Raw genomic sequence first — 144,179 nt, 5'->3', positions numbered from 1 at the left:
ACTACTGCTGGAGCACAGCACTTGTGACTTGTGATCTTGTGACAAGTATTTAATAGGGGATTGTGTTGCATGCAACCCTTTTTTTGGCTTACATGTGACACAATTTTGGGGCCGTGCCGTCGGACAAACAAACTGATTTGGACTGAGCGCAGGATTTAATTTTCAAATTGTGTCGCAAGATCAAGTACTTACATGCATCAGGAAGATGAAGGTGAACTCTGGCAGACCTGAGCGGGAATATCGGACCCACGATCTTAGTGAATCGCGGTAGAGAGCATTATCGTCGGACAAAGCACTTTATGTGACCTCCTCCGGACAGATAAGTAAATGTGCCCCATTTGGCCAGATCAATTGCACTAGTTTTCTGTCTGTGCACTAGAAAGAACTTCTTTGGAGCTTGCAAAAGTGTCTGCACCAGTTTTGTGTCACGGCTGCACTGTGACAAGACATAAAAAATGTGAACCTAAAGGGGTGTTCTTGTGCTTAGTCGGAGTTCTTAACAGAATTGTGTCGCACACTGTGGGGCACATATACTTACACGTCCCGTCGCGATCCCCGAGGTGCGTTGTCCGACAAGGATTCGGAGCTGCCGAGATTTACTTGCGTTCAATTTCCTCCATGTGTCGCTTCCACGCTGAGGTCCGCCGGAGTTCACCTTCTTCTTCCCGGTGCATGTAAGTGCATGGCTTGTGACACAATTTTGAATGTTAAATCCGATCGCACGTGACACAATGCCCTGTTAAATATTTGCCACAGCCGCGCAAAATACGAAAACGTCGGGAAGTCTGACGAAAGTGGATCCACGGACCCTTAGTAAATAAGCCCCCATCTGTCAGTATTCAATAATTTGGTGGACCCTGCACATTCGAAAGGCAGTTTGCACTGCTTTTAATAAATATGGCCCATTGAACAGGAGGATAGCACTTATATAGTTCATATGGCAGGCAGGGAATCCTTGTATCATATTTCTGCATATTTCTGTATGATGCAAAGACTCCCATTCTGTGCAATGTGTTTAGTCCATGGGATGGGATTCATTAAGGTAGTCCCTCCGCCGTCCACTAGGTAGCGCTGCTGCGCTGAAAAGCATCGGAATGCGCTGGAGTTCACCGAGCCGGGCTGAGTGAAGGTAAGTGCAAGCTCCGCAACATATTTTTTTTTAAATGCGGCGGTTTTTCCGAATCCATCGGGTTTTCGTTCGGCCACGCCCCCCGATTTCTGTCGCGTGCATGCCAGCGCCTATGCGCCAAATCCGATTGCGTGCACCAAAATCACGGGGCAATTCAGGGGAAATCGGCGCAAATCGGAAATATTCGGGTAACACGTCGGGAAAACGCGAATCGGGCCCTTAGTAAATGACCCCCATAGGTGCTTAAATATGAAACAACCCTTTATCTTATACCTATACCATTGCCTTCTGGGCTTCCAAAATATTTTATTTTTCTTTGCGTAATAACACATTTTGAGAAGCAGTGGGGCAGCACAGTGGCTAAGTGGTTAGCAATACTGCCTTGCAGCAGCAGGGTCCTTGGTTCAGGTTCCACCCAGATCAACTGTGCAAAGAGTTTGTATGTTCTTTCCGTGATTGCGTGGGTTTCTTCCATGTCCCCCAGTTTCCTCCCACACTCCAAAACATAGTGGTAGGTTGATTAGATTGTGAGCCCCATGGGGACAGGGATCGATTTGGCAAGCTTTGTGCAGCACTGCGTAATCTGTGTGCACTATATAAATAAAGGAATTATTATTATTATAAGCAGGAGCTATAAAGTACAGATTTAAAATATCAAACTTATTACTAGCTGTAGCAGCGTGTCTATGAGTATCTCTCACTCAGCTCTTTCTTCCAAATGCATAGAATTATATGGGCTGTTATAATGTTATAATTCAGATTTGTCAGGGATCAGGATTTTTTTTACAAAATTTCTTTAAGTGAGCAGATTTTACTTCTGGTGCCGAAATAATCATAGTGAACAGTTGGAAGAACAGCTCTATTGTGTGTAGTGGCTGATCTTTGTCATTCCTGCTCAGCCACTACATAGAATGCAATGGGGCACATTTACTTCCCCGGTCCGCAGAGTTCCCCAAAAGTGCATTGTCCGACTGGAATGCACTGTGCCGCGATTCACTAAGATCGTGCGCCCGATATCCTGCATGTGTTGCTTCCCCGCTCAGGTCCGTCAGAGTTCACCTTCTTGTTCCTGGTGCATGTAAGTGGGCAGCGACACAATTTGAATATTAAATCCTGCGCTCAGTCCGAATCAGTCAGTTCGTCCGACAACCCTTGCTCCATTTTCTGTTGCATGAAAGCCAGCACAGCCGCTCCTCAATCCGATCATGTGCGACACAATCGCCAGTTAAATATCTGTCCCAGTGGCGCAAATCCCAAAAACGGTGGAAAAAACTATGAAAGTGCGGCCGCGGACCCTTAGTAAATAAGCCCCAATATGATTTTCGGCCTCTGTTCTTGGTGATGTTTCCAATGCTGGAGTGCAATGAGTACACACATAGACACATAACTGTAATTTTAAACTTTCTCATACAAGATAAAAAAAAACGGTAAAATCGTAAAATCTTAACATCCTATGAAAAGTAAATCACCGAAATCTAAGAGAAGGCACATGTGTCTTTTGTTTAAAAATGGTTACAATAAGCTGCCTGTAGAGTTTAAAGGGTTAAATATGGCATTGGGGTAACATAAGAGCTCATTACATTTTGTCTGTGGTTTCCTTATTCTGACTAATCACGAATATCCCACTGTTTACAGAAAATGTTCATGTCTGTATTCATCATGACTCTCTGCCGTATCATCGGAAAGACAAATATTCCTGCATCCGAGAAAGCACCTGGAATACAATGCATAACCATTTTACAGCCTACGTGATTGATAGGGAAGGATTGCACTCCACATGGCTGAACGGTAATCCCAGCATTATAAAAATGAGACATTATGGTAATAATATTTTGGCTTTGTGTGTCTCATAAGATTAACTTTTAATAAGGAATGATAGTGGTGGAGATACAGGTGCTGCCTTACAGATGACACAAGGATAGGGAAGGCTCTGGAGCGTTGGGCCATATAACTGTGAGTTTAGTGGCTACAATCCAGAAGTAATTGTTTTAATGGAGCTTGTTCATGAATGATAAAGTCTCATCTACTTTGTTCCTGTTTGTCAGTTCGGTTTTACTCATTAAAGCAGGATTATCTTTTATCAGCAATGTAGTTATAAACCTAAGACAGCGGTTCTGAGTTAAATGGTTTTTTAGAAAGAGTATACGGAGCTTTATCCTGCCTGAACAAATACTCCTACACTTAGCATCAGACAAGGGACTTTCACATGTGGCGCCAGGTATTCTGCTGCTTTACGTGTTTTATGTATCACCATCAAAATAAAAATAACCAGGAGATCAATGATAAAGTAGGAAGAGCCTAAAGAATGATCAGCTGCAGAATTAAGAAACTCTCCTGTCATGTACCTGTTCTTTGTTTTTTGCAGAGTCTGAGTATTGTGTAGAGGGTCCCAGATTTATGATTTGTGGCACCCATTATTCATGAAATTGGCGCCCCCTGCACTGCTCCGAGAGAGTGCAAAACTTTGTTTTTGGTGCACCTTTAACATGGGGTGCGCAACACACTTCTGTCGGACTTTGCATGATAGATAGGGAGCACAGTCCGACTGTTCACCAGAATGCCCATTTTAGATGAAATTGCCGCATTGTCGCATTGTCTTCTTTAGCCATTACCTTTTAACATTCCACTTTAGCATTTACAGTAAAGTTATAGGTAAATCAAAGGAGTCCTCGGAGGGGAGGGTTTAGATGAAATTTGTGTCGCGTGAACAATAGTGTAGTCACAACACAAATGGGTCGCTTGTGACATATATGTGGCGTGGACCCTTTTTAAGTGCATGTGCAAGAACTTGCAAAGTCCAAAAGAAAACTGGCACAATGTCCTTAGTAAATGTTCCCCACATTGTCTACTGCTTGTAACAATTGGCAAGGAGTAACCTATTACAAGCAGGAGGCAGGAGGAAGGGGCTGAAGCTTCATCACATACGTCAATGTAGTATGAATTTGAATAAGTAGTAGCTATTTAATAAAAAAAAATCTGTATAACCTTGGACCAAAATTGTATAAGGGTAATTGAAGTCAAGTGATATATTATTCCTCCCTATACCACACTGTACAGGTAACCTTCGACTGACAAATCCCAAGAATTATAGCATAATAATAATCCTTTATGACATCATAATTCCCTATTGTAACATCACAGGCACCCACTTCAGTATCAAAATACCCTGTTGTAAAATCACAATAAAGAATTATTATATCAAAATGACCTTTTATGACTTCAGTGGTCCATTGTGACCTCACAATTGCCTCATTTGGCATCACAAACATTGGTTCGGACCTCAAGTTGCCCTTTGTAACATCACATATGAGAATAACCCACTGTGACATCACTATGCCCTATTGTGACTCAGCAATGCCCCATTGTGACATCATAATGACCCATTATGACATCGCAAAAGAGAAATGGACAACACAAAATTCTACATTACAGTGCCCATTGTGACCTCACATTGCCCAAATTTGACATCACAATGAAGAATTGTTACAAGACATTAACCTGTTGAATCATCAAATAATATTTATGGCATCTCAATAACTTATTTTGATATGTCAGTGGCCCGTTGTGACATCAGAATGCAATGTTGTAACATGGCAGTGGCTCATTGTGACATGATATATCACATGCTCCATTGTAACAACACAGTGACGAATTGTGACATCATAATAACCCTTCACTACATCTAAATGGCCAATTCTGACTTTAAAATGCCTTATTGTGACCATTACAATAATCCTTTATAACAGTGGTGGCGAACCTATTGCACGAGTGCCAGAGGTGGCACTCAGAGCCCTTTCTGTGGGCACTCAGGCCATCACTGCAGGACAGAGTTCACCAAACAGGACCAAATACACCTAATCTTTCTGCAGTCGTTGGCAACTTAAGAATGCTCCTCTCAGCGCTAATTTAAAGCGGTACTTTATTGGCGGTTTGGAACTGCGGGAAAAGTGAGAAGGTGTTGTCAGAAGTGCATTATCTTTAGAGGTCATCCTGCTAGACCCACCATTCTTCCTGTACAGAGAGATCCTGGAGAGAAGCTACAATGAGAGTCTGTATTTGTCCTCTTTCTTTCAACTGTATTAAGTGGCATTAGGCAGCCGATACAATTGAAAGATGTGGAAGAACACATTGCAATAAGATACTGCTTAAAATGTCATGTTGGCACTTCATGGTAAATAAGTGGATTTTGGTTGGTTTGCCATCACTGCTTTATAACATCACAGTGCCCTATTATGACACAACAACTGGGACATCACAAAAAGACCTTGAAACAACATTTCCCCATTTTAACCTCACAGTGCTCATAGTGATATCACAATACTCCAGTGTGACAATGAAAAATGATGACATCACAATAACCATCTGGGACATCCCTGAATACATTAAGGGTACACAAGGCCAATTAGTTATTATTATAGACACTCCCTGAATACACATGTTCCCGGGAGGCACAGCAAGTGAGATAGAGTTGTCCACACAAACTCTGGTATGGCACAACACACGTCCACAGCCCTTAGCGGCCTTAGTGATGGACGGTCAACCCAATCAGCTTCAATGATAACATTGAAAACGTCATCAAAAGTTGCAAAAAGTTACACCACACACAGTTTCATACACCAAAATATGAAAAATTTATTAGCGCCAGAAGATGGCAAAATGAAGAATTTTGAGGTTTTCATTTTTGTAAATGTATGAAAACATTAAACCTCTATAAGTATGGTATCCCGCGATCATACTGACCCAAAGAATAAAGTAGACATGTCATGGTGCAATGTGAAAACCATAAAATCCAAGCCCACAACAAAATGGTGCAAATGCTTTTTTTCATAATTTTCACTGCATTCAGAATTCTTTTCCTGCTTCCCAGTACATAGCATGGAATATTAAATGTAGTCACTATGAATTGCAATTTGTTTTGCAGAAAACAAGCCCTCACACATCTCTTTACACGGAAAAAGTTGTAGATTTTTGAAGGTGAGGAGAAATATAAAAACGACAAAGGGACTGGTCGTTAAGGGGTTAATGAACAGCAGCAGGACAGAAACTGCTGCAGCCTTCACTGGGCAACTAGAGCTGGAATGGAGGTGGTAATAATAATAGGTTGAAAAAGTTCAAAGTTAAAAAAATATTCTCCCAGAAAAACTGCATGAAAACAGGCTGTAATGTGGATCCATGCTTAGTGTCAAAGTTATTAGTCTGAAAATCATACCCTATGACACCGTCAGCGCATGTTTCCACAATATTACTCATTAGCTGCTGAAGAATGGTGGGTCATTTTATAATTGGATTTTTGAGAAGCCTTGCATCATATTTTTTTGTCCCAATTATTTTGTTTTGATGCAGAGCTGGCACAGATAACTCACTCCCACCATTCAGTCTGGATATGCTTTTGTCCACTTGTTTTTACAAGAAATGTCTATTGTTTTCAGTATTATCATTACGGGGTAAATAAAGGGATAACTATGTCAGTAATTACATTTTATGTGGTTTATCTTAAAAAATAACATAAAGTCTTTTGTTTGTTTGTATTTATCCTATCTATCTATATACAATTGACATATTATAAATATGTGGATGTTCTTGCTCCATTGTACCATTTAGCATTTTCCATAAAGAAGTTAAGTCACTTAGAAGATAGGGTTCTGTGCAAAAGTTTTAGGCAGGTTTGGATAAAATTGCTGTAAAGTAAGCAGGCTTTAAAAACACAAGCGTTTGTTTATTTTTATAAACTAAATGCAAAGTAAATTAAATCAACATTGGGTGTCAGCAACTTTTGCCTTTAAAACATAATCAATTCTGAAGTCCAAGTAACGAGTGTACCAATAAAACCTCCCTTCTATTGTAACTTCTGATTAAAAAGCGCATTTTATACTTAACCACAGGTCTTTGGTAGACTTAGAAATGCTTATATCCCTATGATAGTGATGAGTACACCCATTCAGTTTATTGGTAAAGCTGGTTGATGGACTTCTAAGCAGCCTGTTACAAAGCTTTTAGACCCTAGCAATCACCCTACCATACCATCTTCTAGCAGTAACTGCATGCATATACCTATACCAACTCCTGGCACAGTGACAGTTACTGCATGTGTATAACTATACCATCTCCTGGCACAGTGATAGTAACTGTATGTGTATAACTATACCATCTCCTGGCACAGCACCAGTAACTGCGTGTATATACCTATACCATCTCCTGGCACAGCACCAGTAACGGCGTGTTTATACCTATACCATCTCCTGGCACAGCACCAATAACGGCGTGTTTATACCTATACCATCTCCTGGCACAGTGACAGTAACTGCGTGTGTATACCTATACCATCTCCTGCCACAGTGATAGTAACTGTGTGTGTATACCTATACCATTTCCTGGCACAGTGACAGTAACTGCATGTATATACCTATACCATCTCCTGGCACAGCACCAGTAACTCCGTGTTTATACCTATACCATCTCCTGGCACAGTGACAGTAACTGCGTGTGTATACCTATACCATCTCCTGGCACAGTGACAGTAACTGCATGTATATACCTATACCATCTCCTGGCACAGCACCAGTAACTCCGTGTTTATACCTATACCATCTCCTGGCACAGCACCAGTAACTCCGTGTTTATACCTATACCATCTCCTGGCACAGTGACAGTAACTGCGTGTTTATACCTATACCATCTCCTGGCACAGTGACAGTAACTGCGTGTGTATACCTATACCATTTCCTGGCACAGTGACAGTAACTGCATGTATATACCTATACCATCTCCTGGCACAGCACCAGTAACTCCGTGTTTATACCTATACCATCTCCTGGCACAGTGACTGTAACTGCGTGTGTATAACTATACCATCTCCTGGCACAGCACCAGTAACTGCGTGTTTATACCTATACCATCTCCTGGCACAGTGACAGTAACTGCGTGTGTATACCTATACCATTTCCTGGCACAGTGACAGTAACTGCATGTATATACCTATACCATCTCCTGGCACAGTGACAGTAACTGCGTGTGTATAACTATACCATCTCCTGGCACAGCACCAGTAACTGCGTGTTTATACCTATACCATCTCCTGGCACAGTGACAGTAACTGCGTGTGTATAACTATACCATCTCCTGGCACAGCACCAGTAACTGCGTGTGTATACCTATACCATCTCCTGGCACAGTGACAGTAACTGCGTGTGTATAACTATACCATCTCCTGGCACAGCACCCGTAACGGCGTGTTTATACCTATACCATCTCCTGGCACAGTGACAGTAACTGCGTGTTTATACCTATACCATCTCCTGCCACAGTGATAGTAACTGTGTGTGTATACCTATACCATTTCCTGGCACAGTGACAGTAACTGCATGTATATACCTATACCATCTCCTGGCACAGCACCAGTAACTCCGTGTTTATACCTATACCATCTCCTGGCACAGTGACTGTAACTGCGTGTGTATACCTATACCATCTCCTGGCACAGCACCAGTAACTGCGTGTTTATACCTATACCATCTCCTGGCACAGTGACAGTAACTGCGTGTGTATACCTATACCATTTCCTGGCACAGTGACAGTAACTGCATGTATATACCTATACCATCTCCTGGCACAGTGACAGTAACTGCGTGTGTATAACTATACCATCTCCTGGCACAGCACCAGTAACTGCGTGTGTATACCTATACCATCTCCTGGCACAGTGACAGTAACTGCGTGTGTATACCTATACCATTTCCTGGCACAGTGACAGTAACTGCGTGTGTATAACTATACCATCTCCTGGCACAGCACCAGTAACTGCGTGTGTATACCTATACCATCTCCTGGCACAGTGACAGTAACTGCGTGTGTATAACTATACCATCTCCTGGCACAGCACCCGTAACGGCGTGTTTATACCTATACCATCTCCTGGCACAGTGATAGTAACTGTGTGTGTATAACTATACCATCTCCTGGCACAGTGACAGTAACTGCGTGTTTATACCTATACCATCTCCTGGCACAGCACCAGTAACTGCGTGTGTATAACTATACCATCTCCTGGCACAGTGATAGTAACTGTGTGTGTATAACTATACCATCTCCTGGCACAGTGATAGTAACTGTGTGTGTATAACTATACCATCTCCTGGCACAGTGACAGTAACTGCGTGTGTATACCTATACCATCTCCTGGCACAGCACCAGTAACTGCGTGTTTATACCTATACCATCTCCTGGCACAGCACCAGTAACTGAGTGTGTATACCTATACCATCTCCTGGCACAGCACCAGTAACTGCGTGTTTATACCTATACCATCTCCTGGCACAGCACCAGTAACTGCGTGTGTATACCTATACCATCTCCTGGCACAGTGACAGTAACTGCGTGTGTATAACTATACCATCTCCTGGCACAGCACCAGTAACTGCGTGTGTATAACTATACCATCTCCTGGCACAGCACCCGTAACGGCGTGTTTATACCTATACCATCTCCTGGCACAGTGATAGTAACTGCGTGTTTATACTTATACCTTCTCCTGGCACAGCGACAGTAACTGCGTGTTTATACCTATACCGTCTCCTGCCACAGTGATAGTAACTGTGTGTGTATAACTATACCATTTCCTGGCACAGTGACAGTAACTGCATGTATATACCTATACCATCTCCTGGCACATCACCAGTAACTGCGTGTTTATACCTATACCATCTCCTGGCACAGCGACAGTAACTGTGTGTGTATAACTATACCATCTCCTGGCACAGCACCAGTAACTGCGTGTATATACCTATACCATCTCCTGGCACAGTGATAGTAACTGCGTGTTTATACCTATACCATCTCCTGGCACAGTGACAGTAACTGTGTGTGTATAACTATACCATCTCCTGGCACAGCACCAGTAACGGCGTGTTTATACCTATACCATCTCCTGGCACAGCACCAGTAACTGCGTGTTTATACCTATACCATCTCCTGGCACAGTGACAGTAACTGCGTGTGTATAACTATACCATCTCCTGGCACAGTGATAGTAACTGCGTGTTTATACCTATACCATCTCCTGGCACAGTGATAGTAACTGTGTGTGTATAACTATACCATCTCCTGGCACAGTGATAGTAACTGCGTGTTTATACCTATACCATCTCCTGGCACAGCACCAGTAACTGCGTGTGTATAACTATACCATCTCCTGGCACAGTGACAGTAACTGCGTGTGTATACCTATACCATCTCCTGGCACAGCACCAGTAACTGCGTGTGTATACCTATACCATCTCCTGGCACAGCACCCGTAACGGCGTGTTTATACCTATACCATCTCCTGGCACAGTGATAGTTTTCTACACAACTGTGAGTGTTAACCCTTTCTGCTCTCTCCTTGGCTGTAGTATGCTTTGAGCATAATTTTCAGTGCTCATCCTCACTACCAGAGTTGTTTAACCAAACAGGGATATTAGATGTGACCTCATGCAGCCTCCATAGACACACACTGTACAGGCTAAAATGCGCATTTATATGGGAGGGAGTAGCTTGTTTTTTTTACAGAAAAAATAAAATTTGTTAATAAAGTGTATTACAAAATTGTTCACTACATCCTCCCATACACTATATAATAAATTATTTCAAATGACTGTTACCTAAAAGAAACCTACCATTTGATTTGATGCATCATGAAGAAAACATACCTTGAGAATGCTGTAGTTACACTGTGGGAGGAAACCGGAGGACCCGGAGAAAACCCACGTAAACATGGAGAGAACATACAAATTCTTTGCAGATGTTGACCCTGCGATTTGAACCCAGGACGCCAGTGCTGCAACAAATGAATTTATGTAGATAAATCTTTGCTGATTTTAGCTCCAATACTATTGCAGCAGTGGGAATAATAAAATTAAAGAGACTTATATTTTAATGTTAGAACATTTTGTTACTCCATTACACTGTTTTCAGACATAATTCATTTTGTCTTAGACTTCATTTTTAAGTTCATCTTGACTTTTCTTTTATGTTTTTTTATACTTATTGTACTTATCAAAGAACATACCTTCTGATTGATATAACTTATTCATAAGTGAATTATATTCCGTTAATAATTGCAGTAACATGACAAGAATCAGATTAGAACATATTATAGATGCATTAATAGGGAAAGGTGAAATTAATACAAGGATTAAGACATCAAGGCTACTGTTGGCAGGTCATGTGTCCTTATAACTAGGGATGCACTTAAAGAAAATCTACCATCAAAAAGTAGCACAATAAACGAGGGACAGGCACTGTGACTGTGGAATATTCTTGTATTTGTTATCTATGGCTTTCTTCCTTCTAAAATCAACTTTTAAAATAATGCTAATGACTTAGAAAGGTTCTGGGTGGTGTTACCAGAGACTCTCCATTGGCTTCACAGACTGTTATACTGTGCAGGAGCGCTTCAGCATTCCCACTAGTAATGGGTTTTTCATGAACGTGTCAGCTCTAAGAGACAGATCTTTCATCTGACAACAGATGGTTCACTTAACCCGATTCCCTCTGTGAGAGATTACATCAGCCAGTGGGAGAGGGAAGTGATGAGGGAGGAGGAGGGAGGGATGAGACAGTGTAACAGCCTGTGAAGTGTCCCTGGTTTCTCATGCTTAAAGTTTGATGGTAGATTTTCTTTCTGCTACCCTACCCCCCCCCCCCCCCCAAAAAAAAAAGAAAATAAAAATTTGATATATTCTAAATATCAAAGAAAGAGGCTACAACATTAATAAATGAACATGTGGATACCTATAGGTTCAGCCACATTATTTATAACTACAGGCAGTCCCCGGGTTACATACAGGATAGGTTCTGATGGGTTCGTTCTTAAGTTGAATTTGTATGTAAGTTGGAACTGTATACTTTATCATTATAACCCCAGTCAAATTTTTTTTGGTCTCTGTAACAATTGGCTTTTAAAAATGTTGGATTGTAACAAGAATCAGGATTAACAATAAAGCTTCATTACAGACACCTGTGATAATTATTGTAGCCTAGGGCTAAAGTACAGTAAATTACCAGAGGTCTGTTTGTAACTAGGGGTCGTCTGTAAGTCGGGTGTTCTTAAGTAGGGGACCACCTGTACATGTATGTTAAAAAACTGGTGAAATGTATCCACATAACACTTGTGGACTATAAATACCTTCCCCCACAGCTAATAATTCTGATACATACATAAATCACACGCTAATGATTACCACGTAGCTATTAAAGGGCAAGAGCTTAAAATAAAAAGGATTGGAAATCACTGACGCTCTCTCTGTGCTCCTACCATTGGTAAATGTGTTGTCTAATCGGCCTGGGTTGTCAAGGTAACCAATATATTGTTTGTCTCTAGAGATTGAGCTCCAACATAAGATAAAAACATCCTACAATAAAATAAGTGGTTATTTCTATAGTCACACATACACAAACATATATACACGGTGAGCTTTATAGACACATCAGTAAATTATTCACTTACAGATGATGTTATAGTGATCCTGTAACTCACTAATATAATATTGTAAGGGAACCAGCCTTGATGTCTTCATGTGACATCCCCTATTTACTAAATGCAGGGCTGATTCTAGACTTTTTGCTGCCTGAGGCGAAAATTGAAGATACTGACCCCCCCCCCCCCCCCACTGCCTCACACACTAGTGGTCCATCAATGAGACAAACATTTGTTACGTCTAGTATCTAGCACCTTATAGGTGATGATCTGCTCTATCAGGAAAAGGACTGCTATTTATGCCAGCCATGGTTTATCTCACATGTCTTCGGCTTCATGCAGCACAACTCCACACTGTGCCCCTAAAAAAGCCACAGTCACTTAACAATATAACAATGCATGTTCCTAATATATATTTCATTCACAACATGACTGAATACACGATCTACCACATAAATCATCCCTTATATAGCCCCTCGAATAAATTATAGTATGTAACACTGCTGGGACCGTTGTAGCACTAGGAGCTGCTTACTTCAGCTCCTAGTGCTGTTTTGAAGAGGGACAGGTCCTCTTTAAATAGTTGTGCAAAGATTTTCGCTTTTAAAATAGGGCACAGTACAAAAAAAGTGTGTTGCAAAGTGGCACAAGGCCTTAGTAAACGTGCCCCTGTGTGCGTGCACTAGTATATACTAAGTTTATTCCAAATATGGTATAAAGTATTGCTGTATAATAGATGTAAGAAAGAAACTGAGAAATACGTTCAGAACCATCATTCTTGTTAATTGTAGGCCTTTGTTCTTGCGTTTCCGGGTACGCCATTTCCACAGGATAGGCAGCAGTGTTTGCAGAACTCTACCATACAGAATGTGTGTTAAATAGTCATGTCATTAGATCCTACCAAATATTTGTTTTAACTAATCTTCCAGAAAATGTAAGATCGTCCATAAATGGAAAATACATATGTACATCATGTTGTAGACGTCAGTTCATAAAGAAGCCAAAGCTCACAGACCCGTGTCTTCAACCAGAGACATAAATGATCAGAAAGAATTTAGTTTAGTAATTTTCTAAACACTGTATTGTTTTAAGCTATATTTAAGTAGTTTTCTGTAGGATAACCCCATTAACTAGACTCCTCCACAAAATTAAAAGGAACCTGTCACCAGATTTAAACCCGTTAAACTACTAGCCTCTCAGATGGGATATAAAATGTGATTTCTGGAATTCTCTCTTTTGTGTGAAATATTGATCATTTATCTATGCAAATTTTCTTGGAAATTTGATTTATATCTGCAGATCACATTTCTAACTATGTCTTTAACTTTCTGTATCTTACCACAAGCCTGATGCAAGCTGGCATATATTCTTATATTAAATATGACACCAAAAGAATGTTTCTAGGCCTATAGAACTGAACATAGGAGACTTAAGTCACACTCCCCTGCAGCCTCTAAACTTAACTCATCTCAGGTTAAATATGACTCTTCTAAATATGACTCTTTTCTTCTAATTATACTCTTGAATTTTAGAAAGGACATTTCATACTCTAGGGCAGTGATGGCGAACCTATGGCAGAGGCCAGAGGTGGCACTCAGATTCCTTTCTGTGGGCACCCAGGCTGTCTCTCAAGGGCAAAGTTCACCAGAAAGGACTCCAATCTTCCTGCAGTCCCAGAGAAATTGAGATGCTGCTCCCAATTCTCTTTTAAGGTGACACAACCTTTGACTGATTGGAACTGCAGGAAGAGTGAGAAGGTCGGAACAGGGTCGGATCATCTTTGGAGGTCCCCTTGCTGGCCCCATGATTCTTCCTGTATAGAGAGACCCTGGAGAGAAGCTACAATGATGTCTGAATTTGCCCTCCTGCTTTCATCTGTATTAGTTTCCTGAGGCGGCCAAACAATGGAATGTTGTGGAAGAACAGGGAGCAATAAGTTACTGTATAAATTGTTATGTTGGCACTTGATGGTAAATAAGTGGGTGTTGGTTGAAGTTTGGGCACCCGGTCTCTAAAAGGTTCGCCATCACTGCTCTAGGGGCTAGTTTAATGGATAAAATCTGGTAACTGATTACTTTTAAGTCCAGTGAATTTTGCACCACTCTTAACCTATTCCAGAAGCATGTTCAAGACTTTCTCCATATATTTGCCTTGTTTCTGTCCTGGTGGCCAAGTCAGTTACCTACTGACATGCTTTTACTTTCAACTATGGCCCTCTTTGCTCTGTGAGCGAGGAATATGTGCCTACAGAGCATAAGGTAGGAGTCAGCAGCAAAACATTGCAAGGTGATTAGGACAGTGTCATAAGATGGAGCCTACGGAATAATCTTGGATGACTAGAAAATGCATCTAGATATCATCCAATGCATCTACAGAATTGAATTGGAAGGTTGCTAAACAATATTGTATAAACATATATATATATATATATATATATACTGACTATGTGAACCCTGCTGTGTACCACTAGCACAGGGTCTGTGGCCCACCTAGATCAGGGGCCTAAAGAAAGAGTCACCAGTTTACATACAAGCCAGTTCCTTTTTGACTGTACGAAAACAGTACTTTTTTTCATTTTCCACCACTTGTGTGTTCTGTCTCCTCCCGAGGCATCTTCCATAATGAATCTCATGGTAGGGACACATAAGGAGCAGACAAATAGAGAATACTCACAGTGAACAAAAAATCTAGGTTAGGGAAATGAAGGCAATGTAAATTTACTAGTAAGGTTTATAAGGCCGGGTACACACTGTACATAAAACATGCTCTCCTTAGCGACGCTCTGTGGAAGGGGATGTCTATTTAGTTGTATCCGACTCTCCATAACTAGGCAAAAAAAAATCAAAAGACATACAACATAACCCCCTTCTAATTACTTTAAACATAGCCAAAACTACCATTTTGATTATTTCTGCATAGTTTCTGTGTCAAAGTAATTCGTTTTTTTCTCTGGGTTTTATTGATGTAAAGTCCTTGTTTGTGCAGGTTCACTAAGTCATATCTAGGTGAATCTAGATGCCATCTATGCATCTATGGTTACTTCCTATCAATTACTCATCTTCAGGACACTTAGGTTTGACACTTTGTTATCTGTTAATTAGTAATAACTATGTCTTCAGCTTCATGTAACATGACCTTGTGGCCCAATATTACTGAAGACATATCTAATAATTGATCAATGGGGTGAGTCACCTGTCACCCCCATTGATCATCTATGTTATACTACAATGTAAGATCTCTGTTTGTATCGTTCCAGCCCCACTTTAGGGACATCATTAAAGCGTAACTGTAATGTTTATAACGTTTTTCATATAGCTGTCATAGCTGAAAATGATCATTTTCTAATATACATTCATTACCTTATTTCAGGGCAGTCTGAAGGACAGTCTGAAACTTAAGAATTAAGAAACCTTAAGAATTAGGAAAGGGCGAGGGGTGGGGCTATGCAGTATGTGCCTCCATCACTGCTCAGTATCCATAAAACTGTGCTGCAAACCAGCTTCATCTCCCTACAAGTTGGGTCAGTGAAGAGAAGGAAGTAGGATCAGCACATCAGTTTGATACATATGATCAAGGTTATTTACTTTTGTGTGTGCTTTGTCTCCTCCGTTCTCTGTACTCCCTATCTCACACTGTCCTGGGAGAACATCTGCTGAACAGCCAGACTGACACATGTAACAGAGCAAAGAAGAAGCCAGTAGTATGGTATAGGTATTGTTGGGATTTATATCAAAGGCTCTCGCCTGCTTTGCTAAAACTTTTTTTGATCAGGTAATTTAAGAGTTACTGTTTAAGTCACTGCTGTACAAAGCTGTCTGCTTCTAGCTCCAGCCACAGTGCAGCAGGTGATGAGGTGATGTGCCTGGTTTTGTACCCATAACAACCAATGTTTGCAAACCATGTATAGGGATACAAATTTATTTTATAAAGATATGACTGAAATTGTCTAGAATTTGTGGGAATGGCATGAGCTTATATTTTGTTGTATAATTGGAATATCTTATTTGGTGGTGAACTGCAGACCTTTCCCCTAATGAATGTTTGGCTGACATGGCTTGCACACAGTCTATGATTACTGTCCCAGTGATTATACCCTTCCATACTTTCACTTACACTTAGGAAATTAGATAATTGTGCTCTGGTAATTCCGTGCCTGCAGTCAGGGATAAGGACTGATCTCCAGCTATTATTATGAGCAAGAAATACAATATATAACACCACAAAAAGGAATTACGATATTTAAAATCTGATACATGTGAAAGCCTGTATTAAATATGGCTGGGGTGCTGTAAATATAATAAAGCATATATTCACCTCTCCCCCCGCTCCTCATCACAACATAGCCCATCACTGCTAATATCACCATCCATGATACGTCAACCAGCCTGTAGCCTGTTACAGCACCAGTTCAGGCAGTAGAAGGCGCGTGGCTGTGGTTGTGACATCACTGCCGACCCTTGTATACAAACATGTCTTGGCTGGAGTGGTGTATAAGCTCTTTATTATATTTACAGCCACACCGCACGTTTGCAGTAATCAGTATGTGTATGAGGAGTAACAGTGTTTCTGTGACTTTCTTGATGCACAGGTACCCACGCAGATGACGCTGGATAAACTAAGAGGCTCATTTTACACAAGCTCCTGCTTGGGGTAGCAGGACTATAGAAAATACTCCAAGGTGTCCCACCCCCAGCACGTCCCTGGCTCCCCTTGTCATGCCCCATATATCTTTGGTTTGCAGTCCTTTCAGAGCTGATGGGGAAATATCTAATTCCCCTTTGCTCCTTCTTTGCATAGAGCTTGTATATTGATCTCCGTGAGCTACTGTCCTTCTTGTTAGCAAGAGGGAATTCATAAATTGTGTGTTAACCTGATTAGGACTGAGTGTAAAACTAAATTACGTGGAAAAATAGGCACTTGTTTCCTTCTTTGTTAAAAACAGAGTATCACAAAATGTGTTCTTACAATTTTGCACTTTACAGGTATGTCTCTGGATGTGTCACATGAGTGCCGTGCTAAATCTTATGTGTGATCTGGAAGCCTATTCATTCCTATGACCAGTAGTGGATAATAATACAGGCGGAGTGAGTGCTGGCCCAGTGCCAAAGCCTTCCAGGGGGCCCGCAGCCACCTAAACCACCCACCAAATTTTATAATGAGAAGGACCTCCACCCATGAAATCCTCATACTTCTGTCCCTGCTCTAAATATACATGTACACAAGAGCCATATCAGCACTTTTGAAGGTCCTCCAACATCCCCCACCGGGCCTAGCCTTTTCTTGGGGCCTGGAGACAGCCGGGGCCCGGAATACCAGAGTGGCTGACACTTGCGGCCTAGGCACACTAGTGTCACGTTGCTTGGTATGGGGACCGGAGGGCTGTCTTACAGCCTGGCAGGTCTGGAGTATGAGTCCCTGTGTAGTGGATAGGGTGCTCGTGATGGTGACAGATGTAGTAGCAGGGACCAGACGGAGGCAGACGTTGTACAAAAGTAACTTACAGTTCTTTATTGGAACCGACAGGAACAATAGATAACGTGCCATAACGAATCTTGACAATGGTAGCAGGCTGGGGATACACTTGGAGAGGGAACCACAGGGTTTGATCACCAGCCTGGGAGATAGCTGTGTCCTAGTAGGATGCTTCAGCTTGTCCTGGGTTACTTCAGATATCACCCTTGAAAGTAGGATAATACCCCTTTACTCTCACTAACTCCTCAGAGCTCTACTGTCTCTCTGCTCTGTCTCACTGCTTGGTTTAACCACTCTGCCTCACCTCACTAGACTAACGTGACTCTAGAACTTTCCTGACCAGGGGTTTTATTACTCCCACAGGTGGTGGTTACTCCTCCAATTGCATCCCAGCTTTCAATACAATATTAAAACCGATGTGATTGGCTGATGGAAGGACACCACATTAAACAATTAACTCCTGCCTTCCCAGGCAGAATCCACCTCTGCAGTGTTCCCTGTGTTGTGTAGTGACCTGCTGTGGGGTTGATCAGACTCCACACAGGTTGCAAGCTACATATTGGGACGTATTCGCAACAACCGTTCTGCCTTGCATTGGCAGGGGTGTTGCATACCCCCGGAATAGTTGAAAGAGCCGCTCTCGGCTCGACTATGGACTGGCTAGGACACAGAGGACCAACCGCTTGCAAGCAGCGGGGCCTCCGGGGTGTCCGTGTAAGTAATAGCCAGTAGAGGTAAATACAAAGAGACACTTCCATGAAGTGCAGGCTAAGTTATCTACAAGGGCAAGCCACCCATGGTCCTGGAGACAGGCACCTGGGTTGGTGTCGGACTAAGACAAGAACAAGTGTATTCTAAGTACGACCGTTGGTCGCCAACGCCGTTAAACCAAACCGTACAGTATGAAAGGTGTGGTGTCGTGTACTGTAATCCACTCCTTGCACCAAGGCCTGTATATTTGTTTATAAACACTTCTTCCGACAAATATATAGTATATGTGCATTATATTGGCATATGTGAGACAATAAGACATTGTACAATTTACCTGCCAACTGACATTCTTACCCTTGTATGATTGGCATCCAGGTGCTAAAGATTTAGCACCCCCTGGTTCCCTAAGGACCCGCAGTTTACGGACTACCCCCACTTACAAAGCTTCGGTTTGATGCATAAGTTTGCGGTCAGGGTTTACATGAAAACGGTCCGACACAGTCACACTACAGTCTGAAAAGCCTATGAAAAGGTTACTGCAAACTACTGACAAACATTGGCAGTTGTGTAAACATTAGATAACTCACATTGGCTTTAGCAGCCCAATGGGTAAGTGCTTGAACATTACAAACGTTACATGAGAAGAGCTACTCAGGGTAGCAATAGCAAAGTGCGACAGAATGTCCATTTTCCTGTGGAAAATTACTTACCCGGTCCATTCGCGATCCAGCGGCGCGTTCTCTGTGGTGGATTCGGGTCCGGCCGGGATTCACTAATGTAGTTCACTGGCCTTTTCCTGGTGAAGGTAAGCGCGAGTCCCGCGACACTTTTTTTTTTAAATGCGGCGGTTTTTCCGGATCCGTTAGGTTTTTGTTCGGCCACGCCCCCCCGATTTCCGTCGCGTCCATGCCAGCGCCGATGCGCCACAATCCGATTGCGTGCACCAAAATCCCTGGGCAATAGAGGGAAAATCGGCGCAAATCGGAAATATTCGGGTAACACGTCAGGAAAACGCGAATCGGGCCCTTAGTAAATGACCTCCATTGTCTCAATCCTGCAAATAAAGAACATTCAGTTCAACACAAAAGTCACTGGCAACTTTTCCTTGGCTAAAAGGCTTTTGAAGAAAAAGTCCATCTTCTGGGCACAGCCCTTGACATGGGGAAAAGTGCAGTAAACAAAGGGTCTCCTCTGGATGTAAAGGGACAGCGTCCTTCACCGAGGTTTCAGCAGAGGTGGATGCTAATGTAGCATATAATATTGTTGTGCAGTTCAAGGAAAGTCTCTTGACTGAATAACAAATAAATAAAGGGAAGAGTCCCAGGAAAGTCTCTGGCTCTACAAGGTATATGGGTGTTCAGCCCAACTGGGAGTAGCAGACAAAATAGTAAAGTCATATTTACAATGTACACAGTACCTGGAGAGGGCTACAGCCCATCAGGGGTTATTCCGTATCTGAATTGCAGTCTGTAGGAGTGAGAACCTCAGGATTGGCAAAGCAGACAACCTTCGGCTTCCGATCTTTGTGTTAGGACAGCTGGTACTCCTGCAGATACGCAGGAGGCTTCCCCTTTGTCTCTCGCTGAGATCTCCTGAGTTCCTGTTGAGGGAAAATTACCATTTCTTCATCGTCGTCTCCGGAATCAGACACTGGAGTAGGGATCGCAGGCTCCTCAGAGACGATAGGGGCAACAGGTTCTAGGACAGGGTCATCCGCCACAGGCAGCAGCACTGGAGACTGCGGCGGGGATGAAGACCTCTCTGGAGTAACTCTCGCTGGAGTAGAGACAATCACACAAAGTTGAGGCACAGTCACAAGTTCAAGGAAACTGGGGGTAGATGAACACAATGGGGCTCTTGGACTGGAAGTTGGGGTCCTAGGGCTTGACACAGGGGTGAAGGATTGTAGACATCTCTTCAGCCGGTACCTGTGTACCCAGATTGATGGACGGTCTCCTCTTGAAATCTCGTAGACCTTAGGGGAGAGACTGTCCCTAACGAGGTATGGCTCACATTCCCATCGCCCATCTAACTTTCTGGTGGGATGGTTATTTTTTAGCCACACTCGTTCTCCGGGGGCAAGGGGCTCAGCACAGGCATTGCGGTCAAAGTCTCTCTTTTGCTTGTCTTGGGCCTCCTGAACCCAATCAGTCTGAGGGAATAGAGATTGGGAATCAGGGTTTTCCATGTCCAAGGCCATATCGGCAGGGAGGATGGTAGGCTGTGGTCCTCAGCTTTTTGCAGCCATAGAGGGTACACAGCTCCTGGAACACTTGTGACTCAAATGCAGTTCCCAGGTCCGTAAGGATTTTATCCGGACAGCCATAAGGGAGGATGAAGCTATTCCATAGGGCCGCTGCGGTGGTCCTGGTGGACAAGTCTCTGACTGGTACTGCGACCACAAACTTGGTGTAATGGTTGATTATTGTTAAGGCATAAGTGTGACCGGATCTCCTGGGCTCCAAATTCACGTGATCCAGAGCCAGAATCTCCAAAGGCCGTTGGCTCACAATTGGATGTAGAGGAGCCCTTTGATTGTGTCGCTCTCCTCGAGCGATGGTGCAGGCTGGGCATTCCCGGCACCAGGTCTCGATGACGGGCTTCATATTCACCCAGTAGAAGCGCTGATACAGTCGGTCGTAGGTGATAGGATCCAGAGTTCTCCTTTTCAGCAGGCCCTGATGCATACCCAGAGTCTTCCTCTGGCACCACAATTGGGACAATTCCCCATTGGCCCTCCTCCGACGAATCCGTTCAGGCACTCACCCACTAGAGAGATAGTCCATAAGTTCTCCTATGGCTCAGCTATCAGCCTGCAGACTCATCCAGAGGTCTTTTTCTGCCAGCAGCACAGACTCTTCTGGTGGGGTAGCTGGTACTGCTTCTGAGGGTAAGGAGTAGACTCTCTGGGCCTCTTGGCACACAAACCGGGCATAGAACGCTGGCATTTCCACATCTTCCCACTGAGCATCCGTGAAGGGTCCCTTCCACTGGTCAGCGAGTCGGGACAGAGCATCATCATTGTTGTTGGTCTTGCCAGCCCGGTACTTGATAGTAGAGTTGAAGTTCGCTAACCTGGAAGCCCATTGCTGCTCCAGGGCTCCCAGCCGGGCAGTGTTCAGATGCGCCAAGGGGTTGTTGTCTGTGAAGACAGTGAAGAAGGAAGCAGCTAGGTAGTCTTTGAACTTTTCAGTCACAGCCCAGACTAACGCCAGGACCTCCAACTTGAATGAGCTATAATTCTGGTCATTCTGTTCCGATTCTCGGAGGGAACGGCTGGTGTAGGCTATGACCCGTTCAGTTCCATTCTGAAGCTGGGATAGTACAGCTCCTAATCCCTGCTTGCTTAGTGTAGAGTATGAAAGGCAGATTGTAATCTGGGTATCCAAACACCGGTGGCTCAGTTAGTCTTTGCTTCAGCATTTGGAAGGCTGCTTCCCGTTCTGCTGTCCATTCAATGGCTTCTCGGGATCGTTGGCCCTCTTTTGGCAGTCCCTTAAGTGTTCTTGCAGAGGGGCTGCTAACTGGGCAAACTTCGCAATAAAACGCCTGTAGTAACTGGCAAATCCCAAGAAACTCTTGATGTCCCGGATATTAGACGGGGTAGGCCAGTTATGGACAACTGCAATTTTATCTGGGTCTGGCTTGATTACATCAGCACTCACCACATGTCCTAGGTACTTTATGCTAGGCTGTAATAGGTGGCACTTTGACAGCTTTACCTTCAACCCATGGATTTTAAAGACTTCAGCCAGATGTTGGAGGTGCTCCTCGTAGGTTTTGCAGTAGATGATGATGTCATCCAAGTACAGGAGGACGGTCTCGAAGTTCCAATGACGCAAGCATCTCTCCATTAACCGCTGAAATGTGCCTGGGGCGTTGCATAGGCCGAAAGGCATGTTGTTGAACTCGAACAGGCCCATTGGGGTGGTTAAAGCTGTCTTCTCCCTATCTTCAGGCGCCATGGCCACTTGCCAGTAGCCACTGGTCAGATCCAAGGTCGAGAAGTAAGCAGCTGACCCTAGGGCTGCGAGGGAGTCATCGATTAGAGGCAGCAGATAGACATCCTTGTTGGTGATATTGTTGATCTTTCTATAGTCAACAGATGAACTGAAGGGTTCCATCCTTCTTTTTCACAAGGACCAACGGGGCAGCCCATGGGCTGTGACTCTCCCGGATAACATTGGTTGTCTTCATCTCTTGCACTAGCTTCTTCACCTCTTGGTAGCGGGCTGGGGGTATTGGCCGGTATCTCTCTTTGATAGGAGGATGAGAGCCAGTAGGGATGGTATGTTGGATCAGGGTAGTCTGCCCAAAATCCAGTGGGTGTTTGCTGAAGGCCTGGTGGTGTTTCATGACAACATCCAGGACACCTTGTACTTGGTCTGCAGGAGAAATATTGTCGCCTCCAATATTGAGCTCAAGCCACCAGGACTGCTCGGCAGGCTCACCCTCAGCACTTTGTTTCACCTCCAGCTGTTGGGAGGCAGACAGGTTTCCACTAAGTCTTCAGGGTGGACGCTGAAGAGGGTGGCTACGGCTTGGTATCTTCTCAGATCCACAGGGGAATCTCCCACATTTCCATGAACAAAGGGACGGCACAGCAATATGTAATTAAAGATTTATGCCACAATGCATCAAAAAAGTAATGGATAAACAACAAAGGAAAAGCGATGCAATTATAGGGCAACAATTGAATTTTATTCAAAACAAAAATGGAAATGGCACACACAAAGAGATACAAAATCAGATAAAAACTCTTAAAATGGTGCTACCAAGAGCACAACTGTCCCCCAAGAAGGGGGTCAGGGAGCAAAGTCCCAGACCCAGGGGTGAACCATAGCGGCCAAACACCCTCCCTAAGTGTATCTCCAATCCTGCATAGATGAAACAACAATAACCTAGACAAAGCTAGTGTGAGCAATATATAACCTCAATGAAAAAAGTGCAAATGCAGTAAAGAGACCTGAGTGGGTATGAGGCAGAGCAGACGGCCTTCCGGCGCGGCCTGCGCCAGGTAAGGTTTTGGCGGGCTGTAAGTTATTTGCTGCGCCACAACTCCTGAGGTAAACAGGGCCGGATGTAGCAGAGCTGGTAAAGTTCTGTGGCAGGAATTAACCTCCGGATCGCTGGAGCGATGCTCAACAGCATTTGGCAGCAGTTTAATACAGTCAATGTGAAAAATAGCACAAAGTCAATTGGTCCTAAACCCGGATGGCAGCAGGGTTAGGCAACACAGTAGATTTGTAATAAAGGACAGTCTATGGTGCCAGAATAAGGCACAGAAGTAAAAATCCTGTTCGTGACACCACTTGCAACATCCCCCACAGGAGCCTTGCCTTTTCTTGGGGCCTGGAGACAGCCGGGGCCCGGAATACCAGAGTGGCTGGCGGTTGCGGCCTAGGCACACTAGTGTTACGTTGCTTGGTATGGGGACCGGAGGGCTGTCTTACAGCCTGGCAGGTCTCCAGCAGGTGGTGTTGGCAAGAAATGATGAGGGAGAGGCTGCTGTGATAGTTCACCCTGGGGCAACCCTTTGGGGTCTGGAGTATGAGTCCCTGTGTAGTGGATAGGGTGCCTGTGATGGTGACAGCCGTAGTAGCAGGGACCAGACGGAGGCAGACGTTGTACAAAAGTAACTTACAGTTCTTTATTGGAACCAACAGGAAAAATAGATAACGTGCCAAATGAATCTTAATGGTAGCAGGCTGGGGATACACTTGGAAAGGGAGCCACAGGGATTAATCACCAGCCTGGATGCAAAGGCAGGCTGGGAGATAGCTGTGTCCTAATAGGATGCTTCAGCTTGTCCTGGGTTACTTCAGATATCACCCATGAAGGTAGGATGATACCCCTCTCTGCCTCACCTCACTAGTCTAACTAAACAAAAGAACTTTCCTGAACAGGGGTTTTATTACTCCCACTGGTCAGGTGGTGATTACTCCTCCAATTGCATCCCAGCTTACAATACAATATTAGAACCGATGTAATTGGCAGATGGGAGGACATCACATTAAAAAATTAGTTCCTGCCTTCCCAGGCAGCATCTGCAGTGTTCCCCTTGTTGTGTAGTGACCTGCTGTGGGGTTGATCAGACTCCACACAGGTTGCAAGCTACGTATTGGGACGTATTCACAACATCCGCTACGCCTTGCATCGGCAGGGGTGTTGCACATGAAACTACAAATTGAAAGCAGGCAGAAAGGGCACATCCTCCATTCCCCAAGAAGCTGATTCTAGTACCATATGTAGCAAGTGAATTCCAGGGCTATAATATTGATAAAGCCCAGGACTCCTGGCAATCTTTATCTGCCCCTTTGTATGACATATCCATTTGATGATATTTGATTTAGAGATCAGACACATATACACCAACATAAAATATCCGAAAGAGGGGCAATACTTTTCACTTCACGGCTTATTGTGATGATCCATCAAATCAGATATGTTGCTTGTCGTTTCAAGAATTTTCAGATGTTGTATCTATATTACTCACAGGTTCACGTTACACATCAAAGGTTATTTCATTGATGATTGGACGCATTCATGTCGTAGTAACGCTTCTATTTATTCCAGCTGGATAAAGCGATCTTGAAAAGGTCACATCCTTCAGAACAATCATTTCCAAAGAACAGACTGTGTTCTATGAAGCAAATGTGCACTGTCCAAGTCATGGGGTTATTTTTCTGTGAATACCTTAGAAGACCGGGTTATTTTTACCTGAGACAGAAAATGATGTGGCAAATACTGTATATGGAATAGCTACATTCAGAACAATACATGTCTATTTAGAATTTCACTTAATGACAGCGTTACAATAACTATCCCATACATATCATTGCGAAAATTAAATGCCCAAAGTCCCAATTCAAAGTGTCATCATTTTCACAATGAAGGTACCAAAAAACTATAGCTCTGCAAAAATTGGCCCCTTACACATCTCTGGTTTGTAGTTGGCACAAGAAGGCAAACTGATGAAAATATTTTTATTAAAGGGGTATTCCAGGAATCAGCATAATTCATATACAAGTGGGCACTCAAAATATAAGCTAATGTGTAATCAGTTGTTATTTAAAATTTTGCTCCCCTTAGCAGAAAATGCTGGTGACATAGACTGTAATGAAGAATTAAAATGCTACTGGCCCTTTAATCAGTCCGTTAATTTCCTCCGCGAGGTCCGTCGCAGAAAAGAAGATGGCCGCTGGTCACATGTCCACATCACATGTCCTGTACCTGCCTGGGCAGGGTCATGTGATCACCACTACGTTTGGCTGTATTCGGTTGGTTGCAGAGCATCCAGTATGATCAGTGTTGTGGTGATGGCAGTTACACATCATTACTATGGTAACAGAGCAAGAAAACCTGTTACATCATCACTGTTAGCAGGGCATAAATTGTAGGAGGAGTTACTGAGAACTAAAGGATCATGGAACTTGTAGTTTCCAGTGGCGGCCATCTTAGTGATAACTCCACCTACTTTAGAGAGGCCATAAATTTTGTAAATCATAAAATCATATTATTTTAGCTCCGTTTTGTGACTAATGACATTGAGTATTGTTGTATTCATTTATTTATATCATCAAGGGTTTTTGTGTCAGACGTTCATATTCCCGGAATACCCCTTTAAGAATTTTTTAAGCCTACACATTACTAAAGCAAAGTAAAAACCCTCCTTATGCCCTTGAATCTTTAATTTCTCTCTTCCCCGCCACAAGCCAGCTATAACCCATGTCTATAAGCCATGTCAGTGAGGGGTTAATGTATTTGTCTTGTTGTAGCTTGTATATTTGTTGTATACTTTAGGTTCACAATTAAAATCTGTCTGGTTGATTAGGGTAAAGTTAAACAGAAGAGCTTTCTTCTCTGTGTATTAGGTCAGGTCCTTGAGTGGGACTGTGTAAATGCTGTTTCTATTAACTACCGTTCAAACATGAGCCTGACAGCGGCCATTATCTTATTGTTCCCTCACTGAGTAATAGAGCAAAGGAAACTGAAATCATCACATTGTAAAGTCATTTATGTTTTTTTTTCTTTTCTTTTTTCATTATTGTTTACATAATATAGATCCTGCTTTTTCACCCTGGAATCAGAGTTAACATAGTACAGTAGGACACACTATATGGCTGGGGTCACATAGGACACAAACACTGTTTGATATCTGTCATGGAAATTGAGCAATATGTTTTTCTTAAAGAAAAATATATGTAGCCTGGGATGGTTTATATTGCAGTATAACTGCTGAAATAGAGTCCTAAATGCTTTTAGCCTTTGTATTAGAGAAGATGCACAAAACAGTGAAAAATCATAACTGTCCATTGGTTTTTAGAATAGATGGCACACGTCTGCACTTACTGCAATACGAATTACTGACTTAGTCCCCATAGACGTTATTTTAGAAGACATCCAATTTGTTAAATAGTAGAACCTTTTCTAGACAGATCTGTTTTTCATGGTTCACTTTTATCATCAGCTAGTGCTAAGTGATGTTCCCCCGACCACCGTCACACACTGGATTCATCAGGAGGCTCCGGCTATAGTCGGTGTATAGGGCCCACTCCTTAGCCGGGCACACCCCCTTCACACATCTCCACGACCATTTGTTGTGGTGGTGGTGTAAAGGGGGAAATACTGTAAGTGCCCTGATAAATGTGCCCCATAGACTATAGATCATGAGGATCTGTGACCCACAGTGAGACTTGTTAAGGCTATCAATGTTATTTTTGTCTGTGTTCTATCCATTTTTTTAACTGATGGCAACCTAACACTAAGGGAGATACAAAACTTATCTTGCACATGCTCACTGCGGCTAGGTGCCTGAAAGCCCAATACTGGAAGAGTTCGATATTTAACCCGAGTAACCCTTATGGCAAGAGTGTGGGTAGTGAGCACTATGGAGTACCTCTAACAGCGCCTATGAATAATAGAGTGGACCTCTTCTCTAAGGTTTTGGGCCCTGGTTACTTATTTGGGTGTGATAAAATGCCGCTGTACGGTGAAATTTACTTCTTGGTTGCTTATGATTATGAAGGTAGAAGAAGAAAACTTAGCTCCTTAAGGTTTGATGGTAGATTTTGATGTTGGTTTTAATAAAATCACTAGATCACAAATCTGTCCTTGTCCATTGGTGGGTTAAATTCTCTAAAGACAAGCCGTTGTGAGGAGAAGTAGAGGGAGAACTTCTTTTTTCTGCTTAAATACATCATGTCTAAGGTGAAGCAATCACTTCTCCCAAATAAACTCTAATATATTAAAGGGGTAGTACCAAGTTTGCAAGTTATCTCCTATCCACAGCATGGGGAATTACAAGGTCATTGAGTCTGAATGCTGGGACCAGCACCAATGATGAGAATGGAACGCCAGCAAGATTTTCACTAATGGGTGGAGTGGCAGGACAAGCCTGTGTCCTTCCATCTATTCAATAGTATAGGACTTAGACCGTGAACAAGAGTGTCTGAGATAGCTGAGCGCTGCAATTTCCAACAATCCCTTACCATTGCATGGAGTGCCATGCTCTACCCTAGTTCTATGGATTGCTGAGTCTACTATTCGAGTGATTCATGGGGGTTACAACAGGAGGACTCTTACCAATAAGGTTATTATCCTCTATCCTGTGGAAAGTTTGGTGCAACCTTTTAATGCCGATGTTGGGACAAATTATTTCCTTTTTGAAAGCTTGTTTTTAATTGTTGTGCCATGTAACCCCGGGGAAAAAAATTATAGCTCGTTGGCAGAACCAGCGATGTTACATAGTTATATGGTTAAGTATTATGGTTGAAAAAAGACAATGGGGGTCATTTACTAAGGGCCCGATTCGCATTTTCCAGACGTGTTACCCGAATATTTCCGATTTGCGTCGATTTCCCCTGAATTGCCCCGGGCTTTTGGCGCACACGATCGGATTGTGGCGCATGCACGCGACGGAAATCGGGGGGCATGGCCGAACGAAAACCCGACGGATTCGGAAAAACCACCGCATTTTAAAAAAAAAAAGTGTTGCGGAGCTTGCACTTACCTTCACTCAGCCCGGCTCGGTGAACTCCAGCGTGTTCCGATGCTTTTCAGCACCACCTGGTAGACGGCGGAGGAACTACCTTAATGAATCCCGACCGGACCCGAATCCAGCGCAGAGAACGCGCCGCTGGATCGCAAATGGACCGGGTAAGTAAATCTGCCCCAATGTGCAAGAATTCTAAATTTGTGGCAAAACATTTCCTACCTACCTTGCATCACATCTCTTCATAAGGCAGAGCTTAGGGGGAGTGGGCAGGAAATGCATTAAAATGGGTGGTCTAATAGGTGATCTAACTGTATGGTATAAACTCACTTTGTATAAAAATTAGTGAGGATAAGTTAACCTGCCCCATTGTGTGTCCAAATGATTGCACTAACCTTTGATCACATACAGTCTCACTGACTGCTCCAATTGCTTACTAGTCAGCTTGTGCTTTTTCTGACAGATTGTGTAAATGGAAATGATTGTATGCACTTGCATTCTTGAAGAAGAACAGGTTATCTCCAATGTTAACAAAATGACATGCCCCAGTGGCATTGCATCCAACTCTGTTAGTTTCTATTAGTTTTTATATACATATCTGATGGTATACAACATCTCTTGTCTTGTCTGTCCCAATTAACTCATTTTCCTTTGTGATATGCCGTGTTTGCCCTTTTTTCACCGTATAATGTCCCATAGTAAGCACTTTCCATTGCTTTCGGTTAAATGGCCCATAGAAGGCTAAGCAAACAAAGGCAGATTGGTTGCTATGAATGAAGAGGCTAAGGTTTCTTTCTAACTGCTTCCTGTTTGCATGATCTGTAGGCAGGAGGCAATATACCCTGTTGTTAAAATCATATTCATTTCCAGGTTTTGCAAAAAGGGCACATTTATGTCTCACTAATAAGCCTTTCCATGAATCTTGTAATACCCTATACAATCATGTTACATTTAATTGTACCGACAAACGTCAGCACTCCAGGAACTCATCATTTCATTTGCGGGGGATATAGCAAATTGACACCAGGTCAAACTGCTCTGTAGTGATACTACTGTCACCAAGGCCACTGTAATATGCCTGCATGCACTCAGTACCTTGAAAGGACTCTGATGTTCATTAGTCATGTAGAACGAAAATTGTATGCAGAACCCTCTGGACTTATTGTCATGAGAAAAATAAATTATGGATTTAGGTACTATGAAACAATTTTAAAAAATGATATGGAAGGTTTTAATATTAGGTAAATACAACTCATTAATTACTTTAAAAAAATGAAGCTAAAATTCAGGTGAGTGATTCATATAAAATATCCTCTTCCTGCTTCCATGGCAGCAAGAGCAGTGAGTGTATGTATAACTAATCATCATGATAGAATATAGTTCCAAATCACTAGGGGTGCTGCTTATAAATAAACTTGATTAATTGATTATCAGAAAGTGTGACCACTTCTATAAAAGTAGGTGTTTGGGTAGGTTTTTTGGTCTGGAGCATTCAGGCATGAGTTAAAGCTATAACAAGAATGAAGATATCAGAAATGGTCTGTAACAACTACAATTGTTGCTGTCCATGCTTGAAAAAGGAAGAAAAAACATATTCCAATTAGTTGACTATCTTCTCAGAAGTGGACAGTCAGACAATTCACTCTTCACAAAAATTGCAAAAAATGAATAAAACAAAAGCTACATCTCAGACTCTATTGGGGCAAGTGAGCATGTTAAATGTTCATGACAGTAAAGTAGAAGAAGACCGATCATGGATTGGCTTGTTTGAAGAGTTGCCAGGAGAAAGAAAAATGAGGGGTTGTCCGACTATAAAAAAAAACTTTGCAGACCATCTGTGGGTGGGTGGTCCATCTGAAGATGAACATCTGATGAATATCTGTGGGTCCTTAACAGGATAAGTTCTGCAGCTAGGGCTGCCATTATTAGAAATTGGAAAACTGCCTTACGTCCCATAATCCTTGATGTTATTTGTGGAGTAAATGAATTTTGGAGGTCAGGCTGTTCCTGGGTTATGTACAGGATAGGTTTGTTCTTAAGTTGAATTTGTGTGCAAGTCAGAATCGTATATTTTATAGTTGTAACCCCAGCCAATTTTTTTTTTGCTCCCTGTGACAATTGGGTTTTAAAAATGTTAGTTAACTAGGATTACAATTAAGCTTAATTGCAGACACCTTTGTTAACTTTTACAGCTGATGACTGTAGCCTGAGAGCTTGGGTATATTGACTTATCAACATCCAGAGGTCCGTTTGTAACTAAGGGTCTTTTGTAAGTCGGATGTTCTTAAGTTGGGGACCACCTCTATGTGGAAATATGGAGTTATAAATGTTGAATATCTTGATGAAAAATGGAAATCTTGGCCTGTATATCTAAATTTTAAGGATGGTAGATGTATATGATAAATGGTCATTATATAAGGTTGCACCTACATATGTTTTCTTTTCCTTTTGATTTCTTTCTTTACTTTCATTTATCCTTTTTCTCTTCTTAAATTTCTCTTTTTTATTGTTATGAGTAAAAAAAAAACTAAGAAAATAAAAACTTTCCAGGTGGGCTGGGGAGGGATTTTAAAAAAAAAACATAACTTGCCTCCTCAGTGCTCCCAGTTTTCTGCCCCATGGTCCGTCAGAACTGTGCCAACTGAGGGGCACAGCATCTCTGTTCCACCGACTTCCGGAAGCCTGGTAGTACGCCACCCATCTCTTGTCCCATCTCCTTTTTAACAGCCCTCCTCAGCAAACCTGGAAAGTTTTAAAAATAGATGAACAACCACTTTAATTAACAGGGTGTGCTTTGTTTGAAACACAACATTAAACCTCCCTGATTCAAAACTTTGTAGGACCACCATTAGCTGTAATGACAGATGCAATTCTGTTGGGCTATATCTCTCGCAGCTTAGCCAACCTAAAGACTGGAATGTTTGCCGATTCAGTTTTGCCACAGATTCTTCATTGGGTTTAGGTCTAGACTTGGGCCATTGTAGCTCATGAATTTGTTTTGAACTTTTGCCTTGCAGGCTCCATATCTCACCATCATTAAATTTCCTAATTTAAATTTTAATTATCTTGTTAGTATTTTGTAAATGCACAGGGCCTTGCAGAAGTTTTCTGTCGGACTTTGCACATTCTTTCTGTGGCAAACTGCTTGCACAGGTATTTAAGAAGTGTCTGCACCACATTTGTGTCACATGTGACCCTTATGTGGCGCAGCTTCACTAGTCTTTGTGCAACACAAATTTCTACACTGAAGGGGGCATTCCGGTTCTCCTTTGGACCGTGCACCAGATTTAATATGTCTGACAGAATTGTTTTGCACGCCCTATGTTAAATTAAAGGTGTACCAAAAAAAAGTGGTGCACTCTGTGCGGGCAGTGAATCTAGCGCCCCCTGAACTTTACACAGGCAAACTGCACACAGTGCAGTTTACACTGTTTATAGTAAATTTGCTCCATTGCACAAGGCCTTGACAAAACAGCAAAATATGCAAACTGTTTCCACATGTTTGTAAGAAGTGTCCAAGACACATGGTGGCGCACACTACACTCTGTCGGAGAAATGCAGAGGACGCCAGATTCATAAAGAATGGGCACCACAAATCATAAATCTGGCGCCCTCTGCACACTACACTGAGTGCAGTTTACACGGTTTTGATAAATATTCCTAATAGGATTTTATTTAGATGTATCAGAGTACAGGAGCGGAATACACATGCACATCACACTTCAGTTCAGTTTTTAAATTTGCAAAAATGTGGACAAACATTTTCATTTCATTTTCTTAACACTTTAAAAATACTTTATACTTTGTTTCTCTCATTTAAAATATTGAAATGCATTTACATTTGTGGTTGTTTAAAAAGAACTTTCACAAGGTGTAAACTAGTTTTAAGTACTGACAAATGGATTTTATGTCCTAAAATGTAAAGCTATAGCATGTAAGCAGTGTGTGCTTTCTTTTTCACATGACATTGTGCTTATGATAATTGTAATCCAATATTTATTTTGTTTAATCAACAACAGTCTGTACAATATGATGGTTTATTTTGTCTGACACCTGCAGTGCAGCTCCAGGCAGATATCAATAATCTAATGTGGGTTCAGGTCAGTAAGGTTATCCATATGGACACCACATTTGTACAAAGTGGTGCTATGATAAAGATATAAATCAATGACTCAGTAGGTTATGGGAGTTTTCACACTACCTACTTTTCAAAGTGAATGGTACAGTACATATGGATGGAAACTAGATCACTAATAGTGAGTCAGAAATACTGCATGCTCAGAGTAAAACGCAAAGTTTCAAACAATGATACTATATAATTTTTAGTTCCCCATCTTTTAATTGCCTTATTTTGCCTTAGGAATTTGCAGTACTAATTGCACATTGTAAGCAGGGTCGGCTCCAGGTTTCAGTAGACCTCTGGGCTACAGAACCTCAGTGGGACCCTTTTCAGTGAACTCAGGGGGCAGCATAAAAATTCAAAAACTAAAACAGTCTCCTGTTACCTAAAATATTCCCTAGTTTATCATACCAAACAGTCCCCTCATGGTTATTTTATGTACAGCCCTCTCATGGTTATTTTATATGAAGCCTCCTAGCCCCTTATGGATTATTTAGATATAGCCCCCCTCAACTCCATGGATTTCTTATGTACAGCCTTATCTGTGCCCCCCAGCAGCTCTGGGCCCTGGCACTTGCCAGGGTATGCCCACTATTGGCGCTGGCCCTGACTGTAAGTTCCACCCTCTTCCCAAACATCCAGAGAGCTTCACCGGAGGTCACAGTGGGCAAAGTAAGTTGGGTGTCCTTAAGCCACGGGTACTGTATATATGAGGAATAATATTGATTTACTTCAAATTGAATACCCCTTTATACTGAATACCACTAATGGGACATTATGGGTCACAATTTTGTAGTTCCAAAAAACATTTTTTAAAAAACGTATTCATATAGTGTATTGAGTGTATGAGTTCAATCAGACGCTCTCTCATTAATACTATATAATCACTGAAAAGATTTAAACGCCAAATCCCATGGAGTCAATGCTAGATCCATGCAAGATCCATGCAGGAATTCAATAAATTATGGATGTGTCAGAAATAAATTCTAGCCATTAAGCACCAGGTCTTCCAGATCATGAATTTCTTATTGCACAAACCTCAGTTTATGACGCAGGTCATCAATGTACCTGCTTCAGATGTCAGTGAACAAATAAATGAGATGGAAACTGTGACGTCACTATGACTCAGGCAGTATATAGGAACAGACATGTGTCCTGGATCCCTGCTCACTGCCCTGTCCCTTCCTATTAGCCAGGAATCCAAATAAATCCATATGCTGCTGTGTGATCTGTGATGCCCTAATTGGGGCTAGACTAAGGGTTGGGCTCCGCTACATATGTTATTTTCTTCCCTACATTTGAGCTCTGTTCACGCAATGCCCATCTCATTGAGGAGTATTTGCCTGGAACAATACAAACGCTGTAGATCCAAGGTTTAATAACAAATCATGAGAGCGAGCAGCTGCAGCCGCCCACGAGTGCCTAGTGTCGGGAGCTTGCCATGCTGTCCAGTGCTCCAGTGCTGAAATTACTCACCCTCCATGGTCCGGCTCACTTGGCATATGCTATATTAAATAGAGTAAAAATTTAAAGGGGCACTATACCTAGCGTCTTTCTCATCTTCATTCCTTTTATTCTTCAATACAATCTAATGTTCCATGTTATCAGCCATTTCTTCCTACACATTTGCATTTATACATATGTGTGAGAGGTGGACACTAGTGTTCTTTAATTGATTAAACACATACTTAGAAATCATGACACTTCCCCAGTTATACGTAGGTGTGAATGATGACATAGATGACAGAGAATACATACAGATGTAGATAGACCGTTCACTAGACAGATGTTGCCTATTTGTATCTAAAATAAAATTGATTAAAACTGATCTGATACGTAAAATATGTGTCCTGAGAAATAACATTACATCCAGATCTCGCCCCGGTTGTACGGCATTGTTAATGAATCACAATCAGTTGTCAGATGTAAAGTGTAATTGTTAAAGGGGTATTCCCATTTCACCAGATTAATGAATAATGAAAAATTATACAATTTTCCAATATACTTTCTATATCAATTCCTCATAGTTTTCTGACTCTCTACCTAAAAATGGCACACCTACATAAGTAAACCTGTAATTAGCCAATGTTTGCTGTGCAACAGACCAAGGATGGTATGCATGCAATCCTTTTTCAAGATTTTAATGTGTATGTGTGCCATCCATTTTCTGGATCTCTGCTTGCTGTCATTCTATAGAAAGCGTCTATGTTTACTTCCAGTGGACAGAAAACTGACCATAGTCACACAGGTGCACGGCTCAGTATATCACACAGCTCTGATTACTCTCTGTAGCTGTAATGAGCTGTGCACCTGTGTGACCATGGTCAGATTTCTGTCCACTGGAAATAAACATAGAAGCTTCCTGTAGAATGACAGCAAGCAGAGATCTAGAAAACTTTGAGGAATTGACAGAGAAAGTATATTGGAAAATTGTATAAATTTTCATCATGCAAACAATAACATTAATTTGTCAAAATGGGAATACCCCTTAGTGATGTCTAAGCTGTATTACCAATAAGCAGAAGCTGTCACCGCTGCGCCTGTATAGTGCAGTTCTGTGTAACACAAGATATGACACATCCCGGTATCAGCATAGGTTGGACTTGATGGACCTGTGCCTTTTTCCAACCTTATCAACTATGAGCAAGAGCGAAGACCTGACGCTGAAAATACAGGATTGGAAAAAACGTGGCATGGAAGCTTGAATGCAGCAATCTGTGTTTATCTATCCATCATATGTATCATATCCTTTAATATATAGAGACAATATACCATATGGAAATAATGCATATGCAACATGCATGTGTGAGCATAGCCTTAGCGTCTTCTTTCTCCTGTGTCCTTGGTCTGCTCATCAGGGGACGTGTATTACTGTGTTCTGGGTCTCATGTAGGAAAGCATACAGTAAGCTGTGCCAGTGGAGCGTTTTATTGACACTCAGCAGTGGAAGCAGCTGATCTGTCGCCTGTTTGAGCATGATATTGCTGTTTCTTTCAGTCGGTGTGGGCGTCTCCTTGTCTAATTACACGAACTGATCTCTCCGTGGGCAGTGGAGCTACGTGAATCCCTGCTTCCTATTTTAGCATCTCTCCTCCCTTGGGAATACCGTATAGATTTAAGACGCTGCAAGTGTGCTTGACGTAGTTTTGACGTGTAAATACTCATTTCCATTGAATGGGGAGAAAGGTTCTTGTTGTTTTTTTCCAGCTATAGACTCCACCAGAGAAACCTGCTCCTGACATCTGCTCACTAGGCAACAAGGCAAAAGCAAAAGGTTTTCTATTTAATGCAGGATTTTTTGGAGCAGTAATTTCCTTTTGTGAATATTGCACGGCTCTGTGTTGAGATGGAAGGAGGATGCTGGCCTTACAAGTGCATTGCTGTAGTGTCTTTCTTGTCGTCATGCTGCTTACTATTTGTGTCTGGCATAGAGAGGCGATATGTGAATGAATGGGCTGCAGAGATCCCGGGTGGTCCAGAAGAAGCAGAGTTACTAGCAAATGATCTGGGCTATGAATATCTTGGTCCGGTAAGGCATGAATTACTTTTATTCTGATGTTGCATCTGTGTATATCATAAAAATTCACATATATGCATAGTGATGGTGTGGTCTTAATACTGTCACTTAATTATTCATTTGTTAGCTTCTTTGTAATGCCACTTGCCACTTCTGAAACCTGTTGCTTCATACCCATTCTGTGTTCCTTTGATCAATGCGTATCCTTGCAACGTTCTACCTTCTACAGTCAAAACTGTTCTGTTATCCTCTGGAAAATGGGATAATTCATTCATAAATATTGTCTGTTATTAGCACCATGTGTTCGCCATCCTTATGCCAACATATTGCACAGCAGATTTACAGCTTTTCTATGTATACTTGATTATATAATAATCCTTTGCATGTGTTACCCTTATGACATGTCAGGATCAGTTTCTGACATGTGATTTATGTGAACACACATATGACTTGAACAATAAACAAGGATCTATATGCAGGTTATTGTTTTCCCATATATGCATTTCCAATATTATATGTATTTTATGTAGTGCATGCATTGAAGGAGTTAAAAGAAACAAACATAGTGCCATTTTAAGGGCAAAGTCGAATTGGATTGTGACATTTCCTCATGGATTCATCATAGGGATTAGGCATCTTCATGTAATACTGACGTATGCAGATGAAAGAAAGGATTTGGTGATGTGAGTCATACAAATCCTCGGATGCCACAGTAAGTCAGAATGCTATATAGTGGTAGGGGGCTCATTCAGGTGGCATCACGCCACCCCATACTCTCCAGTTGTGCTATGAAGACAATAACAATCTGAGAACCTACAGCTTACAAGGCAAATGTCAGCTTCATTAACATTAATCTCAGGAGAAGTGTCTTGTATTATTGTTTTTCCATATTCAGTGCTTGCAACTAGCATCTGCTTACTGAAGCCATTGATCTGTGTCACACATTTAAGCCTCATGAGATCTAGGAGCCAAGCATTTTGGATAATGTTAAAATGTATAATCGTTGTAAGACTGTGAACATATAGCTCCTCTCTCTGAAAGATACATAAAAGCAATAGGCTAAGGGATAAAAAGCAGAAAGTGAGCATCAAAAGCAACTATAAACAATTGGAAAGGGTAGAAAGTGTTCGCTCGAAGTTAGACTGCCACTTGACTTACGGTGTATACTAAATATTTGTTGATGTAGATCATAAGGTAACTGCCTTAAGCGTTCACAAGAAGCATTAGTCTTCTTTAGTCTATGACAGCTACATTTCTTAGATGTAAAATTTATTGAAGGATGAAAACTTTACCTAAAAGTCTGCAATAACTATACTTAGCTTCACCGTAATTTCTACAAACATGAGTTAAAAAATGTACAATTAGGCTACATTCACACGATGTATGCCCGCCGTACCGTAGTACGGCGGGCATACATCGGCGCTGCAGAGAGGAGAAGGGGATGAGCGCTGCTCACCCCCGCCCCTCTCCATAGGAAGATACAGCGCACGGCGCTGTATCACAGGAAAAGATAGGACATGTCCTATCTTTTCCCGGGCTACGGAGCGGTACAGGGCTGTGAGCCCATAGAAGTGTATGGGGGACGTATATCGGCCGTATATACGTCGGCCGTATATATGTCCCCCATACATGTGTGTGAATGTAGCCTTAGAGAGAGGTTTAGTTGGGCCCTTAGACAGAGATGTCCTCAATGCACCTGGGCCTTGCTTTTGGCAAGCAGTAGATCCGGTGGTCCATAATAATTTTGTTAAAATAGTCCTTGACCAAGTTGAACTAGCCTTTAGTTTGTTGGAAAAAAATAAATCTCCAGGAGCATAGACAATGTGAATTATTGAAGGACCTCCAGTTCTCAGAAAATTAGGGAAGGAATGGTAAGACCTGGTGTTGGGCCAAGAAGGTTGCAGGATGCTTATATAATTGGTTATTTGGTTGTAGAATGTGTTCCTCTATCTGCAGTAAAATTTCCTATTTGTCATGGACATATATAGCATATCCACGGCATTCCTATTATCAGTGGCGTAACTAGAGTCCACTGGGTCCAAGGGCAAAATTCCTATGGGGACCCCTACCAACCAAATTTTAGTTAACCCCTGGCTCATAAATTTAATAAGGTACTCACAAGTTCATCCACTGATATCTTGGAACTATAGGTCCCTGGTACATTTTAAACTCAGCACCCAATCATTTCCTCCCTCTTTGGATCAGTACCCTCCTTAGCGTAATTATTTAACACTCCACTTCATTGCCCTGACTAAGGTTTAGGCTCCATTTTAGGTTAATTCCCCATTTAAGTTACGTACCCCCTTAAGGTACACACCATCAGCTTCCCATCACCTCAATTCTCCACCCACCACCCTCTCCCCCATACCCTCAGTCCCTCCACAAAGTATTAGATCCTTATTCCCTCCATTGCCCCTACTCCTACATACCATCACCTCAACAGTTTATAATTAATGCCCCATCAGTTCTTATCCTCTCTGTTAAATATCCCCCAGCTCCTCATCCCCTCAGTATACCTGCAGTTCCCTCCAGCTCTCCAGCCTGCAGCCCCACAGCTACTCATGCCAGGCAGCATCCTGTGTAAGCTTCCGGGTCATGTGACCCAATGTTGTCACTTAAGGTCCTTAAGTTTCAATGTTGGAACGGCAGAGAGGGGAAGTCTCAGAGATTGGTGCACATCCATGTCTTATGAGATATAAGACATGTGACATGTATTACTTAAATATAGTACTCCCTGCTTTACCGCTGTTTTCAGCTGGTACATGAGTTACTGTTAGAATTCAATGTAAAAGCATCTGCCCCTAGTACTGTCCATTTGTATTGGGGTAGTGCACTCACATTCTACCATATTGAATTGTAGCATCTGCAGATCCCTGAAGGCCCGGATGCTGTCGCTACCCCTGCGACCGCAGTTTTTACACCCCTACCTATTACAGAAGGGCCTCTGATATCTAGAATGTCCATCTGCAGCACTGAGGTCCTGTGAAGTCAGGTGAGGGTTGAAATTGGCTACCAATTTTCAGGAAACTGTTAATGGTGGAAAGGGAAACAGTGGATCCTATCTTGCATAGTATTTTAAAATTTCCTGAATAAAGATATGGACACATTTTAATGGTGAGTGGCGCTAATTCCTTTCTTTATGGACAAATTAAAATGGATTGAAGTTCACTTGTGACTGTGCACCACCACTTTCACATTGTTGACTGCCTCTCTTCCAACTAAGAATGTGTTTTAAAAAGAGATAGTACCCCTATTTATATTTTCTCATTTTTGGAGATAATCTTAACTCTAACATTATCTTAAACCATTTGCTTTTATCCATTGTGAACCAAACATACCCTGAGAATGCTGTAGCTACACTGATGCAGAAACATGTTTAGTCCCTGAACTGAGTGGTTTTGCTAAAAAAATTTTATAAAATTCAGGACATTGGAAATGCTGGGTGCTGCTGGCTGCCACACATAAACACATTACTTCCACATACACAGGAGCTGCCTGAACTGTCCATAAAGGACTAATCAACCTGAGCTGGATGACTCATACATAGCAGCTGGGGGATGGTGCAGCGATTGATTACCTCTGCCTGTCAGGGACAACACAGTGATGTTAACTCTAACAAAATATTAAACCATTTGTTTTTATGCATTGTGAACCAAACATACCCTGAGAATGCTATGGCTACACTGATGCAGAAACTTGTTTAGTCCCTGAACTGAGTGGTTTTGCTAAAAAAAAATTTTATAAAATTCAGGACCTTGGAAACGCTGAGTGCTGCTGGCTGCCACACATAAACACATTACTTCCACATACACAGGAGCTGCCTGAAATGTCCAGACAGGACTAATCAACCTGAGCTGGATGACTCATACATAGCAGCTGGGGGATGGTGCAGCGATTGATTACCTCTGCCTGTCAGGAACAACACAGTGATGACGTATCCTGCTTATACTTATAATTTGGGTAAGGAGAGAGCCAGGGCAGCCACAGAGTGACAGAGCCTTATTATCATCATTTTAAAATTGTTGTGGGTCCAACAACAGGTCAGTTGTTTTAAGCAGGTTATGAACAGAGAAATAAACAGGAAGCACATAGCTCCATTCTCATTGTAGTGGATGAACTGAGTCACTGCAGTTTAGCTTCTAGTTGAATATGTCATGTAATGAATATGTTGATTTACAGTAACCTGGTCTGACCACTATAGCAAGTATGGAGCTGTCTTCTTACTGTTTTATTATGTACAGTATGTGCTGCTCTAAATATCTTATATGTGTTGGACACCCACAAATATGACTTGGGTATACTCTTAAGATATGTTATCAATTATTTTATCCTGTAGACCCCCATTTAGGTGCTAAGACACATTAGATGATTGTGAGACAAACCTGCTGAATATAAAGGGACTCAATGACCATCTAATATGTATGGGGCTCCCTCAATATCCGCTTCAAATGTGTTTTGGCAATTGGATTTAACTACCTGATCCTTAGGTTCATATGGAGAAAGGACACAAACAGAGCTATTTCTATTATTAGGGCACAGGGGTACTTATCTGGGCCTATCATTCATGTACAGTATATGGAGAAAACATGTCCAAACAAGTGTCCCATTAAAGTGGAGAATTACAAATTGTTTATGGATCTGAAAAACAAGGCAATGACATAAAGGTTAGATTCACATCTCATTTTTGCCTATAAATTGTAAGGATATGTGAGAGGAATCGAAACGTATCCTTACAACATATGGTACAGACATGCATTCGGAAGAGTGAACATCGGAAGCAGCCAACACTTGTAGGTCGTTTCTCCAGTGATGTCATTGTCTTTTTATGGTAGCAGGATGGAAAGACGTAGCTTACTACATGTTTCTAGCCTGCAGTTTGCACACAATGCCAAGTATACATGCCTCTTTCTGCTAGTATAAGTCTATGTATAGGTTGAGGATATACATTGGGAGCCTATCTGGAGTCTCCCTTCAGTGTATACATAAAACGAGATGCGAGCCAAGCCTTACTTGCCAGTCATATTGCCACTTTGTTAAACTTGAGCGCACATTAAAGGCTGAGTGAAGATAAACAACAGAGAGAGTAACAATAAATTTACTTTATGACATTGACAAAAGAAGTGTAACCTATTGTAGGGTCTTACAATGCAGCCTGATTAGCACATCATTGTGACAGCACACACAGAATGGATACTATACATACCTAATGGCAGACTCTTATCCTTCCTTACGCAATGTAGTCCCAGTAAAAGGATCCAATTACCTCAGTTACATACTTTAATGATATAATTTTGCTTTTAAAAAGACCTCAGATGACCTGTAGCAGAATGAAGGCTCCTGTTTGTAACCAATGAGGTTATGAATGTGTTGTATAATATAATATTCTAACAAAACCCTCACAGCCTGTTTCGTAAAATTTTAATAAAAAATTGATTACAAAACGCTCCTACTAGAATGTACCTAAGCCAAACATTTCATTATTGGTAATTGCATAGCTCCCTCACTTATGATTCATATTTGTTTAGATGGTATGATATATTTCCCAGTACAGTACCGCTTTCTCACTGTAATCTAAACAAGTGAATGTGTTTCCCATTTTTTCCCTTTATATGTGCCTTTTATATGTACCTTTATCACAGCTTAAAGGAAACCTACCACTTGAAGTGGCAGGTTTCCGATGGCAATACCGGGCACCAGCTCAGGGTGAGCTGGTGCCGGAGCTTATTTTAGTTAGTGTTTTAAACCGCGGTATCGCGGTTTAAAACACTTTTTAAACTGTATAGCCGGCGCAGGGAGGTACGCGCTCGGCGCTTACCGTGCGCGCGGCTACATAGGAAGTGAATGAGAGCCGCGCGCATGGTAAGCGCCGAGCGCGTACCTGCCTGTGCCGGCTATACAGTTTAAAAAGTGTTTTAAACCGCGATACAGCGGTTTAAAACACTAACTAAAATAAGCTCCGGCACCAGCTCACCCTGAGCTGGTGCCCGGTATTGCCATCGGAAACCTGCCACTTCAAGTGGTAGGTTTCCTTTAAAGGCATTTATATATATTTTTTCTGCATTACAGCATAAGTAAACCTTTGAAGCTATTTTTCTATGTGCAGTGGCGTAACTACCGCTATGGCTGCTACGGGGCCCGTGAGCTGCAGGGGCCCGGGCAGCGACACAATTACAGTGTCTGCCGACTGCTGCGCTGCAGTTTTCAACCCAGTCCTGCTATACGGTGAAATATGGTCAAAACAATCATCCTGCCTCCCCTCTCTGTTTCGCCTCCACTCGCCCCTCTGTTCCTGCCTATCCCTATCGCCCCTCTGTTTCTGCTTACCCCACATCGGCAGTTCAGTCTGCCCACTGTCCTATAGCTCCTCCAGCTCCTCCAGGCTGCATGGGACTGACACAACCTGACTTGAGGACACATCAGCTGAGATAAGCATCACTGTAGGTACTTACCGCAGGTAAGTACCTACAGTAAGTACCTACAGTGATGCTTATCCCAGCTTTAGAATACACTAGAAGGCAGTTCCTATGTTATTAAACTGATAAACTACTAATTTTTGTGAACACCAATAGGATGCTCACAATGAATAGGGGCGGGCCTCCCGGGAGGTTTAAAAGGCCATATGGTTATATGTGTTTGAACAGGCAAGTCAGACGAAGCGCTGCGGCGCGAAACAGCTGTCATGTGCCTTGTTTTATCGTGAGTCCCTGCGTTTATCCCTCCCTCCGTTATGTATTGACACGTCAATTTTTGTGTGAGTATTGCTAAATAAACCGGATTGAAAAAGAAGACTTGGGTGAGTGCCATTCTACTGTTTCCTCTACATTACAACCAATATATTGTCTTGAATAAGAGCACCACCCTGCCGGACACCCTATCCTCTCTACCTTCCTATAGAAGTCTGACCACCTGAGACTGATAATTTGAACATACAAGTGGTGCCACCCATCCCCCTTTTCCTTTTTCTGTTACACTTCCTATAAAATGCTTTGTTGCAGTAAAATGTTTGGTGCAACCCTTGTTGTAATTAATTTTAAAGCTGTATAATTACAGCAAAAAAACTCTGGTATATGTTCAAAATGGGCAGGCGATGGGAGGAGGTACTGTGGTCGGGAGGGGGGGGGGCAGCCAAATGTTTGCTCTGGGGCCCACTCATTCCTATTTACTCCACTGTCTGTGCATTTCTTTCTGCTTCTTTCTCCTGAAGTGAGCAGTGTATTTGAATTTACGGTTTATCCACTTCAGACAGATAAGGAGGATAAAGATTAACTTTTTTCATATCTAGAGACTATTTCCCTTTATTATTCAGCTCTCTGAGGAGATTAGAATATCCAGGGACTTCTTAGATACATTATTAGGCTGCTTATTTGTCAGTGGATAGAGGACAGAAAGCAGATTTACACAAACTGCTTTACTAAGGAAGAAAGGCAGAGGGAAAAGAAGGGCACATGAAAAGATTTCTTTCATAAAGTATATTACAAAATCATTATTTATCTTCACCAATATTTATGTGTACATTTTTGCTGACAGATTAGTTATTCTTTAAAGACATTCATCCACAAAATAGGGAATAAATGTCTAATTGCAGGGGGTATCCCACCAATCATCCCCCTAACAATTTATACATAAGGCATAAATGTCATTGTTGGTAAAACCTCAGTTTAATTAAAGGTGGAATATACTGGATAGATAGGAAGGGATTTGCCTCCATCATTTGTAAAGAATGGTGAAGAACCTACAAACACCTAGCTCAAGTTGTGGAAATAGCTAATGCTGTTTTCTTGCATTTTACCAGAATTATCTCTGTCAACAAAAGATTCCAAGGGTCATGAAGCCCTGTTCTTATTATAGGGATGGATACCAAAGTAAGAACCTTCATCTCACATATATCTTTTTTTATATACAGTGGATATGGAAAGTATTTAAATTTTTCACTCTGTTTTATTTCAGCCAATTGGTAAGATCAAAAAAGTTCTTTGTTTTGCTCATTAACGTACACTCTGCTCTCCCTCCTGGCAGATATTTTTTCTAATTTGTTAAACAAGAAAATCTGAAATATCACAGTATGGAGTAGAAGCAGCTTTGGAGCTGTTGCAGCCATGAGTCTTTTTGGGAATGATGCAACAATTGTTTCACACCTGGATTTGGGGATCGTCTGCCATTCCTCCATGCAAATTCTCTCCAATTCCCTCAGGTTGGATGATGAACGTTGGTGGAAGCTATTTTCTAGTCTCTCCAGGGTTAAGGTCCAGGCTCTGGCTGGGACAGTCAGGAATGGTCACAGAGATGTTCTGAAGCCACTGTTGTTTTAGGTGTGTGCTTAGGGTCATTGTTGGAATGTGAACCTTCTGCCCAGTCTGAGGTCCAGAGCACTCTGGAAGAGGTTTTCATCCAGGATATCTCTGTACTTTGCCACATTCATCTTTCCTTTAATTGCAACCAGTAGTTCTGTCCCGGCAGCTGAACCCCCCCCCCCCTTCCCCATAGCATGATGCTGCCACCACCATGTGTCACTGTTGGAATTGCATTTGGCATGTGAGGAGCAATGTCTGTTTTTCTTCACATATACCGCTTAGAATTAACACCAAAAAAATTTAATTTTATTTCTCATAGTCTAGGAGTCTTTTGTGTGTTTTTTTTTGCAAACTGTATCCATGCTTTTATATGTCTTGCACTGAGGAGAGGCTTCCATCAGCAGACTCTGCCACAATTCTGTCTCTGAGCTCTTTGGGCGGTTCCATAGACCTCATGATTCTCATGTGTTCTGACATGCACTGTGAGCTGTGAGGTTTTATATAGACAGGTGTGGGCCTTTCCTATTAAAATCCAATCAGTTTCATTGAATAGAGCTGGACTCCAATGAAAAAGTAGAACTATCTCAAGGAGGATTAGAAGGAAATGGACAGCATGTGATTTAAATATGAGTGTCACAGCAAAGGGTACTTTGTTTGATCTTACCAAGTGGCTGCAATGAAACAAAGAGTGAAACATTTAAAGGGTTCTGAATACTTTCCATACCCACTGTATATCAGATTAAAATACCCCAGGGCAGTGATGGCGAACCTTTTAGAGACCGAGTGCCCAAACTGCAACCCAGACCCACTGATTTATTGCAAAGTGCCAACACAGCAGTTCTAGCATTAACTTATTAAACTCGGGACCGCTTTCAGCGGTCCCGAGGACACCAATATCGTTAACAGAAGGAGGGAAAATTTAGATTGCCATTGGAGTTCCCTTGACAACCCACTAACCAGGAAAAATTGTGGAGCTTCAATGGCGCCAATGATAATCCGCGCATGTCCACACCTTTTCTTCCTGCAGTATCAGGTAGACCCAGATGCTTCATTTTAAAATAACGCTGAGTGTGTCAGGCCCTGGGCTACCTGGGCCTGCAGGAGGATCTCATGCCTGGTGAATTCTGTGCTGAGTGCCCACTGAGAGGGCTCAGAGTGCCACCTCTGGCACTCGTGCCATAGGTTCGCCACCACTGCCCCAGGGTGTAACAGCAGAGAAATATTTTGCAGAGCACTTCTAAAACTAAACAGCAATACTGTTTTGTGGTCTGCATGGGAACATTGCATAGACATAGTTAGTGATTATGATAGTTTAAGTGCCCGGATAAGGGCATACAGTAGCTCATCATTTGCCATCATTTTAGAGGAAGTATGAATCAGATGCTGCAACCATAAACCATACAAGTCAACAAGGGACAACAAATTGGACCGGATGAAATCTCAGATATCTCACTGATGTGCCTTATGAAGTGGAAAGATTACAGATAATATATACACATGGTTCATCAGGTTGTTGTTCTTACATAGTTACTTGATGTAACAAATGCAAAAAAACACACATTTTAAGACTTGAAGTTTATGTTACTAGGTGATATGTAAATATCTGAAATTAATTAGTTAGATTTAGGGAAAAAATCCTATCAAAGCCATTTTAAGATGGACTTAATGCAGTCACATTGTAGATTTTAGGATAAATGTATCACATCACAAATTCAACATATACAGTGGGTATGGGAAGTATTCAGACCCCTTTTAAAATTTTCACATTTTGTTTCTTTGCAGCAAATTGTACCTGTAATAGCTCAATGTTAGGGTATAGGCACCTATGAGGAGGTGTGTGTTTATCCTATAGAATTTTACCTGCCTGACAATGTTGTACTCTATTCTATTTGTGCAAGGAATGAAGTGTTTGCTTTTGCATGCATTTATCCTGAGCCAACATATCTTGCTGCTTCTTGCAATTGTTTGCTTTAGTTCTTCTGAACAACAGAAGAATTAAATATTTACTGTGGATTTTTTTTTTATAATTCTTTAATAGCAAAGGAATAGTAACAGAATATGTGATAATCCAATGTCTGCTGTACGATCCTGTACACACCCAGCTCCAGATTTTCCCTTTTCTCGGGTAAGAAACTAGAAGCAAGTAGATCCAAATCTGGAGAGGGGACGGAAGGAGCAGTAGTAGAAGGGTGAGACAATTGGTGAGACAAGTAGACGCTTCCATGGGGAAGTGGGATACAGTCGAGTTGAGATTCATCAGATTAGGTATATTGATAAAATCACTGCAGCATTTTACAGCTTCCAAGATTAAATGAATTTACTGTATATACTCGAGCATAAACACATCTGTTTATAAGCCGAGGTACCTAATTTTAAGGTACATTCACATGGCCGTCTGGGGCCCTGTATATGCGGCCACAAATTAGAAGAGACAAAGTCAGGTCCTCCACGTACATGAGGTCATTAATCCAGAGTGACACCTCAGTGCTTTTCCATAGCAGAGTAACACAGGCATCAGCAGCAAAATGAAGGATTTAAGAAGGTCGTTTATAGGGACAAGTTCAAATTTCACTGTGATGTAAGAGAAGGAGCAGAGATTCTAAATTTGTTGTTTCTCAATGAAAGTAATCTTTGTAGCTCTTACCAAAGATGTTGTAAGGATTTAGTGCTAGAAGCATTCAAGTAATACTTTTCCAAAGTTCCATGTTTTAGCCATGTGATTGTTTAATAGAAAATTATACATGGTCAAGGAGATAAATGATAAATAGATATTTGCTGTAATTAATAATAGAAAATAAAGACCTTACATAGAATTTTCCCCAACATAGTCAATCACACATTCATATACTGTACTGTAAAAGATTTCCTCTTTCCATAGTTTAAAGAGAACCCCTCATGCAAAATAACCCCCTAAACTAAATATATTTTCATAAACTGCCATTAGAGAGCATTGCCTCTATCCCTTCATTGTCCCTCTACATGCCTGTAAACCTAAGCAATGAGGTCCTAAAGCTGTATGCAAATGACCTGTGAGATGTCCAATGAAGCATTAGCATATTCAAGCTGCCCACCTTATTCATGAGTGGGAGGCACAGCCACACCCCCTGTGCATGAATGACAGCCTGTATAATGACGTGAGGCTGTATAATGATGTGCTTCCTGGTGCTGGCGCTCCCTGCAGCCTGTGTGTGCATGTGTGTGTGTGTATAGGAGAGATACAGCAGCTCCAGGCAGCCATGTTACAGCAGAACATGTCAGATTCATGTGTAGCTGATGTCTGTGTCTCTCACCTGTATATTAGGAGGATGCAGCATGTCAGCAGATGCAGCACACACACTAGCCATGCTTTACTATACATTACACACAGACATGAGCAGGGGGAGGAGAGGGGAGGGGTAACAGCGGTGACATCACTTGTGAGCTGCTCCAACAGGTAGTAGTGACAGGACTAGTGACTCAGACCTGATGACAGGTGTCCTTTAATGTTGTAGCCATGTAGCAGAAGAGAGAAGGATGAGACAGTGTAACAGCCTGTGAAGCTGCAGTACAGAGGGTCTCTGGTAACAACCCAAGGGCCCTTCAGGCTCATTATCATTATTTTAAAAGCTGATTTGAGAAGGGAGGAGGCCATGGATAACAAATATAAGAAGATTACCACAGTCACGGTTCCTGGTTTATCATGTTTGATTTAACCCCTTTATCACACATCCAGTTTATCCTGGTTTATCATGCTTGTTTTTCATGGTAATTTTCCTGTAAGAAATATAATGTAGCAGTGAGGTTTTTGTTACATATGTAAACCAAAAACAATATGTCATACATAAATAAATACTGTAGAACATCTAACAATAATATGTACCAGAAGAGCCAAAAGCCTCTTTGAATAATAACATAAAATACCATAAGAAGAAGCAAAAGAGGAAAAGAAACACAAGGCTACAAAATGAGTAATGAAAAAGTGATAATCTTTATTACATATCAAAAGACATAAAAACTATATGAAAATAAAATATAAATGCATCACTGGACGAGATACATAATGCACGCCAGGTAATAGGTCCTGATAAAGTAAAGTATCAAAAGAGTAGTACAGATAATGAGTAATATAAAGTCACAAAAACACATATAATATAGCAAGAGGTAATAGACCATAGACCGTACACTCCTCACCTTATTGCTTTTTGTAAGCATGTATACGTATACTAGTGTCTATGGTCTTTTGTGACTTTATATTACTTATTATCTGTACTACTCTTTTGATACTTTACTTTATCAGGACCTATTACCTGGCATGCATTATGTATCTTGTTTCATATAGTTTTTATGTCTTTTGATATGTAATAAAGATTATCACTTTTCCATTACTCATTTTGTAGCCTTGTGTTTCTTTTCCTCTTCTGCTACTTCTTTTGGTATTTTTTGTTACATATGTTTGGACCAGCACTGTTAGGACACCATTATAACTGATATTGAAAGCTAGAGAATATTTTTAGTCCTTCGATAAAGCAACAAATCCCACTTACAAAACAATGGGGCACATTTACTTACCAGGTCCTGTTGCGATCCCACGGTACGTTGTCAGACGAGGATTCGGGTCTAAGATTCACTAAGATCGTGCACCCGTGGGGCACACGGGAGTTCAACTTCTTCTTCCTGGTGCATGTGAGTGGTTTGTCCGAATCCTTCGGGTTTGTCCGAATCCTTCGGGTTGTCCAACGGCCCGCCCCCCCTGATTTCTGTCGCCTGCAAGCCGATGTTTATGCACCAAAATCCGATCACATGCACCAAAAATCCGGGGCAATTCGGCACGAAACGTCGGGAAACCTGACGAAAATGCGTCTGACGGACCCTTAGTAAATGAGCCCCTATGTGTCAGATACAAACCCAGGCCAATGTATTAGTATTTCTTGCTTATCTTTATCCACATAATATAGAAGTGCGTAAAGTATGTGAGATTCCGGTTTTATGTGTAAGGCTACAGTATGTGTTTTTTCCATTAACCTAATCATATAAAGTTACCTCCTTGCTTTCCATCTGCTCTTATACTGAATTTGTACTTGTCTGGTCTATTTGTTCCAGTCTTTTGTCAATATAGACTGAATATTGCGTTCTTGAAAGACATGGCAAACATGCTTGAACTTTGCTCATAGGAGGACACATGCACAACAGTAAAGCTAATTGGTGCAACTTTATAGCACTTTCCATGAAATGGCTACATAATGTTAACTATATGCATGTGAATATATCTAGATTGTATAGTATATCTTGGATATATCATAGCATACAATGTATTATGAAAGTCTTCATAGCCTTTCACTTTCTAGGCTTTGTTATACTGCATCCTTCCCCATGATCAGTGCACTCAGTACCTCATGATGGCGTTGTGAGTACATCATTTTAGAAAGTTTAGCAAATTTACATAAGTGACACCTAGAAGCTGGTTCTGCCCTTTCATTCCTCTTCATCATCTTAGAAATATTGTGAAACCATGAATGGAATCTATTTCTGGGAAATTCAGTGGATTGGACTTCATTTGGAAATGCACACCCCTGTATATATGAGGTCTTATGGCTGACAATGCATAACATAGAAAAAAATCAAGCCATTGGGAAGGATAAAAATGCATGGAGAGCTCAGATTGGATTGTGTGTGTGGGGGGGGGGGGGGGGGGGCACAGTTCTGGAGAAGGTACAAAAAGATGCACTGATAGCTCCCAAGAATGCAGTGGTCTCCATAATTCCTAAATGGAAGAAGTTTGAAGCAATCACAGTTCTTCCGATAACTGGCCACTTCAATAAAATAAGTAATTGGGGGAGAAGTGCCTGGATAATAGGTGTCCAAGAAGCCATCGGTAACTCAAGATTTTTCAAGAATTTATTGAAAGATAAATATACAAAGCATAACCTACTGATAAACAATCTTTATCAAGAGCACACATTATCAAGAGCAAGGTACAAAGTAGTAAATAAATAGTTATAACTGGAGGAAGTTGCATCCAGGAGCTTATAATATAAATTACGTCCGTGTATAAAGCGAGTAACAAACACAAATTAAAGAGAAAATAAAGACAAATGAGAAAGTGTCAGAGAAAGAAAAGAAGAGTCAGAGAAGAGGGAATCAGGGAAGAAAAGGGGGTGGGATTTCTTGGGAGGGCTTCACAGAAGCCCGGCTACCAGTGTTCCACAGCGCTGGAGAAAACAGAATAGAACTGACAAAGGAAGGGATGCAGCCCCCCAGGACCTCTTAATGGGGGCATCCCCAAAAGCACGCAGCCAACATGAAAAACGTCTCTAAAAGACGACTAGGTAGACTATGTCGCAAAGAAGTCACCCACCCATACTCCATCATGGGCTAGAAGTAACTCCATTCTCATGAGTTAGTTCATCTCAGAGACCCATTTCTGAAGAGAAGGGTAAGTAGTGGATTTAAAGTCGGCCATAAAGAAAATATTTCTTCAATACAGATATACAGGGTGTCAGGGATAATGGAGAGGAGGCCATGTAGGTGAGAGAGTAATGTCAGCCTGTCAGCCATCATTTATCTCTGCACCATGACCAAGCCATGTGGCCGAGGTGCAGCATACACTGTCTCATACTCATATTATGGTCTCTCAGCTCTTATGGAGATGGGATGAGTGACCAGTGCTCACCTCCTGTCATATCCACGCCAAAATGAGCCGCAAACAGGAGAAATGAGGCCTAATACAGATATTCTAAATGAAAACCTAATGCAGTGCCGCTAGACCTCACAACAGGCATTGGACCACATTTATCAAAAATAGTGCAAACTGCACTGTATGCAATTTGCCTTATTAATGTGCAGGGTGCGCCAAATTATTGAATACCAGCGCACGCTCTTCATTAATCTGGCACACCCTGCACTGATCACTCCAACATTTTTTTGGTGCACCTTTAACATAGAGCAGGCAACACAATTCTGTTGAGTCTCGGTAATAAATGTGGTGCACTGTCCGAATTGTAATGCACCCTTAGGTACAGAATTTTGTGGTGCGGTGGACACAGTGCAACTGTGCCACAAAACGGGCAAAAAACACTTCTTAAATACAATAGAAGCAGTTTGCAAGTTCTTCTCAGAGCAAAGTCAGACAGAAAACTGGCGTAAACTCTTTAATAAATGTGGGCCACTGATCCTAAGCACACAGCTGAGACAACACAATTTCTTAGGGAGAACTCTGAATGTCCTTGAATGATGAAAAAACTTGAACCCATTCAAACATCTTTGGAGAGACCTGAAAAAGTACAAAAAAGGTATCAAAAATTAAGCTACTAGGTTGCTGAAATGTAAAATCACTATTTGCCATTAAGGAGACGTGTTGGTGGCGGCTGGTGTGCTGTGTGATTTGTGTCAGGAGACATTGCTAGTGGCATCTGTCTGCGAAGATACAAGCTACATATTTATTTTACCCTAGAAGAAAGATTGTTGATGTATCCTTGTGACTACAGCTGTGTTTACAGAATGTATGTAGTTGCCTTTAAAGAGGACCTGTCAACATAACTTTACCCCTCTCACCAGTAATACCTTCTGGTAAAGGGTTAAAAGTTCTCCTCATATAACCTAAATTTATCTTCCACAGAGACACTGTACCTTAATTACAGCTTCTGATATGCAATGATTAGATAAGAGTCCATTTCTGAATAGAAGAGTCATGTTTCCTGCCTGTGAACCATGCCTCCTTATTTTGATTGACAGTTCAGTGTCTTTTCACATCTCAGCCTGAGCAGACAGGAAGTCCTCTCCCTGTCCACTTCCTGTCCTTACCACAATGCTGTCCCTTGCACTGCATGGTGAATTTAACAGTTAACACTGTGTGAAAAACTGCAGGTCTTCTCACAATCTCACGCACCCTGTGATGGGCGGGCCAAGCGGAGTTGGGCAGGGGCACATAGCAGTGGGTGGAGCCAACAAATGCAGAGAAAGTTTTGGATTTTACTGGTGGATCGCCTACACTGCACTTTTCAATAAAGTAACAGTAAGATTTATGGTACCTGCTCTTGATGACAGGTTCCCGTTAATTCCACCAAGAAAACCTAGAATTGGTGCAACCAACACTTATATGGACTGTTGTAACCATCAAGATTTTTACCTCTCAGAATAAACATGAAATTGTCTGTTGAGGCATGAAGATGTTGTTTCTCTTATATGGACTGATGTTCTACTTAATATTATAGGTTTGGTCAAGTTACAAGCCATGTTATATATTGGCCTATAGATACCACTAGCCCTGTGTGATAATGATCTGTATCAGAAGCAGCGCTGTGTGATACTATTATGAATGTACATAATTAAGATTCGGAATAGTCCCATTCTGTCAGAACTAGAAGTGTTATTTAAAAATTAATTTTTTTTCAGCCGGCATGAGTCATAGTAAAAGTCATTCAGCCATTGTGTAGTAATGTAATGACTCTCATCTCATAAACCCATGACGTCAGATCAGTCCGCAATGGATAATCGGCTCTAAGTAAATATGAGGAGAATATTGCTTTGACGAAAACATTTTGTATAATTCATCTCCTTCTCTGCAAAACGGATGAAGCCATAGAAACACATAAGGATGGATGTCATACAGTACAGCCCATATTATCCATTTGCTCAAGCCATTATAGGTGTTTGCCATGTAATTACAACATATAGGATGCTTTAAGTCAATTATGATAGGAAATGATGGAGCCTTATGTTTGTTCCACAGCGGTATATATAAATTGGGAGTGACAGGGGCTGGCGGTGGGCACTCTGGCTTCTGAGTGCTTCGGGGGCACCCTTGGCTGCAGAGGCACTCTGACTGCTGGCAGTTGTGGAAGCACTGTGACCAGGGGCTGCTGTGGGAGCACTGTGACTATGGGCTGCTGTGGGGGCACTGTGACTATGGGCTGCTGTGGGGGCACTGTGACTATGGGCTGCTGTGGGGGCACTGTGACTGCTGGCATCTGTGAGAGCACTCTGACTATAGGGTGCTGTGAGGGCACTCTGACTATAGGCTTCTGTGGGGGCACTCTGCATATAGGCTGCTGTGGGGGGGGGAATACATGCCATGGTGGTGTATCCAGTTATTTAACAATATGTTGAACTTTGTGGTTTCCTGAAATAGCTGTTTGTAATGGTAATGCTGTGTAAATGTAATTACTAAAGAGTCATGGAATCTGACAAATCCATCGGGCACATGTACCTTTGGTTTGGCTTTGTGCTTCTGGCTTTCTTTTTTGCTGTTCAAATGTGTCTTAGGATTTCTGTTCTTGTCAATAAAGGTCTTTAGTGATTTTACAACTTTTTGAACAGAAGTTGCAAAAAGCCACAAACATCTTTTCTAAGCCTTGCAAGAGCAGGTATGGATTTGCTACTTTTAGAAAAAAAAAATCACAACTTTTAAATTTGGAATGAGGTGATAACTTAGGGAACACTACAGAATACTAGACAATGGAAAACTTTGAAGGGCGTTTTTAAGTTGGCTGAAGTTGGCTGTGCAATCTGTCATGCCAAGATACATTAGGAACACTGCAACAGACACATCCACTGGTGAACTCCTTAACACCCGCAAAAATACTCCCCAAAAAAAACAAAAAACCTGCAAAAAGAAAAAACAAGTCAAAATAAAGTTGTGAATCCAGGCTTTAGGAGAGCCTTACAAACCAGAACCAGCATAATCTGAAGGAACTGTGTCCGAAATGAGTATCCCAATTTTACATTATTTCAATGAATCCTCTACGAAACATTTCATATGGTAAATACTCAATGCTATGCATCCATTGTCACTTGACTAAAAAAAATAAACCAGCAATAATTGCATTACTTTATTTCTTACAGATTGGATCTCTTGAAAATCACTATTTATTCAGACTGTCAGCACATCCAAGGAGATTAAAGAGGAGCCTCCCACATATAACAAAGCGACTATCTGATGATCAGCGAGTAAGTCATTTCGAAATTAAAATGTGAGATATTTTGAGAATATTTAGAAAAACTTTGGAATAAATATTTACAGAGCTAAGGATGTGTTTCTTTAAAGAATGATTATGCCTATAGGAGACATTGTAACAACTAATACCCATCCACCTAAAACTACTCATACACAGGAGCATAACTACAGGGGCAGCAGCCATAGCAGTCGCTATGGGGCCCCTGTGTCAGGGGCCCCCGGGTCACCCGACCTGACACTGTAAAGAATAGGGGATATGAGCTATTATATATTTATTGTACAGCATAATATGTATATAGCAGTGCACATCTTCCACAGTACACACCAGTATGGCAGGACTATGAATATCACATGTCTACTTCCTGCCATCTACTTCTCCGATGTATTCTGCAGCTACTGAGCTGCATCACGTCATATCTCTGACCACCCTCCTAGGATAAGAAGACAGCTTTACCTAACAGACAGTATATGCATGTGTGTGTGTGAGTATATAAATGTTTATGCTGTATGTGTGTGTATGGTATGTGTAAATACTGTATGTATGTATATATATATATATATATATATATATGTTGGCATGTACAGTGTCTATATACTTTATATATGTGTGTATATGTATATGCAGTAAGCGTGTGTATGGTATGTTTATACTATATGTATGAGTATGTATGATGTGTATATACTGTATGACTAAGTGTATGATGTATGTATACTATATGTGTATATATAATGTACATGTACTATACAGTATGTGTGCATAATTGATGTGTATAAACTGTATGTGTGTGTAAATGTATGGATGTGTATGGTGTGTATATGAGTATATAAATGTGTGTGATTGTATACACGTGTGTACAAATATGTATAGATTTTTTTAATCGTAAGGGGTGGCGCATGCAGAAGTCTGCTATGGGGCCCAGGCTCACCTTGCTGCATCCCCAAACATGTTCTGCAAGGACTTCCATCCACTGCACTGTGCTTGGTCCATTTCCACGGAAAAAGTATGGATGTGTTCAGGGAGCCTCAGAATTGTGGGTTGAGCCTGCAGAGGTATTAACTGTTTTATTGATTTATGCAAACTTTAATATTTGGGATTCAGACCTCAATAGTATAATATAACATGATGTGTTATTGATATTTCTTAGGTATCGTGGGCAGAACAACAGTATATTAAAGAGAGGAGTAAACGCTTTGTCTACAAGCAAAACACAGAGGATCTTTTTAATGATCCTATGTGGAGTCATCAGTGGTATTTGGTAAGTAACTACAGAAGTCTTGTACTGTTTGGCTGTGACTCGATGCCTTGTAATTTGGTTGTATGTTCCTGTTATCAGCACTTTTCTTCTATGCAGTGACCACATTGTAACACCTCATATGGGATGCATCATGTTTTTTTGTTTTCACTTTAATGAAAGTAGTGTAAAAACTGCATAACTGCTACATTAATATATTATTCTCATATTCAGTACTTGACCAACTAGATGCAGTACTGTAAATATTATGGATACATACTACTGCTTTTTCTAGTTCCTCTTACATAGATCCATATACAATGCTGGTTTCTCTGAATAGCAAAATATCCAGTGATATACTGATCAGTATATACTGATATATTAGTCTGTTAGTAGATCCAGAAGTGCTCTCCAATAGATCAGGCACATTTAGGTCTGGTCTGACCTGGTGGAGATTTCAGCTACAGTCTCTGCCGGTTTTCCAGCGGAGACTATAGTAAATGGCTGTCCAGTATCTTCATGACCGCCACCGCCTGCCCTTCTCCCGCTCTGTCCCCCACCTGCTGGTCATCTGCTCCTCAGCTCCTCCCCACTACTCTGAGTAAAGGCTGTGACAGGCTTCTGGTTTAACAATACAACAGTCAAAGATTTTGAGTTATGGAACAATGTATAGATTTAAGAACATAATAGTGCATTTAGAAGCTACAATTCTGGAATATAAATCCATAGTTCACAGATCTCATGTTCACAGTCCTACTGCTTCTAACGAAAACACAAATATATGATTGTACAGGGCTAATACACTCTCAATAATTTTATTACAATATTTTGGGCCTTCTTCCATTTTTGCATGACCATAGTCTGGTAAATGCATTATAAATCAATCTCTTTGCACTGTATTGTCAGGGTAATGATATTTATACTCATAAGGACATATTTCTACTATTGTAGGTATATGTCCTTTATCTGTAAATATTACTTTTAACTGGTATAACAGTGACGTGAATGTTCCTCTTATCCAACCCGTTATTTTTTTTTTCACAGCAAGACACAAGAGTAAAACCATCACTGCCAAAGCTGGACCTCCATGTCATCCCGGTATGGAAGAAAGGAATAACTGGGAAAGGTGTTGTGGTGACTGTATTAGATGATGGATTAGAATGGAATCACACAGACATCTATGCAAATTATGTAAGTCTCATGTTTAATTGTTCATCTAGATAAATGCAATCCAGCATCTTCAAAAATTGTAGATGTCTTCTGAGTTAAGAAAAAAAGTGAATACTATTCTTGTTTTCAGGATCCAGATGCAAGTTATGACTTCAATGATAATGATAAAGACCCCTTTCCACGCTATGACGTCACAAATGAGAACAAGTATGTATGTTACACATCCAATCCTCCAATCCTTATATTATTGTATTTGTTTCTCTCCTTGTGCCTTTCATAGCCTGTATGAAGTTCTCCACCAATCTTAATCTATGTACACTATGGGGGAGATTTATCACTGCTTCTACGCCAGTTTTCTGGCGGACAGTGGAGTGGATGGGCAAGGGCGCTTCCCGCCCCTTGCTGTGTTCTTTTGAGAAAATAGGTCGGATCTGCTGTAGTGTGCTGTAATGACTGCATAAACATGGTATACATTGGGTGTGGAAGGAAAATAATGGTAACTTCTAGATGCTACAAAATAATCAAATGTATAATGAAAAATGCCTTATTTTTGCTGTATATATAAGTTTGGTCTTCTTTAATTTGACTTGCATTGTAGACACGGTACCAGATGTGCAGGAGAAGTTGCAATGGTGGCAAACAACAAGAAATGTGGAGTTGGAGTAGCTTATAATGCTAAAGTAGGAGGTAATGATGAGATTTTCGTCATTTGTTTTTCATTTTTATGTATTGATTGTTTATGTTAAATTATTGTCTATTGTTGCTTCCTAAAAGTTTTTCCCTATATACTTAGAACTTTGATTATTATTAATTCATCCATTTGATGTCCAGTGTAAAGATGATATATTTTTGTTCTAAATGAGTCTGCTCCAAATATTTATAAAATTAAAGTGACCCTCCACCCAGAAGTCAAAGGATAAAGGGATTGGGAAAGTACTAATCTTTTACCCTTAGAAGGTAATAGCTGGTAAAAAGAGGGCCCCTAGATGACCTTAAAATTAATTTCAACAGTAACTTATCCTTGTCAGGAGAAATCTGTAAACAGTGTTTAATAAAATTGTACACACACACAAAAGCAAACTAAATGAGCATTACTTAAACCTGTTATCTAATTTTACCCCACTAAACTAGCAATATGCACAGGTAGGATATGAGATGTCCTTTCTAGAATTCCCTCTTTTATTGGATTCATTTTGAAATTACCTGCCCATATCTCTGGTTCTGTAGCTCCCAGAACCACAAGCCTGATGAGTTTTAAAAGATGAAATTCTCTTCTTTAATGCAATAATAGAACCATGCTTGTAGCTGCTGTAGAGCCTTAGTCTAACTGCTCCCCCTACAGCCTCTGAGTCTGACTCATCTCTGGCAAAAGATGACTGCTCATTTTCACTTGACTTTGGAGGAGATTTTTTCATATGTAAACAGGTGAAAAAGGGGATTATAGAAAGGATATTTCATACTTTACCCAAGGGGGCTGCTAGATTAGTGAGGTAAAAGTAGGTGACATGTTCTCTTAAACAAAGCAATGAAACAATGTTCCAGTTCTACTGAGTTAATATGGTAAGTGATGCTTTTTCCCTCATGCTCCAGATTTTGCCCTCTTATACTTATGTATTAAATAAATGTATATACTTACTCAGGTAAAGAATATTCTTGACATGATACATGACTCTTTATAATTAGGTCCATTAAAAATTCATATTATTTGAGAGGAGTCTTTAGTGGACCATCTGCACTTACCACTAAAAACTGGTGAATATTAATTTGGAAGCACTGAGGTCGTACATGTGGTTTATATGTATAAAGCATGGGTAAATATAAGGAACATGGGAGTTGTTATAATGATAATATAATTATAATTTATAATAGTAAAAATTATAATAATAATGAAAAAATAATTATGATTTTCCTATTGTATTCTCTGTATAAAATGTGTGCACAATATTTCAGGGATTCGGATGCTGGATGGCGTTGTGACTGATGCTATTGAAGCAAGTTCTATTGGCTTTAATCCTCAGCATGTGGATATCTACAGCGCCAGCTGGGGGCCAAATGATGATGGAAAAACTGTAGAAGGCCCCGGGAGACTTGCCCAAAAAGCCTTTGAGTATGGCATCAAACAGGTAAGAGGCTGCATATACCATACATAACTGGCCAGATTATTATATATAAAATTAAATTGCATTTTTTTTTAAAGTTTATATCTATCCTTAAAGGAAATCTACTCCCCGCAACAAGGATTGTAAAGCAAGCACACTGACATGCTAGTGTGTGCCCCCTATGACAGGATCTGCTCTTCTTTTAGCATCTATTGTCTTTGTTTTTTACTAAAAAAGACTTTATAAAATACAGTATGCAGAATTGGTGTAAAATTCCGCCCTCAAATAAACCAACTAATACTATATACAGTATAGTATAAAATTTGGAGAGACATCCTAAATATGCCAGATGTATTGTGCAGTATGTGGTACATTATCGGTGCAAAACATTTTTGAATAAAAAGGGATAAAAGTAAAAAAAGAATATAATATATTATAGAATATAATATAGAAAAAGATAAATTTAGCCTGGTGTCACACATATTTTGGGGAAATCCTTTCCAAAACTTTGGTGTGAATCTTCCGTTTTTCACACTCAATCTCCAGCTCCCATTCTGACCCCTCCATAAACAGCAGATTTGGATAAATATATACATTAAAAATAGAGATGTACCTTAATATATTAAGCAGGTCATTTGGATGCACATATGAAAATAAACTAGCAGATCAATGCTAAGTTTTTTGTGTGCAATTTATTTGTGAACAATGTCAGCACTTTCAGTAAAATCAAACAAACATCAAACCCTATGTGTATATATATATATATATATATATATATATATATATATATAGAGAGAGAGAGAGAGAGAGAGAGAGAGAGAGAGAGAGAGAGAGAGAGATTTTAAATGCAATTTACGTCAAGTATTCATTTGGAAAATTGGAATTTTAAAAAAGATAATTGGATTTCAATAAAAGAGACAAGTGTGGTGTAGAGAAAAGACTGTAACAATAGATAAAGTATATGCAGCATAGAAAGAAAATGATGACAGAAAGAAGTGGAGGGAATGAGGACAAGATGACACAAAGACCATCCCCTAAGTCAATTACTACAAAATAGTGTAGCACAGAATAGGCCTCTGAAGTGAGAACATGTAACAAGCACTTGGGCAGCTGGGTCATAATGCACATCAGTCAGTAAGAGCTGAAGGTAAGGTTTACAAGGTCAGGTCAAGGATCACAGTTACTCCAACAAGTACATGTGGCTTCCATATTATAGATTATGTAATATTGAAAGGGATATACCAGAATTTATTGATGAAATATATTCAGTCTAGGTGATCATTTTTAGATTGGTGGGCGACCAATACCTGTTAGTCCCAGCAATTCGCTGTTTAAAGAAAAACTGCAACAAGCGTGATGTCCAGATTGCCACAAATTCTGAATGAGAACGGAAATTGTGGACAATAGCAATGTGTTCCTACATGAAATAAAAGAGAAATATGGAAAGGTTGTATAATATGAGCATATATAATGTTACTTTGAAGAAATTGTCCCATAGAGACACATTAGCTGTTGTATATACAGGCGGTCCCCTACTTAAGGACACTCGACTTACAGACAACCCATAGTTACAGACAGAACCCTCTGACCTCTGGTGAAGGTTTCTGAATGCTTTACTATAGTCTCAGACTGCAATTATCTGCTGTAAGACATCTGTAATGAAGCTATATGGATAATCCTTGGTCCCATTACAGCAAAAAATGTTTAAACTCCAAATGTCACTGGGGCCAATTTTTTATTTGTCTGGATCTACAATTATAAATTATACAGTTTCGACTTACATACAAATTCAACTTAAGAACAAACCTCTGGACCCTATCTTGTACGTAACCCGGGGACTGCCTGTATAGTTCGCCCACCCATAAAAGTGGTCCCTGTCCTTGCCTGGACTTGGATACAGTAATTTTTAGTTCAGTGCTTGTTATATTCATTGTTGTCATCCCTCATGACTTATACATTATGCAAGATCCCGGTTGTGTGCCCTAAAAAAATCCCGGTTTAATATCTTGATGCCTGAAGACTCAGTAAACATTTTGTTTGCAACAATAAAACATACTTAAAAAAATAAACACATAAGTGTACTCCATTACACCGCTCATGGTTCTAGAGACATAGCTCCTGTGACTCTCTCCTCTCCATAGAGTCCTATGTAATCTGACTCCTCAAACACCGTCTGTCTGTGTTACTAGCTTTAGAGGAGCCAGGTAAGTGGAGAAAGAAGCATATATATATAAAATAAATAACAATGGTTATTAGTTCTACTGATTTATGCAAATGTTGTGGAAATGTTTAAAGGGTTCGGCCACATGTTTTTGTAATGTGTGTGTGGGGAATGGGATATTAGGTAATTTACCAATATAAATCTACAGTATTAATAGTTCTGCGTCACTTTCTTGCTAGGTAGAGTGTAGCCCCTGGTTCAGAAATGTCCTCAGCTGCCATTCCTGTACATAAAATGGAGGAGATGGAGGCCTTGTAAGGTAGATTGGTTATGGACAGTTAGGATCACATCAACCCCCCAAATCTGGCCAACATTTTTTCCACCATTTGTACATTAGCATTTATTATGAGCTTTCCACCAGTTTTGGGGACATTCTTTCGTTGCTGCACCCTGTGAACCCTATTTATGGTATGACAGTGCCACAATTAGCTTGCTTTTTTTTTTGTCGCTCAATAAGGGCTCAGCTTCATGTACCTCTAGTTTCTTTTTTGTGCATTTTATGGCGCAAAATTAGACCAACAAAAAGCAAGTCTACCAACTTCTAAACCCTTTCATGAATACAGTTTCATATTTCTGATGCTTATTTGTTCTTCTTATGGTGCACCTAATAAGGCTGTGCGCCACAATAGAAAATCACAATACAAAACACCACTAAAATCAAGGGCGACACAAAAGAACAAAAATCTTCAAAAATAATAAATGCCCCTCCACAAGTATTCACAGTTTTATATGATGTTTTTTTGCAATGTTACAGGGCCGCAATGGAAAAGGCTCCATCTATGTCTGGGCTTCTGGTAATGGAGGACGCCAAGGGGATAACTGCGATTGTGATGGATACACAGACAGCATCTACACCATCTCTATCAGCAGCGCCTCCCAACTAGGACTCTCACCCTGGTATGCAGAGAAATGCTCCTCCACATTAGCAACAGCCTACAGCAGCGGGGATTACACGGATCAGAGAATTGTAAGTGAAGAAACAATATAAACTCAATTCCTAAAGATGTACTGTAGAATTTTGCCACTTAACAAACCAGATATTATTCAAGATTTATCAAAAGTAGCCCATACTGGTGCACGGTTTAAAATTATCAGGTGCACCCTGCACTGCTCGAGAAGTGTGCACCATCTTTTTAGTGAAACAATCCTGTCAAATCTCTGTATTAAATGTGCTGAAAACTCTGACTAGGCACTAACACATTTTTATTGTCTTGTCGGACACAGTGCAGCATCAAAAACACAAAACTGGCGCAAACACTTGTCAAATACATGTGCAAGCAGTTTGTACTTTCTTTTATGTGCAAAGTCAGAAAGAAAACTGGCGCAGCAGGCTCATTGTGCCACAGTGCATTATCCTCTTTGCATTACGGTGGTATTTGTCCTAAATACGAGCAAATGAATAGCCTTATATATTATTTGTGTATATATGAAATACATACCGTATATAATATCTTATTTTTGTTGATGTCTTATTGTGTTATTTGCTGCTGAAAGATCGGAGACAAGAATAAAAGCACAGTGCATAGTCAGGAATAGAGCTTCTTAAAAAAATCTTTTTTGCAATCCACTCAAGATGGTCATGTAATAAATCGGTTAACCTGAAATTATACAGTTTATTTCAGTATTTATTTTGCAAAGAATCTGCAAATAATTTTCAGAGGGAAAGGAAAAAGCAAGAGGAAAATGATGCCTCTACTTCTACCTTAAAAAAGGCTTCTCCCTCTACGTAAATGTATTTCTTTTAAGAAGTCTAGTAAAATGATGGGAGATAATAACCAAATCAATACGTTTGTTCCAAATGGAATAAACAACTATCTTATACAATTCTTTATTTAGTCTGTTTGCATGCAGTAGTTCAGTGTCATTAGTATTCAAAGTAGCCCGTAAATCCCCATTCTCCATGAGGATCACATGACCAGAACTTCCTCGACTCCCATGAAGTTTTGTCATCCTGTCATATGACATCCCTCCCCCTGTAGGGCCATCCATTTAGATACAGTGCACCTGTGTTTTCAAGGCTTCGGTGCTAAAACACTTTACAGCTGCCAGTAACCACGACCAGACTATAAAATTGACAAAAACCATGAGGAAAACATTTTTAGGTAATTTTTTGTGCTTCTTTGTGATTCATTTTAATTACAAATAAGTTAATATATAATTATTAGAAGTGAGACATCGCTCAGTATTTTAATACAAATAATTTCTATGCATTTAGTCTATTTCTATAGCACATTCTCTGTTCAATATCTTTTCATGGGACCCTATTTTCTTACATATATCATATATTTTATCTTCCAGTTAAGAGACATACTTTGGGGGTCATTTATCTTTTCTGTGTTATGTTGCTAGTATTTGCTCATCTTTTTCAAACCCAGCACCTTTTCATTTCTTATTTTGTCTATTAGCTGGTGTTAAATTTGTCTATTCAGTTAGTTTGTTTTTTTACATTTTTTTATGAAAAGTCTTAAAAAAATCTCGCACAAATGTCTTAAGCCACTTCTTTCCATTTTCTTTGTTTTCCTTAAGTCTGGGAATGTCTGGAGTTTTTTACGTCAAATAATTTCACAAATTTTAGACAATTTGAAAAGATAAATATCATTTGTGACATTTAGCACATGTGGAATAGAAGATAAATGTGTCTTACTTACTAATGTCTGGTGGTCTGGTGCATATTTCAAGAAGCCCCAAAAAGGCGCAAAAAATGCAATGCACCAAAAAAAGGCTCAAAAAGACAGGAAAAAAGGAAAAAGAATAAAGATAAATGACCCCCTTTGTGTTTCATACATTGACTCTTTTTGTTTTTTCTATCCAACTTTAGATAAGTGCAGATCTACATAACGATTGCACTGATTCACACACAGGAACCTCTGCGTCCGCACCGTTGGCTGCAGGAATCTTTGCTTTGGCTTTGGAACAAAAGTAAGAAATAAAAATATTAAGCAATTTACTTGTTTATCCCAAAACCATAAAGTCTAGAATATACATTAACAAATGATGTCAATAGAAGTTACATATTCTGTGCATGATAAAGTCTTAGCTTTTTACAGTGAAACCTGTCCTATAGTCTCTGACCACCCCCATATCAACGACAGATTTCCTATATTCCTATACATTTTCTATAAGACACGTGTACTATAAGAAGTAACATTCTTGTTGCTCATCTTCAAGTGTTTTCTTAAAGAAGATTTTCTATGTGTCTTATTTATTGTGGAACTGAAAATCTTTCTGAGGGAATCTTTACAAGGTGGAGGTCCTCTCAAACAGTTGGCCTTTGGGAGAGGTTTTACTTAATTCAGGAAATACATTTACATGGTTATGGTAGTTTCCGCAGTTTCAATATACAGGTTCTCTTTATGGAGCTAAAGTTGACAAATCAGAATTTCTGGGTCTAACATGTTTCTTTTCATTTATTAGCCCTAATCTAACATGGAGAGAAATGCAGCATCTTGTGGTCTGGACAAGCGAGTATGATCCATTAGCCAATAACCCTGGATGGAAGAAGAATGGAGCAGGTCTCATGGTGAACAGTAGATTTGGATTTGGTTTGCTAAATGCTAAGGCACTTGTGGATTTATCTGATCCAAAAACTTGGAAAGGAATTCCTGAGAAGAAAGTGTGTATTGTTAAAGACAGTAACTTCACACCAAGGTAAAATGTAAAGAGTAATCGTTGTCTCAAAACACTCTTTCCATATCTTTCATGTAGCCAGGACACAGGTCAACATGTTTTGATCTCCATTGCATATACTTTGGACTGTAGGTGACCACAATTGATAGAGATTTGTAAAAAAGACATAGAATTTTGTATATAGAGTGACCAAATCTCCATCAACACATTGCAGGGACATAACAAGGAGAATCAGGGCCCCATAGCAGACTTCTGAATGGGCCCCCCTTCCCTCTTAAAACCCATTTATACTTTCTTACACACATATACAGAATATACACATCACATATACACACACATACAGTGCTATATATAGAGGTACAGCATTTATGCACACATACAGCATATCAGAGATACACACACACATATACAGCATATATACATCACATAACTGGTATATACATATTATGCTGTACATAATATAACTATATATGTACATATAATATATGTGTATATAATATGTATATAATGGTGCACATCCTCTGTTCTTTAGTGTCAGGTCGCATGATGGGGCCCCCTAACACTGTGGGCCCCATAGCGGCGGCTATGGCTGCTACCACTGTAGTTACACCCCTGATTATTTGACACAATATTTTCCAGAATTTTCTATTAATTTTCTGTATATCATTTTTCAAATTTTCTATCATTTTCTATTACGGCGTTCAACTACTTCATCATTGCGTATTCACACCATAGAAATTACTGTAGAAGTCAAACCAAGATAATTGACTAATTTATCTTTCCGCTTACATTTTTATAATTCCATGTCATGGGGTAAATGAATGTCATGGAAGTTCGTAACATATCATTAGTGTACAAGGCGCGGAAAATAAGAAGCTGAGATTGAGAGAATATAATCATTCCTATTAAAATGATGATAGGCTGATGACATCTTCCCTTGACTATTCCAGGCCCTTGTAACATTTGACAAAACATATAATATTTCTATAATTTCTTCCCAATCAATTTTAATAATCATTTTATTACCACCATAGCTTGTAAACTATAGGAGACTACTCTGGAACAGGACATGTTAAATTATATATCATAATTAATTTAAATACCAAGGAACACAAAAATGAGTCTCTCTAGTAACAAATACAGTATAGCAACATCCCCAAGGAAACTCAGCTCAGAATCAGTAGTGGATTATTTGGGAAGGCTATTCTTCCAGGGTCCACTAGTTGCTTTTTATCATGTGACTTCAAATAAAGAAGTGGTTTTAGCTGGGCTAGAACTTTTTGTAATTTCGCTTGTATGGCAATATCGACTGGGCATAAAACAAACACATTTGACTTTTTTGGTAATTGCTCCAAAACATGGACTCCACAGAATCATCAGTACAAGATTATGGGGGAGGTTTATTAAAGAGTTTTGATCAGTGCCCTGCTAGTATAAGACGTCACACTATGTTTATCTTCTAAGTAATGTGACTTTTCTGTTCCAAACTTGGAATCTAGTTTTCAGGTGTCAATTGCCCTTATTCTTTAGTGTAAATATGAGTTTAATGGAATTGAAGAAAAGTCATCTATGCTTTTCCAACAGTAGAATATACTTTGAGGGGTGTTTATCACATTTTTGGTGGATTTGTGTCTTTTTCTGTGACTTTTTCACCCATCTAACAAAGTTTGCAAACGCTACGTTTTCCAGTGTTGCACCTGATTTATCTTTGGAATCCATATGTTTATGTTTAGAAAAAGCTGCACTTTTTTGTGTAAAAGTTGCTAGATGTTGGGAATTTTTTAGCAAAAAGAAAATTAGAATGTGTTGCTCAAATATTTGCAACTTTTGGGGGAACTGGTTTTCAGGGAACAGGTGTGTATTTAGTATTAGTGCAAGTTTACGCTCGGCCCACAGGGTTCGTAGAAATTCTGCCGTAGGTCTCCTGACCCGAAAATCATAGAGGCAGAATAGCAAAGCTTATTGCTTTAAGTAAAGTCTGGTAAACATACAAGGGGATTGTACTTTCAATCAAACTTCACTGTTTCATAGTTTATACGGTTGAAAAAGACACTTGTCCATCAAGTTCAACCAAGGAAGGGAAGGGATTGGATGAGGAAGGGATTTAGGGGAAACAATTCTATATAACATAGAAAAAAAAACCCTCAGCGTGGTTATTATTGTAAAAATATAACAATTAATATTTTGCAGAGATTTAAGATCAGCTGATGAAATTACAATTGAAATTCCCACTAAAGCATGTGAAGGACAAGACAACTACATCAAATCTCTAGAGCACTTACAGTTTGAGGCAACTATTGAGTACACACGCCGAGGAGATCTTCACATCGCCCTGACGTCACCATCAGGTATATATGAGTGTGACACACTCTCATTTATGGGATTGGATTAAACGCTTGAGGACCAAGTTGCATGTTATGTGACCTAATTGTAATTGATATTCAATGTTAAAGTTATTTTTATCAAAGTATCTATAGGGGTATAGAGAGATAGCAGTCATTCCAAGCTTCTGATGACATGTCATAAAACCCAGAATCAAGGTCTATAAACCAAGAACACTAACATGTAGATATGTGTCCCCTATGACAGGATCTGACCTGAAAAAAGGAGTTTAAAAATAATGCAAATTAGCTTAATTCACATCTATTGGGCCCAGAGCCCTTCAGGCTCAGTTGCATAGTTTTAAATGCATTGCTTCGTAAAAATCCACGGCATAAGAAGCTAAAAGAAGTGCGAGTCTTGCCACAGGGGGCTCTCAGCAGTATTTAAGTGTGCTTCCTTTACAATCCTTTATCTAGGTGTTAGATTACCTTTAAATTTACACAGGGCAAGTGTCTTCCCACTTGGTTTTATTAAATTTTTTTGTAAAAGGTAGTTTTTTCAAGAAAAACTTCAGTCTTTACAAGCCATTACACATAATGGACCACATTTACTTACCCGTCCTGCGTGATCCCCGAAAGTGCATTGTCCGACCGGAATGCACGGAATGAAGATTGTGCGGTTGATATCCTGCATCTATCGCTTCCCCGCTCAGATCTGCCCTAGTTCACCTTCTTCTTCCCGGTGCATGTAAGTGCATTGTCTTGCGACACAAATCGAATGTTAAATCCCGCGCTCAGTCCGAATCAGTTGGATCCTCTGACGGCCCGCCCCCCAATGTCACAGTGGCGCACCCTTGGTAAATAAGCCCCAATATACTGTATGTAACATAATATTATTGGTGTAATTATCCTAGCCTCGGGAGTTCTCCCAGCCTGATATCTCCTACTGGGGAAGTCTAACAGCAGAGCACTGTTAGACATTGTGTATTGTGCCCCTATATCTGCATGTCCTGCCTTTATCTCCAGCTACCACAAAGCAAGACATTGGTAATAAAAACAAGCCAAATTAAAGGAGGAGGCATAATAAGATATAGTTTGTGATATTGTTTTTCACTGGAGCCAATCCTTGAAGGTTAGGCTCTACTGTCATGTTATTTTTCAAGGAAACAGGGGCGTAACTACAATAGTAGCAGCCATAGCAGCCGCTATGGAGCCTGCAGTGTCAGGGGGCCCCGGCATCTGACCAAACACACAAAAGAATGGAGGATGTACACCATTATATACATATTATGCTCCACATGGTAGTGTATAATATGTATATAAAAAAGTCCACAGTACACAGCTGAGCCCAAAAATTCTGATAGAAGATGTCAGGGGAGAAGGAGAGGACAGCAGAATAACAAGACTAGGGATCTCTCATGTCTAATTACTGCCCCCATGTGGTCAGCAGCTACTGGGACAGATCTGTGAAGGGGAATATATATATATATATATATATATATATATATATATATATATATATCAGTGCATAAATGTGTGGATGTACATATATGTATATTTTCTGAGGGGGTAAGGTGCCACAATTAAAAGTCTGCTAGGGGCCCCTGATGCTCCTAGTTATGCCACTGAAAGGAGGTATAATTTTATTTTTATAAAACTACCTACATTTAATAGTTTGATTACTGCGGCATGAACTAGCAAATTAATAAACAGAACTGTAAGCAAAAATGTAATAATTTGTCATGTTATTTTATGCAGGAACCAAAACTGTTCTTTTGACTGAACGAGACAGAGATACATCTACAAAGGGTTTTAAAGATTGGGCTTTTATGTCTGTCCACACCTGGGGAGAAGATCCGGCTGGAACATGGACTGTCAAAATTACTGATTTGGTAAGAAGGACAGAGATCATCTAAAGGCATTCACACAATGGGGCTTATTTACTAAGGGTCCGCGGACGCACTTTTGTTGGACTTTCTGACTTTTTTGGGCCCACGACTGTTTTGCGTGGCCGTGACAGGTAATTAACAGGGGATTATGTCGCACGCGATCGGATTGTGGCGCAGCTGCGCTGGCTTTCATGCGACAGAAATCGAGGGGGGGGTGAGCTGTCGACCGATCCGACGTTTTCGGACTGAGCGCAGGATTTAACTTTAAGCCTGAGTGGGGAAGCGACACATGCATGATATCGGGCGCACGATCTAAGTGAATTGCGACACAGTGCAATTGCACGTTCTGTGAACTCCTCCGGAGGGGTAAGTAAATGTGCCCCAATGTATTGTTGTTCTTTGATCCTTATGCTGTAAGTTGGTGTGAGCAAATGTGTAAAAAAGTTTTTATTTTTACTATATTGCAGTCTCCAAGAAAGGAAAATGAAGGTAGAATTGTTAGCTGGAGCCTGATTATGCATGGAACGTCAACCCGTCCAGACCACATGACGAATCCCAGAGTGTACACTTCCTACAATGTTGTCCAAAATGATCGAAGAGGTACAGAGAAATTAGCTATTCAAAAGGTATGTGATCACTCAGCAACTGGATAGTTGCATCGCTTACTGCTTTTCTTTTAAATGATAACACCCATATTGAAATTTTGGTAAAAGTATGCTGCAATATTCCCTAAACATTATTAAACTGAGGCCCTACAATAAACATGCATCACCTATCCACCGGAAGGGTGATAATTTATGATCACTAATGGGTCCGATTGGGACCTTACTATAAGGTGCGATGTGTGAATGTTGGGAGTTCATCAACTGGGACATTCACCAATCACAAGGACAGGGGTTCTGTGTCTCCCAATAATTTAGAATGGGGGCGTGCATGCACTTTCCCACTACATTGATTAGTAAGACTTTAACAGACTATGGCGCTGTTCATATGTTCCGGATAGATTGTGTTTTTTTTTTTTTTTGCAGATAAAAAGTATTTATTTCTTTATCAAAAAAAGCATACATGTCAAAACATCACAGGAAGAAATTACTTCTCACAGGAAGATACAATTGTGTGACATGGTTATCGTAACAGTTCTCAGAAAGAAATACACTTCAGACTTCACAGGAAGTAGTTCCTTCTCATCAGGAAATACATTTAGATGTCCTTATTACCATGATTCAACTATACTCAACCTAAGTAACCATCTTAATGAGCTACATACAATACCCACCCCCCCTCTTCCCCCACCCTACCCTGGGGAAAAAAAAAAAAAAAAAAGAAAAAAGGGGAACCCTACTGCCAGATGTTCCAGAATTTCGATTTGCTTGATCTTAAAGATTTAGATTTAGCCAAGCTACATTCAAAATGTTTTATCTTAAACGACAGGTTAAGCCACTGTTCAACTTTTGGATACTCCTTAGATCCCCATCTCCGCACAATACATACTAAAGCTATGTTGATCAATTTGGTTATTAGTTTCCCATAACTTTGTTTCATCGACTCACTTTCAAAAAGGCTAAAGATGGCGGTGCCTATGGTGGGTCTTAGGTCGACTTGGAGCTTAGCTGATATTTCCGCGAAAACTCCCCCCCAATATGTTTGGATCCCCGGGCACAGCCAGACCAGATGGAAAAAGTCTGCCTCTGCAGTCTGACACTTCCAGCACTTCGAGTTTTCCCTAATCTTCATTTTAAAGAGGTCCATTGGTGTATAATATACCTGGTGAATAACAAAAAAGTGTATAATCCTGTGATTCCAGTTAATAGAGCCTTTTTTAATATTTTTGTGAACTTCCCCCCATTCTTTATCATCAAAAACCCCAACAATACTTTCCCATTTGCTTCGTGACTTGTGTTTAATTGTATTTGTGAAGCCATCTCTTATATATTTGTATATTTTAGAAACCACCTTATTTTGATTACTTGCTTTCCTAATAAAATCCAAACAATCATGTGTATCCAAGTGATATTCGTTAAATCGTGTGTTCGCCTTTATTGCATGTACTAATTGAAAATACCGCATCCAATCCCCATTCTTTAACCCGTACCTCTCTTGTAGTGTAGAAAAGGGAATCACTTGATCACCGTCTTTTATTTGGAAAACATATTTAATCCCCCGGGTCAACCAAAATTTAGTATCTGGGAGTTTCCTTAATTCAGATAACTTTTCATTTTCCCATAGTGGGGTTTCCTGCAGATATCCCTGGAGCTGTAAAATTTTCTTAAATTTTCTCCAAGCCCTCACTATTGTTTTCCCTAAGGCCCATTTCCCCAGCGCCATCTTCCCTACCTGTGAACTTTCTAATAGCTCAAAAATTGTTTCTGTTTCCCCTCCGCCTAACCGGATCAATTTCATGCACAGATCATTGTCTTTCCAGTTAACTAGCCGACCAATCTGGGCTGCGAGGTAATACCCCTGAAAAAAGGGCAGTCCCAGACCTCCCTCACCCAGGGGGCTATACAGGTATTCCATTTTGATCCGTACTTTTTTCCTTCCCCAGATCAGTTTGTTAAGGAGGGATTCAATTAGTCTAAAAAAGGAGGTATCGATCCAAATCGGGGCGGTGGACAAAACATAGAGGATTTGGGGAAGGACCACCATCTTTATTAACACGATCCTATCAGCCCTGGACAGAGGGAGCCCACTCCAATTATGGATTCTTCCCTTAATATTTTTCATCATAGGTTCTAAATTCAGCTGATAGAATTCGCTTATTTTAACCGATACTTCTATTCCTAGATATCTAAAATTCTCCACACATCGTAGTTGCTCTGTTTTTGTCACCCATTCTTTGGATTCCCTATCCAAGGGCATCACGTTAGATTTCCCCCAGTTTACCTTAAGTCCTGATCGGGAACCAAACTCCTCAACAATTTGGATAGCTCTCGGTATGGAGCTAGGGGAGTTGCGCAGGAACATCACCACATCATCTGCATAAAGGCAGATCTTGTCGCTATCGCCCCCGCATCCCCCCCCTTTCACCTCCTCTGAGCTTCTTATCTTCATCGCCAGAGGCTCAATATACAGAGCGAACAATAGGGGGGACAGGGGACATCCCTGTCTCGTGCCCCGTGTTAGCCCGAAGGTGTCAGAGTCCCTATTCCCCATTCTAATCCTAGCCAATGGAGCATTATACATACTCTTCACCATATCGGTAAATTTGTCTCCCAGACCGAATCTTCCTAACGTTTCCCATAGGAAACTCCACTCCACCCTGTCGAACGCCTTAATAGCGTCTAGTGACAGGATGGAGCGGAGCCCCCCCTCCCCCATTTCCAGCGCCGCGTACAACCTCTGGATGCAGTCTCCCGTCCTTCTATTAGGGATAAAACCGTTCTGATCTTTGTGGATCAGCTCGGATATCACTTTTTGCAGTCTCAATGCTAGTACCTTGGATAGGATCTTCAGGTCCGTATTCAGTAGGGAAATCGGACGGTACGAGGCCGCATCCAGAGAGTCCTTGTCCTTCTTCGGGATGAGCACAATAACTGCCTCTGACATTGAACCAGTGACCCTTCCCCTGCTAAAGCACTCCTGAAACACCATCAATAACTTGGGAAGGAGGAGGTCGCTATATTTTTTATAGAGGCTAAATGGGAGCCCGTCCGGGCCTGGAGATGTGTCTTTGCTAAATGTTTCTAAAGCCTTTTTTAATTCCTCTATGGTGATTGGGGCGCCTAAGATCTCTCTATTATGGTCTGATGTTTGTGGAAGCTGAATGCCTTCCAAATATTCTTTATTTCTCTGTTGGCTAGCTACCAGCTCAGATTGGTATAATTCCATATAGAAGTCCCTCAGGATTTGCATAATCACAACTGGGTCCCTAGTGACTTCCCCCTCTTTATTTCTTAATACCGTAATTAAGCTGTTGGGGTTGGCATTACAAATTTTATTGGCTAAATATTTCCCTGGCTTACCCCCTTCCACAAAAGAGTTCTGTGCTTGGAAAAACATCCTATGTTGGGCCTTCTCCGTGGCAAATGTAGACATCGCCTCACTGGCATGCAGGACTTTCTCCCTATTCTCTTCTGTTGGATGTTCTAGAAACGTTTTTTCCCAACTAGCTAACTCGTTCTTTAGTTTTAGTTCTTTCTGTCCAAATTGAGCCCGCGATCTTCTAATATTCCTGGAGTACAGTTCCTTCATATACATTTTAAGTGTGTCCCAAGCCGCGGCAAGATTAGACGAGGTGGCATTCACCTCCCAAAACCACTGAACCTCGTCGCTTAAGGCAATTTGTGGGTGCAAAATTGTAATCCAGTATGGGTTCAGTTTAAACCTCTTACATTTTATTTCCCCCGACTTAATTATTACCATGACGGGGGCGTGATCTGATATAGTAATACTTTCGTAAACCATCTTACGAATCAGACCCAAAAAAGGGAGATTTACCAGACTTAAATCAATGCGGGATAGAACATTATATGATTTGCTCTTGCATGAAAATGCCCTACGTGCCCCATAGAGTTCTCGCCATACATCCACCAGGCCCAAATCCTCACAGAGATGCGAGAGTTTACTCCTTTGCTCTATTCTGCTGTCCATCCTCTGGGCTGTCCTCAATCTGTCTTTACCCTCATCCATAACCATATTGTAGTCTCCCGAAATCATTAAGGGGCAATTCCCATAGTCCTCATTAAATCTAATCAATATATTAAACACCTCCAATGATGCTGGGGGAGGGAGATATACGAACGCCAATGTGACTTTCAGTCCGTTGAGTCGGCCATGTAGGAAGATAAATCTTCCCAAATTGTCCACCTTAGACCCAATGATCTCAAAGTCAACATCCTTATGTATCAGGACTGAGACCCCCTTGGAATAATTAGAACCAAATGTATGAAATTCCCTTCCAACCCATCTTTTCTGTAATCGGTAAACATTCTCGGGAACCAAATGGGTCTCTAGCAGACATATAATTGCGGGAAGATGTTTCCTTATGGCATCAAAAACTTGGCATCTTTTTATTCTGTCATTTGAACCTCTAATGTTCCATGTTAGTATACGCGTGTCAGTTGTCATTCCTCAGCGAAAGGGAGAAAAAAAAAAAAAAAAAACATCCCAGCGGGACCCATTCCTCCCCCCCCCCATGTGACCTACGGCATCTCTAGTCCGCAGATCTCCAACCTCCCCTCCTGCGCCCTCCTCCCCTCCCAGACACGCGAATCCACCAATAAACAAATTCTGTTTAACTTTAGAGACCCTCCTGGTCTAGCCAGCTAGTTGCTTCCTGCGCCGAGGGGAAAAACCACGATTTTTCTTTATAAACAATACGCAATTTTGTGGGAAACATTAAAGCATATTGTATGTTGGCCTCCCTTAGTCTTTTTTTAACTTCTCTGAAGCTCGCTTGTTTCATTTGCGTCTCTTTTGAGAAGTCAGGATAAATCGAAATTTTACTGTCTCTGAGTTTTTCAGGAATTCTCTCTCTGTTCTGTCTCAGAATATAATCCCGATCCCGTGCGTTGACTAATTTGGCCAAAGTGGTTCTGGGGGCCGAGCCGGGGGGTGGTTTCTTAAAGGGGACCCGGTGTGCCCTCTCTACACCAAAAGCAGAAGAGAAACCCTCTCTCCCAAACATGTCTATCAGCCATTTTTGTATTTGGTCTGACATATCCTTTTCCTGTTCTCCCTCCTGGAGACCGATGATTCTAATATTTGCCCGCCTAGACCTGTCTTCGAGATCGATGAGCTTTTCCTGTATTTTCTGTGTCTCTCTTTTGTTACGGTCGACCTCTATTGTCATCTCCTTCATCCTATTTTCTATGTTCTTACAGCTATTTTCAAAACTTTTTGCCTTCTCCCTCATGCTCTTAATCTCCTCTCTAATGGTTATCATCTCTTCTTGTAGGGAGCTGATCTGTGTGTTTATAGTCCCAATGGCTATCTTGGATTCCTCTACTGAGGTTTTCGTCTCTTTGACTACTGATAGGATTTCTGATAAGGTCTCTTTCAGTTCCGCGGGGAGTCCCTCTAACCGGGAAGTAGCCGTGCTAGAACCCTCTCCCACTTCCTCAGTTTCTTTGGGGGGCTGTCTAGTTTTTACCGGTGAGGCCTTCCACATCTTATCAATTCCCCCTCCCGATTTGCGCTGAACATTTTTGGGTCCCATTGTTCTTCAATTTTGCTACGGGAAGAGAGGTTCCGACAGTGGTTACCAGCGGGATGGCTCAGGGTTATACTTAGCTTACCCTGCCCCAACTACCTTTTACCCCCTCTTTCCTATGCAGACTCCACGCTGCGCAGACTGGGTTTCAGAGCGGGTCTAAACACCTTGCGAGGTCGCCAATCATTCAATCTATCTGCATGAGAAGGCGAGCAATATTCATAGTGCTGACCCCGGACCTCAGATATTCAACATCCCCTAAGAGTACCCCATAAAATGTAATCACTTCTATAAATATCGGGGGGTAGGTGCAGTTTCTCAAGTGCCTGGTTTGTCTCAGGTGTGGCAGTGGGGCAACACCAGAGCTGCCAGCTACTTAACAGCCTCAAAAAATACCTAGTTTAACCTGGTCCCTTTCAACCGGGTGAATATGAGAAGAGCTACAGTAATTTCACTGTTATCTCCATTTACACTAATTTCACCACTTCTTTTAATAGGCAATACGCCAGGAGCAGTCATACAGTCATTGATGTAGCTATTAAAGGTGAGGTTTGCTCCAGACAAACCAGGTGACCCGATCATATGAGTAGTCAATACTATAGCTGAACAGTTATCTCAGTTTGCGCTGATTTCACCACCCCTTTAAGCAGACAGTACGCCGGGAGCATTCATGCCGTCCTTGGTGTAGCTGTTGAAGGTAAGGTATGCTCCAGAAAAACCCAAAGGTCCGACCATATGAGCAGGCAGTACTAAAATTTATCAGATATCTCAGTTTACACTAAATTCACCACTTCTTTTAATAGACAATACCCCGGGAGCATTCGTGCAGTCTTTGATGTAGCTATTAAAGGTGAGAGTTGCTCCAGGAGAACCAGGTTGCCCAAACGTATGGGCGGACAGAGCTGAAACTTAACAGTTATTTCAATTTACACTGATTTCACCACCTCTTTTGACAAACAGTACACCAGGAACGTTCGTGCACTCATTAATGTATCTGTTAAAGGTGATGTATGCTCCAGGAAAACCAGATGGCCCGCTCCTATGGGCAGTCAGTACTGTAACTTAACAGTTATCTCGGATTGCACTGATTCCCTCCTCTCTTTTGACAGACAATACGCCGGGAGCATTCATACAGTCATTGATGTAGCTATTAAAGATGAGGTTTGTTCCGGGTAAACCAGAAAATCATCCCAATATGTTCACATGTCGCACACCACCTTCCAGTGTCTTAGCATCGATATACAATCAGCGGAAAAAGTTAACCAGTTCAAGGTGGAGCAACGCAGAGCGCGTGTCCTCTTGATGCTATAGTCTTTGGGAGCACAGCCCCAGTTAGGGGGCTTAGCGTTTGTTTTCTGAGAGGGTCTGCCCGCTGCACTGGGCAAACCTTCAATTACCAACTTAGCCCGGGAAGCACCACCAGCCGGGCAATCCAATGCTCACGATCCACCTCCGACCCAGCCCTCCGGTCGGCTCTCCCCACCAAAGGGCACAAATGCAAATATCAGATGGTAAGGTCAGGTTCGTCTTACCAGAGTTCAGTTGACCGTCCACAGCCCGCTCCGGGAGCTCCCTGGTGATCAGTGGTTCAATAAGTGCAGTAGCTCACCGTATCCAGCTTCTCCCCCCGACTGCCGTTCTTTCTAGCGCCGGGTCCTTTTCACCAACGTGTCTTGGGGTAAAGGTGCAACAGAGGAGGTGAATCCTGCTCCCTTCCCGGTTCCGTTCAGCTCCAGGTTGACCGCCCCCATCGGGACCGCTGGCGCCTCCACGCGCCGGCTAGAGAGGTACGGCGTTGTCCATTATGCGCGCCCACCCCTCACTCTGTGTTTTGCCGGACCACTCCTCGGACAGCGTGGAGAGCCGGTTCCCGTAGCCGGGATGCAGTGTCCAGCTCCAGCGCCCAGTTTCGTCCCGTCCCGTCTCCTGGTGAGGGGACTCCAGGAGCTTCACATGGCGGGCTCGTGTCTAGGAAAGGGAGGAGCGGCAGCGGCGCGACGTGCGTTACGTCATGACGCTACCGATGCGCTCCCCTATAGTTACGTCATGACGCGGATAGATTGTGTTTAGAAACACAATTCAACCAGCATGAGGAGGGTTTCCCCTGTTACCTATTGCTTGCATTGGTATAAACCCAATCCAATAGGAACATGTGAACGCAGCCTGAAAGATAAGCCGTTATAGTACTTAAAAGGTCTTTAAATTAGCTAAATACAGATGAACAACAATACATAACAAATTGCACAGTGCCATTTTTACCAGACTAAAATGCAAAAGCAGTGTGTGAAAAATTAAGTACCACCTTACTGCTTCCATAGACCCACCACAAGCTTCTGTATTCATTTGGGGACGCTGTTCTTGTGATCCGCAGAGTCCCACCACCAGAACACATCGGCAACGTATTCCCTATACAGTGGTTAGGAAAAACCTTGCAGGCATCGGACAACCCCTTCAAACATGTTCCGTTTAGGGTATATTCACACTGTATAAAATCCTTCTATCTATATAACCCGTTCAGGGCTCAGCTCTTTTTGTTTTTGTGTTCCTGGTTTTTACTCCATTCATCCAAAAAGCTATAACTTTAAAATGTTTCTGTTTAGGCTTTTTATCTGAGGCACAAATTGTACTTTTTAGTGATGCAATTTAATATTTCATGCAATGTACTGGAAAGCTGGAAAAAAAAATTCCTGTAAAATTGACAAAAAAACACATTTGCAGTGTTTTCTTTTGGGCTATGTTTTTATGTTTTTTGGGGGGCTCCAAATGACACCTCCCCTTTATTCTTTAGGTCAGTATGATCACAGCAATAAAACATTTATATAGGTTTTTATGAGGTTGTAAATCCTTTATACAAGAAAAAAAAGCTATTTTGCCAAAATCTTTTTCATATTTTGGTGTACAGAGCTCATGTGTCATTTTTAATGGAACTTGTTGGTGTTTTAATTGATATATGACTGTGATAATTTTTTATTTAAATATTTATGGATGGAAAAATTCAGGTGGCGATTCAGACTCTTGGGCGCTATCTTCCGGTATGATGTTCACAGCTGTGAATGCCTAAGATAGCAGAGTGCTGTATTCCACAATTTGTGATGCTCCCATACAATTGAACGGATCGGCAAGGCACATGCACAGATTGAGGCTACACCCATTAGTGAGACCAGGACCCTGGTTCTCTGGATTGGTGAGGGACCCTCACCAATCAGTTTGTTATACTCTATCCTGTAGGTACAATGCCTTTATCTATGATAACTAATTGTGTTTTAACTAATTTCAGGCACCTAGTGAGGAAATAGTAGTTACAGAAAAACCAAGAGCTACTCCAGAGAGCGATGAAGTAAATGAAGAAGTGAAATCAAAAGCAGTTCTACACCTCCTGAAGAACGCCTTCGACAGAAAAGGGGCCTCATATGTCCAGGAACAGAATGGAATTCCTAAACACCATTATTACTACGCTCTGGATAAAATAAGCAAGCAGCCGGATGTGGAAGACAGAGACAACAGCTTATACAATGACTATATTGATCAATTCTATAAAGACAAGTCCTACAAGCACAGAGATGATGTTCTATTGCAAGCTTTTCTGAATATTGTAGACCAAGAGTCCTAGATTTTAGTTTGCTTTTTAATGTTGGAACCATGCCACCACTCATTATATTTTAATTGCAACAAACTTCAATTTTAATGATATTGCCAAAAAATGCACACTGTAGATATATAGTATGTATTCCAGGAAGGATTCCGTCTGCCAGACTAGGTGTAAAAACTTAAAATAGTCCCTGACAAAACCCACACACTTCATGCTCTAGCGAAAGTGTAAAATTATTCATAGTAACCGGATTCCTTTATTCTGCAGAAACTGCAATTACGGTAAAATAAATCAATTTCAGTTGTAATAAACTTGAATTGCAGGCAAAAAATTCACTCAATTTTTTAGGGTACATTCACACGAACCTGTGTAGGATTGCGCTGGAGAAGGGGAGGGGTGAGCACACGGGGGAGAAGCGTAGGGCCTGTGCCGTAACATGTCCTATATTTTGCTTCGCATGGTCACACACTGTGACCAGGCGCCATAGGCATCAATGGGGAACGATGTGCGGCCGCAAATTGTGCAGCCGGATATCGGTCCCCATTACATTTGTGGGAATGAGCCCTTAGATATACATGAGGAGGTATACAATGTAATGTCAACATACTATTTTATGTATTTATACATTATATTACATGTTTTGTTCCTATAAGAAATATATTTTTTCTACATAAAAACATATCATTCCTATCTACAAAATAAATAACTATTTCCATATAAAACATATAAACATATTTTCTTAGTGTTCTGCATTCCTGGGTAATAAATCTTGGAAATATTAGTATATTGACAACTGGGTTTTACTATTCGCCTTGTTAATAAAGTTTATAGTGTCTGACACTGTAAGCACCAATCGGACCAAGATGACCAAATTATCAATGTATTCATACATTTCCAGGAGGATTAAATAAGAAATGTCCCGATGCAGAAATCTAAGAAAAGATCTCTAGGATGGCGAACAAAGTTTCTAAAATCTAGGCTTCAGGAGAGTCTGATGGACCTCTTTAAAATAGGAACCTATATCCAAGAGTCAATTGGGGACATTACACATTTAGGTTTTGTTGTTATCAAAAGACCCATTTAAAGGCATTTCCAGGATTAGAAAAACATGGATTTTTTTTTGCAGAAAGAGCGCCACACCGTCAATAGGTTGTGTGTGGTATTGCACTTCACCCTTATTTATATTTATGAACCTGAGCTCCAATACCATGCACAAGACATTGGGGGGCTTTGACTATGCCTTCTCTGTAAGTTATTTGGTGGAGAAGGCATGTATTAGGCCCCATCTCTGACAGTTTTTTGCTTTTTCTGCACACAGCTTTGGGCGTGGTTAGGCGGAGATGGGGGCAGGCATGGGGCAACCACTCTAAATGCCCCAGGTCATTTAACTATAGTTTACGCCAGAAATCTGTCAAAGACTATAGCTGAAATCTCCACTAAGTCAGACTTTGGTGTAAACATGTCTGACCTGGTGGAAATTGCTTCCGGGAACTACTATATGGTTGGAGGAATTTTTCTAATCCTGGACAAGGACATATCAACATGATTGACCTTCTTGATCATTGCCCAACACGAGATGCTCCATGCTGTAGCTCTATATTAAATATTATGAAAGAGTATATACTGTAAGAAATATACATATATATTAGACTATTTTTGTACAACTCTCCATAGCATATCTCGCTAAGCCAATAGAGTTGATGAAATGTATGAAATTTTTTACCTTGGACTCACAATATAAGATGTAAAATACACATATTTATATTTTATTAATTTGCCAATATTTATTAACATAGTTCCACTCCATTTCTGTCATTCTTTAGATATTATCTATTGAAAAGTTGTGTATTTAATGAATTCATGGTGAAAAGTAAAATCTTGAAATGGTAATATTATTATTGATACATAGTTTTGAATAACCCAACAATTTATTTGTTCCAAAAACCATCCTGTTAGTATTTGGATCTGCATCTGATCTTAAAAGGCATGTAAAGGGCTTTGCCCATGCAGACTATTTGTGACATACTGGGGCACATTTACCAAGGCCCTTGCACTAGTTTTCTGTTGGACTTTGCACGTTCTTTCAGGTGTAAATTCAGTTTGACTGTTCTTAGTAAATGTGCCCCACTGTATCCACATATGCACATTTGTTGTGCCACCATATGCGGTCCATGCACATTGCAGTGTTGTTTTATCATCAGAAAAACATCTTTTCTTATGGCAAATGCTTGGCTAATGATGGTTGTCATTCTACTCCGACTGTAGAATGTAAAAGCAGTAATGCAATTTGCATAGTAGTCAGAACCATTGTATGTGAGGGCACCAGGTTTTGACCCACAGAAGTTTTTTCACAAACATTCATTTTGTGGATATGGGTAAGTATTCAATCAGCATTGTGACCCACAGTGATCAAGAGAAGGAGGGAACTTGTCTTCCCTGTTTTAGTATACTCTCAGATCTAATTTCTTGGACACGTTCAGCATGTACACCACGGAAGCTTCCAACACCCATCCTTTGTCTGCTCACTATAAGTTGCATCTAAGATGTGGATGTTCCCCCAGTTACGTCACTTGGAAGGCACCCGAAACATCACTTCCTGAAGCTGATGTTTGCTTCTCCTGCTTTCTGTGGGAGAAGGCTGAAGAGGTGGATGTATCCCATTGTATTAGCATACAATGGGATATGTTGCTGTACTCTGTCACATGTAGGTGCAGTATGGGGACCACAAGTCTCATAATCACTGTGGGTTGAAGCAGTCAGACTTAGGCCCCTTGTACACAAACGTATGCTCCGGCCATGTGTGCAGGAGAGAGAAGGGGTGAGTGCTTCTCACCCCTACCCTCTCCATTGAAAGTAGGACGCTGTGCAGCCCCCCGACTGGGTGATTGCACCGTGACTGGGTGCCATAGACGTGGCTGCTGCCTTGGCAACGGCTCCTATATGTACGTGTGCAAGGGGCCTTCAGCTTATAAATTTTAAAGGTGTCTCATCTTCTGGACAAAAATCCAATATTATATATATTTTACACTTTTTCATACAGTGGACCAATCCTTGGATAATGCTTGTGCCTCAAGAAAAAAATAAAAAGCTAATAAATTCGACAACTTGGATAATGCATGTACTATACAGTGTTTATTTTATTTTACTGCTTTCTAGCCGCTAATCACAGTCAAATCAACCTTAATGTGATTCTAATAGAAATCCTCCTTATTAATGTCAAGTTAGTTCAAATTCCTGGTGAAGAGGAGATTTATTAAAAATGTCTGAGAGCAAACCTGTTCTAGTTGATCACATCAGAGTTCAGCTTTGATTTTTACACAGAAATTTAAAAAAAATGAAAGCTGAGCTTTATAGCGAAAAATGACTACAAATTTACAATTATATCAGTCTGTAATCCCAAGAACACACAAAGCTGTTTAAGCATTTTGCTTTATCTGCTACGGGACAAAATACATCAAGAAGTTATGTCTAATTATCGCAATCTACTTTCCTTTATTTAACCATGCTTTTTTCTTATGTGATTTCTTTCCATCCCCAATTATGTCAATTAAAACCTTTCCATTGAAAATTACATTCCATTAAATAAAGCTTTTAAAAATGGCATGTTCCAACAACAGTACCAGTTATGTGATGTGATGTTATACTTTATTTTGTCTATTGAGCATAATACATTGTGGAAGCAGCCATCCTAGTGTGTGTTTTTGAAATTAAAATGAATATAAGATTATGTGGGTTGGATACATTATACATATGTAGGGAACTAAAAGAGGTTTTCCCATCTTGTGTATTTATGATGTATCCACAGGTGCGGGTCTCACCTCCAGGACATGTGCCAATCTCAAGAACAGGGGTTCAATGACTTCCCTCCCATGGCCTGGCTGAGAGTTTTTGGCACGTGCAAATTGTGTTCCTTTCCCTATCCAATCCAATTACTTCTCTTTCATCGCTTGGTTGAACTTGATGGACATCAACTATACTAACTATGTAACTATGCTTGGCAACTATACATTCAAATATATAGAACCTTTGAAAATATCCCAGTTTGTAGGCTAAACTATTCTGGTCTTTCCCGTGGATGCGCATGCATCGGAAACGACATTCCTTAGCATTTGGATAGGATCACGTATCCTGTGGATATGTCATAAAAACACAAGATGGGAAAACCCCTTAAGTAGAAGGTAAAATAAGTAAAATAAAATTCTAAACATTAGGGCAGATTTGCTATTGCTCTGATATCTGAAGACATTTTGATAATATAACAGAAGTAACTACATGATCATTATTTTCAAATAATTTAATGTAAAATGGATATTAAGACTTCTGAGGTAATAGAGGTGATTATTATTAGAGGGGTTGGCCACTTTACCTCATGTTATTTGTAATGTGTGTGTAAGTGTGGGGGGCACAAAAACTCAAATAAAAAGATAAATATAAAAAAAAGTGTGGGGGGCAGGGTATTAGGTAATTTAGTAAGTTTGGTAAATTACCTTATATCTGCACCCTAAACTTACACACATATTACAAAAAACATAAGGGAAAGTGACAAAACGCTTTAAGTCTCAAAAAAACACAATAACAGTCAGAGAACCAAGGTAAACCCAGTCAATTACATACAGCTTAAGCTTCCCTTTAAAATACTTTTCAGTGAAAATACCTTTAAAAAGATAATGTGTGTTAATCATATCTTACAAAAATAGACTGAAAAAAGATAAGTCAGCTCACCTGTGTGAATGAAGGCATATGCAGACGTAACACTCCGTGAGCAAGGACACTTTGGCTCTGAGTACAAGGAAAATGTGAAGAGAAGATTTTTCCAGCTACAAACGGCGTCCACGTGAAGATAAAATCACTGTTTCCTTTATTCGAAAAATATTAAAACAAAGATATAGAAAGGACGAATAGCCTATACATATGGCATGAGGACTCCACAGGGTAGTGAGGAGACGGGTATTCAGCCTACGCGTTTCAGAGAAATCATCTCCTTAATCATGGCTGATTAAGGAGATGATTTCTCTGAAACGCGTAGGCTGAATACCCGTCTCCTCACTACCCTGTGGAGTCCTCATGCCATATGTATAGGCTATTCGTCCTTTCTATATCTTTGTTTTAATATTTTTCGAATAAAGGAAACAGTGATTTTATCTTCACGTGGACGCCGTTTGTAGCTGGAAAAATCTTCTCTTCACATTAATCATATCTTAAACCACTCATCTAAGGTCTTAGATCAAGACCAACCACTATCACTTACCCAACAAGCCTTGCAAACCCTATTGGTTAGGGACTTCTGGTCGACAATCCCTACACTGACTAAGTGCACATGAAAGATGACCAACTACAGGGGGATAGAGAACAAATAACAGACCGACAAGTGGAGTTAGACAGAACTGGTTTAAAACCAAGATGGTGGCAAAGGTACAAAATTGTATAACTACCAAGAGGTCGGGTAAACATAGCTGAGGTTGGATACACAGATTAGCAAGTTCTTTCATATATTGTACGCAGTCACATATTTCAAGAAACCCACCCAAGCCCATCCCTATTCCCTGATACGTGAAGGAAAAAAAAACAGATATTAACAAAATTCTTCTAATTCTAGCAGTGAGTTGTAGCAACACACTGAGGGGCATTTATTAATTTTGGTGCAGGGAAGCGCAGGACCGTGCTATATTTTTCAATGGGATTTAAGTTGGTGGCGCAAGGGATTAATGAATTGGTGCACGGACTAAAAGGTTTAGAACTTCCCAGTCTTGCTTTTAGCTGCTCTTTTTGCACCACAAATTGTGACACAAAACGAGTTCGGAAAAAACACAGATATTGTAGCACACTTGATTGATTATTGCACAAGAGCCGTTTAAAAGGCCATAATAAATGACCCCCTCTATGTTTGCAAGAACCATTACTGATGCCTATTGATTCTCTATCCAAGTGTTTACTTGGTTCTGCTGGTGTAGAACATAGATGACAAATATGGTGAAGAAATAATTGGAGTTTCTTCTCCTGAGATGTAGCTTCTGTCAGTTTTACATGCAAGTAATATGTTTTAGCAGTGATTTGCCAAACCAAACTTGTACTTGCCTGGGGCTTGTTATTATCTAATATTGCCCATGCTTTAAGATGACTTGGGACCAAAAATAGACCTTAACTTTGTGCCCCTCACAAGCGTTAGACCCAGTTTGGATGCTTTTTTCCTTTCAATTTCTCTATTTATTGTTGGATGATACGGAATTTGGAAGTGCTCTGTTGCTGTGCTTGTTTCTTAAAACCATTTGTCCAATCACCAACACAAGGTGGTTAGCAGAAGAAAAGAAAATGGCGCCATAAAGAATTACTTTAACTTGTTACTTAGTTTGCCAATTTTTCACATCTGTCTATCAGTTTGCTTTCTGTTTATAGTCATCCTTTTACCAAATTAAAAAGTGTTATGATAAAATGTCGAATAAGGGATAGCAAAGTGTCCATAAAATGAATACCGTATTTTTCGGACTATAAGACGCACTGGACCATAAGACGCACCTAGGTTTTAGAGGTAGAAAAATAAGAAAAAAATTTTTCCCCCCAAAATAGTGTGCTAAAATATTTAATAAAGTAACAGTAAAGTAACGGCGCTGTACGGGGCGCTGCAGCCATGTTTCACTTTGGAGAGGGGTAGGGGGCGAGCAGCCCTCACCCCCTCCTCCTCTCCCGGGGATCAACGTGTGCCAGCCGTGCTGTGGTACGGCGGGCACACGTTCATGTGAGTGTAGCATAAGGGATACTTTTATTAGGGGCCATTGTGTGACATATGGTGAAGTTTTAATAGTGTACTGTGTTCGGGGAGAATTAATGGGGACACTTTATTAGGGGACATTTTATGGGACACGGTTACCTGATGCTAAGGGATGACTCCCGTGCCGACACTACAAGTGTTCTATCAGATACAGCTCTATACAGAACACTTGGTGGTTGGGGGGAAGTGTTGTTACTTTGACCCAACACTGATTGGCTAGGGCTTGGCTAGCAGTGTTGGTGGCAGAATTAGTGATGGGAATTATAGAATTATGCTGACACGTAGTCAGGGGGTCTCAAGAGTTACCAGGGCTGTATAGGTATGAATATATGTGACAAATTCTCACAAGAGCTTACAATCTACGAGGAGGAGGAGGACACAGGGTGACAATGCTTGTACAATGGTCACAAGAGCTTACAATGTACTAGGAGGAGGGGCACTGGCAGCGACAATGCTTGCACAATGGCCACAAGAGCTCACAATCTATGAGGAGGAGGGGACACAGGAGGTGACAGGGCTTGTACAATGGTCACAAGAGCTTACAGTCTATTAGGAGGAGGACACAGGAGGTGACAGTGCTTGTACAATGGTCACAAGAGCTTACACTCTATGAGGAGGAGGACGACACAGGAGGCAACATAGACTGTAAGCTCATATGACCTTGTACAAAAGCATTGTTTGGGAATTGTTCAGTTTCACACACCTGTGAGAACAGCACAGCAGGCACAGGAGCAGAGAAGTACTGGTTACATTTCCTGTCCCATCTTTAGTGTTATTTGATGCTGGGTCTCTGGGAGAAGATAGTGATCTGTCAGGCATCAGTCACAGTGAGAGCTCCGTGCTGAGGGGGCGTGGCTTCTGCTTCCCTTCATCAGATAACCTGGAAGTGATGTCAGTCAGTGTGCATTGAATGTGATTACTGAGCTCCGCTGCTCACAGAAACCAGCAGGTGGCAGCTGTGTGTGGAGCCGAGCTCAGAGCAGTGTGCTGCTATAGCCGAGCTCAGCACTGCCCCTGCGCTTACTGCCATGTGCCGTCCTCTATTCCCTCCTGCAGTGGAGGGCTGAGACGCCGGCACATTCGGACTATAAGACGCACCACAGTTTTTTCCCCATCTTCTGGGAAAAAAATGTGCGTCTTATAGTCCAAAAAATACGGTAGATACTAATGAGTTACTTTAGACACTTCCATAGGTATGACGTGGATACATGCATTGCTGTTTGAGTATCTGAGATACAGCCATGATGTCCTAGCCTCGATGATTCAATGGGAAACCCTGCAAAAAAAGTTGACATTACTAAATTACAAACAACTTCAGCGAGTATAATCTATGGTGAATACTTAACCCATTCGGTGATCTTTATAGACATCTGGAGAAGTTCAACAACAACCAGTGGATGAACATGGAAAGTTTTGATCGCCTTCTACAGCATCTCAAAGATTTGTTAAAACAACATAATTGTAGGCTTCATGGATCTATTACTCAATCCATGAAAATCGATCCGTGTGCTGTCTGCATTTCACAGACCGACCACTGTGCAGAGGACTGGCGTCTGTATCATAGTGATATATCACGCAAGGACCATACTGTAAACATGCAGTGTCATTGACAGAGTGCCAGTGAGTAATGTCTGACTTCTGAATGCCAAGGGGATGGAATTATTATTTTCATTTTTTTTTTGTCAGGGTTTGGGAACTTTTGTAGAATTGCCTGGTAATTTTAGTGGACCTGATATATATGCAACACCCCTGCCAATGCAAGGCAGAGGAGTTTTTGCGAATAAGCCCCTTTAATGTGTGTCCCCCTGAGTCTGATCAGCTCCCCTGCAGGACACTACACATATTTTCAGGTAATTGTGCAGTGGTAGATTCTGGCTGGATAGGAAAGGGTTAAACGCAATGTTAATGTTATCATCCAATGATGTTCCACTGTTTGTAACTGGAGTGTGATTGGAGAAGGAGACCACCTGACTAGGGAGGAACTAAACCCTTAGTCAGGGGAGGAGTTAAGTTAGTCAGAGCTCGGGGAGAGTTCCAGAAACTTGAGAGGAAGCAGCTCTCTCAGGTCCTCCACAGGAGAAGCTACTAGGCCTCAGCTCAGCTAGTACAGATAAAGTGACACAGGACTAACAGGACAAAGCTGCAGCTTCCAGGATTGGACACAGCTACATCCCAGCCTGCCCCTGCATCCAGGCTGGTGATCCATCTCCTGAGGTTCCTCTCCACAATCACTCCAGTACTGCATTTGTACCGAATCGTTTGGCTTATTGTTACCGTTGCTTGAATAAAGAACTGTAAGTTACTTTTATGCACAACATTGCCTCCGCCTGGTCCCTGCTACGGCTGTATCACCACCAAGGGCGCCCCATCCATCTACCAGGGACATATACTACAGACTCTAAGGCAGGGGTCAGGAACCTTTTTGGCTGAAAGAGCCATGAACACGTCATATTTTAAAATGTAATTCTGTGAGAGCCATACAGTATGCACATTCCTACCAGTAGATAGGTAGCCATGGCACATGTCCCCCAGTAGATAGGTAGCCCCAGTACATGTCCCCCAGTAGATAGGTAGCCATGGCACATGTCCCCCAGTAGATAGGTAGACCTAGTACATGTCCCCCAATAAATAGGTAGCCACCGCACATGCCCCCCAATAGATAGTTAGCCCCAGTACATATCCCCCAGTAAATGGGTAGCCACAGCACATGCCGCCAGTAGATAGGTACCCCCAGTAGATAGGTAGCCCCAGTACATGCCCCCCCAGTACATATGTAGCCACAGCACATGCACCCAAATAGACATCTAGCCCCAGCACATGCCCCCAAGTAGATAGGTACCCACAGAACATGTCCCCTAGTATACTGGTAATCACGGCACATGCCCCCCTAGTAGATAGGTAGCACCATCACATGCCTGCTAGTAAATAGGTAGCCACAGCACATGCCCCCCAGTAGATAGGTAGCCCCAGTGCATGCCCCCCAGTAAATAGGTAGCCACAGAACATGGGTAGCCCCAGTAGGTAGCCCCAGTAGGTACCCCCAGTAAATAGGTAGCCACAGAACATGGCCCCCAGTAACTAGGTAGCCACTGCACATACCGCCCCAATAGATAGTTAGCCCCAGCACATGCCCCCAGTAGATAGGTAGCCGCAGCACATGCACACAGGCCCCAGTAGATAGGTAGTCACAGCACATGCCTCTCAGTAGACAGGTAGTGCAAGCACATACTTGCACCCAGTAGATAGGTAGCTCCAGCACATACCCCCAGTAGATAGGTAGTCACAGAAAAAAAGGGAATACTACCTGCTCTCCCTTCAGCAGCTTCTTATCACTCCCTCACTCTTCTCTATGACCCAGGCACCGCTGCCATCGTTGCTTAGGCAATGGATGAGTGGAGAGGAGTGGATGCTGCTCTACTCTATGACACAGGTTCTGTCACCTAAGCAACGGTGTGGCGATGGCGCCTGGGTCACACAAAGTGATCATCGCTGTGTGTGTCTTAGATGTACACACTGCCGATCCCTATTAATCAATGATTTATCAGAGAGCCAGATGCTGCCATTAAAAGAGCCACATATGGCTCCCGAGCCATAGGTTCCCTACCCCTGCTCTAAGGGCTGCCCCAGGAAGACCGAGTACCTCAGCCTCTCCCTCTACATCATTTCTTGCACATACCACCTGCTGGAGACCTGCCAGGCTGTAGGACAGCCCTCCGGTCCCCATACCAAGCACTGTGACATCAGCGCGCCATAGGCCGCAACCGCCAGCCACTCCGGTATTCCGGGCCCCGGCTACCTCCAGGCCCCAAGAAAAGGCTAGGCCCTGGTGGGGGATGTTGCATATACATTAAGGATTATTCTTCCTTGCCACCTCCTTCTGCTCCTTTGTCCTGATCTTTTTTAAAATTTGAAACACTTCGGTGTCCCCTGATGCCTGCGACACTTTTCATACCTGCATCTAACTAGAAATTCTATCACAACGACTCAGGGGGCCTCCCTTTCCCTTTTCCCACCCTCTCCTTCTCTCCTCCCTCCTTACCCCACTACCAACCTACCCCCGTTTCCCCTTCTTACTATAAAAGGTACCTAGTGCGCTTACATTTGTGTTATAAATCTTTTCTCATGAGTGCTTTATGGGGCTGCGTCCGGAACATTCTGAACGCCATGTAGGTCACTTGGTACTTGCACTTTTGTTTCTATTGTTCATATTATTGTTACTTTTATTTGCCACTCAGTTTTTCAATAAACTTTCTATTGAACCATAAAAGTTGAAACACTTTAACAAGTGTTTAGAAACCAACCCAGTCTGGGTTGGAGCAATACACCAGGTGACAATAAGTGCGGAAAGTTACCAGAAGAAAAATAAACTCAGAAACAAGACAAAAGTTAAATCTACCATCTATCCATCATGATAAACCAGGGGCAATTACCTGTAGATCCAGGCACTGTGACTGTGGTAATATTCTTAAATGTGTTATCCATAGCCTCCTTCCTTGTAAAACTATTATAATTCTAATGAGCCTCATTAGCTTCACAGGTTGTTACAATGAGCAGAGGAAGTCTTCCCCCTGCACATGAACATGTTCTGCTCATTGTAACAGCTTGTGAATTTGCAGCACTGAGGGATTCTAGTAATGCCCCCAAAACCCTTCAGGCTAATTAGCATAATTTTAAAAGGTGATTTTTTTAGAAGCAAGGATGCCATGTATAACAAATATAAGAAGATTGCCTGTGTCTTTGTTTTATCATCCTTGTTTTTATGTTAGATTTTCTTTGATAAGGTTATTTTAAAGTTTGTAGATAGAAATGGGTGAATTTTTGTGTGCTACATGGAGTTACACCTGATCCATATTTAAAATGACCTCTGGTCCATAGGCATTTTTGATAGGATTGAGATGGTGGTAATTGTATATCTTTGAGGGCTAACTATATGTGGCAGTTGGTGGACGGAGAAATATACTGAGGTCTGATACTTTCTTCTCCCAACAATTTTGGTTTTGTTATTTAAATGATTCCCATGAAGTAAAACCCTTTGGTTTTCACAGTTAGTTAAAGGGAACCTGTCACCATAAGGTCATTTTTAGTACTGCCCACACAGACATAGTAAAGCACAATCCAAAACAGTTTTTTATAAAAACAATGACTTTTTTGATCATTGTCACAGTCTGCATGACTTTTAAACCTTAATAAAGGAAGATTTGATTCACTCAGCAACCGTCTCCACGTATGGTACATAGTGCTGGATTCCAAACTTGTTTCTGCTGTTCGTTTTGGCCTGTGGACAGAGGCCGGTTTCCGGAGAACCTGTCGTGGTTTGGACGAAATCACTGACATCAGGAATACGGGTGAGCCGGCGTTTTTTCTATATTTTTCCTTGCTAATGACTTTTATAGTTATAGAAATAAATGATATAAAACTTTATGTTATTTATTCTATTTACTTTTAACCCCTTAATGGTACGGCCTATTTTGACCTTCAAAAGAGCACTTTTTTATCATTTTATTGTTTTTCCATTCTCGACTTCCAGAAGAGTAAGAGTTGCATTTTGCAATATTTAAGTTAAAAATAGCATAATGATATCAAATTATTAACCATTTCCTGTAAGGGAACAGAGTAAAACCCTTACACATTTATGTCTTTAACTGTACAAACGAGATAAAATGATCTTGTAGGTTGATGAGATTAAGAAGACACCGAGCATGTCTTATGTCATAAGCTACTCTTATGTTACTACTTTAGCAAATAAATACACATTTTGAGGGAAAACTCCATATTCTGAAAGTAATATCTTATATCCCTCAATCAAAAGAGCATTATTTGTGTTTGCTTATTGTGGGATAAGATTAACTTTTTAATTGGTACTATTTTGGGGAACCCCCATTGTCAGGGCAGTTAAGGGGTTAAACTGACCTGCACAGTGATCTCTCCTTGTTAAGACTGATTCCCACTGCAAAAGTTGTAGCCAATTATAATCCTTGCAAGACAGGAAGCAAACTGTAAGCGTAAGTGATAAAGTTAAAGAGTTAGACTATAGCTCCCTCTAGTGTTATCTGTCTTTTAGGGCGTTATCTACTATATTTACCTGCTATCATAATTTATACATAAACTTATACAACAACTAGAAAGGTTTGTCAATATTCTTTTAAAAAAAAATTCTTTTAAAAATTCTTTTAAAATCTTGCTTAAATTGAAACCACCCTTTCTACTCACTCTTCAACACAAAATACTGAATAATAAATAGTAATGGTCAGAATGTAAAAACCAAAATATTCATCACATTTACATTTTTTGTAATTTTAATAGTTAGAAAAAAAAACATACACATTTGCTATTGTTTCGATCTTATTAACCCACACATTAACAGATGTGTTATTTTTAGTAACAGTATAAGTGAAAGCTATAGTTCTTGGAAGTTGGGGAGAAAAGAAAAAAAATAGCAACACGACAGTCAAGTAGGTGTTAATATATACTTTACATAGTGTATATAATAATACTGCATAATGAATATTGCAGGACATCAGGCTATAAAAACATAGCCCAGCCCCGCCACTAACACCAGGGATTGGAAAAGCGCCGACCCTAGGTGTTTAGTTCCTTAAAGGGAACCTGTCACCAGGGACCACATTTTCACTAAAGACAGGTTGCAAAAGCCCATCAGGGCTGCATTACAAATCTGCCTTTCTGCTTTCTCTAAGCATTTGCATTACAATATAATTGTGTGTTATAACTAACCTTGCACCCTGACAGAATCATCTGTGTAGTCCCAGGGGTTGGGCTTTGGTTTGGATGTATTTCAAAAAACAACACATGACTTATTTGTGCTGACACCTCAGCTCTCAGCCCCCACCTTTGTGCTTCTGTACAGCTCCTCCCTTCTGCTCCTTCACAGAGGTCACAGCATGGTGAGCTGTCATCAGGGGGGAAGGAGCTATACAGGAACACAATGCCGGGTCTGAGAGCTAAGGATTTTACAGCACAGACAAGTCAGATGTTGCTTTTTGAAATGCATCCAAACCAAAACCCAACCACTGGGACTACACAGAGGATCCTGTCAGTTCCATTGTAATGGAAATCCTTAGAAAAAGCAGAAAGGCAGATTTGAACTGCAGCTGTAATTGGCTTCTGTAACCTGTCTTTAGTGAAAGGTCCCTGGTGACAGGTTTCCTATAAGAAAACATGGACAAACATGGACAGCAATGTCTAAGTGGCTGCATAGGGAGCTTCTGCCACCCATCGGGACTCGGTAATCACAGGGGGCCGATGGTGTTGCACAGCAGTGCAGGGACCAGTGAAGGACCCCAAAGCTACCTGTGATAAGCATCTATTAGGCCAGGCTGGAGATTTGCATAATAGATGCCTGTTACTGGCAGATATAATGCACTATGATTATATATTTATGCAATATTAATAATGCATTATATAAGAGATCAAACAATCTCATGTAAGTGTCCCCTTGTGCAGTAAAAGCACACAAATTTTGTACCTCCCCACCTGTACCAATCTAGACTACAAAACTATACTAATATTTATCCTGTATGACAAAAAATCGTGGAAAATTCCAAAATTGAGAAAAAAATAAGCATTCACACAACCACATTGCCAAAAAAATTCAAAAGCTACGGCCCTTGGAAGGTGGCAATGCTAAAAAAAATTTTCCTCCAAAACTATTTCAATATGCAAAGAAAGGTCATTTTAAAAATAAGACCCTACAAATCTGGAATAACTGTATGTGTGCTGACAAGTCATTGAATAAAAGGAACAAAGATAAAACGTAACTTTTAATAGGCATTTCTCTAAATAAAAGGGAGGACTCTTTAAAAGTCTTCCAGTGTCGTTGACAATACCCCTCCAATATGGGACTCAACAAGAACTTATCAAGCCTTCCATGCACTAAAACACTACTAGGTGCCCTTCATAGTCAAACACAACACCTCTGATAATTAGTGCTGGGAAGCCACTAAATCTATGGAGATTCCAGCTGTCTCAATACACACAATCTATTATCCAGCCTCAATATTTCCTATGGATCTAGAATGCTGGTTACTCCCTCTACAAATGAGTTCTCATAATAAGAGATGCTATATTACTTCATCAGGAGATGCAAAGTCTCTTTAAGATGCAGCGTTATTACTCTCCTGATGACCTCAAACAATGAGTGGGGGCTATGGTCCCGGCGAGCATACGTCCATGGGAAAGAGGCCTTCTACACACATTGAAACACTACTGTGCACACATTTATGCACCAATATATAAATATATACACTTATACATATAGTATATAGACACTTTATACATACATATATACATACATATATACACATCAAATACACACAAATGTATGCGTACCTCCCAACTTTTGGGCTCGAGAAAGAGGGACAAAAAGTTTCTCCCCCTTTTTCATAAACCACACCCATTGTCACAACCCCAAGCACAGTATAATATCGTTCTTAATGGCCGTCACATAGTATAATGCCCCTTCCTGTGGTCAGCCCGCCTATGGACCCATATAATACCCCATAATGCAATTCAGCAAAATATAATACAATCTCTTTAACTATAGCTCCCCTTACATTTGTTCCCCAACTTTTATTTATCCCCCCCCCTTATAATGGCCAAAATTTCTGTACTCCTACCCCCCTTCCTCATATTGTGGCCTCCTGTCCTCCTCCATCCTCCTCACATTGTGGCCCCTGTACTCCATCCTCCTCATATTGTAACCTCTGACTTCCATCCTCTGCAGTATTTTGGCCTCTGACCTCCATCCTCCCTAGTATTGTGGCTTCTGACCTCCATCGTCCTTACTCTTGTGGTCTCTGACCTTCATCCATCCTAGTATTGCGGCCTTTGACCTCCATCCTCCATATTGTGTCCTCTGACCTCCATTCTCTATATTGTGGCCTCTGACCTCCATCCTTTATCTTGTGGCCTCTGACCTTTATATTGTGGCCTCTGACCTCCATCCTCTATATTGTGGCATCTGACCTTTATGCTCCATATTGTGGCCCCTGACTTCCGTCCTCCATATTGTGGCAACTGACTTTCGTCCTCCATATTGTGGCTCCATGCACTCTTCTGGCTCTGTGCACGCACAGTGTTACTCAAGGTCATGGGGGCCGAACTAAGGCTAGGGGAGGTGCCGGTTTGCACATTTGGCAGCTTTCTCCGCTTGGCTTGGAGGCTGGCCATACGGAAAGGATGGGGCTTCTGGCGAAGGGAAGGGAGTTGGTCGGAAAAGAAGGATCGCCCGGAACAACCCCAGTGAGTGCGGGACACCACAAAATCTCTGGGACATTCTTCCATTATTGCTATCTTTTGCGATTAATTTCCCCAATCTGCCGGACGGTAGTGGGCCGGCGCGGGGCGTTACTGTCCCCGCGCCTGCGCACTCGCTGCCGCCGGCGACTTTTCATAAATGTGAAAAGTCGCCGGCTGCGTTTTTTTCTACACCAGGCCCTGCCTGGCGTAGGATAATCGCTGCGCTACTGGCAGCCTGATACATCAAGAGGCAGAAGCCTCTTGATGTATCGGGCTGCGAATTTGCAGCGGCGGGGCGATCAGCCAGCGTATGATAAATATCCCCCTATATATACAGATATATGCTGTATAACATTCCATGTATACACATAGGGGAAGATTTATCATTAGACAGACTCCTTGGGACAGTTCTATGTCTGTCTTTGGAGCTTCGCTGCCAGTCAGATTCATTAAAGTGGCTTTGATCCTTTAATAAATGTTCTTTTCCTCTTCTTGTGTCCGGGACTTTTTCTTTCAAAAGTTGCAAAAATGGCGCAAAATGCAGGGAAAAAAAATCGCAGCACATACACCAGCTGGCATGTCATGAATCTGGCTTTGCTTGGCATTGCACTTGTTTACGCCTGTATAGTGAAGTTGCGGGAATAGTCCTGTGAAAATTTGCAAAAAAAAACCTCCATGCGCATTTGTTATGCCTAAAGAGCCCAATAAAACCAATGATAAATCTCCCCCACACAGCAAAATCATACAGGGGTATCAAGTGCTCGTCCATTGTCATTTGATAGCCCTGCCTGGCATAGAAATAAACACAGGCAGTGACTTTTCTTATATAAAAATTCACCAGCTGCAGTGAGTGCGCATGTGCAGGGAAAGGAACAGCCCACTCTTTGCCAGCCCTGATAAATATCCCCCACAGTATATACACACCATTTATACATATACTTGCAGTACCATATACAGTCATATGGCATATACACACCATACACCGTGTACACATACATACAGCATACACACAACATGTAAACATATAATACATAAACATGCATACATTTTATATATGACATATAAACTTCTACATCATAAACACACATACATACTGTAGTATACATCATATAAACAGACATACAGCTTAAACACTTATATGTATACATACAGAGCATATACACATCACATATACAGCAAATACATACATACATACATACATAAAGTACCATATACAGACATACAGCATATACACACACATACAGTATATAGACGCCAGACACTCCCATGCAGAATATGCACACCCGATACCAGGGATGTCTGGACCCCCTGCGGGGGCACTGCGGGCCCCGTAGCAGAGTTACAGCTGCTACCCCTGTAGTTACGCGCCTGCAGCCCACCAGACTCATTTAATCTCAGGAAAGATTACAAAATATAAAGCATTGTAGAACAAACCCAAACACAAAACATCTTCAAGCTATTTTTTATTAAGAAGACACCTACATACATTTTTAAATCCTTCCCTATTTATGTTGACCGGTCACAAAAAGTGGGTCTGTTGCTCAACTAGTGGGGTGTTTAGTCTGATCCCAATTTTTCACAAAGTATAATTACTGACATCAATGCAATGATTAACCCTGTATAGTGCTAAATCCCATCACAGTCTGCAGAAGAGGAATGATATGGTAATCTCCTTGCAGAGAGCTCCCCCTTGTGGTAGCTGGAGTAAACAGCAATGCTAAGAAAAGTTGCTGGGACACAATGATAGGCGCTGGCTGAATTGAGCATAAATTTATGTGATGTTGCTTGGGAACAAAATAATTTTTTTCCACTTAAAATGCAGGTTTCTTACGTTTAACATTAGAAAAAAAAAACATTTTAGATGCCACTAATGATAGTAGTTGAATATCACTTAAGGCCCAAAAACATAGCGCAGCACCAGAGCTCACAACATTAGGCTTCATTACAATGAAATGATGTGTGACATGCCCCATGTTCTAGGTCATTTATGTTCAAGATGTAACAGAACAGAATGCAAGGGAAATGCAATAGCTTTTGGAAAACATAGTCAATCTCAGGTTACAGGCCGTGATTTTCTACAAATGGAATGTTCCGTTTTCCAGACATATTAAAGACAATAATCACAGTCAAGACACAAACTTATTTTACCAGCTGATGTTCTATCCCCCTGGTGAATTGGACTCGTGCATACAAGTACAGACACGAATCATATAGCAGATAGGTAATGCTGTCATTGTCCTGAACACAGAGGGAGATGAGAAATAGCTTGTTTTTTTTTCCAATGACGCTATTATCTATGAATCGTTTCTCGCATTAAGTCCACCATTTATCTTGTAAGAACGGCAGATAGTAAATGTGACAAGACATCTTGCGTTACGATTGTCAGAACAAACTGCCATCACTCAAAAATAATGTACTCATCAGTAATGGATCTGCTCCCATGTTCTGTAATAGTCCACCCCTTTAGGAAAAGATATATCGTAGGTCATCCTTCACGTCACCTATAGAGGATGAGCATTATCTGCCATCTGTACGTAATTACTTATATGCAGGGTACCCCCAACTGATTAAGGAGAGTTAACCAGATAGTATCTGGTAAGAATGTAAGGGGTTAATCCTTGATGGGGCACTGGGCACTTTAAATCTTGGTTTTGGGAACAAGTTACTTCCCAAAATGCACTAGTCCCATAGTTTCCTCCTCCCCATACTTTATAAGCATGGGTTTCCGGTTCCTCTCCGCTTTTGGAATCCTCACCTCAAGCTGTACCACCCTCCCTCTCCCAAGCTGGCCGAAGGGCAACTCCTAAAAGGTTCACTGGAGGTCGACTTGCCAGCCAGGAGTCAGGGAGATCTTGGAGCTTGGTTTACATAACTGACATCTTCACATGCCTTAATTTATTGAAGATTTAATAAAGAATAACCATTATGGAGAACTTTAACCCCTTAACGACCAGGCCCTTTTTAGCTTCTGTGTTTCCATTTTTTACTCCCCATCTTAAAAAAATCTATAACTTTTTTATTTTTCCAATGTAAAGAGCTGTATGATGGCTTGTTTTCTGCATAACAAAGCCATCGGGTTTTTGACAGCCATCAGGTTTTTGTATGACCGAAGGCGGTCACAGTAATAGTTTGCCGCTTCCCAATGACGTCACGGGGACCGATGATATGAGCCAATTTGGCAGCACCCATGCATCGGCGATCTAGGGTTAACACCTATGAGTGATATGCAGTGATGAGCAATATGCTGCAAACACCCACCTTGTATGGAGAGGGCTCATCTGTGAGCCCCCTGCATACACCCGCAGCCGACGTGTAACTTATATGTTGCACGGGGGTAAGGGGGTTAAATAAATAAGTTTTGACCTTACCCACCTATAAAGAAGCCTCTGCGGTTATTTATATGTTATTGATAGGTCATTTATATTATTTATTAAGTTATTATTTCATAGTTTCATACAAATAAAGTGCCTAATTAGTTAATGGTGATAGGGTGTTTTTTGGGGGGCAGTCTTTTTAACAATAGTTGTAGTCATATTTTTCAATCCACCTATTTCAATTGGTTCTACAGAAAGCATTGTTTATGGACAGGAAGTGGTCTCAAGTCTCAGTTCTTGAAGTTAGAAATCTGTTCACATTGGGGGGAATTCATTAAGATTGATGTTTAAATAAGTGTATATTCACGCACTAGAATATGGCGGCGCGCGGCAGAAGAGAAGGGATGAATGCAGCTCACCCCTCCCCTCTCCATAGAAAACAGCATGTGTGGCACCGTACCCCTGTCGGGGCGCCATTACTGTATATGGGCACATGTATCCAGCTGCAAATTTGCGGCTAGATATACATCACCCTGACAGTCGGATTCAGGTGATAGCTCAGGGAACGCAAAATCCGGTGGGAAACGCTCCATACAGATCCAAATAATGAGATGGTTACATACGCACTAGATGGTGTTATGCATACCCAAACCACAACGTTTGGATCAATCCACACAATCCCCCTCCCCGCCGTTAATGCCCGCTGGCACCATTCCTGGGTGTAAACTCTTTAAATGCGGCATTTAAAATCACCTGTGACCGTGCACTAACCTTTTTCCGCAAAAAATGGAAACGACAGCTGAGCCTAGATGTCGGCTAAATCTTCCTACAGGTGTCACTGTCTCTCATGCCCTTATTACACTTAAACTCTCCGAGAACGGCAAACTCATACACAGTTATATAAGGGGAAAATTGTTAACCAACACCCGTTTCCAGAATCAATTTGACAATTTTTTAAGCCCATATGCACAATCCAAATTCAGGTATACTATGGTAGACTATTACTGATCAGCAAGATGATCAGCAAGATGGTAGAGGAAAGGCTAGGTGTGCGACAATCACCAGGGTCCACCCCTGATCAGTTGTTGGTATAGACTGTAGAATTTAATCAGGCAATACAACCTTCTACAGGCGGTCCCCTACTTAAGGACACCCGACTTACAGACAACCCATAGTTACAGACGGACCCCTCTGCCCACTGTGACCTCTGGTGAAGCTCTCTAGATGCTTTACTATAGTCCCAGACTGCAATGATCAGCTGTAAGATGTCTGTAATGAAGCTTTATTGATAATTCTTGGTCCAATTACACCAAAAATTTTGAAACTCCAATTGTCACTGGGACAAAAGAAAAAAAATTGTCTAGAACTTCCATTATAAAATATACAGTTTCGACTTACATACAAATTCAACTTAAGAACAAACCTTCAGACCCTATCTTGTATGTAACCCGGGGACTGCCTGTACTTGTTATCATGCACAATACTACACACTGCATAGTGGCTGTGCTTGGTTTTCAAGTGGCTCCATGGGGCACATATATCCTACGCTGGTATTAAGTGCAGAGAATGGGAATCCTGTTCTTACTAATAGGTGGAGCGGCAACTCCATTTAATTTTATGTGAGTGCAGGAAACTGCCAAAGTGCAGCACTCATGTAGCTCTGGAACTTCTATAGACAGTGATTAAGCGTTCCGGAGATAGATGAGTGAAATGCTCATCAATTTCTGGCACTCCTATAGGCTATAACCAAATTAGTTGAATATGAAAACACCAGCTCACTCTTTTGCTATTTATGAGTCTGCTTAGCTGCTGCTTTCTATATAAATGCAAGCCACTAGTGAATTATACTATGGGCAGCTTGAGTGATACACCAGGATCCATGCCTTCTCGGTGGCCCACAACCACCCAACTCACCCAACAAATTTTATATCGAGTAGGGCCTTCACCCATGAAATCGATGTATATTTGTTTTGGCTCTCAATACACTTGTACACAAGAGCCATTTCAGGACCTTTAAAGATCCTCCAAAGGTCCTGAAGCCACAAATTCAAAGCAGACACAAGGGACACATCCTCCATTTTACAAGAAGCGTGATTCTAGTAGAGTCCATAGTTCATCCATGGAGAAGTGGAATGTAGGAAACCAATGGACCCTGGACCCCAGACCCCCGCACATGGACCCGATAGTTGATGTGAGATCTGCCTCAATTGTGTTACTGATAGGAAGTGGCCCCTCAGTCAATCAGTTTGGGTGAGTGATTGAGCTTATTCAAAGCACTTTCATAAATATGAAGCTAAAATTTCCAGCAAGAAAATGACACATAACCAAAGTCAAGACTGAGTTGCACAGTAAGAAGAGCATGGGAGTGAAGCCAAGGAAAAAACAATATGAGATAACGGAAAAACGAGATCAATTATAAGCAGATGAGCAGTGAAGGGGAAAGTGAAGGAAAGCCCAGCTTATAAATACAAAGCTTTGTGCTGAGCTTTTCCAATAAAGTACATGACAATGATTAGACATAACTGATTTTCTCATGTTCTCATTTGTTCCATTACACGTGCTGTAACTAAAACCCGAGACACTAATTAAAAGTAACTTTGTTATTGTTCCACAAGGAACTTATAATAGGAAAATCCTCAAATATTAATAATCAAACCTTCTGTGTACAGCATTAGCAGACAAACAACATACCTGATACATAAACTGTTGTGACAACATGTGTCAGTTTTTCCTATCACACCTCGACATGTTGAACAAAACATCTACAACTATATTTCTGTTGTGGATAAAAATTATATGAATAATCTGCAGTTAAACAGGCGTATCTGCTCCAGAAACTCAAATCTTATGTCTGGCAGAAATTATTTTAAATCTGAGGAGCCGCAGGACTCCCACTATGTATCTGCCAGAACATACTAATTTTGTGGAAAAGCACAGTTTTTGGAGAGAAAAAAAGACCCCAAAATGAGCACATTTGCTCCTAAAATGATAAATTATGTAATATATAAATATATATAAAATATATATTATATATATATATATATATATATATATATATTTTTTTTTTGTAATAATTTTCCCCCTTTTCTTCTCCATTCAATCTTGACCACCATGGCAACTTCCCAAGAAAAGAGATCACTGGGGGTCATTTACTAAGGGCCCGATTCGCGTTTTCCCGACGTGTTACCCGAATATTTCCGATTTGCGCCGATTGTGGCGCTGGCATCGGCGCTGGCATGCACGCGACGGAAATAGGGGGGGCGTGGCCGAACGAAAACCCGACGTATACGGAAAAACCGCCGCATTTAAAAACCGAAAATGTGTCGCTTGGGAAGCGCTTACCTTAACCTGGTCCAGCTCGGTGTATTCCGGCGCGTTCATTTGATTTTCAGCGCACCAGCGCCACCTGGTGGACGGCGGAGGAACTACCTTCATAAATCCCGTCCGGACCTGAATCCTGTTCAGAGAACGCGCCGCTGGATGGGCCGGGTAAGTAAATCTGCCCCAGTGTATTCATTTGCTCTTCAGGTAAGGAATATTCAAACAAGTTGGAATACCTACTGTACAAACCAGATGCAAAAATACATAAGCAAAGCCTACATAAACTATGAAAAATACCTACAACTAAACTATGAGCTTCACATAATTTAAATTAAAGGGATTAAAGACAGTTCAGTAAAAACAATATCTACAAAGGTGGTAAACACAAGGTGGTGCACATCATGGTCCTACATAAAGTAACAACTATCACCACATAAAACATTAGCATCAACGGCTGTTCAGTCCATTATAACATGGTATCAAAAGTGCAAATGCATGTGCATATTCATAAAGCATACCAACCAGACTGCATGTTACATTGGACCATTGGTGTCACCACACTACCACAGAACACAGACCCGCATTTTGCCGTCGCTTTCTCAAGGGGTACCCAGATGAGAAAAGGAAAACTACACCTCCAGTGTTACCTTAAAGAAAATCTACCATTTGCTTTTATGCATCATGAACCATACATTCCTTGAGAATGCTGTACCTACACAGATGCAGAAACATATCTTGTTTAATCATTGATCCGAGTGGTTTTGCTGAAACTATAATAATAAAATTATGATAATGAGGCTCTGTTGCTCCTGTGCCTGGCTCCGGTGCTTGTCCTCTTACCCTAATTCTGCACTGCATCAGAGAATGATGTAATCACTGTGTTGTCCCTGACAGTCAGAAGTAATTGCTATGTTATGTCTTCTCTTATACTATATGTATACACTCACCGGCCACTTTATTAGGTACACCATGCTAGTAACGGGTAGGACCCCCTTTTGCCTTCAGAACTGCCTCAATTCTTCGTGGCATAGATTCAACAAGGTGCTGGAAGCATTCCTCAGAGATTTTGGTCCATATTGACATGATGGCATCACACAGTTGCCGCAGATTTGTCGGTTGCACATCCATGATGCGAATCTCCCGTTCCACCACATCACAAAGATGCTCTATTGGATTGAGATCTGGTGACTGTGGAGGCCATTTGAGTACAGTGAACTCATTGTCATGTTCAAGAAACCAGTCTGAGATGATTCCAGCTTTATGACATGGCGCATTATCCTGCTGAAAGTAGCCATCAGATGTTGGGTACATTGTGGTCATAAAGGGATGGACATGGTCAGCAACAATACTCAGGTAGGCTGTGGCGTTGCAACAATTGGTACCAAGGAGCCCAAAGAGTGCCAAGAAAATATTCCCCACACCATGACACCCCCACCACCAGCCTGAACCGTTGATACAAGGCAGGATGGATCCATGCTTTCATGTTGTTGACGCCAAATTCTGACCCTACCATCTGAATGTCGCAGCAGAAATCGAGACTCATCAGACCAGGCAACTTTTTTCCAATCTTCTACTGTCCAATTTCGATGAGCTTGTGCAAATTGTAGCCTCAGTTTCCTGTTCTTAGCTGAAAGGAGTGGCACTCGGTGTGGTCTTCTGCTGCTGTAGCCCATCTGCCTCAAAGTTCTACGTACTGTGCATTCAGAGATGCTCTTCTGCCTACCTTGGTTGTAACGGGTGGCGATTTGAGTCACTGTTGCCTTTCTATCAGCTCAAACCAGTCTGCCCATTCTCCTCTGACCTCTGGCATCAACAAGGCATTTCCGCCCACAGAACTGCCGCTCACTGGATGGTTTTTCTTTTTCGGACCATTCTCTGTAAACCCTAGAGATGGTTGTGCGTGAAAATCCCAGTAGATCAGCAGTTTCTGAAATACTCAGACCAGCCCTTCTGGCACCAACAACCATGCCACGTTCAAAGGCACTCAAATCACCTTTCTTCCTCATACTGATGCTCGGTTTGAACTGCAGGAGATTGTCTTGACCATGTCTACATGCCTAAATGCACTGAGTTGCTGCCATGTGATCATGTGATTGGCTGATTAGAAATTAAGTGTTAACGAGCAGTTGGACAGGTGTACCTAATAAAGTGGCCGGTGAGTGCATATATATATATATATATATATATATATATATACACACAGCTGTATTTTGGGTGTAAATAAAGGACTTTTTTCATCCGTTTGGCACCATATTGATCCTTAGCCATAAAAATGCCGTCCTCCCACAGCTTCAGGTCTCCTTGGCCACTCACTGTTTATACAGGATGCACGTGGAGAACAAATGTAAGTTGCGTGTTATTTTTCCGTTACCATAGACTTCTGTGGCGCATATGGATCGGCAATACAGGAGAAAAAATAAGATTCTCTATTTATTTTTATGTCTAATTCACTGCACCGTGAGGTGGCCAATACAGAGATTCATATGGATGACTGTATTGCCGACATTTTTCAACAACAGTTTCCTAAAACATTCTCTGCAATCATTTTCAATGTTCATTAACTTTTTGCCATTTGTTCCATTTGAACAACACACCAGTGGGGTATTTGGGATTCATGATCAACTATCAATATATCCCACTGTTTGACAACAGCTTTTGACAAAACATGCATCGGACTTCAGGAGATCTGGTTAGCTTGACTTCAGTGTTAAAATCTCCGCCTCCTTGACGTTATATAACCAATTTAAATCTCACTTCAAAGTAGATTTACTCAATGATGCCACCACACTGGACCATGAAAGAAACATGATCTGGAAGGTGTCAAGGTGACAACATACTGGTAGTGTTATATTAGGGCAATTTCCGCTGACAGGTTCCCTTTAAAAGTTGAGAATAGATGAAGGAATATATTTATAGAATAGAACTGTATATGTATTTATAATCTAAAAAAGTATGAGCATTGCTTTTTTTCCAGAAATGTCTACTGTTTAAAATCTAAATACCTCTCAGTTTTGTGGATGTGAATGGGAAGCTCTAAGCTAAATGATGTGCGTATAATGTTCTGCTGCCTCAAACGTCACTAATGGATGTGATTCACCATCCATTTCCCAACTATGACAGTAACATAGAGAGCAGACGTAGTTCCATCTTCAGCAGTCAGCTGTGACCCTATGCTCCGGCTGATTCATGGCTCTATTAACAGTATCAGACAATAACAATCAGGCAGAGCGAGATCCTCTCCCAGGACTGCTGTTTCTATAATTATCTTACTATGACTTACACAGGAGCTCTTAGTTATATACATCAGGCTTTCAACTGGTTATTATCAAAGTGCCCTCAAGAAGATATGTAATCATTCTAGAGCCCGGATACTCAATGCAGTGTACACGTCACTTACGTATATATGTTTTATATACATATTTCATTATCTGGAGGTTCCAGGATATTTATAAATGCAAATCAGGAATAACATGGATATACTCTTTCTAATGCTGTAAAAAAAGTCAAAGAGAACATTCAGCCTTTTAAAATGAATCACCAATGCAAAGGGTGGGCTATGAATATTTTAAAGGGGTGTCCATTTCCAGCAAAGAAATTATATTGTTTGTGTAATGAAGATGTACTATTTTCCAATATACTTTCTTAATCAATTACTCACAGTTTTCTAGATCTCTGCTTGCTGTCTTTTTTATAGAAAGCTTCTATGTTTACTTCCAGTGCATAGAAATCTAATCAAGGTCATGTGACGTCACACAGGTGCAGGAGCTGTTAACCCCTTCAGGATGCAGCCAGTTTATAGCTTAAGGCTCAGCCCCATTTTTTGTATTCTGACATGCGTCGCTTTATATGGTTATATTTTTTGAACACTTTTACTTATCAATGCGATTTTGAGATAGTTTTTTTTTCGTCACATGTTTTGCCACCTAAATTCGCTAAATTACATTTCCCATATGTATGCTTTATGTTTTCATAATTTTTGAAATGTCTGGAAAATTTATTTTGACGTCACGCGGCTTACAAATCACATATCGGTTTTCCATATTTTCAAGCTGATTTCAGAATTGTCTTTTTTGGGGATTGTATTTAGTGAAATCTACAATATTAGAAACCTCCTCTCAACCCATTTTCAAATCTTCACCCCTCAAAGTATCAGAAACAGCTTTTAGGAAGATTGTTAACCTCTTGAGTTACTTTCATAGTAACTAAAACAAAATGGAGGTGAAATTTAGAATGGTCAAATTTTGTCAATAATAAGTTAATTTAGCCCAAAAATGTACACATTCACAAAAGATAAATAGAGAAAACCCATCTTAAAATTTGTTAATCAATTTCTCCCAAGTACGTAGATACCTAACATGTAGACTAGAGATGAGCGAGCACTAAAATGCTCGGGTACTCGTTATTCGAGACGAACTTTTCCCGATGCTCGAGTGCTCGTCTCGAATAACGAGCCCCATTGAAGTCAATGGGAGACTCGAGCATTTTTCAAGGGGACCAAGGCTCTGCACAGGGAAGCTTGGCCAAACACCTGGGAACCTCAGAATAGCATGGAAACACCACGGAAATGGACAGGAAACAGCAGGGGCAGCATGCATGGATGCCTCTGAGGCTGCTTAATCGCACCATTATGCCAAAATTATGGGCAACAGCATGGCCATGACAGAGTGACCGAATGAGTCTAGATAGCATCTAAAACATCCAATAATTGACCCTGACACTATAAGGGACGGCATGCAGAGGCAGCGGCAGCAGTGGCAGACTAGAGAGTGTCATGGCGACATACCCTAAATGGACTCAGGTTTCACCTGAGGAGGTGAAATGATTTCCTATGTGAACAAAAGGTTGACGGTATATTTAGTCGATAACACAGCATGGTGGCGACATAGTGACCAAGTTCCATAACGTATCTGGTGAAATACCCGAAAAATGAGCCTGACACAGCTCTTTTGATAAGGGGACGACATGTGGAGGCAGCCATGGAGACGACTTCCATGATCAAGAGCGACAGTATGGGGCATTCATATTGCGCTGCTATGATTGCAACTTCAGGTCTCCAGCATGGCGGCGACAGATGGGCCGAGTTCCACTATGTATCTGGTGAAACACCTGAAAATTCTGCCTGACACAGCTCGTTTGATAAGGGGATGATGTGCTGCATATCCTCTCGTGCTCCAGCGTCTGGGGTATAGAGAGTTGAAATGAGACATTGGTGGACGCTGTGGAGGATCGTGGAGGCAAAATGGACAGGAAACAGCAGGGGCAGCATGCATGGATGCCTCTGAGGCTGCCTAATCTTGGGATGGAGCTGGCGGTCCACTGCCAGGCGAGATTTTGCCTGTCCAAGCCCCTGTCTCTCGGCTCCTCCCCACCCAAAATGGGCCTGGGGGCCAGAAGCGTTTACTTTGAAAAAATTATAATTTTCAAAGCAGGCCGGGTCGTTTGAATATTTCACCTAGGAATAATGGAATAGCATAGTGGTTCTATTTTGGGCTACCCCCAAACAGCACTTCTAAGAACATTTTGTATAAGATCAAGTGTAGTAGCATTCTTATAAGTTTAGGATATGGCGGGTGAGGGGAATGTAAACAGATGCGCAAGAAGCGCTGAAATAATATTGGTAAATGATAAAAGTTTGCCAGTATATTTTGTGGATTACACAGCAGGGTGGCGACAAAGTTAACAAGTTTGATGTGGAAGCCATGAAAACAACCCAAAATTCTGACTGACACAGTTCGTTTGATAAGGAGACCATGTATGGAGGCAGCTATATGGACGACTTTTGGAGGCAGCTATGGCGATGACGTGTGGGGGTAGCAATGTAGACAACGTGTGAAGGCAGCTAAAAAGACGACATGTGGAGGCTGCTATGGAGACAATTTAATTTGGATAGTGTCTGTATGTGGCAGTCCAAAAAAGTTTTCAAACCAGAGGAGCAGGTAGGTGGTCCTCCAGAAAAATTAAATAAATTGAGTGCCTGTATGTGGCAGTCCAAAAAAGTTTTCAAACCAGAGGAGCAGGTAGGTGGTCCTCCAGAAAAATTAAATAGATTGAGTGCCTGTATGTGGCAGTCCAAAAAAGTTTTCAAACCAGAGGAGCAGGTAGGTGGTCCTCCAGAAAAATTAAATAGATTGAGTGCCTGTATGTGGCACTCCCAAAAATTGCTTAAAACAGAGGACCGGGTAGGTGGCCCTCCAGAAAAATTAAATACATAGAGTACTATAGCTAGAGCCAGTTGGCCCTGGCAAAAAATAGCCAGTTTCCTATGCTTTAGTGTACAAAGAGTAGGAGAAGGAGGACAATGAGGAGGAGGAGTGCATACATTATTCAGGTTGAGCTTCTTTCACCTGGTGGAGAATGGAAATCCGGAGAAATCCAGGCTTTATTCATCTTGATAAGCGTCAGCCTGTCAGCGCTGTCAGTCGACAGGCGTGTACGCTTATCGGTGATAATGCCACCAGCTGCACTGAAAACCCGCTCGGACAACACGCTAGCAGCAGGGCAGGTAAGAACCTCCAAGGCGTACAGCGCCAGTTCGTGCCACATGTCCAGCTTTGAAACCCAGTAGTTGTAGGGAGCTGTGTGATCATTTAGGACGATGGTATGGTCAGCTACGTACTCCCTCACCATCTTTCTGTAAAGATCAGCCCTACTCTGCCGAGACTGGGGACAGGTGACAGTGTCTTGCTGGGGTGACATAAAACTGGCAAAGGCCTTGTAAAGCGTACCCCTGCCAGTGCTGGAAAACCTGCCTGCTCGCCTACTCTCCCTCGCTACTTGTCCCGCAGAAGTACGCCCTGGGCCTGCTGGTATTCATGCATTCTCACACTCCTTTCCTCTCCAGGGATGAGAGTGGAAAGATTTTGCTTGTACCGTGGGTCCAGGAGAGTGAATACCCAGTAATCGGTGCTGGAATAAATTCTTTGAACGCGAGGGTCACGGGATAGGCAGCCTAGCATTAAATCTGCCATATGCGCCAGAGTCCCAACGCGCAAGAATTCACTCCCCTCACTGGCCTGACTGCCCATTTCCTCCTCCTCCAACTCCTCCAACTCCTCTTCTTCTGCCCATACACGCTGAACAGTGAAGGACTGAACAATGGTCCCCTCTTCTGTCTCGCCAACATTCTCCTCCTCTTCCTCCTCATCCTCCTCCACCTCCTCCGATATGCGCTGAGAAACAGACCTAAGGGTGCTTTGGCTATCAACAAGGGAATCTTCTTTCCCTTGTGACGAGCGCAAAGCTTCCGACTTCATGCTGACCAGAGAGTTTTTCAATAGGCCAAGCAGCGGGATGGTGAGGCTGATGATGGCGGCATCGCCACTGACCATCTGTGTTGACTCCTCAAAGTTACTCAGCACCTGACAGATATCAGACATCCACGTCCACTCCTTATTGTAGACTTGAGGAAGCTGACTGACCTGACTACCAGTTCTGGTGGAAGTTGACATCTGGCAGTCTACAATCGCTCTGCGCTGCTGGTAAACTCTGGATAACATGGTTAATGTTGAATTCCACCTCGTGGGCACGTCGCACAACAGTCGGTGAGCATGCAGTTGGAGGCGGCGCTGCGCTGCCCAGAGAGTGGCAGCATCTGTGCTGGACTTCCTAAAATGCGCACAGATGCGGCGTACCTTCGTGAGCAAATCAGACAAATTGGGGAATGGTCTTTTTTTTAATTTTTTTTTTTTTTTTAACAAAACGATGCTATCCTATTGCTATGGCTAGTTTCTAACCTACACTGACAGCACACAACTGGATTTTGTGCTGTGCCTGATGACTTTGAGCTATAAAATTAAATAAAGGTAAAAAATAAATAAATCAGCAGACTCTGCCTAATTCTAATCAAACCCCTAATAAATTGTCCCACTTCGGTGTTTGAGGTGGATATGCGTGTCACTAAGAGCTAAACACAACGGTCGCAGGTCTCCCAGCAAATTCCTCACAATATGGTACTAGCTGCACTACTAATGCCAGCAAGCCCAGCCACAAGCAAACAAAAAAAAAGGAAAATATAACGCTATTGTAGGCCTAAGTAAGCCGTTGGGGTTCTCCTATGGCTATTTTGTAGCCTACACTGAAAGCACACTGCTTTGCAAGATGAGTTTGAGCTATAAAATGAAATAAAGGTAAAAAAAAAAAAAAAAATCAGCAGACTCTGCCTAATTCTAATCAAACCCCTAATAAATTGTCCCACTTTGGTGTTTGGGGTGGATATGTGTGTCACTAAGAGCTAAACACAACGGTAGCAAGTCCCCCTGCAAATTCCTCACAATTTGGTACTAGCTGCACTACTAGTGCCAGCAAGCCCAGCCACAAGCAAAAAAAAAAAAAATGTATAACGTTATTGTAGCCCTAAGAAGGGCTGTTGGGTTCTTGTAGAATCACTCCTGCCTAACACTATTCTAATAGAACACCCTAACGCTTTCCCTGACCAGCAGCAGCTCTCTCCCTAGCGGCATCCAGACACAGAATGATCCGAGCAGCGCGGGCAGGGGCTAGTCTATTCCAGGGTCACCTGATCTGGCCAGCCAACCACTGCTATCGACGTGTAAGGGTACCACGTCATGCTGGGTGGAGTGCAGAGTCTCCTGGCTTGTGATTGGCTCTGTTTCTGGCCGCCAAAAAGCAAAACGGCGGGAGATGCCATTTTCTTGAGCGGGCGAAGTATTCGTTCGAGCAACGAGCAGTTTCGAGTACGCTAATGCTCGAACGAGCATCAAGCTCGGACGAGTATGTTCACTCATCTCTAATGTAGACGTTACTTGTTGTAGAGGCACACAGCGAGGTGCAGATGGGAAGGAGGGCCATGCATTAACCAAAGAATTTAGTGGTTTTTAGTTGGTTCAGGGAGCACTTTTCAGCTATAAAATATTTGTTTTTCCATTAATGTTGCCATGCCAGAGCTTATTATTTGCGAGATGAGAAGCATTTTTTTGTGGCATTATTTTTGGGTGGCTATTGCTGAAAATGTATTAGCTTTCTTTGTGGGGGGGGGGGATTGTAGAAAAAACATCAGTTCTGTAATCAATTTTTGCCTTTTTTTTGGTGTTCACCATATACCCTAAGTAACATGTTAGATTTATTCAACAGGTCAGTACAATTACCACAATACCAAATTTCTACATTTTTCCAAGCATAACTCTCTTAATTTATGGTCTATATAGCTGTATGAGAGCTTGTTTTTTCAGGACATGTAGTGCTTTTTTGTATTGATACATTTTAATACCTTTATATTGCATTTTATGTGGCACAAAACAGGTAAAAATAAGTCTTTTTTTGTTTTTGACTGCACGGGTTATTATGGACATGGCGATAGTCCATAGTCTTGTAAGGAAAGCGAGAAAGATAAAGCGTTTAAGGTGCTAAAACGGGAAGGTAGTGATGAGGCATTACAGGATTATAGAGAGAAAAATAAATCCTGTAAAAAGCAGATAAAGGCCGCAAAAATAGAGACTGAGAGAAATATTTCCAGGGAGAGCAAAAATAATCCCAAATTATTTTTCAAGTATATAAATGATAAGAAACTAAAAACAGAGAGTGTGGGTCCCCTTAGAAATAACATGGGGATCATGGTGGAAGGAGATGAGGAAAGGGCCAGTCTACTGAATGTCGCCTTCTCAACTGTCTTTACCCAGGAAAATCCCCTGGTGGAAGACACAATGAGGAATAATGTTAATTCTTTTTATAATGTCAACAGTTTAACCCAAGAGGTACGGCGCCGCCTCGCAACCACTAAGATAGATAAATCACCTGGGCCAGATGGCATACACCCCCTGGTTATGTTCCACAGGAATGGCGCATAGCAAATGTGGTACCAATATACCAAAAAGGATCAAATAGTGATCCTGGAAACTACAGACCCGTGAGTCTAACTGCTGTGGTGGGGAAAATATTTGAGGGGTTTATCAGAGATGCTATCCTGGAGTATCTCACTGTGCACAACCTTATAACCCAGCGTCAGCATGGATTTATGAGAGATCGGTCCTGTCAGACTAATCTGATTGGTTTCTACGAGGAGGTAAGTTCAAGACTGGATCTGGGGGACGCTGTGGATGTTGTATATCTGGACTTCTCAAAGGCATTTGACACCGTGCCACATAAAAGGTTGGTATATAAAATGAGACTGCTGGGAATAGGAGAAAATCTGTGTATTTGGGTAAGTAATTGGCTTAGTGATAGAAAACAGAGGGTCGTCATTAATGGCACATTCTCAGATTGGGTTGATGTTACCAGTGGAGTGCCACAGGGGTCAGTATTGGGGCCACTTCTTTTTAATATTTTTATTAATGACCTTGTAGTGGGTTTACACAGTCAAGTTTCAATATTTGCAGATGATACTAAGCTGTGTAAAGTAATAAATACTGAGGTCAATAGTCTAGCATTGCAGAGGGATTTATGGAAGCTTGAGGAGTGGGCAGAGAAATGGTTGATGAGATTTAATATAGATAAATGTAAAGTTATGCACTTGGGCCATGGAAACAAAAAGTATAATTATGTTCTAAACGGTCAATTACTTGGTAAAACTGAAGCTGAAAAGGACTTGGGGGTATTGGTGGATGGTAAACTTAATTTTAGTGACCAGAGCCAGGAGGCTGCTGCTAAAGCAAATAAAATAATGGGATGTATCAAGAGAGGAATAGATTCTCATGATAAAGACATAGTTTTGCCCTTATACAAATCCCTGGTCAGACCACACATGGAATATTGTGTACAGTTTTGGGCACCAGTGTATAAAAAGGATATAGTAGAGCTGGAACGGGTGCAGAGGAGAGCAACCAGGATTATTAGGGGAATGGGGGGATTAGAATACACTGACAGATTACAAAATTTGGGATTATTCAGTTTAGAAAAAAGACGACTGAGGGGAGACCTCATTACAATGTACAAAATACCTGAACGGACAGTACAAGAATCTCTCCAAAGATCTTTTTAAACCTCGGCCTGTGACCAGGACAAGGGGGCATCCTCTACACCTAGAGGAGAGGCGATTCTACCATCAACATAGACAAAGGTTCTTTACTGTAAGAGCAGTGAGACTATGGAACTCTCTGCCGCAGGAGGTTGTTATGGCAGACTCTATGTACATGTTCAAGAGAGGCCCGGATGCCTTTCTGGAGAGAAAAAATATCACGGGTTATGGGGATAAAACATTTATTTAATTCTTAAAGGTTGGACTTGATGGACTTGCGTCTCCTTCCAGCCTTATATACTATGATACTATGATACTATGATACTACATATGTGCAGTTTGTATGGTGATTTTCACTTTTTTTTATTTTATATGTAAATGTAATATGTAACGGGGAAAGCAAGCAGTGATCTAGAAAACCGTGAGGAATTAATAGAGAAAATAATAACTTTTCATTAAATACTATTATTTACTGAAAGTGGAAAACCCCTTTAAGTAGTCTTAGCACAAAGCACTGCAGCCTTGGCTTTGCTTCCATTGGTCAGTACATTGACTTGTGCTGTACAGTATTGTCTGTTTTGTCCAATTCACTTGATTAGGATAAAGTTAAAGTATTCTTCATTGCTGCTACAGTGTACTGCTGTATGAACAACATACAGAAGGATACAACCATAAGGAGGCTGCAGACTTTGCCTGTCACCATTGCATCCAAACAGTGGAAATGTGAATCTCAATGGATCTAATACTAATGGTGTATAGGCATCATGCCCTACCATTATTTAACTGTGCTACTTCTGCTACATACATTGTGGGGTACGTGTTGTCCTAAATAGAGAGCTGTTGGCTTCTTCCGAGCCTAAGATCCATCTATTAGCCCTCTTTTTAAAATTATCTACAGATTCTCCTCAACTCGGGATGGGGGGGGGGGGCTTCTAGGTCTTGACATCATAGGGCACTGAAGCCAGAGCAGCTTCCCTCACATAATGCTAAGCTCTCCTCTCTACCTCTAGCAGCCCAGCTAGGACACAGGACACATCATCATCACTGCATTACTGCTATATGAAACAGATGTTTCCCCCACGGTCGCCTCCCCCCCCCCCCCCCACACACTGTTTTCAAGCGGCGCAGATTGTTGCTATGGCAGCAGTGGGGTCCAATCAGTGCCTGTAGGCACTGCCAGTAAGATGGCGTCAGTGACGTCATCTTACAGGCACAGTGGCTGACACGGCTAATCCCCTGCAATACATCAGTATTGCAGAGTATTATCATAAACAAGCAATCCATAACAACCTGTAGAATAAAAGTAAATAATTATTGAACCCGCACAATGAACGCCGTAAAAAAAATTGTTATAAACCCGCCAAAAATTATGATTTTTACCTAATCAATCCCTCAAAAAAATCCAAAAAATACTCCACAATGATACTGTTGCAAAGTACAACATGTTCTGCAAAAGACAACCCAGCAACCAGCTCCATAGCCAAAAAAATTAAAAATGTTATGCCACTTGGAAGACGGCAATGAAAAAATGATAGATTTTTCCCACATTAGGGTTTTATTTGATAAATTTAGTAAACCTTATGAAAAAATATTAATGTATGGTATCACCGTAATCATATTGACCCATAGATAATAAAGATAACATGATTATTAGGCTATATGGCGAACACCAAAAAAAAAGTAAAAATTCTAGTACAGAATTGATGCTTTTCTACTCCTGCCCTATTCAACAATAGGGGACACCAACCCCAAAATGGTGACACTGGAAAAAGCATCTAATCCCGCAAAAAAATGCCATCACATGGCCCCAATAACCAAAAAGCGAAAATTATATAGCCTACAAAAGGGGCAAATGAGGAAACTAAAATCTTGGCAGGTCCCTCCTTCCCTTCTGCGCCTCGCTGTGCACCCATAAAACAAGTAACGGCCATGTCTGAGGGGGGGGGGGCTCTGTTCTCAGGTGAAATTGAAGAACAAATTGTGTGGTGGGTTTTCTCTTTTTATCTTTGGAAATGTATAAATTGTAGGGCTAAATAAATGTATAATCAACAAAATTTGACCATTCTAAATTTCACCCCCATTTTGATTCAATTACAGTGGGTTGGTTATATAGGGGTTTTGATGTTAAATGTGTAAAATTTCATTTAATCGCAAAATAGTAAATTCTGAAAATACGGAAAAATCGATATTCGATATGTAAGACATTTCAAAAATTATGAAAATGTAGAGTAGACATATGAGAAATGTTATTCAGCAACTTATTTAGATGGTAAATCTATCTGCCTGAAAATGCGATGATTTAGAATTTCAAAACAGGGAAATTTTTCCAAAAATTCATCATTTTTTCTTTTTTTTTGTAAATAAACGCGAAACTTATCATCCAACATTTGCCACTAAAATGAAGTACAACATGTGGGGAAAAAAACAATCTCAGAATCGCTTTGATAAGTAACAGTGTTCAAAAGTTATAACCATATAAAGCGACGCAAGTCAGAATCCAAATAATAGGGCTGAGCCTTAAGCTACAAAATGGCTACGTCCTTAAGGGTTTAAAGCTATTGTTTGCCAGATTTCATAACTTATGGATAAATACTGAACACTATTTAGGATCAGCAGAATTGGAGGCAACAGGGAATAAATGAACAAGGACATATCTATATTTCCGTATATATCACAGACCAATCGACCTAGGAACACTCTGGCATAGCCAGAAGGGAGGAGCATAACTCACTCTCATTGTATTCCTAGAACCCTGATAGAACCTAGAGAACGCTCCTCCCTTCACGCCCTGCACAATTTATAATTCAATGAATCAGCAGTGACTGGAGTGTTACTTTGAAGATTGAATTAAATACGTTATAGGAGTTGTCTGTTTTGTGGACCAATGACTTTCATAGACTCCTGGGTCTATGAAATGATCATGGACAACATAGGAATAATAGGAATTATACATCAACAAATCATGTCCAAGACAGTACACAGATGTGTGTATTTCTAGAATTATTATTCTCATTAGCAATCTAATGCCTTTATACTTATAAAGGGCGGGTGAAGAAGAATATTATGTGTATCACTTAAAGGGATTTGCAGATGATTTACTGTATATTGATCCATATCTTTTGGTGGTGGTCCAACACCCAGCACTACCACTAATTAGCCGTTTGCAGTTGGTTCCGGTAGTTGAACAACAAACAGAGCAGGAATTTACATTGTGATCATTATGATTGTAAGTGCTTTTGTATAAATTACATTTTTCTTACATGATAACATGGTCATATGTGTCAACAGGTCAACTAAACTTGGAAGGAATGCAAGAAAGGAGTCAAGTTACAGGTAAAGACAGAAGCCAAATGTTTTGTAACACCACTTTATGCTATTAGGAGACCTGATCTATCAGCTACCTCTTGACCTGCTGCTCCATCCCCTACTTGCCTCTTGACCTAAACTTTCCTCCTCACGCTATCCCTATCTATCATCATGACAATTTAAGAGTGAATGTCAGTTTACGGGTGAGAGGATGCAGGAAGCCAGAGGAGGATTTGATAATATTAATAAATTAAATGGCTATATATATTTGTATATATATACAGTGGTGGCCAAAAGTATTGGCCCCACTGCAATTATTTCAGATAATACTCTTTTTTTCCAAAAAATTATTGCAATCAGAAATACTTTGGCATGATTATCTTCATTTAATTTGTCTCCAGTGGAAAACCACAAAAAGAATTGTCAAAAAGCCAAATTGGATATAATTCCACACCAAACATAAAAAAGGGGGTGGACAAAAGTATTGGCATTGTTTAAAAAAATCATGTGATGTTTCTCTAATTTGTGTAATTAACAGTAACTTACCTGTGGCACCTCACAGGTGGTGGCAATAACTATATCACATTTTCAGCCAGATGAAATGGATTAACCCCTTACCCACAATGGAGGTAGTGCTACGTCTAGCTCCTGGCACCGGCTGCCGAACGGAACAAAACGAGTATTATCTGACAGAATTGCAGGGGTGCCAATACTTTTGGCCACCACTGTGTATATCATATACAGTACATATATTTATTAGGGTAGCTGTACATATAAAACATTTGTGGGGCTCTATATAAATTAATTAGGGGGTTGTATATAAATAAAAAAGGGGCTGTATATAAATTAATTAATTATGGGTTTATGCATATAATATAATTCAGAGGAACCCCCTACTGACCGCAGAATTTCTAATGAATTTTCATACTTATTGATTTAAGGGCCATAACTTCCTTATTTTGTGCAACACCCTAAATTTTTTGGTGCATTTTCTATGTGACACATATTACTAGTTTAAAATTAAAAAAGTTAAGGGACTTTTTTAGTGTTTTGGGGGTCTGTAATGCCGGTTGCAGTGTCAGCTCTCCCCCTATGTGCATCCCGCTACTTCAGCGCACAGATGGGAGGATAAGAAAAGGCAGAGCAGACTGATTGCAGGAGGTGGGGTTACTTGACTGCAGGAGGCTGGGTTGCCTAACTGCAGGAGGTGGGGTTGCCTAACTGCAGGAGGTGGGGTTGCCTAACTGCAGGAGGTGGGGTTGTCTAACTGCAGGAGGTGGGGTTGCCTAACTGCAGTAGGTGGGGTTGCATGACTGCAGGAGGTGGGGTTGCATGACTGCAGGAGGCTGGTTTCCCTGACTGTATCATACAAAAGAATAAAAGATGATTTTTCATTCATGATGCAACCTAAAAATATGCAAAAAAGGCCTCCAGGGGATTTACATTTTACAAGAAGGTACAGATTCCGCATCCTGACACCATCTAACTTGTTTTAATTTTACTCAAAATATGAATGGATTAAAATTGGTCCTGTAACGTTTAGGATGCCTGAAGGGTATGCACGGTCAACTATTGTTTTTTACGTACACTTCCTGAAGGCACAGGTTCCGGAAGGCACAGGAAGTGAGATTAAGTTGTCCACACAACCACCAGTATGGTACAACATTTGCTCACACCCCTGAACAACTGAAGTCCCCTTTCGGTAGCTTCTGAAACAGAGACTTTTCAGTACAGTAGACTGCCACCAACTTGAAAAGTCAACCTCAGGGTAGCATGTACAGTATATAACACAGACGTGGGGATTTGTGGATCGAGGTTATTTACACTTTTGTTAGCTGGTTTTTCAAAAGAATGTAGGCATGGGCGGAAACACCCCATGCCCTCCCCCTCCACTGTCTGCCACTGCACAAGAATTTGCAATTATTTTACTACTTCTAGATGACCAAAAATTATTGATGGGTTCTAATCTCTTTATAATTCTGGTGCATCATTTGCACCACAAACAAAAATCTATGCCAACCAGTTATCTGGTTATAACAAATCTCATAACTATAGCGTCCCTGTTATGTTCCTTCTTGTTTTGCAAATTGCCTTGTAAAAATGGCGTGTAAGGCATAACTTGGAAACATTTAGTTACCAATATGGGCTTGCTATTTAAGGATATGGATATGGATGGAAATCTGCCATCTGAAGTATATCTTATAAAGGAAAGTCACTGACAGAATTATCGTTGCACCTTGATGCAGGATCTGTCCTTGTAATAGTTTTTTTTATCTCCTTAAAATATGTTTTAAAATATGCAAATGAGCTGCAAGTGCACTGGGGCCATTACCAGAACCCCTCCAGACCATAAATAGGAAACCAAAAAAAAAATAGGCCAGATCAGGGTGAAAAGTGGATTCAGTCGGTGACATTGCTTTATTATATGTGAAACAGACACAGATTTCCTTTACAGAAGACCTGTTACCTAAAATAAAGTAATTACTAAAGTACAGGCGGTCCCCTACTTAAGAACACCCGACTTATATATGACCCCTATTTACAAACGGACCTCTGGATGTTGGTAATTTAATTTACTTTTGCCTTAGGCTACAATAAACAGATGTTACAGTTATCAAAGGTGTCTACAATTAAGATTTATTGTTAATATTGGTTCTTATGACAATCCAACTTTTTTAAAATTCAATTGTCCCACAGACCAAAAAAAACTTTGGCTGGGGCTACAATAGTAAAATATACAGTTCCGACTTACATACAGATTCAACTCAAGAACAAACCTACAGAACCTATCCTGTATGTAACCTGGGGACCACCTGTAATCAGCTCCCTAACCCTGCCCCAGTAATAGCGTTAAATCGCTAGCTTCATCCAAACATACCGATAAAGCTAGCAAACACTGCAGTACATAGCCGCCCGAATTCCGGACCAAGATTACAGTGGTCCAGCATATCATGAGGGGTGGTCTGAGGCGCTCCCCTCTCTTCAGCTTCTGCCGCGGACCGCCACTCCCAAACCATATGCCTCATGAATACGCCAGACCATTGTAAGCTTGGTAAGGCTTGGTAAGGCTAGGCAGCTGCTTACTTTAATGTTTAAAGAGCATTTATTTTGGGTGACAAGTCCTCTTTAAACACCTCCCCCCCAAAAAATACAAACCACGATGCCAGGGGTCCAATAAAAAAATCACTCTGCTGCTTGCTAAAACAACTCAAAACATAGCCCTGTAGTCAGAGAAGTGACAGTTTTCTGGGTCTTGAATTATGGTGACATATGGTGTTTTCATCATGCAAAAGTAAAACAAAACTTTAAAAAAAAAAATAATTAGTGTGACATGGAGAACACAAGGATTCCAGGATTTCTGCAGATATTTCTACTTATCAGAATTTCATAAATGTAGATTAGTTTTCGAGCTGCATGTCTGGCACTAAATGCATTCTGTGGCTTCATGGCCATGCATATCATACAATAAGAATTAGTCTCATTACACTGAGATCTGATATTTAATAAAAAACCTAAAGTGTGGCACGTAGACAAACCCCTCTAATGATATAAATGTATTCATTTTAGTGCAATAATAATAAAAAATAACAGTTTAAATACACTAAATATATTCTGCACAAGTGGTTCCTTGATTGTCTAAACAGACTGTTGGCACCAGGATAATTACACTCATCAAGTGACTGCTTAACATAATGCCCCCGAGGAATAGGTGGTTTCACTAATAACTTCAATGGATTAGCAGCTGAGGCTGCAGTAGGTGAAGCAGGCGTCCTGGTTAATGAAATGTTGAACGGGTGTCACCATATATTGAGGCTACATTTCTTGAGGTCACATGGAGCAATGAAATCTAACATTATGACTACGTTATGTATCATTTTATTATGAGTAGTGTTGAGAAGACCCAATAAATCCAGGCACCCTGACTGCAGTAATCTTCTTATATTTGTTATCCATGGCCTTAGTCCTTCAAAAATCAACTTTTAAAATTATGCTCATGAGCCAGAAGTGCTATAGTGTAGAGCTTTTCCTTTCCCTGGCTAACTGGTCCTTAAACTGTATAGGAGTAATTCTCCCCCTACCCCTCTGTGTTGCTGCTGTGAGATTACAGCAGGTCAGGGCCTGTGTTAGGGGGTGGTAAACTGGGAATTTGCCCAGGGACTAAGGGGGCCCCCTGATTGTGGGTTTTTGTGGGCAGAGGATGTATTGCTGCTTTAATACCCCTCAGTTGAATGTACGTCTATCTTTTGTCTATATTTCTATCATCTATCTGTCTAGTTATCTATCTCCAATAAAATGTCTATTTCCTATCTACCGTATATATACTTCAGTATAAGCAAGTCTTTCAGCACCAAAAATTTTTGTACTCGAGTCTGGTCCTTCTCTTTCTTCGGTGATGCTCTGGGTCCATGTCCCTGCACGATGCTATTGCACCATGACGTCAGCTGCTTGCTGACATCATAGTGTGTGCCTATGGCGGCGCACACACTATGATGTCAGCAAGTGGCCAACGTCATGGTGCGTTTGAATAAAGAAAAGGACTAGCGGGGGGTGCCAGAAAGGTGAGTACAGTGTTTGGTTTTTTTCTTAGGGCAGGGAGCTGGCAGACTATATACTGGGGGGGGCAATGGATGGCAGGCTATATACTGTGGCCAGGGGTCTGGCAGGCTACATACTGAGGCCAGCGGACTGACAGGCTATATACTGGGGGCAGGCAGTCTATATACTGGGGGGCAGGGACTGCAGGCTATATACTGGGGTGGGGGCAGGGATTGCAGGCTATTTATTGGGGACAGGGGCTGGCAGGCTATATACTGGGGGAGCAGGAGCTGACAGGCTTTATACCTGGGGCAGAGGCTGGCAGGCTATATACTGGGAGCAGGGGCTGGTTGGCTATATACTTGGGGCAAGGGGCTGCTGGCTATATACTTGGGCAGGGGGTTGCTGGCTATATATTGTATATATTGGGGCAGGGGCTGGCTTGCTATATACTGGGGGGCAGGGACTTCAGGCTATATACTAGGGGGCAGAGACTGAAGGCTACATACTGAGGGGAAGTGGCTGGCAGGCTATATACTAGCGGGCAGGGGGTGGCAGGCTATATACTGGGGGCAGAGGCTGGCGGGCTATATACTGGGGGCAAGGGGCTGCTGGCTATATACTTGGGGTAGGGGGTTGCTGGCTATATATTGGGGGGCAGGGACTGGCTTGCTATATACTGTGGGGCAGGGACTGCAGGCTATATACTGGAGGGGCAGGGACTGCAGGCTACATACTGGGGGGAAGGAGCTGGCAGGCTATATACTCAAGGGAAGGGACTGCAGGCTATATACTGGGGGGGCAAGGACTGCAGGCTATATATTGGGGGGCAGGGGCTGGCAGGCTATGTACTAGGGGAAGGTGCTGGCGGGCTATATACTGGGGGGAAAGGACTGCACTCTATATATTGGGGGGCAGGGGCGGGCTGGCTAGTTACTGGAGGACAGAGACGGCAGGCTATATACTGGGAGGGCAAGGCCTGCAGGCTATATATTGGGGGGCAGGGGCTGGCAGGCTATATACTGCGAGGGCAGGGACTGCAGGCTATATACTGGGGGCAGAGGCTGAAGGCTATATATTGGGGGGCAGGGGCTGGCGGGCTATATACTGGGGGGGGCTGGCAGGCTATATACTGCGAGGGCAGGGACTGCAGGCTATATACTGGGGGCAGAGGCTGAAGGCTATATATTGGGGGGCAGTGTCTGGCAGGCTATATACTGATATTCAAATTGTGTCACAAGCCAATGCTCTTACATGCACCACTTAAAAGATGGTGAACTCCGGCGCACCTGAGTGGGGAAGCGATACATGCAGGATATCGGGCACATGATCATAGTGAATCTCGGCACAGCGCATTGTAGTCGGACAATGCACGTTTGGTGAACTCTGTGGACAGGTAAGTAAATGTGCCCCATTAAGTATTGTATAATGTTCAGTCTTCACTATAACCATCTCTCAGATGCACAGACAAGCCAAATTGGGTAACCAGCAATATTAATGCTTCCTGGTGCATAGATATAGAGATTTTATCATTAATCTTTAACAAGTGTTTGGCCCTAGATTTCTAGCTGACATTTACTACTACAAATCTGCCAAATATTTGCACAGCTTGAGGTGTAGTATGGCCTCTGGCTACTACATGTCATTTTAACTAGAGGGGAACATTCTGTCTTTTTATTTATTAAGATTTGTGTTTAAAGTCACTGGACAGAATCATGTTATGTTATGTTATGTGAGGACTTCACATGTGTGGACTTAAGTTTGCAGTGACCACATCAGGGTCATAGTTACAAAGTATCAATATAGATTACAGCACAACATGGAATGCAAAACACAAGAAATAATTTGGGCTGTGTAGATGTTTAAAAGGTTTGTCTAGTACAGGGGTCCCCAAACTTTTTACATAGGGGGCCGTTCACTGTCCCTCTCAGACTATTGGAGGGCCGGACTAAAGTTTAAAAGTAAATAGTGGTACATGTGACCGCATCCATAATACACTGGTACCCCCCTCAATTAATTATTTAATATACTACACCTTCTTGTGAACTATTTTATATAGTGGCCCAATGAATTAATTAATTAGGTCAATTAATTATTAAATATAATGGGACACCTCTCCATTAATTATTGAATATGCTGCCCCCCCCCCCATTTATTACTAAACTGCCCCTCATAATTAATTATTTCATATGCTGCCCCTCCACCATTAATTATTACCTATGCTGCCCCCCACCATTAATTATTTCCTATGCTACCCCTCATAATTAATTATTTCCCATGCTGCCCCTCCACCATTATTTTCTATGCTACCCCTCCACCATTATTATCTATGCTGCCCCCCACCATTAATTATTTCCTATGCTACCCCTCATAATTAATTATTTCCTATGCTGCCCCTTGTAATTATTTCCTATGCTGCCCCTCATAATAATTATTTCATATGCTGCCCCCACCATTAATTATTTCCTAAGTTGCCCCTCATAATTAACTATTTAATATGCTGCCCCTCCACCATTAATTATTTAATATGCCGCCCCTCCACCATTACTTATTTCCTATGCTGCCCGTTACCATTAATTATTTCCTATGCTGCCCCTAACCATTCATTATTTCCTATGCTTCCCCTCCACCATTCATTATTTCCTATGCTTCCCCTCCACCATTTATTATTTCCTATGCTTCCCCTCCGCAATCTCCATACAGCTGTTCAAAAAAATGTAAAAACCCCTGTATTCACCTCTGGCTCCCGCGTCTTCTCTCTCTTGGCTGCTGCCGAACTGGAAGGGGTGGGCAGCCGCGTGATGACATCATCACGGGGCCGCGCATCCAGGTTCAAGGAGCGATGTGCACCGGGGTTGTCTTCCGGCTACATTGCTGCACCTGCAGTAATAGTGCTCGAGCTGGCTATACAGTGCCGATAGAAACGGTACCCCTGGTCTAGTAACTACAAGTTGCGTACCAGGTGCTATTACATCAACTTGTTATGGCCTACTGGTAATTTATCTACATGGTTAACATAAGTTCATTCTCGCAATTTAAAATAGTAGTTCTAAGCCGAGCTTTGTGCACTTTAAGTTACTTTAATTTTGGCTTTACTGTAATATCAGCTTGAATGCCAAATGTAAAGACACGTCATATTCTTCCTTGCTGTAAGAAAAAAAATCTGTCAGATTGCCAAGTTGTAACAGTTATAAAATTACAGTACAGTAAAGTAAAGGAGCTATGACTGTGCCTGGTATGTTCACTCGACCAGGATAAAAATCTTTCTATTATAACCATAAAATCATGAGTGTTTCATCTAAGTGCATATTGATTATTCTTTAAAGTAAAGTAATGGATTGTGTGTAGAAGACATATTACATTTACTGTAATAGGTTATGATAACTGCATTTTACTCTGTATCAATTTTGGCACAGAGACAGATTTTTTTCTGAATCAGTAAATCTTAAAGGAAACCTATCATCAGGAATATACTAACTGAGGTATTCCTGATTGTAGATACCTTTCTATCTACGAAGTCTTACATTGTCTTTACCTAAACTTTTAACCATACCTATTTAACTTAAAACTTTATCCTTTATTCAGAGGCTACTGGGGCATGAAGTCACCTGATTAGGTGCTGGGGGCTAAGGCTACACACTGGGGACTAAGGCTAAGGCAGTGTAGGACTTATTAGATAGAAAGGTATCTACCATCAGGAATACCTCAGTTAGTTTATTCCTGATTTTAGGTTTCCTTTAAATTCTTTAATCCCAATACCTTTCACAAGACTTGCTTTATACCACGACTAAATCATTGCCAGATCAGACCTAAAAGAGATCCCATCCGGGATTTACTAAGAGGCCGGAGCCTACTGGTGGATCCAGGACACCATGGGGGTCATTTACTAAGGGCCCGATTTGAGTTTTTGGGACGGGTTAACCGAATATTTCCGTTTTGCGACGATTTTCCCTGTATTGCCCCGGGATTTCGCCGCACGCGATCGGATTGTGGCGCATCGGCGCCGGCATGCACCCGACAGAAATGGGGGGGGGGTGGCCGTACGAAAACCCGACGTATTCGGAAAAACCGCCGCATTTTTTTTTTTTAAAAGTGTCGCTTACCTGCACTCAGCCCGGCTTGGTGAAGATCAGTGCATTCCGATGAACTTCAACGCAACAGCGACACCTGGTGGACGTCGGAGGAACTACCTTAGTGAATCTCCGGAAGACCCGAATCCACCGCAGAGAACGTGCCGCTGGATCGCGAAGGGACCGGGTAAGTAAATCTGCCCCCATGTGCCTGGCAGTGTGTGTGTGTGTGTGTGTGAAATTTAAAAACTTGAAAACCTTTCCCCATCTTTCGTGACTGGTCATATAAATAAATCCACAAAAAGTAAAAAGAAAAAAAAGTGAAAAAGAAAAAGGTTCTATGGCAATTAAAGAATATGTTGCTTTAATAAGCAATTTCCTACATGAATCCACAATCTCATTGTGCTGGACTTCCTTTATACGTAACATGTAAATTGTATTTTCGAAATTAGTTGATAACATCTTTGATTATTTCATTATGGCCCACTGTCTGTAACATCTGTTAAAACTGCTTAGGAGTTTGTGAAAGGGATCAACGGCTCTTGCCACATCAGCAGGGAAATCCTCTGCCAAAATGTTTTAAAGTAATCACTCTCTGAAATCCAAGGAAAACATTGATTGAGATTTGTTTTCAACCTTGGAATAGCAACAATATATATGATTCAGAGACCCATTTTATTAAAGGGGTTGTCCAGAAGTACAATTTTTTTTCTATATGGCTGGGGGGGGGTTAAAAATAAAAAAGAGCTTATATTTGCCTGTTGGCAATATAACAAGGGCCAGTGTAAGTTCGGGAACAGGGCCTCTCACGGGTCCGCGAATTGTTGGAAAAATGGAAGGGTAAGTCTGGAGCCACGACTACACAAGGGAGCGACACCGTTGAGGGTCAGCGAGATGGTGCTGTACCTAAGTAGGTACCTAAACAGGGAATATCCAAAGTTATTGTTAGACGGTTTTCAGGAAGGTTTTGTTATTCCAGCTCCTCAGCATCAGGTCCCCTTCAGCACTAAGAATCTTAGGTCGGCGTTGGAGCATCCAGGGGTGGTGAGGGAGAAGTTGAAAAAGGAGGTCCAATTGAGGAAGATAGCAGGTCCATTCTTGGTTCCGCCTATTGCGGATTTAGTTGTTTCACCACTGGGGGTTGTGCCAAAAAAGGAGACGAACAAGTTTCCACTCATACATCACTTATCCCATCCAAAGGGTTTGGTAGTGAACAATGGCATTGGATTGGGTGAGGAGGTCAGGGAGGGGGTTTCTGATGGCCAAAGTTGACATCGAGTCTGCTTTTTGCTTGTTACCGGTTCATGAGGACAGTGTCAGATTGCTGGGTTGTTATTGAGAGGGTGCGTTTTTTGTTGACTGTTGTTTGCCGATGGGCTGCGCCATATTTTGAGGCTTTAAGTTCCTTTATAGAGTGGATAGTTAGAGAGTTAGAGGTCTTCCATCCATTGTACATTACTTGGATGACTTCCTCTGTGTGGGGCCAGTGGGGTCCAGGGATTGTGAGGCGTTATTGGGTACAGTTCAGTGGGTGTCAGACAAGCTTAGGGTTCCTCTTGTCCCGGAAAAGACTGTAGGCCCCACGACATGCTTGAGTTTTTTGGGGATCACTATCAACTCAGAACTAATGGAGTTTAGGCTGCCTGAGGATAAGATAACTGACCTTAGAGCATTGGTGGTTAGGGCGGCCCGGTTGCAGAAGATAGTTTTGAGGGAGTTGCAGTCCTTGTTGGGGAAACTTAACTTTGTGTGTCGGGTTATGCCGAAGGGCAGAATTTTTTCCCGTAGGATAGCTGCTGCTACAGCTGGTGTGGTTGAGCCCCATCATTTTGTGCGCCTACAACAGGAACATAGGGAGGATCTGAAAGTATGGGCGACATTTTTAGACACCTTTAATAGAAGGGCCATGATAATGGGTTCGTTAGTTGACAGTTTTGACTGCAAGATTTTTACGGACGCAGCAGGGAGAGTCGCTTTTGGGGAATTTTACCAGGGTCACTGGAGTGTGGGGAAATGGCCGGACAGCTGGGTTGAAAAAGGGTACACTAGAAACATGACATTACTGAAGTTGTTTCCCATAGTGGTGGCGGTTTTCATATGGGGGGATTGCTTCCAGGATGGGAGGGTGTGTTTTCACTGCGACAAAATGAGTGTAGTGTCGGCAATAAATAGCTTGTCAGCATCATCCGTACCTGTGGTTTGTTTATTGCGGCACCTGGTGTTGAGGTGCCCGGGGTTGAATACTTGGGTGACAACGGTTCATGTTCCTGGTGTACAAAATGTAAAAGCTGATGCTCTCTCTCAATTTCAGTGGGAGTGGTTCCGAGCGTTGTTCCCGGGGACGGACGACATGGGGATTCCTTGCCCACAGGACTTATGGGAGCTGGTGTGAGTGCAGCAGGTGAGCTGATATGGAGTTCACTAGCAGATGCTACCTGGAAATCGTATGAGAAAGAGGGGGGGAATGGTTGGTATGGTTGACTGTTTTTGCGAAGGTGGAGGTTGAAGAGGATAGGGTGGGAGTGCTGCTGCTGTGGTTGGGGGAAGCCGCTAAGGTTGGATATTCAGTTGCCCGGGTGAACCGTTTCCTGGTAAGTGTGGTGTTTGGGTCAAAGGCTAGGGGGGAGAAGGACGTGACGAAAGCCTTTTTGGTTAAGCAGGCAGTGAAAGGTTGTAAAAAAAAGAGGGAGGCTAACGGACAGCCATAGGCCGGTGTCTTTTGCATTGTTGGGGAATTTAGGTTCAGTGCTACAAGTTTTGTTGTTTTGAGCCAGTTTTGCACTGGCCTTATTTGGGGCATTCGGGATAGGGGAGGTAGTGTCCCCTTCAACAAAGAGGAGTGGGGGTTTGCAGATAACTGGTTGCAGCATCGGGCTCATTGGAATTATGGGTGAGAAAGTCAAAAACTGACCAGCTGGGAAAAAGAGTGCATTTGTATCAGGCGGAGGGCCCAGCTCTGTGTCACAAGGATGGGTCCTATCTGTCCATATTCCAGTTTAAGGCAGTTTTTCATAAATATTGGGGTTGTTGGGATTGTCAAAGGAGGACCATGGTACTCATTCTTTTAGAATTGGAGCAGCAATGGAGGCTTTCAGGTACAGTTTGGGGGAGCGGATATTGATGGGCATAGATAGATGGCAATTGAGAAGGGTGAACAGCTTGGTCAAGTCACCGCCATGTTGCAGCAACTGATGGCTACTCAGGACCAGCGTCAAGCTCCTGCGGCTCCTCCTGCTACATCTGTTAGCCTGCCTGCCGCTGAACCTAGGCTGAGACTCTCCATGCCATCAAAGTATGATGGGGACCCCAAGTTCTGCATTGGTTTTGCATATTGAGCGTATGCCAACTCACTTCATCACGGAATGAGGTGGCATTCATCATCAGCCTTCTCTCCGGGAAGGACCTGGCATGGGCTACTCCTCTCTGGGACAGAAAAGACCAGGTTACAGCTGACATCTTCTACTTCTTTGCTGAGTTCCATTCTGTCTTTGAGGAACCCGCACGGGCTTCATGAGCTGAGACTGCAATGCTGAACCAATGTCAAGGGGACTCATCTGTTGGTGACTATGCGGTTTGGTTCTGTACTCTGGCCTCTGAGCTAGCCTGGAACGATGAAGCCATGATTGCGACCTTTGGAAAGGGACTTTCGGGACCAGTTAAAGAAGTGCTGTCTGCACATGATCTTCCGTCTACTCTGAGTGAGCTCATCTCTCTGGCCACTCAGATTGATATCCGGTTCATGGAACGCTCTGAGGAACAGCGTCTCGAACAAGCATAAGTCCGGGTTTGACGTTTGCCTTGCTTGGCTCCTGCCTTCCAAATGCCACTTCAGTCACCTACCTTGACAGCTGCTGAGGAACTGTGAACAATTGGACAGAGCTTGGCTGTCTTCTCAGAAACGTTACAGGCAACATCAAAAGAGCCTCTGTCTCTATTGTGCCAGCCGGGACACTTCCTTCAGACCTGTCCACTCTGTCCTCAGCGTCTGGGAAATGATTGCACATAAGGTTCTTGGGAGAAGTCTCCCTAGGTGAGTACAAAGCTTCTCCACGTCTGAGTCTCCGCGTTCTGCTCAGCTCTGGGACCGGTGCTCAGTTCCAGATTTCTGCCTTCCTGGATTCCATCTCTGCAGGAAACTATGGATGCCTCTTTAGTCTCCCGACATCACCTACCTGTCCTCTCCCTCGAGAAACCTGTCGTCTCCCTCGAGAAACCTCTGGTTATCTTCTCAGTCAGTGGCCAAATCCTCTCTGATCCTGTTCAGTACTGCAGCGAGCCTCTGTCCCTGCAGGTCAGAGTGCTACACAAGGAGAGACTATCTGTCTATGTGCTACCGCAATCCACATCTTCCATCCTGTTGGGTTTCCCATGGTTGCAGCTCCACACACCCTTGCTTAACTGGAAGATGAAGGAGATCCTTCACTGGGGAACTGATTGCCAGTCCAGCTGTATGGAGGTTCCTCATCCTCTACCTGCCATTGCCTCCTCTGTGGTCTCCAAGCCAAAGGAGGGATTCCCAGCCTCCTACCAGGACTTTGTGGATGTCTTTTCAAAGAAACTAGCAGAGACTTTGACACCACATTGTCCATACGACTTCCCTGTGGACCTTCTGCTGGGTGCATCTCCTCCCTGTGGTTGGGTGTACCCTCTCTCTGTGCCCGAAACTGCAGCAATGTCTGCCTACATGGTAAGTTCAAGACTGGATCTGGGGGACGCTGTGGATGTTGTATATCTGGACTTTTCAAAGGCATTTGACACCGTGCCACATAAAAGGTTGGTATATAAAATAAGACTGCTGGGAATAGGAGAAAATCTGTGTATCTGGGTAAGTAATTGGCTTAGTGATAGAAAACAGAGGGTAGTCATTAATGGCACATTCTCAGATTGGGTTGATGTTACCAGTGGAGTGCCACAGGGGTCAGTATTGGGGCCACTTCTTTTTAATATTTTTATTAATGACCTTGTAGTGGGTTTACACAGTCAAGTGTCAATATTTGCAGATGATACTAAGCTGTGTAAAGTAATAAATACTGAGGTCGATAGTTTAGCATTACAGAGGGATTTGTGGAAGCTTGAGGGATGGGCAGAGAAATAGTTGATGAGGTTTAATGTAGATAAATGTAAAGTTATGCACTTGGGCCATGGAAACAAAAAGTATAATTATGTTCTAAACGGTCAATTACTTAGTAAAACTGAAGCTGAAAAGGACTTGGGGGTATTGGTGGATGGTAAACTTAATTTTAGTGACCAGAGCCAGGCGGCTGCTGCTAAAGCAAATAAAATAATGGGATGTATCAAGAGAGGAATAGATTCTCATGATAAAGACATAGTTCTGCCCTTATACAAATCCCTGGTCAGACCACACATGGAATATTGTGTACAGTTTTGGGCACCAGTGTATAAAAAGGATATAGTAGAGCTAGAACGGGTGCAGAGGAGAGCAACCAGGATTATTAGGGGAATGGGGGGACTAGAATACAATGACAGATTACAAAATTTGGGATTATTCAGTTTAGAAAAAAGACGACTGAGGGGAGACCTCATTACAATGTACAAATACCTGAACGGACAGTACAAGGATCTCTCCAAAGATCTTTTTATACCTAGGCCTGTGACCAGGACAAGGGGGCATCCTCTACGCCTAGAGGAGAGGCGATTCTACCATCACCATAGACAAAGGTTCTTTACTGTAAGAGCAGTGAGACTGTGGAACTCTCTGCCGCAGGAGGTTGTTATGGCCGACTCTATGTACATGTTCAAGAGAGGCCTGGATGACTTTCTGGAGAGAAAAAATATCACAGGTTATGGGGATAAAACATTTATTTAATTCTTGAAGGTTGGACTTGATGGACTTGAGTCTCCTTCCAGCCTTATATACTATGATACTATGATACATCAAAGAGAACCTGCAGCGTGGGTTCATATAAAAATCCTCTACCCCTGCCGGAGCAGGCTTCTTCTTTGTGACCAAAAAGAATGGGTCACTCCGTCCATATATAGACTACTGCAGGCTTAACAAGGTTTCCATTAAGATCTGCTACCCATTGCCGTTAATTGCTGAACCGTTCGACCGCCTATGTGGGGCCAAGGTCTTCTCCACACTGGATCTACTCGCAATGGACACTTTGAATACCTGGTGATGTAGTTCGAACTCCAGGATGCAGCTGTCTTCCAGGAGTTTGTCAATGACATCTTTAGGGACTTGCTGTGTCATGGTCTATCTTGACAATATCCTGGTGTTGGACAGTGAATCCAGCAACTAGGCAGGCATAAAGGCAAAAGGAAGTGTAGTAAAACTTCTGTTTATTTCATCTTTTTAAAATTGGTTAAAAAAGGTACCATAATGGGGAGAAATGAGTTTCATCATGGTACCTTTTTTAACCAATTTTAAAAAGATGAAATAAACAGAAGTTTTATTACACTTCCTTTTGCCTTTATAACTGCCTGGTTGCTGGATCTCCATTGCCTTGTATTCCACTGACTCGGCTCTCTCTGTCCGTGCACCGGCCACCAACAAGTGGCTACAACAAGTGGGTGAGCTGAAGAAACTTTTTCTCTTTTTTTTCTGCTTCAATATCCTGGTGTTCTCTCCAGACCTCGAATCCCACCAGTCCCATGTATGGCACATTCTCAGTCGTTTAAGGGCCTATCGCCTTTACGCCAAACTTGAAAAGTGTCAGTTCCATCAAAAGAGAAGAGGCTGATGCAATGGTTTTTCCACAGGGCAACCCCTGAGGTCTCTGTAGGATGAGTCCCTGGGCAATGGATGGGGAAGTCTGTAATGGTAAGCAGCCATATCCAGGGATCAGACGGAGGTAACATTGTGCAAATCAACTAAAAGTTCATTATTGAGCAGCAGGCAGCGGCCCAAAATAATAACACAGCAGATTCTGGTTGCTGGAGTGGTCATGGAGAGTGGTCCGCAGGAAAGGTGCGCACAGCCTGATGGTAGATGCGGGCTGGGTTGGTTCATGTGGAACTGAGTCCAAGTAGTGGAAGCTGCAGCTCTGGGTTTGAGTCTCCCTAAGTGCCAGGCAGAAGGCCTGAGGCACTGGAAGTTCCTGGGATTGATGGCTGAGGAAGCACTGAAGGTGTGCTCGTCTCTCCGTCCATGGTATAAGACCTGAGAGCCTATGCTCCCTCCCAGCAGGGGTTTTCATACTCCCTGGTCAGGTGGTAGCACCTCTCCAATTACATCCCAGCTAGCATAACAGTCACATCATTTGATGATTACATACACCAGTTAAATGTTGCCTTTCCAGGCAGTATCTACAGCTGCAATCACTCTAAGTTCTCCTTTCATTATCTTCTGGAGGAGTTGGGCAGGCTCACCAGATAGATTCTGACAGGGAAAGGGCACTATTCGCAACTACCCACCTGCCTATGCATTGGCAGGGGTGTTGCAAGAGTAAATCTACAAGCTACATATAAGCAAGGGCATAACTAGGAGAGCCAGGTCTCCATTGCAGGCTTTTAAATGGGGTCCCCTTCCATTTAAAAAATACACATATTTGCAATACATGCGAGTTACAATCACAAATTTATACTCATGCGCACACATATAGAGCATATACACACTTATACAGTGCCATAAACAGACATACAGCATATATACACATACACACAGTATATATGCACATACCATATACACATAGGGGCAGATTTATCAAGCTGTCTGAAAGTCAGAATATTTCCAGTTGCCCATGGCAACCAATCACAGCTTCCCTTTAAAATATTCATGAGCACTGGTAAAATGAAAGCCGAGCTGTGATTGGTTGCCATGGGCAACTAGAAATATTCTGACTTTCAGACAGCGTGATAAATCTGCCCCATAGAGCATATACACATCACATATATGTTATGTACATATTGGGGCTCATTTAATAAGGGTCCAAATCACATATTTTCGTTGGGTTCCCCGAATATTTCTGATTTGCACCGAATTGCCCTGGGATTTTGGCTCACGCGATCGGATTGTGGCGCATTGCTGCCAGCTTTCACGCGACAGAAATGGGGGGCGTGGCCGTCAGAAAACCCAACGTCAGAGGGAGAAAAGTCAGAGGGAGAAAAGACAAGTAGAAAGATAGCCCGTGAATCAGATGTAATACAGGCGGTCCCCTACTTAAGGACACCCGACTTACAGACAACCGAATATTGACGTTTTGCACCGAAATGCCCTGGGATTTTAGTGCACGAGATCGGATTGTGGCTCATCGGTGCCGGCTTTCACGCGACAGAAATCAGGGGCCGTGATCATCAGACAACCCGACGGATTCGGAAAAACCGTGGAATTTAAAAAACCAAATGTGTTGCAAGATCAAGCACTCACATGCACCAGGAAGAAGAAGGTGAACTCTGGCGGACCTTGGCGCAGCAGCGACACCTGCAGGAACTCGGGCGCACAATGTTAGTTAATCGCTGCAGACCCGAATCCTTGTCGGACAACGCACCATAGGATCGCGACAGGACCGGATAAGTAAATGTGGCCCAATGTGTCTGCTTAGAGAGTCCCCGCCCACATTCTGGAATCTTACAATGACCATCACTGAGTTATAGGAGCTAAAACAGCAATAAAACTGAGTAAAATTGTAAAGTAAGGGGTTATAAATGATCTTTATTGCATAAACATCACTAGTGGATTGAAATTTGAGAATATTCTTTCATGGGAAAACCCCTTTAAGGGATTTATATACCAGCAGATATGTGTAAGCAGACAAAGTGTTTTCTATTATTTTGAATGTATGACTATATTTCATGTTTCTCTTTTTGATTCACCTCTTTAGCATAATAATAGATTTCTAGAATGAAAGGTATTTAGATTTTGAACCACATCATCTGCAGTCAATAAATACATGACACTATGAAGGACTTCAACCATACCAAGAAGAAAGTATGGTAGAACAGAAAATGAAAAACAGTTATCATGTCAAGAGTTTCAAGTTCTGTGGAATCTGTTCAACACCAGATGCATATTATCAAACAGATACAAGCAGCATCTGTGCATCATATAGCGCAGAACACACACCAGTGCAGTGACTGGCTCATGAGGAGACCCAGCCAGCATCTAGAATTTGCAATAGGTTAAGTACCGTATTTTTCGGACTATAAGGCGCACTAAAAATCCTTTGATCTTCTCAGGCGCCTTATAGTCCAGTGCGCCTTATATATCAACCGTATTTACAGACAACAGCTGCCTTGAGGTGTGCACAGGTCTGCCATCTGCTGGTCATTCATCCTTATAATCAGGTGCGCCTTATACTCCGGTGCGCCTTATATATGAACCTAGACGTTTTAGCAGGCATTTATTGATGGTGCGCCTTATACTCTGGTGCGCCTTATAGTCCGAAAAATACTGTACATCTTTGTCTGCACTTTGTGTATCTTTATTTTCCAGATTTTCTGTGCAACTTTTCACTTCTGTATCAATTTTCAGTATGTTTGCGACTTTTCAGGCACAAATCTGCACCTGGTCCAGGGATTGCGTTTTGAATGTGCGTGACTTCCAAAAGTAGAGCATGCTGAGATTTAAACGTGCGTTAAAAAGGCATGTGTGTGTGCATGAAAAAAAACAAGTCTGAAAAACCGTTGCAATGTCACGAACTGATATTTCTGTAAATTTGTTTGTTCTTTAAAAAAAAATATAAAAAAAGTAAGTTGAGAAAAAAAAAACAAACGAGTAAAAAAAGTGTGAAGGGTGCTGCCACGTCGCGTTCTTGGACTTTTTAAAAATGCATGCGTTATTGTAACCTTACCGTGCGTTTGGCTGGTTGTAATGCCTTTCACAGCTGCCTACACTTCTAGAAATGAAGATAAACAAGTTCAAAGCAGCCAAACGCATGGTAAGCATACAAAAACCCCCCTAGAAAACGGTCCCAAAACACGACGTGTGGCAGTACCCTTATATACTAGAGAAGAAAAGGTTTAGACCCGTGAAATCCAACAGCTCCAACTCCAATTATTATCTCCCCCAACATCTGCTGCCTGGAGACCCCTCCGCGGAGTAAGTAGTTACCTGCACTGGTGGAAATATGTGAGTCTCGTATATATCTATTGTGTATCACCATCTATTATGTGACAAGTGGTATGACTTTTGGCACGTGGTGTCACATTGTGAATTAGCAGTGAATGTTTGTGTTATCTCAGAAGAAGACATATTTTATTCAAGCTCTTGCTGGGGTGGAGACTGCTGAGTCATGTAATAGAGCAGGCGGCTGCGTGTGCTGAGTCACGGCACAGCACAGTCGTGTCAACTACTAAACTGCTGGGTCATGTCTGATCCTGCTGGGCTAATTCCCTGGTTATTTATTGATAGGTGCACTCTGCATCTATCTGGTTGTTTCAGCAGTAACTAAACCTAATACCTTCCCCTTTATAACAGTACTGTTTAACTCTGCAGACCAATCACCATTAGTTTAGGTTGGGTTTACATAACATGTTTTTAGCATGGTTTGCTAGACACAAAAATCCTAAAGGGGTTGTAAACTTTCTGCAAGTATTTGCTATTATTTGTGTAATAAAAAATTCTACAATTTTAGGCTATATTCACACTGCCGTTGCCCGCCCGTACCGTACCGTAGCGGGCAACGGCAGTGTACGGGGAGAGGAGGAGGAGGTGAGCGCAGCTCACCCCTGCCCCTCTCCATAGCAACCTATGGCGCACGGCGCCGTATTACGGGGAAAGATAGGACAGGTCCTATCTTTCTCCCGGGTACGGAACGGTACGGTGCCGCACGTGTGCGGCACCGTACTGCTCCCGTAGGGTGCCGTGCGCCCATAGGAGTGTATGGGGGACGTATATCGGCCGTATATACGTCGGCCGTATATACGTCCCCCATACGTTCGTGTGAATGTAGCCTTACAACGTACTGTCTGTATTAATTCCTCACAGTGTTTTAGATCTCTGCTTGTTGTCATTGTATATATGTATATGTATGTATGTGTATATGCTTTTATGTTTACTCCAGTGAATAGAAATGTATCTATGGGGATGTGATTGACATGCAGGTGCAGGAGCCGTTATTATCACAGATCTTCTATTACTCTCTGCGATAATAACGGCCCGTGTACCTGCGTGTCTATCGCAACACCACGGACACATTTCTATTCACTGGAATAAACATAGAAGGGCAGCAAGCAGAGATCTAGAAAACCATGAGGAATTGATACAAAAAGTGTAGGCAAATTGGATAACTTTTCCATAAGCAAACAATATCAATTATTTACCCAAAGTGGATAACCCCTTTAAGTCCACGTATCAAAAGTTCCATTGCTCAACTGTACAAATACAAGTGAGATATATATTATATATATCTGCATGGGGAAAAAGGGGGAAAAATAAATTAATGAATAAATTTATTTTAATAATATCAAAAGAAGCCGATGCTGCACTTACTATGACCACATCCAGGACCTGCATCACCCGCCGAGCCTTTAAGTGCTACACATTTACCATCAGTCTGACACTCATAGATCCAGGCACTGTGACTGTGGGGATCTTCTTATATTTGTTATCCATGGCCTTCCTTCTTCTAAAAATTGCTTTTAAAATTATGTTAATGACCCTGGAGGTCTAGCACTTACCCTCCCAGTGAGGTTACATCAGGCAGAGAGGAGGATGTGCTATGGGAGCAGAAGGGGAGAGGAAGACAATGTAGCTGCCCGTGAAGCTGCAGCATAAAGGGGCTCTGGTAACATCCCTTGGACCCCTTTGTAAAAGGAAGGAGGACATAGATAAGGAATATGAGAAGATTACCACAGTCACAGTGCCAGAATCTATGAGTAAGTGTCCCTGGTTCATCATGCTGGATTTTATGGTAAATTTCTTTTAACATTTCGTTTCCTGCTTACAACCAAGATATAAGAAGAAATGCATACAAATTCAGATTGCAACGAGTATTACAAGGTCTCTAATGTATATTCTAGTTTGGTAACCCTAGGTTCTGTACGTATTCTGCCGGGAGGTGCAAAGACAATTTGTGTTGTCCAGTGTATTTTGTAACATGTCTATTACATCAAACTGAATTTTCGATCCAGGTGAAGTAATGGCTTTGCCACTTAGATTAGATACAAACCTGACGTGCACCTATATCCACATGGAAATCTACAGTGTGAATTTTTGCTCAGATTGGGCTTCGGATTCCACAACCATTTTTTTACTGTCCCATTGAAAGAGCTAAGACCCAGAGGGAAGGTATGGCATAAAGCGCACATTCTGCAGCAACGTCAGACTGGGGTTCCTTGAACCCACCAGATAAAAATTATCCAGGGGACCCACCTTCCATAAATCCCTAAGAAATAGACCTTAGTAGCTTCCAAATTGGGCTGTCTTCTGTACCTCTGGGATCTAGTGTTAGTTTAAATCCTGGGTCCACCCGAGGATCCTCTGGTACTCTGGTGACCCATTGTAGTGCGGATTATAAAATTTGTGGATAATTTCAATTTCTTGTATAATAATTAATTCACTGTAATTTGCAGCAAAAGTCATGGAATTCTTTGCAGAAGTTCTGATGCTTATCCTGACTATGAGCGTCTACTCTTAGATCTGTCTTATACTCTTTGTTCTGTAATATACTTTTTTTTAGAGCTGATTATACTTATTGTGCCACATGCAAGAGGCTGTGCAGGAACCCCTGCAGCCTTCATGTGACACCATGGGGCACATTTACTTACCCGGTCCTGTCGCGATCCCCGATCCAGATGGTCTGACGAAGATGAAGTCCGGTGCAATTCCCGACTGAAGTCCACCGGAGTTCAGCTTCTTCTTCCTGGTGTATGTGCGTGCATGGCTTGCAACACAATTTGAGATGTTAAATCCTGCACATTGTCCGAATCCGATGGATCATCCGACGGTCCCCCCCCCCCCCCACCACCACCACCATTTTTGGGTCGCGTGAAAGCCGGCGCCAGAGCAACAAAATCTGATTGTGTGCACCAAAAACCCCAGTTAAATGCGGCACAAAAAGGAAAAATTTGGGAAACCTGACGGAAATGTGTTCCTGTGGACCCTTAGTAAATGTGCCCCCATATGTATTAGTATTTACATCTACACATTATTATGTTACTCTGCATGCCTCCATATAAAATATGAGCCATAAAAGGTATTAGAGGTTGTAGGGTCCCTTAGAAGTCATTGTTTTCTTTAGAGCCATAATAGGGGTTTGGGGATAAACCTAAAGCAGATTGCAGTGACACGCCATCATACCCCATGCCATAAAATACATAGGATCTTAGTTTTAATTATAAAGGAAAAGTAAAGTTGAAATCATGAGGATGATATGTGGTTGTTCCAGAGGTCCTGGCCAGTCTACAACCTTAGTTAAGCTTCAGGAAACTATGATTAGGTCATACATTATTGTTATTATCTTTGGTTGCCAACTGGAGTAGAAGCATTACTATAAAAATTTAGAAAGTAAAGAGCAGAATTAATTTAAGGTCAGTATGTACCAACATAAGCCAAAAATCTAACTACATAGATGTGACTAATCCTCCTGAACTTTATAACCTTTAAAAAACTGTAGAACCATATGGTGAGCAGCAGAAATCATACAACTTCTTTCCCTATCCCGTAGGAGCAAATAATATAAAACAGATTACAACTACTATGGTCCTAGAAGAATTTTAACACCCTGATGACTGATTTGCTTTACCCATACAGAGCTGAGGAATAACATCTTTTTAATTCATTGTAATACAATATGGCAGTTCCCTGTAAAGGCTTGTGTTAAATATCCTCATAGTGGATAAAGGAAAAACAAGCAGAAATGTCAAACATTAGTTATAAGTTTAATTTGAACCTTTTAATCCTGAATTTGTAAAACTTTTTACTATTTAACGTATGGACAATCACAATTTATTAGGTTTCCATAAGGCGTTACACAAGTACAAATAATAACATTCATACAGATATGTAATTAACAAATCAGCAACATAATAAAGGTTTATACCCTAAGAGAGGAAGTATCTCAACCATTGAGAATGTGAACCACCAGCAAAAACGAGTAACTATATAAGATACAAGAGAAGCTATTATTCATGGACCAAGGATTATGACATTTAGGCAATTAGTCGGGTATCAGACGTCCAATAAAACCATGTCAAATTGATTCTAATAATCACAGAGGGATTAGGGGTCCCCGCCCCGAATGATTATAAAACTTTAAAGGAACAAAAGAAAGTAGGAAAAGTGGTTAGAGTAAGGTATCAGAGGGGTGGGAGGATGTATAGGAAAGCACCTTTTTAGATTGTTATGGAGTGGAAGAGGATTCAGGGCTGCCAGATTATAAAAATAAAATTCTGTAGATCCTTTAACCCCTTAAGGACGCAGGGTTTTTCCGCTCATTTCTCGCTCTCCAACTTCAAAAATCCATAACTTTTTCATTTTTACGTGTACAGACCTGTGTGAGGGCTTATTTTGTGCATAACAAATTTTACTTTCCCGTAATGTTGTTTATTTTAACATGCCGTGTACTGCAAAGCTGAAAAAAAATTCCAAATGTTGAAAAATTGAAAAAAAACCCGCATATGCGTCACGTTCTTGTGGGCTCAGTTTTTTCGACTTTGACTGTGAACTCAAAATAACACCTCAGCTTTATTCTTTGGTTCGGTGCGATCGCGGTGATACCAAATGTATACAGGTTGTATTGTGTTTTAATACATTTTCAAAAATTAAATGAATGTGTGCAAAAAAAAAAAATTATTTTTTGCCATCTTCTGACGCTAATAACTTTTTCATACTTTGGCGCACGGAGATGTGTGGGTGTCATTTTTTGCGAAATGAGCCGACATTTTCATTGCTACCATTCTGAGGTCTGTGCAACATTTTAATCATTTTTTATTTCATTTTTTATGTGATGTAAAAAGGTGTAAAAGTCGCATTTCGGACATTTGGGCGCCATTTCCCGCCTCGGAGATCAGTTCAGTTCTAGGGAAAGGGGGATGATTTGAATTTTTAATATTTTATTAATTTTTTTATTTTTTTACTTTTTTTTTTCTTTTTTTTAGCGGTGGGGGTTTTCTGCAATATGCAAAAACCCCCACCCTTGTATGAAGAGGACTCAGCCCGTGAGCCCTCTTCATACACTCCTTATACCTCTGCGCCATAGAGCTACGGCGCAGAGCGTTAAGGGGTTAAACACTGCAGCACGTTCTACTATTTAAGGAGAACCTGTCAACAGTGACACTTCCCCAGTACCTTTTTGATGTCTTTATACATGTTTCACTGATGTCTCTACCCATGGGATTAGAGCCACCATTCTTCTAAGAAAGACTTTTAGTGATGTCCTTAATAAAAGTCATGGAGGTGGATAGCTGCAGTATACAGTCAAGCTAACTCCCTTCTTATTGACACTGTATCTGCTAAGGCAGAGGCAGAACTCCTCAGGGTGGCTTTGTATTACTTGTTTTTTATACTATTAACCACTCCCTCGGGAAGGTGGGGGTTGAGAGTGACTCTAGCTGTGTAAAGAGAAATCTACCTTGCCCTCACCCCACCCTGAGGAATTCTCTTCAGGGTCAACATCAGTGAGGAGTCAGGCTAGATTGATTGCCTTCCAGACTGTAACAGAGGGCATCAATAAAATATTTTATAGAAGAATGGTAGTTCCTATCCCATGAATAGAGGCATCAGTGCAAAATATATAAAACACCATAAAATGTTGTTTGTAGTTTCTGATGACCAGTTCTTTTCAAATTTCTTTTCTCCAATCCACCTCATAGCAAATGTGCATATAACAAAATCACAACAAAAATGCAGTGTAGAACACGTCCAAAAGTGTAATGTCTGCTAAAAAGACATCTTTACAGAGCAGGAATGGCCAAAAACCACAGTTCTTGCTCCTTTGTCACTCCTCTTCTCTCTTACCTGTCAGTAAATACCACTGACAGGCAAACATGTATCTGTACAGGGCTTTAGGGGCCACACAGAATGGCACCACCCCCTCCTCTCCAATATATCAACTACTGCATAATAGTGCTTGAACAATGAATATGAGAAATCCGCTACATTTTTAAGCACTTAAAAGAATGTATTTGGTCAATTCTATTTTATCATTGAAATATTACCTCAGGGGATGATTGCTGGTCATGTATTTAGGAACGTAAATTGCTGCTTGTGGCACAAAAACTACTTACATGTAAAAGTATAAAGATTAAATCAACAGTTTGCAAATATTGTTCCATTTGTATGCATTGTCATTTTATACAATTTATGCTGATCTTGATGGTTGCAATGTAGAAAAATTAAGTTAAAACCATTAGTAAACCCTGCAGCTATCATCCTGCCGCTATTAGGAGCTACAATAAAACAGATGTATGTGTGTTCATGCTGTGCGTTGAAAGCTGCAAAAATAATGACATGATGGTTTTAGGAGCTTAGTATCTTTATGGCACTGGTCTGGTATATACAAGTTAAAATGTTTTGGTATAATACAAAGATTTAGAAAAACAAAAACATATACAGGCAGTCCCCGGGTTATGTACAGGATAAGCTCTGTAGGTTTGTTCTTAAGTTGAATTTGTATGTAATTCAGAACTGTATATTTTATAATTGCAATTTGGACTAAAGTACAGTAAATTACCATCATCTGGAGGTCCTTTTGTAACTAGGGATTGTCTGTAAGTCGGGTGTTCTTAAGGAGGGGACGGCCTGTATGGTTAAAAAATGCAAATAATAGAATAAAGTGAGTTTGTGTAATTCCTTTATTTTTAAGTTTGTAATATTTGTATTTACAGTTTCCTTACAAATTTATACTTACCGTAAGTGTCATGTAGATATATGTATAAATATAAAATGAAGAGGGAGTGGGGCTTGCAATATATTGTAGATCACACCCCCTGCAAGTTTAAAAAAAAAAGAAAAAAGTAAAGGTAAAAAAATCCTAAATGTGTTCTCTCCCAAAATGCTTAGAACATGTTATGTAACCTTATGTTATGTCCCAAAAATCTCAAATTATAAAAAACTACTACTGATAAAGGCTGTAGATTACTTGCAAATGTCTGTATTGTCACTATTTAGACATTTCGCTACCCAGGAAATCTTTTATAAAGAGAGGTGATGGTCGGGACTTTCCCTGCACTATATTGCTGTTATATAATGGCTACACCTCAGACAAACACATCTCTCATCGGAGCTGGGATGACCTTGGCCCATGACACAAAGCCAGTCTTCATTTGACGTGCAGGCAGTGGCTCACAAGGCTGTCTGGTAGTCTGCGCTGGCAGGTCAGGAGCAGGTTATTTTAGGGCAAGGGGATAGGTAAATATTTAATACTCACAAAAGTAATTACAATGGTGACTGATCATACACATAGACCACATACAGATCCCATTTTCAGGATTGCTGCAGATTTTAGCAATCAGGTGGCAATGATCAGACCCCAGTGTCTATCCTATAGATAGGACAACCCCTTCAAGGCTTTACATTCATTAGTTTGTGTACTTCTCAGTTCCTATGCCTTGTTCACATCTTTCTAACGTTGTGTCCTCTTGGGCTACAAACAATGGATTTGTGGGGTACTTGTGGTACGTGTGTCACCATCTTGTGAGGTTTCCTACTACAAAAAGAGGTCCAGAGCTACAAAATCACGCAGGTATAGGAACTACTATATAAATTTTGGCACAGGTAGTTGGTTCACTCAAGGCACTATGGAGACCACCGCCATGGGCATAGAGTCCATAGAAAGACATAGGGAAGTGTGCTGGCTGCAAAAACAATGGCTAGCACACGTCCCCAATACACTGGGGCACATTTACTAAGGGTCCGAACACCGCATTTTCATCGGGTTTCCCTACTTTTTATCGTTTTGCACTCAATTGCCGGGGTTTTTGGCACACTGGATCGGATTGTGGTTAATCAGCGCCGGCTTGCATGGGACACAAATGGGGGGGGGGGGGCGTGGCCGTCGGACAACCCAAATGATTCGGACAAACTGCGGAATTTAAAAACCAAATTGTTTCGCAAGATCAGCACTCACATGCACCGGGAAGGAGATGGTGAACTCCGGCGGACCTCAGCAGGGGAAGCGACAAATGCAGGAAATTGGACGCACAATCTTAGTGAATCGCGGCAGACCTGAATCGGACATTCCAGATTGGCGCCATCAACGGGATGGGTAAGTAAATGTGCCCCACTGAGTTTATAATCTGCAGCAGAGTTGCGTGTGTACAGTATAGTAGAGAACTATATAAATGGTGTTATGTAAATTACAATTTTATTATTGTTCCCAGCATAATTCTTATAGTCTGGAGACACTTTGATGGTTGCTTCTCTTTGCATCACAAAGCATCTGCTGCTCATCAATGCATCCATCTGTATTATATTTTATGTTCTCTACAACTTTCTTTACATTTTATTGTCTTCTCAACTACTGTAATATCTAGTAAATGTTGTACATATTACCACTAGGGGCCACTTTGTAGGGTGGAATGTTAAAAATACTAAACTAATGCAAAACAAAATACAGGCATTGAGGCACAATTATTTACCAGGTCACCGGAGGTCACAGAAATTGCATTGTCTGACTATAATGTACTGTGCCGCGAATCACTAAGATCGTGCGCGCGATATCCTGCATGTGTCGCTTCCCCGCTCAGGTCTGCCAGAGTTCACCTTCTTCTTCCTGGTGCATGTTTTTGAATTGTCTTGCGGCACAATTTGAAAATTAAATCCCGCGCTCGTCCGATGGCACGCCCCCCCCAAATTTCTGTGTTGTATGGAAGCCAGTGCAGCTGCGCCACTAAAAGAGTCACATGCGCTACAATCCTAGCGCACACAACCACTAAAACATTGCACAGTCCGACAAAAGTGTGCGCAAGACCCTTAGTAAATAAACCCCCCTGTCTTATAGGGTGATAGGGTTTAATGGCATTTCAATATTTTCTATGCCCCCTCATTAAATGATCATATAGTTCCCCCTGAATTATTATATTTTTTGCCCACTTCATTCATGTATAGACAGTTTCTTATATTCATTATCACATGCATTTCATGTCCTGCAATATACAAAGTACGGAGCTGACTTCACATGAATGCAGATGGAAATGTAATTTTACAGATAATGGTATACACCGTATAGAATGACAATTTTCTTAAAGCCGGCATGTCTCAAGTAAGCGCAGAAAACTTACTTTCCTTGGTATATATCCCAAAGAATATTATTTTCTGAAAATTGTAGGTGCTGCATGGACCAGACGACTTGCAAAGCCTTAAGCTAAACACGCCTGCACTTCAAGAAGCTGTACGACTGGTGAAACCAGAAACAGGATTAAGGAAATTGAATCCCATCTGGATAGGAAGTTTCTCTGTGATAAAAATCCAGAGATTACATTATAATTGTTATACAGTTTGTTGATTATGAAATAATCCAGAGTTTATTCATGTATTCGTTGCATGGCTATAATGAAAGGCTGGCAGCAGATCTTCCACTTAAAATATTACATCATGGTTTAGGGAGACCATTTCCATACACCACCAGCCCCTCCATAAACCTATGATGAGTCCCTCAACTGCCATCTTTAGTTGTTTACTTGATATGACTAGAAAAACCTGAGCACAACATACACCCTTCTAGCCCAGTTGTACAAGATAATAATAATAATTCCTTTATTTATATAGCGCACACAGATTATGCAGCGCTGCGCAGAGTTTCACCCTCTGTCCCCAATGGGGCTCCCAATCTAATCAACCTACAAGTATGTTTTGGAGTGTGGGAGGAAACCAGAGGATCCGGATGAAACCCACGCAGACACAGAGAGAACATACAAACTCTTTGCAGATGTTGACCGAGATGGG

At 41.5% G+C, this 144,179-nt stretch overlaps 1 protein-coding gene across 1 annotated transcript; it reads left to right on the top strand.

Moving 5' to 3' along the window:
- Positions 1–35,549: 35,549 nt before the first annotated feature.
- On the top strand, positions 35,550–82,600 carry PCSK1 (proprotein convertase subtilisin/kexin type 1). Its single transcript, XM_072139865.1, has 14 exons — positions 35,550–36,407; positions 54,506–54,610; positions 55,763–55,873; positions 56,894–57,040; positions 57,150–57,226; positions 57,618–57,706; positions 58,970–59,142; positions 62,094–62,306; positions 64,158–64,258; positions 64,754–64,987; positions 67,157–67,314; positions 69,046–69,179; positions 69,644–69,802; positions 78,605–82,600. Exons 1-14 carry the CDS (start codon positions 36,225–36,227, stop codon positions 78,935–78,937), a joined length of 2,217 nt encoding a protein of 738 aa, XP_071995966.1. The 5' UTR covers positions 35,550–36,224; the 3' UTR covers positions 78,938–82,600.
- The last annotated feature ends 61,579 nt before the right edge of the window (positions 82,601–144,179 follow it).

This window comes from Engystomops pustulosus, chromosome 1, assembly GCF_040894005.1.
Source record: "Engystomops pustulosus chromosome 1, aEngPut4.maternal, whole genome shotgun sequence".
Taxonomy (NCBI): Eukaryota; Metazoa; Chordata; class Amphibia; order Anura; family Leptodactylidae; genus Engystomops; species Engystomops pustulosus.
The sequence above is the reverse complement of the archived record's forward strand: the minus strand, read 5'-3'. Positions and strand labels throughout refer to the sequence as shown.

What these genes read in the sequence shown, in the direction of transcription:
- PCSK1 (XM_072139865.1), top strand. Translation starts at nt 36,225, where the DNA reads ATGGAAGGAGGATGCTGGCCTTACAAGTGCATTGCTGTAGTGTCTTTC. An exon ending in GCTATGAATATCTTGGTCCG is followed by an intron (nt 36,408 to 54,505) that starts GTAAGGCATGAA and finishes TATTTCTTACAG; the next exon opens with ATTGGATCTCTTGAAAATCA. An exon ending in GACGTCACAAATGAGAACAA is followed by an intron (nt 57,227 to 57,617) that starts GTATGTATGTTA and finishes CTTGCATTGTAG; the next exon opens with ACACGGTACCAGATGTGCAG.